A 135,709-nucleotide genomic window follows, 5' to 3' on the forward strand; every position below is an offset into this window, starting at 1 on the left:
TCTCCGGCCTGTGCTTGAGAAGTGGGCTCAAGCCTCTGATGACTTACACAAGCTTTGTGGTGCTCTTTCTGCTGTTTTTCTCTGCCAGGGCATACTTCTGTGCTCTGTGGGAGCTCATAGACTTTGAAAAGTATTGATGAAAACAGTCTTCTGGAGGTCTGTAGTTCAAACTTCTGCTTAAAGGAACACAAAATTGTCAGCTGTGGCTGGATTCCTGCTGGAAATACTTTTTCCTACTACCTAGCTAATGCTCTGTATGTCTCTACCAAGAAGAATTCAGCTCTGTTATCATTGCAATTACTTGAAGAGATGTTCTAGATGTTTTTTAGATCACCCCTTAGCTGCCTCTTTAGCAGGCCCAAGAAGCCAAGTTATATCACTTGTCTTCATGAGGTAGCAGGAGCCCATCTTGGTTGCAACCTGTTATTTGGCCCTGCGAGGACGTGTACCACCACTGTCAAGGCACTTCAGTATCCCGCCTAACAGAGCTTCTCAGTGTTTTTGACTTGTCACTTTCTTTGGTTAAACCTTAAGCAGTTCCAAGTTGCAATATCCCAGTTTCTTTCCTGATACTGTGCTGCTATGTCAGGCTGTTCTCCTTGCCTATAACTTCAGAAGGCAATGTTTTCTTTGCTGTGAAGGTCCTACCTTTAAACCTGTCTAGAATGTAAAGTCTAATTTCTTGATAAATTTTTAGACTATTTGAATGTGTAGATTCTTGTGAACGCTTCACTCAAGCAGTGTTCTAAACTTAGGGTCAAATGTTTGTGCTATTTGTCTGGAATACCACTGCTTTTGCCAGTTGCTGCCAACTGGTAATTAGTACTCCGAGAAACATGTTTACAGATGGTGCTGCATAAGAAAACCAGGCTAAAACCCATCTAATTTTCTACAGGATTTCTAGTTCTTAATCTCTTCTTGATATATCTCATGTTAGACAATTATTTGTGTGGCATGCAAGCCATGAAGTGTCTTTTGTTTCCCCCCTTGTCATCAAATCGGTGATATTCCTGTTCGGGATTTCCTCCCATGTAGCAGGTCCCTGGATCTTAACACTTAGAGGTTTAATTCTTATTGCTACATCTTCTCATCCTGTCTCAGCATTGTGTAGGGACCTTGTTTATTAAAGCCTTTCTGAACACTGGCATCTTTTGGCCTTAGTGTAAACAGGTTCTTTTATCTCCACAGGTTTCAGCTTCCAATAGAAGATATGAGGAACTGCAGTTCCTTATTAAGAGATCTGTCTTTTATTAAAGAAGTTTTCCTGTCTCTCCTTGTCTACAAGCTGTTGCATGCAAGCAGTTCTATCACCAGGAGCGTATTTTCAGTGTTTCCCCAAGAATAAGTCTAAGTGCCATTAGTCAGAAGTTTGAAGTGACTTCATCTATTACATGGGTTTAAATTAATTTGTGAAAGAGGTAATATTTCTTGTAGCAAATGTACTTAACACAACCTTTGAAAAGATGTTTGCAGCAGGTATTTTACGAGGGCAAACTAAGCAACGCTGGTTAGAAAAGTAATCTGGTGACATGTGACACTGTAAATGCAGATTGCCTCTGTAAAGAAGGTGACTATCAACCTCCTATATTTCTACCCAGACTGAAACATCTCACAAAAATAATAAAAATCCCAAACTGGTTAATACAGTACCTTACAAGTTAAGACTTCGTGTCCTGTGGGCGGGTTGTCTCACTTCAACGATTCTGTTCAGTTTTTGGAGAGCTTTCAGAGGAAAATGGTTGTTCCCATGCAAAATTGGATTAGAAGCGTCAGTATGCTGTTATGCATAACTTATTGGCAGGGAAATCTGCCTTGCTGAATGATTTTACTAAGTGAAGTAGTACAGGCTCTGTTATTTAGTATACTTAGACCAGACAAAACTGTGAGGATTAATCAATAAGTTTTGAGGCAGCTGGTTTGTATGTTTAATTATCTTGTAATATAAATCTGTCTTATATCAAGAGATACTATGCAGACAATCTCCAGACATGGATGGATAACCTGAAAGCATAAGCACTTAGAGTTGCAAGAATTTATTGATGTGCTTAATTATCTTGTAGAATGTAGTTGTCTTAGGTCAAGAGAGACCCTGAAGGGAGTCTCCAGACATGGTTGGATAACCTAAGAAAATAAACATTCTTTGAGGACTTGAATGGTTCTTTGTCTAAAACTAGTATATATACCTACTGCTTTTGCAAGATGGGATGCCTTATTTAGAAGGGCATCCAATTCAGCACTGAATTGTAAAATAAAAATATTACTGTCTTTGCTTCAAAGACTTTGTCCTTTTCAGTATTTTAGCAGTGAATAAGTGTTTCTCACAACCCCATACATTTTCAGTAAGGAACAGTGTGAATAGTGGCAGAGAAAATGCAGATTTTTTTTGTTATTTTTTAAAAATTTATTATTTTATTTATTTTTAAAAATTTATTTTATTTATGTTTTATTCTTTATTTTTCACTCAGCATTAGGAACTCCCATTTTTATTTCACAAATGTACCCCTTGAAACCTGTTCTCAAAGGAGGCACTACGAAGGTGATACTAGAGTGGAAATTCTACGGAGTAAGTTTATTTTTAAATCAGAATTTCTTGAGAGACTGTAGCTTCATTTAACAAGGTTTTTTTCTCTCCTGTTCTATCTTTAGGTATGCCTAAAGAGCAGCAGATTTCATTAAGAATTATAACTTTTTTGCATGATTGTGTGCGGAGTTGTCATAAATGTATCAGCCAACCAGCTCTTCCTAAAATTGGAGTTCCCTGGGCTAGGGCCAAAGGTCACCTTTGGGTGAGATAGTTCCTAACCTGGAGATCTTGTGTGAAGTAAAAAATACCCAGCCAAATCAGAGAAAGGAAAACTGAAGCAAAATATACTGGGACCTGAATCTTTTACCTACCTGGGCAGCCCTCTGATCCAACAGCGTGCAGTCAGGATCCTGCTATGTAAGGGAATTGTTTTTTTCTTCCTTCCAATGAGGCAGTTTTGAATCTGGAGTTCAGGGTCTCCTCTTAAACAAAGAATTTGATCTTTAATTTCCTGAAACCTAATTTCCTGTGAATGCCAAGGGCACTATAATAGTTCCAGTTTCTTAGAACTGCTTTCTCATCACACACAAATCCTAGTCAAGCATGAGTTGTCTGTAAACTATGTTAACAAAACTATGTTAACAACATCTGTAAGAGTAACTTCATAATGAGGAAGTCTTGCAGTAGCAACACAGAGTTCAGATGTGCCCAAAACGAAACTGGGAGGGAATGACCGATCCCAAAGCCAACAGGCTTGCTTGTGCACTTCGCATGCATCTGATTGCATTGTTGTGCCACCCTTACTTAGAGTGGGGTGTGCTGACAAGGGAATAGGTCTGGGGAGGAAATGGATGGTCAGAATAAGTCAAATGTCTACATAAATATGTGAATGGAGTCTAGAAGCTTAGACTGTGGTCCTTGATTTACAAACGTGACATGAGCTTTCTCTTTGAAAGCGCTCGCTGAGACTGCTTAAGGCAACCATGAGCACTGCAACAGCAACTTCTGTGTAGTTGTTCTCTAATTGCACAGCTGTCAGTGTGTGCTGGAGCAAACTAGACTGGTGTAAATTGTGGCTTGGGAAGAAGTCCTTGCTAGGCAGATAAACATCTCTGTTTACACAAGCTGAAAAGATGAATGCAAGTGTCCTTTGTGTGACTGCACTAAGGCTGATAGTCAGGCTTTGCCGAACTGAAGTACTACAGACAGTTGGAGCTCTAAGTGTCCATAGTGCTGCTGCCGTGTAGCTCAGCACACTGACCTGTGGAAAGCAGGGTGAGTGTTGCACCAGCATGGTCTGGGCTCTTCCTTTGTCTAGACAACAAAAGGTGCCATTCAGCAGAGCTTCCATCATCTTTGTGCAAGGGTCACAGGATCACAGAATCACAAGGTTGGAAAAGACCCACTGGATCATCAAGTCCAACCATTCCTATCAATCACTAAACCATGCCCCTCAGCACCTCATCCATCTGTCCCTTAAACCCCTCCAGGGAAGGTGACTCAACCACCAATTTTTTTCCTGTTGTCAAGCCTGAACCTCCCCTGGCAGAGCTTGAGGCCATTCCCTCTTGTCCTGTCCCCTGTCACCTGGGAGAAGAGGCCAGCACCCTCCTCTCCACAACCTCCTTTCAGGTAGTTATAGAGAGTAATGAGGGCTCCCCTCAGACTCCTCTTCTCCAGGCTACACAACCCCAGTTCTCTCAGCCGTTCCTCATAAGGTCTGTTCTCCAGCTCCTTCACCTCCAGGGGAGGTTCAGGCTGGACATTAGGAAAAAAATTTGCACAGAAAGCATCATTGGGCACTGGCAGAGGCTGCCCAGGGAGGTGGTTGAGTCACCTTCCCTGGAGGTGTTTAAGGGACGGGTGGACGAGGCACTGAAGGGCATGGTTTAGTGTTTGATAGGAATGGTTGGACTCGATGATCTTATGTGTCTTTTCCAACCTGGTGATTCTATGATTCTAGCAGTGACTGGGAGCGTCTCAGGGACATTGCCCCAAGTGTGTGCTCACGCAAAGGTACTGGGAGGGGAAGAGGGTGTGTTTCTTTCTTGGGTAAGAAAATGTCTCTGCTGTTCCAAGTACTGTGAGTTATTTGGTTGTGCTGCAGCTGCAGAAGGCAGCCAGGTGCCCTGTCATCTCAATTAGACACTAGAGGAAGATCTGTTCAGTTTTCTGGAATACTAAATGTTCCTTTCTGGAAACAGTAAAGAATTCATGTATTAATTAGGATTGTTTCACTGTTCTGTGAATACATAGCATCTGAATTAATAAGTGTGTTGAACCCTCCTCTAAAGAGTGGATACAGAGTGAATATTTAAAACCTGAACCTTGATGGTCCAAAGACCCATCTATGGAAAACTGTCCTGAATCAATAGGATTATATAGGATCATATTCTGTTCCAAGGAAAATTATCAAATGTATGTCTTGGACCCAATGTGTGAGGGCAACGTCCATAAGGATATTGATTTTTGTTTCCATATAACCATGAATGTGCACAAAATGTTTTTGAAGCAGTCAAGTGGGGAATCTCAGAGTTGTCAGTTGTTGGCCCAGTGCTTCTTAAAATCAATGTGGAAGCAACTTTACCATGGCAACTAAGAAGTTACCATTTTGTAAATTCTCCTGTTTTCGCTTAATTAAAGCTTATGTGAACAGGATGAGGTTTGCAGTAGCCAGACACTCCTCATTTTTGAGGAAAAAACCCTGGTCATCTTAGCTGGAGGTAGGAAACCAGTCAAAAGTACTGTTTGCTTGTGTCATTACTTAGCTGGATGCTACCCAGGTTGGACTGCAGAGAAGCAGGGGATGTTTATGTGAGGGAACAATTTCTGGCTGTGGAAGAGGGGAAATGTTACAGACCCACAGCGTGTTACCAGTCTCTAATGCAGTAAGTGTGCCATGGCTTACACTTTGGTCTTCAGTTAAAAGCAGAGGTTTAATAGCCTGTGCTTCTCTCTGCTCATCTCCGTGTGTTCTGGTTTAAGCTAAATTAAAACCAGTTTTCTAACTTCAGCTAAGTCATCTAAGTAACTTTGTTTTCTGAAAGTTAACTGTTTTTTTCAGTGTTTCTCTCTACAAGTGATAACACGGGGCATGGGTGTGCAGAAATGCCAATGCTTATACCTATAATAAATAACCAAGGCCATCCTCAAGCTATTGGAGTGTCCTAATTCAAAGCCAAAGAAAGGTCACACACGCAGGGGGAAGTGGACAGGACAGGTAACCCCAAACTGACCAACATCCCATACATGTCATACTCAGTATAAACTTGAGAGACCACAAGGTTCTCACTCTCTTCTGCAATGGCTGATGTGCAGCGAGGATCATGTCTGTTTGCCTCTCATCCTGGATCCGTGTATTCCTGAATCAAGTTCCTGGGTCCAGCCTTCCTCCTGCCACTCACCTTGCCTGCCCTGCAGTGTGTGTGGTGACATGTAGTCATCAAGGGGTGGAGGTACAGTTTCGTCTATTTGTGCATTAATAATAATAATAATTTCATTAAAGCTGTTTTAGTTTCTGACCCATAAGTCTTTTCCTCTCAGTCCCCTTTCCCCAGGGGCAAGAGGGAAGGGAATTGGGACCCCAACTGCTCAGTTTTAGCTTACGAAATTGGCCAAGCCAGGGCTAAACTGGGACACTGTGTATCTGCAGGACTTCAAGCAACAGACAAAGCCACAGGCAGTACAGATGAAAAGCTATCGCTTTACAGTCCCAAAAGCTAATTCCAAGCTTATAATGTGCGGTCTGGTGACTGAGGAACCCTGTCAGTGTATGGCATATGAACAGTTACAGAACTTTTGGAAGGGGTGCAGTGTCAGGCTTATTAATTATGAGACCTGGACTTGGACCAGATTTGTTCCAGCCTCTGCCTCTCCACAGTTAAGTGTCACACAGCAGTATGTGTCCTCAAGAGGACCAGTTCCTGGATCAGCACCTTTGGAGTCGGGTGAGAGGAAGGAGAAAGATGGGGCAGCCTGCTGGGAGACTGAGGCATTGGTTAAGTCAATGCTGAGAGCAGCAGCTTTTCCCCATAGACACTGTGCACAGCTGTGTCCTGCATGCAAAAGCAGGTAAAAAGCGCTGTTAGCTCCTCCGTGCTTTGAGTTATCAGCTTTGGTGGGGAAATTCTTGTCCTGGCTCATGAAGTGCCACACTAAAGCACAGCCTGTTCTACTATTAGTGATAAAGATGAGGGGCGTCCTGCGACTTATGACAAAAACAAGCTCTTTTAGAAGAAAACTTTAACAAGGACAAATAGATTTGACTCTCAGCTACTGGATTTCTACAAATGAGAGTATTCCGAATTATACTACCTTCAGCAGTTTGCAGTTGCTCAGAAACGCTACATGTTAAATGGAAGCATGTGCTGGTCTGATGTGGAGTCCTTGTACCTAGAGACCATCGTGTCACATCCTTCCACTAAATAACTTAATTCAACAAACCTACAAAAATGTGAAGAGGAGCTGTGCTTGTAGAGGGCTGAACAATCAGTCTCTGAGCTGAATAACAGTGTGTGCAGCTTTGCGATGATGTTTTTATGACCTTTTGCTTTCAATAGTATTGGTCTGAGCATCGCTACTACTAAAATTTCTAGTTAGCTAATTTTGTCTTCAAGCTTTCTGAGGGTACTTAACTAGTCATCTCTGTATTTCTGATGGATGAGTCACATGAAATAAAATTTTCAGCTCTTGCGGGCAGGAATCTGCAGTGCGTGCATTTGGAACAAAGAAGGGTTTTTCAGGTTTGTACAACGTGACTTGCTGTTGTGCTGATTCTCATCTTAATAGTAACTGCCCCAGGAAGGCTTCAAAAGCAATTTTAAAGTATCTTTCTAGTAAAATCCAAAGCAGATATACACTGATCTCTATGCTGCTTTACTCATGTACTGCAAATGGCTGAACTCCTACTTTAGGTCTGTGCTATAATTATAGCCAAAGTGTTGCATGTTCATATTGGGTTTACAGAGAATCCTCCTATATTCAAATGACACAAAATAAAAGAAGTGGATGATAGCATTCCCTAACTCTTCAATTCTAAATGAGAACATGCTTTCATACACAACCTTTGGAAATATTAAGCCAAAAAGCGTATTTTGTTTCCCTGTTTGGAGATGGAGAAAGCAAAAACTATCAGGAATTCCGTGGTAACTGTCATGTATGCATTTGGTTTTCCCAGGCTGCCTTCACTGGAGTTAAGTCTGGCAAAAAAAAAAAAAAAAGAAGCAAAAAGGGAAGCTGAGTTTCATTAAGTAACCCATTAAAATTATGAACATATTATTTGATTATTATGAGGCCTTCAAAATACTTTTCAAATAATTACATCATTTTACACTTTTTATAATTATATCGCTCAGGCTTTTGAACTGCCTGAGGCTTTTCCCTCGACCAACACGCACACAGAGATCCCCTTCAGCTCAGTGAAGGCAGCAGATGGGACTGAGGCGGGCCCGGAGCCCTCCTGCCCGTCTGCTCAGCCCTGGGTGCCGAGGCGCTGGTCTCGCACCCCTCAGGAAGCCTGCGTACAATGTCCTCTCACAGACAGATCTTCCCTGTGAGATGGGACACAGCTTGAGAGATCATCAGTAAAAGAAACTCCAGTGAGTTCCCACTACTATAACAGTGGTGGTATCTTGAACACAGAAATTAAATAAAATGGAGAGAATAAATAAGAAATAAAATGACTGAAAATTAAAAGCTACTCCATTCCATGTTCATGAAGCTTTTAATACTCATCTTGCTAAGATGCAGAACAAGGACTATCGACTTTCCATTCATTAGCAGCCAACAAGGTATGAATGAGTATTAACTTCAAACAAAAACTGATTTATAACATCAAATTGTGCACTTAAAAAATAATTACAAATCATTTTGCAAAGGAAGAGTAACAGTGGAAGCAATAATGAATATAAAACATGATTGATCAGGCTTAAAACATAACTTCAAGTATAGGATGGCATTTCCTCAGACAGTTACCTTAAATTTGTTTGTGCAATATCCATCTTTGCATAGTAAAGAAAAAGTGGTTGAACTCCAGCCTTAAGAATCTTAATCTGTTTCTTTTAACATGCACCTATGCAGCTGTTGATTTGCCTGGCAGGCTTCTCTTTTTGGAGGATCAGATCAAACCAGTGCAACCATGCAGCAAACTGGAATGAACTTTATCCTTACCACAGTTTCTTGTACAGATGAACAGATAAATAACAGAGCAAACGCAGAGTGGGTGAAACAGAGGCAGTGCTGACCAGGGCTGCTTTGGATGAAGCTTTGTGATGAACAAACACTTCCAAAGCACAGCAGAGACAGGATATAGAGTCAGCACCTCCCTGAACCAGTTAAACTGTCTGCCAGCACAGAAAGCACTTCAGCCTGTACCTGCCCTGAGCTGTGCTGTCACTTGTGTTCTGTACACACAAAGCAGAAAGCAGACAGGTTCTTCCACAGACACAGTGGCTGATGAGTGAAGCATAAATTCAGTCAAGAAATTGTAATTCCTATGAAACTGCTGGTGTAAATAAAAAAGTTACTCCAGCACTAAACCTATGTACACATTTGGGGACCACTGTGGTCTGATTTAAAACATCACATCACGTACTAACAATGTGGTTTGTGAAATGCTCCTCAGAGGTTTATTACACAGCTAGTTTACGTCTATCCAGTTGATTTTACTCATTTGCATTTTTGGTAACCACTGTTGCAGGTTACACCCGCTTTGGAAGCGGAACCCTAACAAAGTCAGGGGTTATGTTCGCAAGCAAAGTGCTTCTAGAGGACAATAATAGAGTAGCACGTGTTTTTGGTCTGCCATAAAAATAGTGTCACTAACTTCATTCTGCTTGAATCCAGGCAGGAATTTTTCAGAACATGACCTATGATAGAGATGAATGTTGGCAACCTGTGTGCAGCACCTTTAACTCATAATGTAGTGTTAGTGTAATTACGTTAAAGCTGTTCAAAAACATCTAATACTAACTGTAGTTCTCTTGTGAGCCTTCCATTATAAGGAATAAAATCAAAGTGAGATTTTGTAAGTCACAGGAAATCTGCAACATTTCCTTAATGTTCTGGCTCTTAAAGCTAACTCCGGGAATGGATTCCACTGAAGAGAGATGGAGTTAAATAGTGTAACTGGACTCCCATTGTTACTGATATCCAGCCTTAAAATTAAATCCAAAATTTACATAAGTTTCTGATTCTGATTATCAATCAGATGCAGCAATGATATCTACAGGTCACTCGACTTACATGAACTGAATTACCCAAAGTTTTAATTCAGGATGAAGACGCCTTCATTCCTCAGGTCAGATGCCGCCAGGCTAGCCTGGTTACTGGCAACAGTACTGGTGGCCCATCACTTTTTGGCAAAAATCTGTTTGTTCGCTAGGTGTGTCCAATAGTGATAACAGCACTAAATCCCCTCAAACTACAAGGGATTTCACACACTCTGTGATGGTAACCAGCCACCTGTAGCCAAAGGTGACAGTAAATTAATTTTGCATTGCACTTAGTGAGAGGCATCTCAAAGTGACACAGGGAGTGGGTTAGAAATGACAGTCACCTTTGCAAGCCAGTTTGGGTGGGTGGGCAGAAGGCAAGAGGATAACAACTCATTCCAAGCTTTTAACATTTTTTGAGTATTTTAAGGCTTATTTAAGTTTTTATTTCACAGGATCTAGACACAAAAAAAATTAACTGTAGTTTAAAAAAAAACAAACAATATAAGCTTGGCACTTCTGTGATCAGTTTGAGAAGGTGTCACTTATCTTACATAGTATTATGGAAAATCTGTATGACGGCCCCAAAAAAGTAATCCAGACTTATAGTCAATACATGGATATGCATTTATACATTTTAATTGTTTTTGGTTTCAAGCATACAAATTTTTGATCACATCTGTTTGGTGTCAGGACTCCCTGCATCTGCATGCTATTTCCTGCCTTTTTTGAGCAAGCCCAGAACATCCGCTGTACAACATGCTACAGAGAAACGGGGAGCAAAGAAAACCAAAACCAAACCCAACATAAAAAATAGATTTACATAAAGAATAGAACCTTTTTATATGGAAATCCTTTTCTCTCATATATATATATTTATATATAATCTGTGAAAATGATACATCAAAATCTTATTTCCATATTTACACTTTTTCCTTCTTGGAAGAATTACACCCATCGCTTGATGGCTTCCATACCCAACAGACTCCTGGCCTAGGCGACCAAAACAAGGTGGACAGTGAGCTCGCAGAGCACAGAACTCTGAAGTCCAGCAGCTGAAAAAGCTATCAGAGTCTGGTATCAGCTTCCCAGTGGTTTGTGTTTATTGGGCTAAAGATTCTGCTTGGGGTCAGCTTGCTTGGTTGTTTGTATGTGAGCCATGCAGGTTACCCTTTCAAAATTAGCTCCTCATGCCACTGGAGTTTGATAAGAAAAAGGAAGTCATGCGAACTCAAGTGAAGTTAGAGAACCAGCAGGCTGGTAAAAAAAAAATCTTCTGCTATTTTGTTATTTTGGAACAGTTCTCTTATTGCACTTGGTCTGTGTGTCTCCTCCTTTGTTGAGGAAAGAAAAAAACCACTTGATTTTAAAACAGTTTGCTTGTAACACTTGTCAGTAGATTTTAACAAGAGAAAGGTGAATGGAGGAAGTATTTTGAACTATCTCCAAAAAGGAGAGTCTTCTACCACCTCAAATCCCAATGTCCCAACATTGTTTTTATAGTTACTGTTTGTCATATTCTTCCTTACTGATTTAGTTCCTTACAGCAAAGACCAAAATCCAGTAGTGCAAGAAGTTTTTTGAAGCACATTTCTTCAGATAGGGCCTTGCTGACTTGGATCGAACCTTCGTTTTTTGACGTTTCTTCCAGGTTGCATCAAAAGGAGATGAAAAGAGAAACATGCAAGACATTAGTTAGATGTAACAGGAACAAATTTATTGCCAAGGTCATAGTAAAGTAAAATGCTCACACTGAGACAACTTAACAAGTACCTTTCCAAGGGGTAACAATTTAAGGAATGTGGCTGCACGCTTTCTGTAGCATAGTATTAAATACTGGTTTCCTTATGCAGTTCAAAGACCATGCTGGCATACAGAATTCAATTATCTCTGTAGTACTTCAAGTGGTGCTCTAAGCTGGTAGAAATTTTCAGCCCACAATGATGCGTGTGTCCACTAGGCCAAGACAGCATGCGTGTGCCTAAAGGGAATGAGTCAGAAGTGCCAGTACTGGAAATACATAAGCACACAGAGACTTGAGTTCTCAGAGCGAGTGCCCATCTCTGCCTATACCAGATTTAGTTTAGGTATTCCAGCGTGACGAAAACGCGTGTGCCTCTGTGAGCTTTTACCACAACTATTGACCATAACTGCTGTTAATCTTAGTAAGATGCAAAATATAGCAAAGACACAGCATTCGAAGGAGACTGGATGGTTTGGTAAATTCTGTGATTAGAATTTAATGTTAACAGTGGGGAGCAGGCTGGTCAGTGACATCCACTCTCCTGCGATACTAATGTTCTATGTCAAATAGCAAGACATTAGGAAGCGACAACAAAAGTTGGGTGCAACCTCCCCAGTATCTGGCTTTATGTGGGGCATCAAGCAAGGGGTTCATGCATTTAGTTTTAACATTGGGCATATGCACCGCTACCGCCACCAAACCGACATGCAAAAGGTACAGAACAGGAATTCATAAATTCCCTACCGCTACATACCAACCCTGGGATTTTCTATGTTCTGCAGTCCTGCTAACCTCTACCACTGCTACAGTATTTATAAATACATTATATACAAGGTTCGCCTGGTGCTTTAAGAGACTAATGGATCTATGCAAGGGCAACTTTTTTTGAGAAGACCTCCAGAGACTGGCAATTCTTGCGCATCCTTTGTTTTGTTTTGTTTTTTTTCCTTGGGTATCACAGCCTACATTTTTGTAAGGTGAATGCTTAAGAATTGCTGGTTTCTGAAAGATAACTATATTCACCTTTCAATTGTTTCCCCTCTAAAGTATTGTGCTAATGCTCCTCTTAGTCTGACATGGCTTGTATGCCTCAATCCATCCTCATCTCTACTACAGGTTAATTTGCAATGAGTAAATTACTTTTTCAGGCCAACTTGCAGAACTGCATGATAGTAAGTAGAATATCATACAGTCTGGTTCAGTGGGAGGAATTCATACCTGCTTTGCTATTGCTTGTTCAGGTAAAGGACATGTCTGCTTCTCTTCCTTCTACACCCCGCACCCTTAAATACTTGAATTCAAACACTATAGGTAAGCAACTAATTAGTCTGCCCCCTTAAAACAACCATCAATGCATGTAACAAATCCAGATGACATAGTTGGTTGTCCTACTCTAGGGAAGGTATCATATTCCAGTTTGCTTGAAGAGGAAAAGTCATTAACATGTACGCTGAATTACATTCTGTTACCTGAGCTCATTTCAATTAAACAAAGAAATGTACTGTATTAGTCTTTGAACAAGGTACAGAGGACAGATGCTATTCTAGCTTCCCATTACTGCTCTTGTAACAAAACTCTTTCGACTTTATCCTACCACATCTTTTCTAAGCTCATCTCAACCAGCATAGCGTTCCAGTAAGGACCATTTGGCTGTACTTTGGCTCAGCCAGCATCTATGCTATGGGGCAACAGGCAAAGTCTCCTGTGCCCTTGCCATGTATTCTGTGACCTGCCCAAACCATACACTGACTCATTTCCTAGTTTTATCCAGCAGAAATACACACTTCAAGGAAAAAGGCAGTAACCAAACTACTGCCTTTCTTCACTTAGGATAGTCTGCTAACAGTGTTGTATAAGAAAGAAATGCCTTAAGAACTAGAAGAACACCTAACTTAAGAGCCTGAAATAGTCTCTGAAATATGGAATGTCAGGTACAGTGTCAATAAGGGAACACAGTGCATGTGTGTAAAACATTAACAAGAGCCTGCCCTGCAACATCTCTGCTGTGATTGTAGCAGTGCACAGTTAAGGACTCCGGTGTTACCCTGCAGGAATCTCAATCCTATTGTAATTCTCCAACCTTACATCTTCATCAGACTTATCAATCATTTTCATACTAAAATGAAGATAGTAGTCTTACTTATATCTGCAAACAGAACAAGTCTCTCTCTTGCCCAAGAAAATTCCAGTAAAAAGAAAGGAAACGAGGTAAGTATCAGGGCCTGGATATTTGCACTTCTTTATACCTCTCTATGTATTACAGTAGTACAAGGCTCCTTTCGGGATGCTTCAGTAAAACGATAAGGCAGGGGCATGAGAGTCCTCTGTGGAAGGACACATAGGAGAACGATGCCGTTTCCTAGTTCGTTTGCTGTTTTATGTGGATGAGGGTCACCCTTCGGTCTGTAATCCAACCAGAAAAAGTGTCCCTAACAAAAACAGAATTATAGGTGTTTCTGAATAAAAAAAGCACACCATGCTACAGCACATCACTGCCTCTCTAACATGGTCATCTCTACAAATGAAAAATACTTCAGGAAAGAAATACTGGTTTAGAAAAACAGATGGATGAATGTATGAAAAACCTTTCTGCAATCCTCTGCTTTTTTTTTCCCCCTGCAATTAGCAATGTGGTTACACAGTATATTACTTGCAAATCTGTGCCTTTGTCTGTGATCACAGAAATACAAAGCTTTACTGAAGTATTGATTTATCCAAAAGCTTTACTGAAATATTGATTTATTGATTGTAACCGCTTCAAATAGCTGATGTTTTCACAGGCATTCCTAAGGCATGGTTCAAATGCTGAAGAAATGCTTAAATAAATGACCTTTGGTTACAAAACTGATTAAAAATTAACAAAATGAGGGACTAAAATTAGCAGCTTAAAATAAGGCCCTGACCTGCCTAGTAGTTTGTCAAAAAAAAAGTGAGAAAAATCTCTCGTGTTTGAGATTGCTGCTGTTTGCACTGCAATGACTGTCTATAGGTCCATGATACATGCTTTATAGAAATACTGGTAAGGGACTGAAACATCCTTCCTCATCAAGTTGCCTTTAGCACTCCATAGCCTTATCTTGCAGCTATTTTGGGGATCTAAATGCATTTGTACAGACCAGTTAAAAACTTGGCATCTCTTTGGGCTGGGTCTTTTGTCCATCCATTAATCTTCCATTAAAGGGACAGAAAACCCTGCAGCTCTTCAGCTAAGAAACAACTGCTGGAAGTAGAATTGTGCCTACAATAACCTCTTCTCTGTCAGACACTTTTGCCTTCTGAGATGACAAGAATCAGCTTTTCATGTGCATTTTCACATCATTTTTACTAGCACTGCCTCTTTGCAGTGTTACTTTACTACCAGAATTGCTTTAATACCATTAAAGTCAGCAACAAATGCATGTAATCGGCTTATATTTCTGCAGTATCTTTGCAAAAGTAAGTGCATATACGCTAGGCAAAAAACTGAGTGTGGGCCTGAGACTGCGACTGCAGCCAAGGCACAGAACTATTCTAACAGTAAAATGTGTCCTTCCTACATCAGTCCTATATTAAACACCATATATTGAAATACTGCACAGACTTGCTATGTCAAAATCGCCTTCCTATTTTGTAAATGCCGTTACTTCTGAACATCACCCAACAGAATTCAGGTAGAAATATGTCAGACTCCTTTACTGCAGTCTAAACACCAACAGCTTTACTATAGGAGGCTCAAATGAAGTAAAATCTACTTTTTAACAATCTTTACACTCACGGCCTTTAACTCTGAACCACTTGAAATGTGTAATGAGGCTCTATCCCTGCTAAAATTGTCGGTTAACTTTTTTCTTTCCTATTTTGTCCACACATTAACTTGATTAGAAAACTTAACCTACGATTCATTCTCGAAACTGGAAGTTGGTGTTGGGTTTTTAACCTCGTTTCTTCAAACTTGCATCAAGCCTTCTTTTACACTTACCCTCCAACCCCCACCTCCCACCACCTCAGTTCATGAACAAAGTTGGCTTAGTTGCAGCTTACGTTTGATATGGACTTGACATCACAGTACCGTATGTTCATATGAACATCTGATAACCTGTGAAACAGAAATCACATCTCCCAGTTTGTAAAGCATTAGCTACCTTCTCTCATATTTGCAGAGACTAAACATATCACTTGCTTAAAAGGAAATGTTAAAATCCTCTTTATTATCCTCATCTGTCCCTCCAGATATAACTGAAGCAAAGTATCGGAGGGTCCACGTGTGCTAGCCTTCTTTTGCATATAAGCTGAAAAGCCTGTTCAGTTCCCCTCTGACCCCCAGAAGAAGCATGCACTTCAAGCTGTGAGCTAGGCCAGGCCAGTGTATTTGAGGTTCTGCTACAGAATAAACATTTGTATCTTGTTCTTTTAGGAATAAGACATTTCCAACATGGATCCTCTAGAGGGATACCAAGCTTCTACATTTGGGTGAATGAATGACACCAGGATGCAAAGCTGAACACTTGTAAGAGTTGCTAGAGAGATATGGAACACAGAAAGAAATAAATAATCAATTAAATATTGTGTTGTTTCAGACAGGGAGGGGTTCTTCTAAAGATCTATGTTCATGCAAGTTCTCTAGTGTAGACATCCCCCATCGACAGCCAGACTGCTCACACAGTTGCTAGCAGGGGCTGCTACACAGATGCAAAAACCCAAAGGTTTTTATGGCACAAGACAGCTTAAAAAGATTCAGAAAGAGAAGCTACCTGAAGTTTTTATATTTTAAGGACTTGTACTGTGTTTTCAACAACTGACTTTATGCAACACAAATACGTTATTTAGGAATATTTACTCTGGGTCTGGAAAGTAGGTGAATTGCTAAGTGACAGACCTATGTCTGACAGCAGAAAATTGGTCCAAAACTATAATCAGACACTTATTTTTCCCAACAGAAACCTACTTTGGTTAATTCCTGTGGGAACTTGCAATATCAGTGTTTCTAATATTATTGCTTTAAATATGCGTGCATTGTTCTCAATAAGTCAAAAACTTTAATAGAACTGTTAACACAAGCCTTGCAGAAAATATCGCTCTCTTTATTTAAAAAGCAGATTGCAGTGAAGTACAGGGGGAAAAAACCCCTCAGATCTTCAGCTAACTTAATTTTTAATGTATTGTTTATATGTTTTATTTAGGTTAAAAGACAATTCTTCTGCAATTTTGCACCTAGTAGGATTTGGTAGGAAAAAATGTTAACTTATTAATTATTAATACAGAATATGGCCAAGTATTACAGAAAGTCTGTGAGAAAAAAAAGCAGTACTCCCAGAGCAGGCCTTTCCATTCTTTCAATCCATCAAACTAAAAGAATGCCAGTTCTGCTTGTGTTCACATCACACATGAATCCACCTCTATCACTGCATATTCTAAAATACACACCTCATTTGAATTTCTGCCTTTAACCGTAAACAAAAAATGCATAAATACTAAATTATTTTACTGTTTATAAATATGGAAAATACAAATCTCGGCCATACGAGAGACAATGTGGAAGATATAGGTCTGTATTAAAACTATACGTTTAGAGATGCCCTCTAGTAACTCATAATATTGCAGGCTGACCTAGGGATATTTATTATACAGACAAATGGGTTCGATTTATTTAACCTAGAAGAAGCTGTAAGAAACCAGCATCTCACGATAAGTCTAACAGAAGGAATTAAAAAGGCTTATGAAGGTCATATTCCCATGCTTAAAGATGGATGTTTTAATACATTTTGTATTTAAACTTTTCTTACTAAAGGAAATGAGCACTGGCTCCCACAGCTGACACACGCAGGTATGCAGCTCTTGCCAGTATCCAGGGGAAGTACAAGGTGCGATACCTTCCTCAGAACAAGCATTTAGAGAAAAATGAACGGGGCAGGTGCTGGGTCTTTCTGAGAAACACTGATAGCGGTGGGCAGTCCAACAGGAAAACAACTGCCTTGTCCAGAAGAAAGTGCAGTCTGTTTTCAGCAGAGCTGAAAGAGATTCAGATATATTTTGCTGCTATTTGCACATCTAATTAAGGCCACTGGACACTATGAAAACTTAACAGTCCAAACCAAAAATAAACAGACATTTTCAGGTGATCTTATTGCGGTATCATGGCTTAATCTTGATTCACATTATTGAAAAGAAAGTGACTGGAATGCCATGAATGATTAACACTTCCATGATCTGTAAGGTTATAAACACTGACTCTAAATTTAGATCCTTTTACCAAATATGGTCCATTCATACAGGTAGGCTTGGCAGTACAAGAAAAAGGTAACAATTAAGGACCTTTGTACAAGACTCTCTGTCATCTTTAATGGTCACAAGTAGAACGAATGACTAGTGTGTTATTCTCAAGGTTGTAAAACACATTGAACTAGAACAGAGTGAGAAATGTCTTCAACTTTCAGGAGACAGCTGAAAATTTCAAAATGTTCTCTCTAAATCTGGTTTGGGTTTTTTTTGTTTTGGAAAAAAAAAAGTGAATTGCTTAAAACCAAACAGTAACCACAAGCAAAAGTTAGCTCTGGTACTTCTAAGTCAACTGTGTCAACATCTTTGTTACAGAAAATCACTCAGCTACCGTCACCACTTATTATTTACATATGAAGGCTTTTAATATAAAAAAAGTTAATCAGTTTGTAAGTATTACTGCATTCAAAAAAATGCAGCTCTGGCCACGTATCTTCTGGGGTTTTTAACCACTGAGGTCAAGTTGAGAACAACTCTATTAACTAGAGGTGAAAAAACGCCTCACTCCCCAAGTGTTAGGGTGAACTCAAGAAAGTTCAATCCATTCTTTCATTGTTCTTCAGCTTTGCACCCTGATGACATCTGCTAGTTTCAAATCAATTTTCTCTTCTTGTTCAGTACATGAATAATTCTTTCCTTGTAGTTTGTTATAGTTTGGGTGGGAGGGAAATTACCTTAGAACTCTTGTAGCAGGAACTCAAAATTCAGTGTTGTAAGCAAGAAATAGAAATGCCATAGCCACTGAAGAGAAGACATGCGGCATTGCTTACTTAAAGCCCCATCCTGTCCCCCCAAGGACAATAGCTGCTACCAGGATGGCACCAGCGATGGAGCCTATTATAAGATTGGTGGCACTAGGACCTGTGATAAAGGATTATGGTAAGACAGATATAAGAACCAACCACTTTATTCACATTAAGTGAAGCAACTGAAGTTGTAGTCAAACAGTTCAAGGAATATTGACAGCACAGAAGGTGATGTCTCTAGACAATTTCAGCAAGCCTAACTTAGTTTTCCTTAACAGCAAGAATGAATAAAGCCATTGGTCTCTGTGTTGTGCTATGTTTACTTGTACCACAGATAAAAATCTAGTATTAGGCAGTAAATTCTAATGTTACTTACTCCATTGCCTAGTGAATGAACTGTCAGCTGAGGACACTAAGACATTTGTGAATAATTCCTTAACTTAAAAAGTAGGAAAGTTGTGTGTTTTATGCCTACAGCAAATAAGAAGAAAATATATCAAAAGGCCTAACTCTTTTTCATGGAGATCCTGAAAGACGTTCGATATTTTAATCTGAGCTGAGAGCACGTAGCTGCACTCAGACATCAGAGTCCAGAGTCCCTACAGTCACGTCAATGCTATATGTACAGACAATTGTTTGACAAGAGCAAAGGATTACATAATAAAGAACAGAAGTTGAAATAAAAGCTGTATTCCCATTAAGCTTTCCAAACATCAAAGCATCTCTTCATCATCCTCAAGAAGCTATAACAAAGTGGGAAAGGGTGGAGCAGGAAAAGAGCAACACAAAGAAGCAGCACAAAATAAGTGTGCAATTTTCTGAAGAGGGCAAGAGAACACCTAAATAAGATATTCATAATTGACCCATAAGTGCTTTATTTACACAGGGTGGAGGAAAACCAACAGTTGGCCTGAGTAACATTTTAACTGATCTGTATGAAAATTTCCTATTGAGCGATCTTTGAAGTAAAGCTAATTGCATCAGAGCTCAAGACAAAATGAAACCAATCCAACAGTTCTTTTGCAGCATGTTGCACACTTTGTTTAAAGATTCACATGTGTAGGACCAGCCTTCAAAACCAGTTCTTACCTCCTATCCCAGTTTCCCCAAACCAAGCAATGGCAATTTTCCTACTTTAAATGTTCCAAAATCAAGTTTGGAAAACTGTCAGACAGCTAACACAAGGAAGAAGGAGCAGCCAGAGGTCAGCAAAGGAAGGAACAAGGGCAGCTGCAACACCTGAAAGGTTTAGGCTGTTAGATATGTATCACAAAACCTTCCACGCAGTCCCACAACCTACAATGTACATACCCTAAGTTTTAAAATTTACTGCAGTCACCTAACTTCACTCCATCCATTACAGGTGTCCCATATTAGTGCTTCAGATGATCAGATTAACTAAAAGAAACACAGGCTTTCGTAATTCCTACACAAAGAGTAGTCAAGAATATTAATCAAAGACTTGGACTGAAAAGAAATATAGTGAGCTTCAAAGATATGAGCAGTGCACAAATCTGAGAACAATAAGTAAAAGGTAGATTTTCACAATTTGGAAGAACATTGTGATTGTGCCCCTGTACTCAGCACTGGTGATGCTGCACCTTGAATCTTATGTTCAGTTTTGGGCCCCCAAGTACAGGAAAGTCATGGAGATGCTGGGGCGTGTACAGAGAAGGGCAATGAAGTTGGTGAAGGGTCTGGAGCACAAGTGTAATGAGGAGGTGGCTGAGGGAATCAGGATTGTCTGGAGAACAGGACGCTGAGGGGAGACCTTATTGCTCTCTACAACTACCTGAAAAGAGTTTGTAGTGAGGTGGGTGTTGGTCTCTTCTCCCGAGTAACAAGTGACAGGATAAGAGGAAATAGCCTCAAGCTGAACCACGGGAGGTTTAGATGAGACATCAGGAAAAATTACTTCACTGTTGTCAAGCACTGGAACGGGCTGTCCAAGGAAGTGGTTGAGTCACCATCCCTGGAAGTATTTAAAAGATGGGTAGATGTGGTGCTTGGGGACATGGTTTAGTGGTGACTTGGCAGTGTTAGGTTAATGATTGGACTTGATGACCTTAAAGATCTTTTCCATCCTACACGATTCTGTGATTTTAGTATGAAATCTGGAAATAAACAACTCAGTCATTTTGTCCCCCTTGATTAATAAAATAAATTCATGGAACATTAAGAAACTGAAGTTACTTCAGTATTTTAAATAAAAGTTTGCAATGTGCACGTGAAGTGGCAAGGAAGGAGGAAGAAGGGCAGACACTGGCATCAGGCTGTGATGAACACAACCTCCCCTGCAGCCACTGATGGTTACAGCCACCAGGGCCTGAAGAGCATTAGAACAGAGGGAGGATTTTTGTTCCTCCAGGGCCTTCTTTAAACCAACAAAAAGTAGCAACAAAAAGTAGCAGTGGCCTGCCTTGAATGTATATTTGTATCTGAAGAAAATAGAGGACTGATGGGATCCAGGAGAGAAAAAAGAATCAGGTAAGTGGGTGACGAGAGGAAAGACGAAGACAGGCTAGAATTAGAGCAGAAGGATACAGGACCAAGAACAAATGGTCAGGGACTTGGTCAGAGCTGAGTGAATTGAGACAGCAGGTAAGGGAAGATAAAAATAGGAGAGTGCAAGGCAGAACGTAAGAAAAAGGCAAGTAGTCCTCAACCTCTAGGTAAATTCTCTGCTTCAGAACCTGAGTCCCAAACTTCTACAGCCTTCACAGTTGCCAGCTTTTAGCAAACAGCTGTAAAAGTCACCAGAGTAAACCACTACTCTGATCTTTCTCAAGTAGATGATCTATTACCTTCTTCCATCTATTTGTTTGTCCTTCTCTGTGAGTGGGAAGGTCTTTCCTATTCTGAGCATCTGAGATGAGTGTCATGCAGCAGTCCAGTTCAGCAAAGGCTAAAAGGCTCTATCTAGGGCTGCAAACTCAACACACCAAATGCTGCCTACCAGAAGACTGCCCATGCAGCCCTAGAACTGTGAAAACAAATCACAAACTGTCTTGTTACAATTCCCCCTTCAGAGAGATGGCACTATCCCATGACAAGGTCATACACAGCACTAGAAACACAGTGAAGTTCAAAATCTCAGAAGAACAATTCTGTAGTTTGCAAAGCGAATTGGGAATGAGAAGAGTTCTTGAACAGGCATTCAACATGTATAAGTCACACCCACTGTTAAAACTGAGGTATTGGGCTAACACTGAAGATTAGAGTTTCCTAAAACTATGAAAAGAATATAAAAATTACTCATAAACATTCTTTATATATGCATTCTACTTCAGCAGTTTACTGCCCTGAGGTAACAGAATCCTAGCAATGGAACAATCACCAGCTTTCACCTCCCTAGGTAGATCATGTGACCTACTATTAGACTGAAAGCCCCACTGATTGTGATAAATAATTTTATCTGATAAATGCATTTTATTAAATAGTCCACGTTATTCATTCTGTTTTGCAAACTAATCACAAACTTCCATTTTTCCCCCATTCTTTTTGTAATTTGGTGTAATGGAAACATTTAGACATATAATTTTACTGTGACAATGTAAAAATCCACGAACTTATTGTTTTATGCCCCACATTATCCCAGACAGGAGAAGGTTTAACACTGCATGAGCAAACCACATGACACAGACACAGTCAAATCACACAACAAATACGGTCACCACATGACAAAGCTAATGGGGAAATACACAGAGGGCTCGGGTGCATACAGTTACCTCACACACTAGGCACCAAACATAAAACTCAAACTAAGAAAAATGCTTACTCTATTCCCCACCCTGTGCCTCCAAAAATCACCCCCAAGGCCAGAATGGTCCCTGCCACTGCACCTATTAGCCTGTTAGTGGCCATACTCACTGTGTGGAGGGAAAAGGGAAGATTTTTTAAGGAAATGATCACATATAGGTCTGAAATAAAAACATTAAATTATTCCTCAAAGGAATCTTTTATGCTATAACCCATCATTGGATAAACAATTCAAACCTCCTTACAAACCTTTATTTACCAAATACTGCAGCTCTAAAAATTCTGAAATTAGCTATATTTAATTTTCCTTGAATGCTTGCTAATATTTCAATGAGAAGTTTTCCTGTGATTCTATTATTTATTAAAAAGGGAACATCCTCAACCTGTTTATTCAAAACAGACAAAATGTAAATAAATCACCAATAAGAAAGCCTTTTGATCACCAGAAACTTACTGTACCCAATAACATAACTAAGCAAAGGGAAACGGTTTGGAAACAATTCCATCGCAGGAAAAGGAAAAAGCCCAATTTCTTAATTCATTCCTTTTCTAGTTAGTAATATTTTCCTATTTATCAATAGGACTCTATCTGCATGACCTAAAGACAGGTAACAGGTAACACCTTGGAAATACCAATATGTTCAGGTAGTCCCTCAAGACACTGAGGCCTTATTTTTCATTTTTTAAGGGAACTCTTGAGGAAAAAAACTTCTGTAAGTTTCCTATGTTAAAGATTAAAAGCTTGATGGATTCATTGAGTTGCAACAGACCACAAGCAAGCAGCTGAATTCCCTGTCTAATGGGAACTGTTCCAAGGGACAAAAAACTTAGTCTTCATGCTGAATAAAGTCAGTTTTGAAAAGGTTTCATAATTATTTTCCTGTTTCATAAATATACACACACAAACACACACACACAGAGACATAAGTTTTATATTAAAAAAACAAGCAAACAATTCCACTAGCCAAACAAAGGTCTAATTCTGAAAATGAAATTGGAAGGAAAGACTCATGTTTGCATATGGAGCCCTGCTGACCTCAAAACGACTGGCCAACACTCTAAAGGAATTAAGAGTTTCTGCAGCAGCCAAAATCTAACAGTGAGAACTCTGTCTTCCCTGAACTGCTAGTATGCTATCTAGGTCTGCTAGTGCAGGATACCATAGGTTGCTGAGTTTAGAGTAATTTAAGACTTATGTATTAGTATCAACATAATGAAGGACCACTAATTTTTAAAATCCTGAAACACAGTGTGGAGCCAAAAGCAAGTGATGGTTGACAGAAAGGTCTGGAAAGTGCAGCCAGAGTACCAGCCAAGGTTCTATTATAAATAAACGGCAATACTTCCTAGCTAGGCATGCTCTAATTGTAGTAAGGAAAATGCCTGCATTTATGGTGTGAAGAATCTTAAATCTACTGGGTGAATTTTCACATCATGTGTGTTCTGATCCTGAAACGTACCAAAACGTGAATTTAGTGTTAAGGAAAAACAAGGATTTTGGTCTCTATCTAGCGAACTGGCATACAACATTGGAAGTACTGGTAATGAGGGGAACAACTTAATGGAAGCAATACTTGAGTATGTTGGATCTTTAGAATACAGAAAACTATGTCTGTATTCTTCTGGCATCTTCTCACAAAGGAATTCCTCTATTAGCACACCAAAAGAGATTACAGAAGCTGTCAGGCTCCTAAATTCACTTCTAGGTGATTCAACATTAATAAACTACTGTAACAATATAAGCAAAAAATAATCCTTCTTTTGAAATCATCGAGCCACCTTCTACAAAAACATAATTCTGCCTTTTTTGTAGAGGACTCCATTGAAAAATGCAGTCTGAACTTTATGTCTGTAACTACTGGCAGAAATCCATGCACATACTACTCTTTTAAGACTTTTTCCCTAGAATATTTCAGCATTGTCATTAATTTTCATAAAGGTATTTCCATTTTGAATTAGATGAGTTGACCTGAATTACAAAAAATCTAACCAAGATAAATGTACCTCCTGTGTTGCCTTTCCTATAGATCTTTTTACAGACGAGGGAATTATTTCTTACCTACAGGATTTTAAAATAAGCAATATAAAATTCATGCACTCTCAGTGACACAACTATAAATACTGCTCTCCTCACCCACACAAAAGAAGCAACCAGCTTTAAAGTGCTGTTCTCCACTATTTTCTTTAAGACTCTGAAAGCTGCTTTACACCATTAGGAAGGTTTTTATGGGAAATGGAATTGACAAGTAGCTTTGTAAGGCAGAGTACAAACCAGGCAGCTCTACACTGAACAGTGGTGGGTTCAGGCGTCCAGGAAGCACCTGCACAGATTCCCTAATACAGATCTGGACTGTATTAGAGAGCTTCCTTCATAGTGGTGACTTGTTTTATGACAATCTCTTCAACAGTTCTTGACAAAGATTACTGGAACCATTCTGCTAAGGGGCAAAAGAATAAAGCACCCAAGAGAAAAGTAAAGCCATTCTGGAGGGACACATCAAAATCCTGCCCTCCCTTGAAACCCTGGCTGTTTTGAACAATAATCAGAGTCTGAGCTCTAAGGACTACACTTTTAAACCAATTCTTATATTTTTTTCCATCAGCCTTGTACAAGGGACAGAAGAACCTGGAACTGGGACATACTAGAAAAAAAAAACTGTTTGGGTTTCTCAGTTGTTTATCAGGAACTTCATCTGTAAATACATAACACTGGATAAATATAGACTGATGTTAACTAACATCCTGATGACAGAAAAGACATACAAAAATTGGATACCACAATCCAAAGACATTCTTTGGCAGAGAACTCAGAGAGAATCTCAAGTGCTTTTATTCCTCTTTGAAAAACCTTTTTAATTAGTTGTTCCCTCAATAGCTCCTCTTTGTATTTATACTTCATATGAATTCAAAATACTTACTAAATACATTAGAGGAAGCAATAATGATCGCAAGAATAATTTAAGTCCTTAAAATCATATTTATTTTTCCTCCCATTAAAATGTGATTTCAAGGAACCAAAGGTTGTTTTCACCAGGGACAATCCACTTTTCCCTTTTTTATGCCACAGCTCTCTGTACTAGCTGGTAACAACTAAGGAAAGTGGAAATCTCTAGAAAAACATAAGTACTCAATTATCATATAAATAACAAGAGCCCCATTTAGTCAGATTCAAAGAAAAATGACAAGGAAAATTATTATAAAAAATAGAGAGTAAGGGATGAAGGAAAAAGTAGTAAGTACACATCATTACCTATTGAAATATTCCCTAAATTTAAGTTATAAAAGTTTCGTCAATTCTCAAAGCAGAAAGACCTACTCTATCTACATGACGTAGAACTTTACTGTCTGGGTCTAAACAGGCCTGTACAATGGTATTCTCTTTCTAAATGCTAATTCTACTATCATGTATCAATACAAAAAAATGTCATAAATACTTGAAAGAACACCAAAACTGAAATCGCACAAACCCTTAGGTCCTTCATCCTTCTTGCTACCAGTATCCCTGATAGGATCATCAATACTGCAGTCTGTCCCAGCCCAGGAGAAATTACAAATGCAAGTGGCTTCATTACTACAAACCTGGAAAAAAAAATAAATGACAGCAGCTTGGTTCTAGTTACATTTTATTAAGTTTATTTAACGTGTAATTAGGTATGTAATTCACAGTATAAAACTTATCCATTTATATATTGTAGCAATAGCACTGAGTGTTTAGAATGAACATAATACATCAGCAACCTTAAATTTTTAATTTGAGCCTCTAAATATACTCAGATGCTGTGTAAAGCAGGAGCGTTCCCTAGGGTTCCACAATTGCTTGCAGTACACATCTGCATAGGATGTAAAACCCGTAAGAAATTCCCATTAAAAAATACCCCCTATCTTGACTAGTTAGATCTCCACTAACCAACTATCTAGACTTTACGCCTGGATATCCAGAAGGAATATAAGCATGTGCACTTAAAAGGTTCAAGACATGGTTATTTTTTATAACTTGCACACACGCAGAAAAAACCAGTAAGATTTTCATTGGTTTCAGCAGCATTTTTTTCCTAGGCAGCATTGAGGAGTGTTGCTTATCTTCTAGAAACAGGGGAAATGCTTCCTAAGTCTACATTTAGTTGAATGACCTCTAAAAGGACTTAGGACTCCCTAAAATGGGCAGTACATTTATCAGATACAGGAAAATCTATCCAACTGACAACATCGGAAATATCAAATCAATAATGAGAGTCAATAGCTATAAACTTTCCATATGAAAAAGAACAAGGAATGTGTTACTGGAAGAGTTTACTAAGGAAAAAGTAAAATGAGAAATACACACAAAAAGAATGGAGTTTTGATTATTGGACTAGAACTGAAGTCAGTAATTAGACATTAGCTAATAATGTTTTTTGGACACTGGAACATCATGTCAAAAACCCCTAGAAAATAAACTACACACTAATAATTACAAGTAAGTAGTAGATGTGATTTTTTTAAATTTAATTTTATTTCACTCTGCTTCTTAAAGTATTCACCAAAGAAACTTATGTAGGAAGTTGAAGATAAATACAGCTTATGGCAGGTTTGACCAAAGAAGCATTGTAAAATTATTAACTGGAATAATCAAAAGCAAAAGAAAAAGGTAACATAGTTCTCTCACCACTCAAGTACCAAGATGATTTCTAGACCTCCTAGATACTTTACTTTTCAATTTGAAAAATTTTCATCTTGATTTTTGAACCTAACCCTCTTCTTTGAAGGACTCAAATTCATCTTAAATTACATGTAAGGAGGAAAAAAACCCTTTCTTTTATAAAGTCTAGCCCCTTAGGCAAGTATCTGTCCACTGAATCCCACAGTGGAAAGGTTTTTCAGTATTGCAGTTAAGACATGGAACAGTGAATCTGTTCACCAAAACATACCTAATAACCTAGACAAATGAACAAATGGGTCAAATAACAGAATATAACGTGCCTGAATGTAAAACGATACACTTGGCAACTGTTCCAAGAAGAATATACCATCTGCATGGAGGTCAGCAATTTAGAATTTCACTTATTTAAGTTACAAGGGACCAACTTTATAAAGGTGTGAGTATGCAGAGAAAAATTTATCTGAAGATGGCAAGCAGCTTTAAATACAGTTAGTACATTGCAGAAGCCTTTATAGTAACTGATACCAAAGCTCTTTCTTGCTTGTAATGAAAACACCACTTTGGATATAACTGCAGAACTAACTTGACAACTTTCCATTCTAACTCTTTATCCATGCTTCACAGAACGGCAGTTTTCCCCTGAATCTAACATGTGTGTTTTCAGATCAACAGGTCTTAGGAACACTTTCAGTGTACTCCACAGGATACATTCAGATCACATACAGCATAGAGAGAGATGGAGCAGCGTAGCTGCTAACTCACCCCATGACCAGAACAGACTTTTCCATTAGAACCGATGGGACAGCTGCTTATGTTCAAGGACTGAATAGGTAGGCACTTTTTGTCCAGACACATCATTTGAGGTCCACATGGAGCTCCATCCTCCACATAACCCAGATCTGTATCATCATCTAAAAGAACATGAGCACCACTAGGAGAAATAAGTTTTAAGAGACTATCAGTATTATGTTTGAAGTCCATTGAAAATGTTTAATATGTCAGTGTAGATACTAAAAACCTTTCCCTCATTCAAGCACACAGACAGATTGAACAAAATTACGTGATGAGATCTAAATACAAATACTACTGATATAAGAAAAGAGTTAAGCATCACTGCTTATTCAGGACCCAACTATGTAAGAGTATTCTTAGCATGACAGCAATGTTGCCAATGTCTTTAAAATGCAAATCCAGAATTGTGCATAGTAGACTAAAATCCATTTGCCTGCCCTTTAAGTGAATTGTAGCTACACTCTGCCACAACCCTTCACTTTCTACCCTCTCAGCCTTTACTCCCCTGCAGCTATTTCTCTGAGGATATAAAACTTAAAAACATTATGTTTAATATATGGGTCTTCAGCAATTACAGACTTGACTGCCTCCAAAAAATACAGCGCTAAGCACTGAATTCTTGACTGAAGTTCTGCTACCAGAGAGATCAGACAGAGTAATCAGGAGGATAATCCACATTTCACCTCTTCAATGTGGAATATTAGTCTGCCTAATATTTTTAATTGAAAGAAATACCACTCAGAATAATGATTTTGCTGTAAGATATTAATTATCTAAAATCACAGAATTGTACTTTTATGTTCATATTAACTCAGTAAGTTCTGACAGAGCAAAACCATGTTGGAACACTGCATTATCTTTTACCTGCAGTCCACTATTCGTCCTTGATGATAAAAAGAATTTGGTATAATTTCTCCTTGAACTTGACCAACTCGTGGAACTTTAGTGAGATTAGTACAGAGCAAAAAGCCACAGAAAACATCACTGGAAAATGAAAACGTATCAAAAAGTTACTGAAAAAGTATGAAATAAACTTACAAATAAAAGCCTGGCAATGCTGCTGATCACATTAACAACAAGAGGCAGAAAAAGTAATCATTCATTCTAATGAACCAGGGAATGTTCACATGAACAAAAAATTAATCTGTGCTCTAAATCGAGTACAGTACAATTAAGGGGAGTCAAATTGTACAAAGCTTCGCCATATGAGGCTAAATTACATTTTGCTCTCTCTAACAGCTTGGATGCCATATGTTAATGTCAAGTTTGAATTCTGAATTGAATTTTATTTCCCTCGCAGCACAACAGAACCATAATAACAGCAATTAGCAAGCAGTTTACGTGCCTGTATTTTGGTGATGAATTTGCTTTACTTACTTAATTTGATGTTGTTTTATATGTGCAACCTTCAATAGAAGGATATGGCCTTTAAACTTCCATTCCTTACTCCAATTGTCATAGAAGTCATAGAAGCAGTTGCATTAATGCTGGAATTTGTATTTATTAAAATTGCAAAAAAATTAAATGGCCCTTCAGTTAGACTATTTTTCTGCATCATCTAATAACCAAGAAAAACTTCTATACAAATAAGGTTTTTAACATACATATCACAACAACACTTCTCTCATCTAAGTATAAAAACACCCCTTAAACAACTCCCTTCCTTATGATCCCACCTGAAAAGTGAACTACGCAATAAAAAAAAGCCATTTAATAAATACCAAATAGTCAAAGAAGGAAAAGACCATTCTGAGACTGAAATTTTTACATGCATACTTAAAAATTACAAAATTGTAAGAAAATAACAAGAAATTTAAGTCTGTCTACTAATGATCATTAACGTGAAAAGTAATGATCACATGCAAAGAAATCACATGCAAAGAAATCAGTCATTTTCTCTCTATAGCATCCAAATGTCTGATTGTCCTCTCTGGTCAAAATAAAGTTTGGAACAAACATTATCTGGTATCAATCTCAGAGCAAGCGAAAATAGTGTAACTGCAGCCTAATTTATCCCTACCAAGTCTGAGGTGTTTGTAAATCATGACCTTGTAAGTTTTTGCTGCCTTGGCCCCTGCTCCTCTGAAAGAATCAAAGTCACATTACACTCTTCTGAAAATCTAGAATTCTTTGCAAGTGTATTGCTGAGTCACCCATGGATTTTTCAGAATGGAATTTTTTCAAGATGCAAACCTTATGAGGGAAAGAAGATTCAGGATAATGCAAAACAAACTGCTGAAACATTCATGGAAAAGTAGAGAATATTAAACCAATATTAATCTATTTAAAATACAAATAATCTCTACCAAGCCAAACTTACTGTTTGCTACACTGAATCCATCGGTCTCCATCTTTTCCACAGTTTCCTTTTTTTGTGCCTTCTGTATTAAGCTTCTCATAACAAAATTTGTCAGATCCTGAAGACTCTGTTGATGAAGAAAGGAAAAAGACAAGTACTTTCCACTGGCAACATGCGAGCTTTGAAAAGTTGCATGTTTTATCATAGCAGTTTTCTGCATTTTTTTAATACAAGGCATAAATCTAACCACAGGTGTATGAATACAGCTGGTACTTTCCAGTGACCACAGTGGAAACCTTGCAGACTGAACGGCAATACCTACAGATGACTTTTCTAAAATTATGCTAAATGTTCAAAATTTGCTCTGAGCTGTCAAGAAAAGCAATCCCTACAGTGTCTGTATTGTCTTCTGCATTTGACTTTATTTGTGGTCTAATTTTGTTCACTTCATAACACTTGCATATAGATTTAATTTAGTTGCTTTCACTGTAAGTATTCCTGATCTGTATATCAGGAGGTCAAAGACTGTGTATCATAGAATGGTTTGGGTTGGAAGGGACCTTAAACATCACCCAGTTCCAACCCCCTGCCACAGCCAGGGACACCTTCCAATGGATCAGGCTGTCCAAAGCCACATCCAACCTGGCCTTAAACGCCTCCAGCGATGGGGCAGCCACAGCTTCCCTGGGCAACCTGTGCCAGTGCCTCACCACCCCCACAGGAAAAAAAATTCTTCCCACTATCTAAACTAAATCTCCCCTTTTACAGCTTATAACCATTACCCCTCATCCTATTAGTGCACTCCCTGATAAAAAGCCCCTTCCCAGCTTTCCTGTAACCCCTTTAAGCACTGGAAGGCTGCTATTAGGTCTCCCTGGAGCTTTCTCTTCTCCAGGCTGAACAAGCCCAACTCTCTCAGTCTGTCCTTATGTGGGAGGTGCTCCAGCCCTTGGATCATCTTTGTGACCCTTCTCTGCACTCACTCTAACAGATCCATGTCCTTCCTGTGCTGAGTATTCCAGGTGAGGTCTTGTGATAGCAGAGTAGAGGGGGTATCACCTCCCTTGACCCAGTAGTATATATGGTATTTATATGCCATATGTTCTGACATCAACTCAATGTTTATTTGGGGTTTTTTTTTAGGAGTTCACAGAGAAAACAATGTTTAACAGAAGCCCATGAAAAAAAGAAAAAAAGAACAACTGTTTAGAGAATGATAAAATATTAAAGGTAAATAAGACAGAGTAGTTTCAGTTAAATCACTTGTACAAGACAAACCAAATATTTTAAAATATAAGTGTGTAAGATATAAAGAAATTAGTTAACAAAACCACGTATTGCCTTTAATATTATGAATAAATGTGAGGTGGCAACATAAAGCTCTTCTCCTAAGTAAAAAGCAATAGGACAAGAGGAAAGGGCTTCAAGTTGCAACACAGGAGTTTTAGATTAGATATTTGGAAAAATTACTTCACTGGAAGTGTTGTCAAGCACTGGAACAGGATGCTCAGGAAAATGTTTGAGTCACCATCCCTGGAATTATTTGAAAGATGTTTAGATGTGGTGCTTGGGGACCTACATGGTTTAGTAGTGAACTTGGTAGTGTTAGGTTAAGGGTTGGACTTGATGACCTTAAAGGTCTTTTCCAATCTACATGACTCTATGATTCTGTCTCTTTTGAACTATACCAAAAAAAATCCTCAAACCTATTTCCCCATCCCGGTAACAGTAACTCAAAGTTGCCAACATTTTGTCTTCCCACCTAATTTCACCACAATCCAGCATTTGCTGCCCTACCTATGTCTGGAATCACATCACATCAGAATAATCTCATTATCATAACTCCCAAACAGGCATAAAACTCAAAATTTCAATTGCCTATCAAGGCACAGTTTCTCACTGCAGCCTACTCCAGTGAGCAGAAAACTTACAGTGGCAAGAACAATAAATAAAAATACTAAAAATACAAAACAAAGTCAGGAATGAAGCAGAAATAAAATATAGGTAGTTAAAGACAACCTACTAGATCCCCAGATATATTTGCACTGATTATCTCTTGTCTTGCATTCACCGTTATAGCAACGACCCTAAACAAAACACAACATGTTAGCAAGTGCGTACTGAACATTATTTTGTTTCTTCCTCCCCCTCAACAAATGTCTCATTTTGTTTTTTCACACACATATTGGAACACATAATATTTTTCATTTCATGAATTTGGGCAGATGGAGTGCGCATTTTGGCCCACATTCTCAAAGTCATTTGGTATCTAATGCATACTGGCATTTCAGCAGCTGCTTTACATGTCTCATATACATAGCTATAAAGAACTTATTAACACGGAGTGCAATAAAAGATCTACATATAAAAGGTAAAGATACCAAGCAGATTTTACTCAAGCTAGAAATTTAAATGTGCAGGGATTTTAAATTATTGCATACCTGATTAGAATCACAGGCATACCCATCTTGTTTATGAAGGTTTGGTGGACACTGAAAAAAAATTAAGAATTGGTTTTTATCACGTGATCAAGCATGGACTTTTCCTTGTTTTAAAAGACAACTGCACAGCATATAAAGGCGGCAGAAATCTTTATAGCTATAAATACAAATGAAAAAATGAACATCTTGAGCCACGGAACACAAGGTTTCATCCTAACTTTCTGCATATTACAAGCAGAAATTAAGGAGGTGAGGCAAAATAAAAAGCAAAACACATGTTCAGTAACAGGATATTTGGTAGCTAATGCTGGGGCCATGATTACAACACAGCCACTGCATTTGTTTCAGTTCCATTAAGAAAGTAAGCAAGTACCTAGCCATAGCCTACTTCTGCTTACAGAGCTGGGGGGGTGGTTATGTTAATTGCCATGTTTTCTTGGCATTGGAAACTATTTTGGTATGAACAAGTCATTAGGTCGAGAAACTTCAGATTATGAAAGCTAGGAGCAGACCATTCTCAAAGCTTTCCCTTATCAGAAAGGGACCTTTCAAGATTTGGAGACAGTATGCTGCTGCAATATACCATAACAGCCAATACTTGAGGGCATCCTTTCCAGCTTAAGAAAGCCCTTCTCTCTCCCATTAAGAATGCTTCATCCACAGAATAAAAGATTTACAATAAAATCTGTAGCTGCTTATCCATAACTGTGGATGTCTCAGATGATAATATAAGAGGTTACTGTTAACGTACTGGCATCTATATTTACAGCCAATGCCCAGAGAGACATGCAATCCATCCTGAATCTTATTTATTCAAAGCTAATAACTTGATGCAGTAGATGACTACAGCAGAGTTATGAAGTTCTTATATAACCTTGAATATAAATGCTCAGTATTAAAAAGGAGCATACATCACCTTAAGTGTCAAAATTGCTGTGAAAATGGAAAATGTACAGAATGTTGACTATTCAAAAGAACTCAAGTTAAAATCACCTCTTGGTTGCTGTTTATTCCTATGCTTTTGAGTATCAGTGAAATGTTTTCAAGAGAAATACATCATACCTACAACTTTTAAAATTATCCTACCTGCGCACACTCTTTATAACCGTAACAGTTAATAAAAGTATTACAAGGAGCGGCTGAGGGGAGTGGACTTTATGATCTTAAAGGTCTTTTCCAACCTTAAACGATTATATATATCTATACTCAATTAGTTGTAATTTTCTACAGCTGTATTTTAAAATATTTTATTTCATAAAATCCATTATTATCTTTGAATCTACTCACATTTGCAGTATGTTCTCAGTGCTTGTGCTATAAATCAGGCAAAGACTAAATGGGTACGTCTGACACAAATACTATACAGACAGACAAAACCCCACAAAGTTTTAAAAACTATTAGAAGTACAGAGGTCATATTTTGAGTCCACTTAATTCTTTTAGGCTTATGATAATCTATTCTTATATTTATAAAAATTTGTTAGGATTGAAAAGTAACCCCCACAGTTATTTGTGGGTATATGAGTTGAGTTTGTTAATCTGGATTTCCCTCTTAAAATGAGTGCAAACAAACATCAACAGCATTGGCAGAGAACACTTCCAGATACACACCTGGCCAGAATCTCCAGTGCAGAACTCTGCAATATCACATTCATTCACTGCGTATCGACAGTCATAGCCTCGTGGGAAAAACTAGAAAATAAGGAATATAGTTCAGGACTAAGATTATATAGAAGCAAAATTAAAGATTCGTGTTTGGAATTACTCCTCATTTTAATACTCTGTAACCAGTATGCTCACACTTATTTGGGGTTTTTTGTTTGGCTAACAACAAAACACTTTAATCTCAATACTTTTTTCAAAGTGTTGAAAAAAAATTTAGTTTCTTAATATTTTTAAAGCCCAAAATGAAGTACATAATACATAGAAAATTTAGGGCTTTTTTCATCTTTGATAAATAAATGCAAATAAAAGGCATTTTTACATGAACACATATCCAATGTGATATATTCCCTTTAAAATTGGAGCAGTAACTACATTATAGTCCAGAATAACAGTCTTAACCTATGTAAGCTGTTCCTTTTCATTCTATATAAAACACACTGAACTACAATAGGCTGCACCTGACATCCACGGACAACTGAAAAGAACAATAGATATACTGCAGCAACACTCACAAGGCATGATGTATTACAGCAGGGTCCGTCACTGCAATGAGCTCCATTAGAAAGAGAGCACTTCTTACAACAGTCTGGATAGCATTCCTGAAGAAAATATTAAGTGACATTGTTAGCTTTCCACTTTAAAGAACTTTTTTCTTCACAATCTTTCCAAAAAACTATTATGTATGAGCAGACAAAATATTCAGTTCAGCACTGATGACTTGAAATTATCAGCTGGAAGAATCCTTTGCTATGCTTAAATAACTAAAGTAAAGGGAAAGCAGTGATATAAAGAAGATTCACACATTCTGCAGCGTCTTCGCAGGTGTGGTTCCCTGTGCCAACACATGCTGCTTAGTTAAGCTGTATTCAAAGCAGAAAAAATATTTAGACAACTAATTATGGGTGTAATTACATCTAAATACTAGAAATCAGACTCAAAGCTACAGGGTAGATTCTTGCAAAAACATTCTTGGAATACTTCTACAATAAAGAAGACAACAACAGTCTAATTAAGCTGTCCAAACACAGGCACCTGTCTTCAAAGCACAGATAAGGAGTCTACCACTCCAGGCATGCTATCCAGGAAAAGTAAAGGGGTAAGCAACTTCCACAGTGCAATTCATAAATTGCTGGGAAACAGCTATGCCTTGTCCTTAGAATGACAGGAAGACTGCTCTGAGGGCACTCCTGCATTTGCACTCATTCTCACTTGAATAAATGTTTTAACACGGTCATTTAAGTTGTTCCCTAACAACAGACAAAGCAAATGCGTCCCCAAACCTTTACCCCTTCCTTACTAATCACATAATTTATCTTAATATGTTTTGTAAGAAAGACTTGTGGAGTAATATATAACTCTACTTGCCATTCGGAAACCGCAATCACATTCTTCTCCTGCTTCTACATATCCATTTCCACACTCAGTGGTTTCAAAGAGCTGAAAGAAAAAAAAGCCGCCCCCCAAAGTAAGCATAAAACTGCTATGAAATGACTTTTCTGCCACACGCATCCCATCTCTGCAATGCTACAGAAACATGCTCTCGGAGAATACATATGTCATGCTACTGACATGGGAAAGCCAGCACATTTTCCAAGTGTTGCTAGTCTGAATTGGTAAGACATGAAAGATGTATAGCTAAATCACTTGATTGCTAGCCCTCTTTAGAATACTGATCTTGGAAAACTATGACCAACAGAAAATAAAATAATTGTCAAGGGGATAACATCTGAAACTTTATTCCAATTCTATGGACTCCAATTTTTCTGCAAAATTCTTTCAAGAAACCAGTCAGTAACACGGTCTCTGGGATCTACTCAGGTACCTATACTTTTTCATACAATTGGCTACTGTCTATTCCAGCATTAAATGTTTGTGTATGAAAATAATAAACATCAAGGAACACTGCCAAAACAAAGCTTTATGTGCCTTATTAGTTAAGTCAGAATAACACAATCATATACAGATAGGGCTAAACAGTTAGGACCAGTAATATACAATCCAGATAAACTCTGCAGTTCAGGGTTTAATATTAATGCTATACTGGTTTCACGTATCATAATTCTGACTAAAGGTGTTTTAAGATATTTATCAGGCTTGTTACAGAAAAAATTTTGCAAAAATCTTGTCTGTTTCCATTATAATTTTGCTTTAAAATCGTTTGAGAACATCAGGAATTTACAATTTAACTAGCATATTAGCAACAGAGACACATTCATCATTAGAACATAGTTGAAATAAGAACTTAAAAGTTAACAAGTTAAAATGAGAACAGAAAAATCTACACCTAGATGATGGTTAAAGATGGAAGTAAACATGGCTCTTTCTACATAGACTTAGTGGCAGCACAGCTGTTCAGGATCATCACAATATGAAACATAACATACAGTACAATACTCATTATTTATAAACTTGGATGGAAATCTTATTTGGTACTTTGGGCCAGGGTCGGGGGAGGAATAATAATACCTAATCAAAGATAAAGAAAGCATTTCATTTTAGTTGCATAAACTACATAGGTAATTAATTGCACCTACAATTTTGAGTGCCAGAGGCAAAATTACACTGATGCAATACCCATACACACCCCATGTATGCAAAGGTGTCATGATTCAGAAATTTGAAATTAATTTTTTTCCCTATGAGCCACTCTGTTAATAGTATGCTTCAGTGGAAACAGCAAGATCTCTTATTCTGAACCTGAAATTCCACCAGACAGACCTGGTTATCTGACCTGTAGCTCATATGAAAACAAAAAGGGGTCAGAGAAATGCAAGCAAATAACAAAACACACCGAAATTTCCTATGGCATTAAGTGGGAACCATCAACGTTCATATGCATGTCAGAGTGTAACTGAAAGATTATAATTAAAAATGACACCATGGTGACTCCTTAACCCAAGTACATTTTATTCATCTAAAGATAAAACATGCCACTTGATACATTTCCTCCCAGACTCCAAATAATAGGCTTCAAAATACTGTATGATTTTTTGTCCCCTAAGTACTTTAATGTCAGAGCTGTGAAACGCTGACACAGGTAACAGATAAAGGTAACTCAATCATTCTCCTGTGAGCATTTTAACAGAAATAAACCAGATTTTTATTCTGTATACAGTCAATTTGACAATTTTTCACACCACCTGTCTAGACAGCTGTTACTAAAAACTGAAGCTACGTTTTTCTTTCTCCCTACTTACCCCATTGTATCAGAATTCTTACATTCTTATTTTATAAAAAGATTGCTACCCCGGGAAGAGGTTAAAAAACACTCTTAACAAGCAAAATATTTTTGGTTAATTGCGCAAGGTGGTGGTCTGCCAAACGATCCAGCACAGGAAACAGAACAGTCTCATATGGTATTAAGTTCTACAAAGACAGCAAGTTTGATACTGTGATTAGATAAAATATTAATACTTTGGATTGACCTTTCATTGCAAAAAGAGCCACATGGAATACTTTTATATTACTCTGCTTTAGAAGAATGTCATGCTAATGTTGTCTTAGAAAAACTTACGACCTTGACAAGTTTTTAGATTAAAAAAACGCAGTGGATGGTACAAGGAAACAATTCTAAATTAGAGTTTGTAAGATGTGCATTTGAAATAAAATGAAATGAAACTAACTTTAACAACAACCACAAGCTGCCACTGTTGATATGAAATAAGCTATTGATTTCTAACTCCTGGCGTGGCACCTGGCACGCTTTTTAACAACCTCAGGCAAAAAGTCTAAGAAAAGAGTGTGTACGGGGCATGCACTATGACCTCGCTTCTGGATTTTTTTGCAGTACTTCCAGCTTAATAAGTAATGCATTTATACTGAATGGGGATGTATCTAGCTGTGAAAAATCAACTGCAATATTTGTCATTATTTGGCATGAAGAACTGATGGGAGACAAGTTGCATTCCTTGTTAGACTGTTTTTCAACTTTATGGGAATGAACAGTCAGTTAATTACAAGCAACCTCAAGAAAATACCCACAGAGACATTTGAATAAATTTGAGAACAGATGGGTGTTTGTGAAATTATTACATTTTCTATACAATGTTTAGCAGAGGTGCTGACTACCAAAATATTTATTACCTTTGTTGGCCTGTTGAAAAGGCAGGCACCTCCCCCACGGAGTAAAAATTCTCTGTATTCTGCAATGCTGCATTTGGAGAATTTCCTGGAATGGTATACCCTAAAATAGCAAAGAATTAGCTAAGCAAGGGTCTTGAAACATCAACAGTTCCTGGAAGGGGACGGAGGCATGACAAAATTTTTTTAATACTGTAAATCCCAGTTTCTTACAACCACTGTGTGCAATAGCATGTCAGATCAGACTTAAAAAACTATAAGATCAGAACAAAAGAAATAGTTTGCAAACATCTTGCATTTTTACACTTCTATCTTATGGATCTATGCTATAGGAAACTGTAGTCTTCTAATCTTCCTAATAATGGGAAACCACATAATAGCTGCTATGCACCCCCTCAATTGCATGCATAACCCGGTGTTCTCTTGAATTTGTTTTCCCTGCAGCTTCAGTTTATAAGACAGATTATATCCCCAAACTCTTATTTCATACCAGCATTTAAAACTGTTCAGTTCAACCTTAATAACAGGATCAGATAATTTTTAATGTAAAAGTCATCGTAGCCAAAAGAACAACTGCATAAGGTTTAGACCAAAAACCTATTCTACATCTCTGATTTTGGCCCTAAGAATATGATCAGGACGAGTACAGAACAGAACACTGTACTACTACTTACAGAATATATTTTGGCTTCCAAAAATTTTCAGCTCAAGGACCTTCTCAGGAAGCCTTACTTTGCCTTACTTAATAATCTTCATTGTATTTTCTCACATAAATTTGTCCATAATGTTTTAGCATCTACAACATACTATACCAAGAAGTTTCACAACTTAATTACAGACTGGTAGGAGAACAATTTAATTCTGGTTTTTTTGATCACTGATTTGCTAGTCTCATTTCATGTCTCCCTTGTTCTTACAATAGAAGAAACAGTAATCATTTGCTGTGTTGCTCGTGATGCTATAGGCTTTTCTGGTATTTCCTCACCTCCATCTTTTTCCCAGCCTGATGAAAACATACTTCATTAGTTATTTCTTACACAGAATCTGTCTGATATATTTATTAGCCATGCTTTGACATCTGAGAATGAGAACTATTCACACTATTCAAGCTGGGGATAACCATGCCTTAAAGGAGATTCTTCATTCCTTTCTTAGCAGCTCACTGCTACTGAGATGACATTTTCTTGTTGAATTATTCTATACATAAAAAACTATATATAAAAAATGTCTTCTGACACTGACGGAGTTAAGTTACATTGCAGCCAATTATTCACTTATTTCATTAGGCTTCTGTGTGACTATCATCTGCTCTTGGAGGGGTTTTTTTACTGTTATCTACTGAAGTGATTTGTTCCATTACCTTTTCTATTGCTATTTCCACCTGAGACTGATACTTTGAGGAGCTCACCATCGGAAGGAAGGTAGTATCTATTCTGATCAATGCCTTACCTCAGATTCCAGAAGCAAAATTAGTGAATAATTTTCTACTGCATTCATACAGAGGCTGGCAATTGCAAGTCTACAGGAAAGCTATACAGTAATTCTATTGAAGAATGGATTTCCAAATATCATATAAAGAAATTTTCTGTCCTATTTACAAATAATTTTCTCCAGGATTTTGGCAATCAAACTTCCACAGTCAGCAAGAATTTTGACAGGAAGCAATTTATAAGATTCAAAACCCTATGTTTCAGAAGCTACCCCTTTCTAATCAATTCCTTACAGTGTGATGAAAAGAATCTATGACAGCGTGTGCAGGTACAGGGCAAATGGTATCCATTTTCCTCCCATATAGATGTGCTTTCCCCAAGACTTCTCTGACCATTTAGCTAAGGATTGAGAGCACTTCCTGAAAGCTTCAGGTTTCTACTTTGATTCACTGGAACAGAAGCAGAGAGATCTGTTCACTCAAAATTAGAATTCTGAAGGAATCGGGGGGAAATAAGGATTAAAATTTAGGAGAAGAATAGAAATAACACTTATCAAAACTGCACTCTAACACTTTTTCAGCTGCATGTAAAAAGTATAAGTGGATTTATTTAATGAAAAATATACATTCTTTACTTTACAGTCATTGTAAGCAAAGCACTAGTAAATATACTGCACTGCATTTCAAAATATAAGATTTATTAATAACTTCCTAAAATGTGAATAGCAAAGAGAATGAATTGCTGGAAATTGAAATCATTGATCTATATGTTTGGGTTGTTCCAATTGCTTCTGTTTTTTTTTTCATTCATTAGTACTAAAACACATGGACAAAACCCCATACATAAATATTTATGTCATAATGTAAACTATGAACTCATTCCGGAGCCCTCAATTACTGATAGTTATGACATACCCTGTTTCCTCCATGATGCAACCACCCCAGGATTCAGTGCAGTCACACTCTTCTCAGACAAGACCAAAATACAACAGAAAAGGAGAGCAGTTACAAATACACTTACAATAAATATGAAGTACTCGCTATAAAAACGGACCTTGACTAATTATACAAAGACTAAATAGTTGCTTAGCTGTACAGATTCTAGTCCTAAAAAAGAAACCAGCCCGCTTGAAGAGATACTGATATGCTTAATATAAACGTGGTACTTTCAAATTACCATATGCAAACATTCTTAGACTCAACACAAATTTCAGGCAGTACAGAAATCTAAGCAGAGGTGGCAGTGTTCTTCCCTACATACCCTCAGAACAGGCAGCACAAGGGTATGTGCAGTACACAAGACATTGATGATTAAAGGTATTCACTTTTCCTACTCTCTAAAATGTGTATAGAATATCCTGAAGGAGAACTGTTACCGGACAGGCCACATTGTTTTTTCCTTTTGGCATACAATTATTAGTAGTAATATGTGGATCAGCCAATTAAACATTAATTAGAAAAAGTAGTTGAGTGAAAATGGATTTACAGCTTTCTTATAGCTATAGCATGTAAGTCAACAGTGACCAATTCATAAAAACAGAATATCAACATCTTATGGTTGGTAAAACAGAAGTTATAAGCTACTGATGAAAATTATCTACCAAAATAGTAATATTTTCAAGAAGAAAGATTATTCTAGTTACTACAGCAAATCCATGCTGTTTCACCACAGAAAATATTCACAGATTATTTATATTTTTATTTCTGATCCAGGTCATTCATTAATCTTTCTCTATCAAGGGTATCCAAATAAGTAAACTAAGTTACCATTTTCAAAACCCCTATTTTGCAGTTTAAAAATATTCTGATTTCCAAATATAAACTCTGTTTTACCTATAACCAAAAAACAACAATACAGAAAATACATAACTATTTCCAAGTTTACACAGTTCAAAAGTGCTGCTCTACAAAGCAACACTCCCTCAACTTTTCCACATTGTCTCCTAATTCACAGATTTCTGAAGTGATTCCAAAATAAATTCAGCATTATCATTAACATTTTTGAAGAAGAATCAAAGAGAGGAAGTAGCACAATTGGTCACAAGATGTGAGCAGGAAAACCCAACAATTTTCTTTAGCCCCAGAAAGGGCGTTTGCAGCAGCTTTTACAGCTACACTCTACATGTGTAAAGGCCAGGTCAGTCTAATCTTAGAGCTGTGAAGCAACAAGATAAGTTGAGCAAATGTCACCCTGGGCTAGCTTACAGCTCCTTACCATTTCTTCAAGAATAAATTAGGTATTTTTTTATTTTAAGAAGTCAGTGATAGTTCTATAGGAATTATGGATTTCAACATGATATATAAGAAGTTCTTAAATTACTAGTGTTTTTACCATTTACTTTTCAAAGCTGGTTATGAATCTAACCTTCTGATATAGGACATCACTGAGGTCAATGCAAAACGAGTGCTGAACTGGTGGCTCTTATTTTGTTTAAACTCAATTTTTGGTGCACGTATTTCCAAAAGCAGTAACTCTTGTTCTATGATTACAGCAAGTTTGGTATTTGTTTCAAATATTACAAAGGGAGAGTTTACATATCTAGATAAGGAGGACAAAAGAGTCCATGTTCATGTACATACTCGGTTTCCTGGCAGCTGGCTCCCATTGTATTCCAAGGTTCTGAGCAAGACTTTGTGCTAGCTCCTGTGCCATGGCCAAAGGGAGGCCATACTGCATTTCAAGAGGTACACAATAAAAAAAAAAAAAGAAAATGTAAGTTATTGCAGTGAACACTACACTGGCTCATTCTGGCTTACCACATATCTACTACTTCAGTAATTGTGTACAGTCAATTACAATTCTGTGTGCATATAAGGAAAATAAACAAAATGAAGTCCTTAACGGAAAAAAACATTCTTCTTTCAACTTGATGAAATCCCTGTCCACTGGTTAACCCACAGTAAAAAGTCTGTTTGATATCTACGTAATAGTGGTTTGTATAGTATGATTAAACCATGTTAAGATCAGAGATTTTCCTTATCAATTTAACACTGCACGAAGGAAAAAAATAATAATTAAAAAGTGGAATCAATACATAGGGACCATTTTTTTCCTAGTTTCAATGTTAAAAAAAAAAATCAGTAAGAATTACACGTCATCATCACCTAAGAAGATCAAGCCTCATACAGAGGGAAGACCCAAAACAATGTTCAGTGCTATATTTCAAATACTCCTGTCCAAGATTTTGGGGTCTAAACTCCTGTGAAATATACCAAAAAACCAACTTAAGATCTTACTAACAGAATCATGCAGACAGAAGGAATGCTTTTCAAAAAGAAAAGCACAGTAAGCAGTAGTTAATTGATGATAAAAGAAGACTGTAAGAATCCTAACTTCTAATATGTAGGCTATCTTTGAAGACTTGAATACCGAAAAATACTAACTGTGAGCTTAGAATGTACAGTTTCTATTTTATTTCACTTTAGCTGTCAGAAAAAAAAATTACCTCATTCACTCCTACTCCTCTGGTCACAGAGCAAACCCCTCCGAAGTAACTTAAGCTGCTTCGTTTGTAATGAAATGTCACATTCCTTACAAATAAAGAAAATATAATACATTGACATTGGGCACCAAGAACTTATTGAAAGATCACACTTCCAGACATACTATGACACACGCATTAGTCCTTACCTAACATCAAAAACAACGGCAAGTTTACAAGCAGAAGACTAACATCAAAAAGGACGATTAGATATAAGCTTCAACAACAACACTATTTTTATCTTGTAGAGTCAGAATAAGTCCCAACTCACAAACAAATAGAGCAGAAAAACCTGGGAGTACCAGATTCCCATGAAAATACAATGATAATGTTTCCTTTAAAAAGATAACAACATATCCCAATTCATAATGTGTCAAGAATTAACTCTGTCCTGAAACGTATCAGTATTGAGAAACTTTTTAATTATTGTCTTAATCCAAACCAATTCAAGTTCCAGTTTCAACTCCAAATGACTGAGAAGTATGCCTAAAGGCTAAGTCATTTAATATCGCTCTTTAACCCTGCCTCCTTTCTTTTACGGTTAGTCACTTTGTGGGGTGAATTCAGAACAGATATAGTATATGACAATTTTATTTAAATATTTTTTTAACTGCAGCTAAGCCACAAATAATTTACTTAAGTTAATGTAATTGGGAAGATATACCTTCTACCCCCTTGCTCCAAGGAGGCTCAGCTGGAGCAGGCTGCTCAGAGCAATGTTTACTGGCTTTGAAGTATCTCCGAGCATGGACATTTCACAGACTCCCTTGGCAACCTGTTCCAGCATCTGACTACTTTCACAGTGAAAGGATTTTTTTTCCCCATCTATGTTTAAATAGAATTTCTGGTATTTCTGTTTGTGTTTGGTACCTTTCACTGTAAAGCACTGAGAAGAGTGAGTCTGCCTGCTGACAATCTCCTCACTAAGTGACACAATATACGCACAGAAGTAAGCAACAGTGTACATCATCAGTACTCTTCATATCTTATGAAAAATGCAGTTAGCATTGTGTTGCATTGCCTGTATCAAGGCACTACAGCTATGACAAGAGGCTGGAGGAAATTCTTCATCCCCTATTTTTACCTTCCTCTGCAGAAGATGAATGATAGGAGAATCACATGGATGATATTTGGCACTATCCTCGTAGTATGTCATACTGCTAGGAAAAGGCTCAAGACTTTTATACTGCACAGGGGAACACACTCTTCCTCCTCTTTGCTTACAATGCTTCTTTATCCCTTGATATCCCAGTATCCCAGCCACTGCTGTTCAAGGTTGATGTTATGCCTGATGTTGCAAGTGGCATATCCCCTCAAAATCCATTGCGTCTCAGAAAACAATTCATTACAGCTCTAAAGGAGATGACCTCCATTAATAAATCTTCACTGCAGCTACATGTGTGAATAAATATAGTAACTGGATTGCTCTCGTGGCCACACGTAATACTGTCAGCTCAGCTCCCTGCTCCTCATTACTGGGAAAGCAATACGTTACACACCTGATTAGCAAAACTAGGTGTCCTTAAGGGCTCATGAAATGACTGTTCAAAGATGTGATGCTGTCTCCAGGTTGCAAAGACATTAAAATGTCATTACAGATATATATCAACACAACCATGGCATATACTACATCCATTTTAAAAAGACGAACATGTTAAAAAATAGATTAAGCCTCCTAAGGAAGGCAGATGTTGATTGATGTAGTGACTACCAAGCAAAACAGTAAGCAAGAAGAAACAGGTAGACAAGCACAGTAGACAGAGAAGTATATAAAACACAAAAGCCGAAACCATTGTATAACGGTACATACGAGAGCAGGTGCACAGCATCGGCATGCTGTTTGATGTAGTGCTGTCGATATTTGGAGAAATCGTGAAGCATCTGCAGAGGGTCAGGGTGAATATTAATTCGATCTCTGTCAGTCCAAGTCTCCACAGCAACAAGAACAACCCTGGTGTTCAGCTGTTCCTTGTATATCTGAGGGCAGAGACAGGACAGGCACAGGAGTAGAACACTGGGTCAAACATGCATAGTTAGCCAGTAAGAGTAAAGCGGAAGGACAAGAGGGATAAAGCAGGAAGGAAACATGGGGAAACAATTAGCTGGTAATGCCTTGGATTTCCTAAAAGTAAATATTCTGATCAATTTCAAATTTATGTTTAGAGGAAAAAAAAAATACTGCTCCTTTTTTTTGAGCTACACCCTTTTCTTTAAAATTCTCATGTCAAATAATTTCACCACTGAGTTTTGCAGAAAGCCCGTATAAAACTCAGCAGTGTGAAGGGACATTGGGTGACCTCAAATAAAAGGAACAGAAAGATCTCAAAGACAAAAAATAGCCAAAGCCAACTCTTAAGTCAAGATCAAGTAACTTCTCAGTTCTCCAATATATCCAGAATCTAATTCACGAAATACTTGATTATCATTTGTAGTATGATCACTTAATTCTATTCAAGTAATGTGAAAATTAAGAATATTAAATTTTCTATTAATTGTAATGTCACTGTAGAAATAGACAAGGCAATGACAATCAGGCCCTGATAAATACAAAAGAGCTTTAAAATATCCATTTTAATTTTGTAGTATTCATCGTTGCTAGAGAATCAAACCTCTTTTCACTACAAACACATCTCTGATACGTGCGCTGTCTCTATATAAGTATCAAAAAGAGGAAAATCAAAAATGAAATTTTACCACAAACCTTACTTTTTGTTTATATGCTTTACGTGAAATTGTTCTAAATTTGGTCACAGAAACAAGTATGGTATCTGTGTCTGCCACCCATTTGTAATGTACTTCAATAGGATTCTGTTTGTTTTTAAGCTGTAAATACAGATTTATAGATGAGAATTTTTATTCTTACAAGGAGCGGCTGAGGGAACTAGGGTTGTTCAGCCTGGAGAAGAGGAGGCTGAGGGGAGTCCTTATTGCTCTCTACAACTACCTAAAAGGAGGTAGCCGAGAGGTGGATGTTGGTCCCTTCTCCCAAGTGATAGTTTATAGGACAACAGGGAAAGGCCTCAAGCTGCATCAGGGGAAGTTTAGATTGGACATCAGGAAAGCTTTCTTTGCAGAAAGGGTTATCAGGCACTGGCAGAGGCTGCCCAGGGAGGTAGTTGAGTTACCATCCCAGGAGGTGTCTAAAAGGCAGGCAGATGAGGTGCTTGGGGACATGATTTAGTAGGAGACAGGTACGGTTGGAGTTGATGATCTCTAACGTCTTTTCCAACCTAATGATTCTATGATTCAAAGTCCCTTTCTTGCAACAGATATGTGTATCCATTGTGAACTGTACTCACAGCTTCAACCACTTGAGTTCAGATTTGCTCAGGAATCTAAACTTGATTAATTCTCAGTGATAGACACTGCAAGCTTCTTCAAGCTTGAAAATCTCCCTGCCGAGGGCAAACTCTGGCAGTTGCAAGCTTTGGGAAAAATGCCAAGGACAGCTTAGTGGTTTCTTACACATTCATCCCAGCTTACTGTTCTGCAGAGGAACTGGAAATGAGTTTCAAAACGTAATTTTTATAGTTGCTCTTTTTTTAACCTGGTATCTGCTAACATTAACTTTTAAAACACAGCATTAAATTAACAAAGTCCGTGATACAGTCTTCAGAAGAAACACCAATACTTACAGCATCGACCAGGTTTACAACAGACTTTGCAAAATTGTTTGTATATGCATTTGAAGAACGGTGCTTTTTGAACTAAAAAGAGAAGAAAAAATAGAACACAGTGAAAACTTAAATATTTATTACTAATTTTTTTTTTTTTATGGCAAGAAAGGAAGATTAATATTTTAAGAAAGAGTACAGGAGACAACTCAAAAACCTTTCCAGATCACAGCCTGTATCTCATATTTAAGACTCCTTGGAATATAAAGGAAACCAAGTCTGCTAGATAGCCTTTCACATCTATAAAAGGAGCATTTAGCCACAAGAGATATCCTATTTAGAATCCAAGTTCAAATGTTTGAGACAAAATTACAGGTAAACATAGATATAAACATAAAACCCAAAACTGACAGGATGCTGTACCCATCAACATTGTGCTTAACCTGATCAGTTAAATCAATATGCCACATTCCATGACTATAATTACGAGACATGACGATAAAGCATTTACTACTTGTCCTGAGCAGAGCTCTTTGCAAAGGCATTCTTTCTTTACTATAGCACCAGACTTCTATGACAAGTAGCATTAGTTACGCCAAAAGTCAAAAATTAAGAGGGAGTGCATGGTAAAAGTATGTGATTGAATGTGGGAAGAGTTAGGTTGAACGTCTTAAGCTTTAACTTCATTTTTTTTTCCAATTCCACAGACTTAAATGAGCTGTATTACAAGTTCTGCTTCCTAATCATAATTACAACTGTTTCATGTCTTTCCTCATCCTGGCCAAAAGTCCTCTCTGTATCAAGCCAGCTTTTCCAAACATGCTGCTATGGTATCTGATAGTGAATCCATGACACAAAAAAAACTGTAAAATTACAAACCAAAACTGCATTACACAATATGATTTGCAGGCAGAAAAAAAAAAAAAAATCTTCAAAATTTCTCAGGAAAGGAACACAAAATTGCATAGAACAGAAAGGGTGAAAAGTCTTAATAGTATCAACTACTGGTTATAAAAGCAACAAATCTCATCACTTCACAAGCAAAAATTATCAAGTTCCATGGAAGTGTCAGCTATTCCCACTCTGGAACACAGTACCCAAACCCAGGCCTTGAAACAAAAGGGTCTGGCTCTTCTCTGAGCAACTGAGTAGTAACTCTCATCAAGTAAGTTAGCTGCCTTCACAAATCAGATTTACAAAACAGACAAATTCCTGTTTTCCAGAATTATGCTTCGTGCGAAGGCAAAACTAAAACTGGAAGACATACATGCTTTTACAATTAAATAAACTGTTTCTCAAACTGAAAGTCAGAAGAGTGACACACACACTGTATTATCAGATAGAAATCTTCCACCTCTTTGAATTCCAGTTATTTTTGCACAAGCACTCTAATTTTATGTAGACAAAGTGCCATAGGCATAACAAGAAAGTTCACCAAATAATGATGACACTCATTTGACTGCAAAAAGAAACCTTCTACATGTGCAGTTATTTACTGTTAAGTTCCACACAGCACATCCACAGCAGGTTTTGACACCCAAGGATCCTAAAACACAGATTTGCAGAAACCCACTCCCATGTAACTATTCTCAAAAACAGCACTTTCAGGTACAGTGCTAGCAGGCACTCAAGATGTACACCGAGTATCCATATTACAGAACTCTGCTCCTTAGCACTCCATGATACAAGAACTTGGGGGCAGGGACAGCTTTGTTTTTTCGTTTTGAGGCAATCTCAAACTTTCCCAGAAGTCAAAAACATCCTTGGTTTCGATGAAGGCATTTAAATAGTAATATATGACATAATACGTTTAAATACAGCTTGTAAAACAGAAATTAAGCCAAGTAAGGCAGTAAAAAGTGCAACAATCTATTTAAATATGTTTAGCTGTGTCTTTACTGTTACAGGAAAGGAGAATTGTGTAAAAATACCTAATATTAACCACTTAACAACATAACAGCCTAAGGGGCTTAAGATAGTTCTTGTAACACAGAATCTAGCAGCAGGAGAAATCTGCCCTCTGCTGGTACGCAGAAAATTTAAAAGTATATTTAGTGAGCTCCTGGATTGGCACGCAGCGTGAACACTTCCTTAAGTACATCCATTACATTCCTCGAAAAGAATTATTAGCCACTTCTGAGTCACTGACAACTCTGAAGCACAAAATCTTGGATGTTTGTGGGCTTAAGTTCTAACAAATGAGGCCTCAGAGGAGACAACAGTTAGTGTCTGTCACAAGCACGGTGAACAGGATGGTTGTCCTTTAAGCATGTTTGTAGTATGACAGGCCAGAGGAAATGGACAGGAATAGAAATACTATCTCTTTATAAGGAACACCAACCACAGACTTCAGATAAGACAACAAAATGTCCGTAACTTCAGTTACTATACCCTATCCCTGCATAACTAACATGTGATTGCTCCTAGAATAGTTTCCCATAAGGTGGCTTTACAAGTGAAAACAGTCGAAGAAATCTGTCATGCTCTTCCCACCCATTTGAACTCCCTCCATGCTGCTGAATTGACACAGATTAAATATAGGTTATTTTTGCACAGACTATTTCTATGATTTAGTAAACAGATGAGGGAAGGTTGTATTAACTGTCTATTCAGCACTAGGAACAAGTACAAAGTACTGTATCCTGTTCTAATATCTGCTATTTCTGGCTCTTTAAAACCATCCTTTAGTGCTGATAGAAGAGCCCACAACAACATAAATCATTGGGAAAACATGCAGTAGAGTGAGAGATTCAAGTAACTCTTACAGAAACTTAGAAGTTTATTTTACTTGCACATAAAATAAGCAGGAATTGTTTCATCAACAGAATTTAATTTTTTTTAAAAAAAAGAGGCCTTGCTCATACAGAAGCAAAGTCATACTAAGAGTTGATGATCCTTATTTGCCTCTTAGTCAATGAGAAGTTGAGAAAGCTAAATGAGACAAGGCACAATTAAGCTAAGTGAAACAATGAGGCACAATAAGGTGTTTTTAGAGCACCTTGCTGTCGCAACTTATTCTTTGTTAATAGAAAACTTTTAAACCTACACTAAGTACTTTTTCCACCACACGTATCCTGTTGAAATGAAGCTGTTGGACTCAAATTTGTGATGCATGTCAAAAAGTGTCTTAAAAGAGTTATTCAGGTTTACAAAACTTATTACTCCCCATACTCTTCTCCTGATTTCCCATAGGGGTAAAGACACGGACACTTTGATAGCTTCACTTTGCATAGTAAGTGAAAGGAGTAACATTTAAATAACTAGTTGGTTTTATTTTTTCCAGCCATCCATCAAAACAAAAAGGAAAAAAACACTACACTTCCCCTAAGCCTTTCAAAAAAAAAAATAAATCAAACGACAAACACTTTCTGAATTGAACACATAATTTATCTTGCACATCATTATGAATCCTTGTTTTAAGTGTGGAATAGCCAGGAAGATCAGATAATTTTGTCTATATGCTTTACTACATTAATATTTAAATTAGCAAAACTAAACTCAAAAAACCAAGTTCTGACCTCTTTATTTATTACTTTAAGGATAGAATATAATTTTAAAGTGTGTCAGTGGTTTGTTATGGGCATATTAAATTAGCCATGTGACACCAAAGCATTTCAGATCATCAACTCACAAATTACAGTCAAAAAGATTACGACTGAATTGATATACCTACCATTTTATGGTCATTGACTATCATTAGTTCCAGATATTTCATTTCTTCAAAGACACCACGAGATACCTGATGGAGTAAAGAAATTCTTTGAGAAATCATGAAGATGCAGTAATTTTCAAAAATAAATGCAGCTGATTTAATAGGATTACCCAAAAATACTACGTAGGGTAAGCCTGTAAAAACTGGGTCAGAGGTTCAACTAGGGCAAATAATCATAGCTCCAGTAACTTAGTGAGTGAGTTATGACAGACACTGGCTGAGGATCTGAGCCACATCATTAAGAATATTTAGTCTATTCTTTTTGGTTAAGCGCAGAAGCCACCATTACTTCCCTCCACTCTTATTTTCACAAAGGAGAAAAATATCAAACTCTAAAAACTCCTATCTACTGTACTTGTTCTCACAAATGTAATGAGGAAGGAAGTTACTAAAAATGGATCTGCCCTCAAAAAGTACGCTGTGGATTGTGCAACTCAGTGAAGAAATACAGATTAATCTTTAATTCAATTATTCTCCTAACTTTAACACATATGCAAATGCAGATCATGAGGATTGTCCTCTTGTGTTTTCTCAATAATCCAGTTCTGGGTGTCCTCGTTAGGGTTTTTTGTTTAATCATGCCACTAAAGAAGCCAAATGAAAATGAAGTCAGGTATCAACAAAGTAGTAAGACTTCCTTAAAAATTACTCTTTATCCTCAAGCAGACTCAAAACTTTAAATTCCCCACCTTCTAAACTCATTTTCACTACTAAACTTAACTGATGTAAAGATTGCTGTGACTTTAGAAAGTTTGTCTGGTTTTCTCCAACTATTCTATTTTTAAAGAATAATCTTCTTGTTTTATCATTTGCAATTGTGTGGTCTAACAACATCAAGCTATCAAAAATATTTGTTTTCCAAAGCCTGTATTTTCTCAACGTTAAAAAAATCCAGAAATGAGTGGTTTTGGGTTTATGAACGGTCTTAACTCAGGGTCACAGTTCTACTCACTGCTCTCTTTCTTCTCCTTCTCCTCAGCCACTGCAGTTCAGACAGAAATGGCCATTCAGAACTAGATTCAATCTCTGTATAAATTAAAATTTAAGAATTTCATGGCATTATTTTCAACTACTTACGTACACTGTCAAATCAAAAATAGATTAAGATCATCAAAATTAGAAGAACCTTTGGTAACGAAAACTTCATTTTTTTAAATACGCAAAATGTAAAATATCTCATATCAAAACTGAAGTAATTTAGAAATCTAAAGTTAGAATCGAAGCATAGAAAGGGAGGTAAAGAGTTCACAACTTGAGCTTAGAATATGTGTTTTCTTCCATCTCGTGCCTTCAACAGCATTATCACTGACTAAATTATTCTGATATGCAGAAGAAACCTACATACAGGTCTTCATGGTTGGAAATCTTACTCCTGCTTTTTGACAACTCTAAATTCCATTGCAACAATTGTGGAAAGGTCGGGTTAGTATTTACTTTCCAAGAGTTTCTAAATAATCAATAATTTTATAGACTGTTAGCCTAATATTCAATTTTTTCAAGCTATATATACAATTATTTCCAATATTGAAGAACTGATAACATATGCAAAAACATACCAAGGTCCTGCAACTGCTTGGAGGCTTGTGTTCCGTAAGTTCTTTGGATGATATGTGGCCTACTTTTACTTTCCTGATAAGAAAAATATGTGACATTTTCTTCTAATTAGTAATGTCAAGTGAAAAGTGAGGCACTTCTTTCAGTATTTACCACTTCATTACTTTTCTATAAAATGCAAGCAACCGTAGTACCAATTTGGCATAGTACTAATTTGAAGCAATCTATTTGCAACCCTGAGCAAATCATGGAGCCTCTCTGCTTCAACACATTTGCCTACAAAACTGAAATACTGAAATACCACAGATGTGATTACTTTAAAAAGTCCTTTAAAAGCCTTAGTGTTAGAGAACACAGGCCCTTTTTTCCAATAAATCAAATTAGAAAGTACATATCTAGCTGAAGTCTTCCTCCCACAGATGACTACTTATCACAAAAATACGTCTTTCTAATTGCAACAAAATGCAGGAAAATAATCAATACACTATTTTTAGGAAGATCATTTCACCCTGTTTTATTGGTGTATTCAATACTTATATAGGAGAAGATTTTTAATGCATATTTTCTTTGGAAGTCTGACATGCCCCAAATTATCACATTTTGGTATCTCCCCTAGAAGGCAACTATCTTCCCTTCCGTAACACCTCCTCTGCAAAGCCTGACAAAACAAGTCATGCTGCTGTTCTACAACTTCCACAAGAAATACATAACACATTGAAAGAAAATACTTCATAGTTTTTCGGGGGGAGGGGGGAAGAAGGGTTATATAGCATCTATTAAAGTGAAGATTAATCAAGCTGAATGAACTACATGCTGTAGGCTGTGTCCAAGACATTTATTTCATGTAATACAATCAAAAAATGAGACTATGAAAGCTCTACATAGCTGTATTATTTTGATCTTCAGTAGTTCTGAGAAAAATATTCATCTTATCTTTCTTTGTATCATTTAGAATTCCACTTGAATCCTCAGAGTTAGCAGGTGGTATCTCACTTTTATAACTGGAACTTTCGCACTACTTCCAGGTTTTACTGAAATATCATAGAGAGAGATATCCCAGTTTCTTTTGTCCACTCAAGCAATGAAATAGTTTAGTCAAATTCTCCTCTGCCTACTATACATATACCACTGTATAAATCTCCATGAATTTACTGTATCCATGTTATCAGTTTTCAGCCTTGCAACCTTTATGAACACATGCTACATCAAAATGCATTACACAGTTTAACACATGCCTAATGTTGTTCCTGAGGAGACTGAGAAATCTTCTCAGATGTAACATTTTCCCATTTCCCATTTCTCTACAGCTTCATTTACAGCCCAATTATTAACCGTATGAATGATGCTGATTGCTCTTAACATTGATCCAGTTTCTTTCAAAGCGTCAGGTGTCAAATATTCCACAGATCTTTCTTCGGACTGGAAGTTCAGCTTCACAGTCACTAAAAAATATCTGATCTGCAGCATTACATTATTTGTCATATGCTGCTAACTACTAGTGAGAAAAGCTTCAAAGCTGTGATGCAGCATCTGGAATACATCCTACAGATTAAGCGGGATACAAACATTAAGAATTCTCTGTCTCAAAGTTGCAGCATCTTTTCACTGAAAATCACTCAAATCTTTGAACCATTCAAGACGTAGAAGTCCACCTGGTTTTACTACCATCTATGAAATGGAGTCAGTTCTATTAAGAGTTAAATTTTTAGGAATACCTTTATTATAATACATATAACACCAAGTACAAAAATAATCATAGTTAGCAAGGCATTTGTGTAAATGCAGTCCTAAATGCCGACTCAACATAGCGATACATTTGAATATGCCAGATCAGAATCATGTAAGCTATAAAGCAACCACTGACGTAACACACAAAGTGTAAGATACCCAAATATAATAACTGCATCAAGCTCTTTGTGGAAACATGGTGGGTCCAAGAGCAGCCTGATCCAATTATTTAGAGAGGGATGAACAAATCACTTCCAGAGATCCGTTCTGTGAGTTTATAAATCCTTCAGTTCAAGTACTAGAAAAAAACTGATTGACACTTTTCGACAGACTATAACCATTCACCATGGAAAGTCTACTCCCAAAATCTATATGATCAACAATAACTAAGAAAAGAAAGATTAAAAAAAGCAGAGAAAAATCTTACACATATCTTGCCTTAAACAAATTGCAATCAAGTGTTTTAAAATATTTTTGCTTATCATGTGCATGCACGAGAATTTACTCTAATGCTTTTATTTGCTATTTCTTGAGCGCTCTCTTTCCCAAACTAAAATAAAATCAGATAAAAATAAACTTACTGCACTGTGGGTCAGATTCATCGGTTCTATCAAGTACAAATAAGTGCTATCTTCAAACATGCCACTAGAACATGGAGAAACAAAAGTGATATTTAGGATTACACAGCTATTAATTTGATTCCAAGATATGACTTTTGTCAAAACAAAACCAAACCTAGGGCTGAAAAATTGATCAATATTAAAATAAATTCCACATATGCTCATTACTACTGCATATGGTTAAAACTAAGAATTTTTTTAAAGAGATTAGATGTATTCTAATAAACTAACACTGGGTGTAATGGCAATGTAATGATAAAGCACCAAAAAGTGTAAAGATTTGATGTTGGAAAGAGAAAGTTCTAAGACACACATTAGCATGCAGAATATAATCAAAAGCTGAGGTGCACTTAAGAGTAAATGAACCTAGTAAGGACTAATTTCTTACATTTTTCCCCTTGTATAATCTAACAAAAAAATCCATTTTTCTACTGACTGACAGAATCATACACGAATACTGAGCATGCAAACTGCTAATATACAATTCTTGTTTATCCTTACCATAATAAGTCACCTGGTGAAATATTTATTTGCACTTGCCATATTCAGAAGTCTCATAAGACAGCATCAAGACTTTAATCCCAGTGAAACAAAAAAAGAAAAATGCTAGCAGTTTGGTATAGCTGGTACTGGCATTTCAAAATATCAAATATCTGTGGGCCTGGATAATTTAGTCCCTCACACATTCAGAGACAACATTCAAGAGCAGTAATGAGTTAATAGCCTTATTTGAAAAATGAGAATGTGCACTTACTGAAGTCCATTACAAGTAGAAAGAGCAACTTTGGAATCCTTGATACCTCTGATATTTCCATGGTAGTAACAATGCTCTCCACCCTAATAATGTTTAAAAAACAAACAGTCTCATACATACACAAAATTACCCTGAATTAATGTCTGTTGACTAAAGCCAAAGCAAAAAAAAAAAAAATGTAACACCTTGCATTAGTAACGTTTCAGAGAAAGCAGTGATGTTAAAGTAAATACCACTGACAAGCATTAATTGCTTATAAGAGAAAAACCGTGTCCAGCAAGGACTAATTTAGATAAGTCTTCAAGCCGTATCACGGGTTATTCTTTTGTTGGAGTCACAACATTCTTGATCACTTGAAGTGCATTTCTTTGCGGTAAAGTGCATCTTTAAAAATGTTATGTAAGCAGGTTTACATGAACACTGAACTACTCCTTGATGCAATTTTAACAGACCTGGAAGACAAGTGATACAATGTTCATTAATCACCTGGCATCTATCCTACTTAGATCTGGATTTTACCAATTTTATCTATTAAATTGTTACATCATTAAAATGTAGGTACCAATACCATGAATGATGAATGAACTAGAAAGCTAATCCAGCTTACCAACGCTGAAATGTACAGCTGGATTTACTATATGCATCAAAAGGGTATTAAAAGTCAACTCTTGATTTTAACGTCCCAATAGATGCAACCTCAAATTATTCAAAACATGGTAGGATTTTTTGTGGTTCTCTAAACAAGTCAGGATTCATGTTTTAGGCTAGGTCCTGCCTTTTATTTAAAAGATAATATTTAAACTACCTGCAAGTGTATCTAAATGTTAGATGCTTTAAATAGATATCACAGAATCACAGAATAACCAGGTTGGAAGAGACCCACCGGATCACCGAGTCCAACCATTCCTATCAAACACTAAACCATATCCCTCAGCACCTCGTCCACACGTGCCTTAAACACCTCCAGGGAAGGTGACTCAACCACCTCCCTGGGCAGCCTGTTCCAGTGTCCAATGACCCTTTCTGTAAAGAATTTTTTCCTAACGTCTAGCCTAAACCTCCCCTGGCGGAGCTTGAGGCCATTCCCTCTTGTCCTGTCCCCTGTCACTTGGGAGAAGAGGCCAGCACCCTCCTCTCTACAACGTCCTTTCAGGTAGTTGTAGAGAGCAATGAGGTCACCCCTCAGCCTCCTCTTCTCCAGGCTACACAACCCCAGCTCTCTCAGCCGCTCCTCATAAGGCCTGTTCTCCAGCCCTTTCACCAGCTTTGTTGCTCTTCTCTGGACTCTCTCCAGAGCCTCAACATCCTTCTTGTGGTGAGGGGCCCAAAACTGAACACAGTATTCGAGGAGCGGTCTCACCAGTGCCGAGTACAGAGGGAGGATAACCTCCCTGGACCTGCTGGTCACGCCGTTTCTGATACAAGCCAAGATGCCATTGGCCTTCTTGGCCACCTGGGCACACTGCTGGCTCATATGCAGTCGGCTGTCAACCAACACCCCCAGGTCCCTCTCCTCCAGGCAGCTTTCTAGACAGACTTCTCCCAGTCTGTAGCACTGCATAGGCTTGTTGTGCCCCAAGTGAAGGACCCGGCATTTGGCCTTGTTAAACCTCATGCCATTGGACTCTGCCCAGCGGTCCAGCCTGTTCAGATCCCTTTGCAGAGCCTCCCTACCCTCCAGCAGATCCACACTTCCACCCAGCTTAGTGTCATCCGCAAACTTGCTAAGGGTGCACTCGATGCCTTCATCCAGATCATTGATGAAGACATTGAACAGGGCTGGACCCAGCACTGAGCCCTGGGGAACCCCACTTGTCACTGGCCTCCAGCTGGATTTCACACCATTTACCACCACTCTCTGGGCCCGGCCATCCAACCAGTTTTCCACCCAGGAGAGTGTGCGCCTGTCCAGCCCAGAGGCTGACAGTTTCTCAAGCAGAACGCTGTGAGAAACTGTGTCAAAGGCTTTGCTGAAGTCCAGGAAGACCACATCCACAGCCTTTCCCTCATCCAGTAGCCGGGTCACTTTGTCATAGAAGGCGATCAGGTTAGTCTGGCAAGACCTGCCTTTTGTGAACCCATGTTGACTGGGCCTGATCACCCGGTTCTCTTGCATGTGCTTCATGATAGCACTCAAGATCACCTGTTCCATGACTTTCCCTGGCACTGAGGTCAGACTGACAGGCCTGTAGTTTCCTGGGTCCTCCCTGCGGCCCTTTTTGTAGATGGGCACAACATCAGCCAGCCTCCAGTCCAGTGGGACTTCCCCAGTCTTCCAGGACTGTTGGAAGATGATGGAAAGGGGTTTGGCCAGCACATCCGCCAGCTCCTTCAGTACCCTAGGGTGAATCCCGTCCGGCCCCATAGACTTGTGACTGTCCAGTCGGGCTAGCAAGTCTCTGACCACCTCCTCTTGGATCATGGGAGCCTCATTATGCTCCTCTAGCTCCTGGGTTAGTACACAGACGGAACGACCCTCCTTACGACTAAAGACTGAGGCAAAGAAGGCATTAAGTACCTCAGCCTTTTCCTCATCCCCTGTTACTGTTGTCCCTTCTGTGTCCCATAGGGACTGTATGGTCTCCCTAGTCCGCCTTTTATTATTTATATATTTGTAGAAAGATTTTTTGTTATCTTTCACTGACTTGGCCAATCCAATTTCTAGCTGAGCCTTAGCCCTTCTGATTTTTTCCCTACACAATCTCACTTCCCTCCTGTAGTCCACCCAAGAGGCCTGTCCCTTCTTCCAGAGGCCATAAACATTTCTTTTCTTCTTGATATCCCTCAAGATCTCTCTATTCAACCAAGCTGGCTTTCTCCCCTGCCGGCTTTTTTTCCGGACCACAGGGATGGCTTTCTCCTGAGCTGCTAGGACCACCCCTTTGAAGAGCTCCCAGCCCTCCTGGGCTCCCTTGCCCTTGAGTACTGTCTCCCATGAGACTTCACCAACCAGCCTGCTGAAGAGATCAAAGTCTGCCCTCTGGAAATTTAATGTTACCGTCTTGCTAACCACCCTCTTCACTTCACCTAGAACAGAAAATTTTATAATCTCATGGTCGCTTAGTCCTAGGCGTAAATATATATAATGGGCAAACTACATCTGAAACTGCAATCCAAAATCTCAGTTCTCAAAGACCATAATGATATGAGGTAAGGGAGACCCTCCTAAACGCTGCAGTGCAAGATTTGAACAGTCAGCTACTGCAGGGATTACACTGAATAGAATTAATGCCAAAAGTGCCAGCAAATGGGTGTGCAATGGAACTCTTAGTATAGTCTTCCACCTCTACCCAAAAGAGGGTAATTCGCAGTATGTTTATGTATGGTGGTGAACAGGACAAAGCAGGAGACCAAAATATCACAGACAAGAACTGGTACACGCTTGAAATCTTACAGTCCTGATCCAGAAAGGCCTTGCTCAGATGCCAACTAAACTCTTGTGAATGCTATACGCTTCCCTCTGAACTGGAAGAACAGGTTCCAAGGACCTGCCTGGCTTTCCTCATAGAATGAGCTAAGCTGAGCTCTCCTTTCCTGAAGTAACTAGGTCCTGTTCAAGTTCTCCTTACCATGGGCAGAGAACTTCATGTATGCTCAGAACACACCTAAGACAGAGTGACAATATAGACCCTCACAAAACAGAGTTGCAGTGTCTTTCTTTTCAAAACACTGACCATTATGTGACAACGCTCCTCTCTGGCTAACAACTACAGCTCTCAATTTCCCAGGTCACCTTGAGAAGACTCAATCGGCATCACCGCACCTTCTAAAAGTGTGCTCTGTCTCCAAGGCTACTGGCTACTTTGTGTCAGAGCATTCTATGTGAATAAAGCTAAAGAGGGAAGCACAAAGATTTATGAAGTCAGAAAGAAGCAACATGGTTCTGCACACCAGAGTCTAGAAAGCTTCTAGGAAATGGTCTTAACAGCAGACTACTGCAACTAAAAAATTCAGATGATAAATTCAGAACTTTTTTTTTTAAAGCATCACCTACTCAAATGTAAGAATTACTAGTGTTAAAGTAATTTCATGGAGATCTTTTTAATTCTCCTTTTTTTTTTTACTTTCTGTAGTTTCACAATTTATCATTTTTCTCTATATGCTCTAGTATTCTTCTATGTATGAAATTTGTGTGATTTAATTTCTCCATGTAATGGAAGTAGAGTTCTACTGCACTATCAAGAGGTTTGTATTATTTGCCTGTAAGTAGCTAAATATGTATAAAACCCTAAAGTGTTTAGAATATTTTTAGGATTACATATTATACGCAGCCACATGGCAAATTATTAAATCCTTTATTCTGGTACAGTAATTAATTCTGTCCTCATAGCTGGACAGCAGAATTACTAGTCCCTAGAATTCCACAAACTGATGAGGAATAAATTAATTAGACTATTAGAGGCTTATAGAACTACTTGTTGCGACTAAGGGTAAAATAAACTGGCTTAACAGGAATGGTTCAAGTGAGTAAACAAGAAGAGTGTATTTATTTTCTACCAACAAGAACAAAGCATCAAGGGCAACATTAACAAACTGCTCAGGCTATGGATGCTTAGAAAGAAACCAAGAAACATTACTCTATTGAAAGCATTACTTGGATTTTTCCGAAGAAAAAGGACTAATGAATTTAGAAGCTGTTAAATACCATAAACTCTGCTGCTACCTGTCAGCGAAGCTAAAATGAGGAAACCCTTAAGCATGGTTGTCTCTCTGACACATTGTTTGAAAAATGTACCATTTATCATCAAAATATTCATAATGCTGGTGTCATCTGTCATCTGCTTTCCAACAAGCATATTAGACCCATTCCTTCTGCAATTATTATAACTCAAATAAGTACCAAAAATGCAAATGCTCTTTGTTTAAGTACACACAGCATTATTTCCACTTTGCATCTTGTTTAATGATTCTGAATTAAATTCCTAACAGACTATTGTGTACAATTAAATCTAAGTACTACACAGAAAGCAATCACTACATATTTACCTTTCCACCAGTGAGAATGCATAAGCCATGCTTTTTAACAACTAAATTGATGTTGTCCTACTTACAGTGTAACAACAGGAATAACAGAGTCACTAAATATGGTTATAATGCCTGCTCCTCCATGTGTACAGTAATTTTATTTATTTGTTATTGCTTTCTCACACAAGTAGCTTTTAAAGAATTTTTTTTAAAAGACAAGTCATCTGAGTAAAAAAGTTGCTATTTGTTCTTCAGCATTTCCACTTGTGTAACAAAATACCCCTTTCTAGAGACCTCAGCTCTTTACATCTATGTCAGGAAACAAAACAATCTTTTACTTACGTAGGTCTATGAGGGATTAGAAGCTACTGCAGAAGACCAGGATAGTCCTTATTTGATCTCCTAAAAGAATCGTGTGTGTATTTTCTGAACTTATAATGAAAACTTTCACAGATTAATGTGACCTCTGGAGCTCTATTATTTTTCTTAAATAAATCAATGCAGAATATATCCACTAGGAAGTTTGGATCAAGTTACTGCAGCATGCAAAGGTAGTCCATTTGCTGAGTCTAAAGTTCTAACATAATTTTCCAGTCAGATTCATGATTCAGCAACCGCAGTGCTCAATGCTAGTGCTGCAGCTGACTATTGCATGAGCTTGTGTAAGTGCCAGAGGGAACTGTTTTCTTGCATTATTTAGCATTTTTGCCTATCCTGCAGAGTACTGAGTTTTAATGAAACAACAACTTTAGTATGCTACATGAAACTATTTTTCTTCTTCAGTGGAAGAAAACAAAACGGTATATTGCAATAAATCATTCCAGTGCAACTGTTTTAATTTTGCCCTAGTCTGTGATACATTGCTTTATTTGAGATTCTCTATAACAAGGGCAAAATAATAAACCAGACACGGACACTTGGAAAAAACAACAGTCCCAACTTGCTGAAGGCATAAATGCAACTTGAATGTTTGCTCTCCTTCACACTAAATAGAGATATATTTCACACGTAATAAGTTCAAAACAAATTAGATTTTACAAAAGAATTCATACCAAATATGAAAAAGGTAATTGTCAGAAAATGTAGTTTATAACCTTCCCAAGAATCTACCAGTCCTCATTTTATTACTACAACAAACAAAAAGACTGATCTGGTTCCCTTAGTCAGGGCTGAACCGTCTTGCACAACTTTAACCTCTTTGTCTTTGGCTCAATAGCCTGTGGCACTGAATTCAATTTGGGAGCTAGTTTGGCAGTTGTAATTAATCAGACGCCAAGCAATATGTGAATTTTGTAATAACTGTAACCTTAATCCCTGGAGTTGTCTTTCATTTTCTGTTTCACAACTGTACAATTCTTGCAAAGAAAAGTCACTGCAAATTTTTTTTGTTTGTTTATATATCTTATATTACCATTATCCCTTCCCCTTGCACTTTGTTCTAAGGGTATGTAAATAATTAACAAGGACTATACTGTCAGTGACTTCAACCCCTCCACATCCTACATTTTACAAGACGTAATTGTTTTGGCAGCATCTGCATCACCTTCGCTACCACCACCTACCCCTTACCTGACACACAGCTTTCCTTTCTTGTGCAATTCTTCTTGCATTACTGAGGTATCCTTACAAGATGAGATCACAGTTACCTTTTGTATGTGTGGAAAAAGGCTTCTGGGGCTTCTAAGTCTTGCAAAACTTATTTTCTTTTTTAACATTGTTCCCCCAGGAAGACATTCTGATACATTTTAAGAGCACAATACCTTAGAATACTTTGGTTTTCCATCTTCATAGTGAATCTCCACATAATTTGAAGATAACAAGTCACTGTCAAAGAAAGGAAAAATCAAGATAAGAAAAATCAAGATAAGAAAAATCTGAACGTTCTTTCTATGCATGTGGGTTGGTGTTTTGTTTTCTTAGAATTTTCAAAGTGTTTTTGCTTTCCTTGTAAATTAGTTTAAAAAAAATAAATCAAGTAGCTTGTGTGTAGCAAATAGTTTTCTGCTGCACTGAAGTCAAGAGTCTGTTACAGAAGGCAGAATTTTGTTCTACAATCTACACACCTGCACTTTAGCTTTGCAATTAGATTATCAGCCTTTCAAACATGCAAAAAAAAAACCAAAAAAAATCAAAAAAACCATAGCTGTAAAACTTTGTTTGCTGCCAATTACTGGTACGGACAAAATGTATGTTTAGTTCATTACTGTCTCCAAATAGGTTTTATATTTTATCTAAAAATTAAACAGTCTATATGTAAAGCTGAACACACACAAAGAGTTGTTCTGAAGACAAGAGTGTATACTTCACCTTACCTCTCTATCACAACTGTTAAAAAACAGTAATGTTCTTGAAAAAAAAACAAACAACTAAATACACAGCCCATACTAACCCTTTTCTTCCTTTCACTTTTTCTTCTCAGATTCTTTTCTCACTCTTATTTTTTTCCTAACAGATTTCCAAGACAGATTTCTGAAGCATAAATATTTCCCATACTGTAAATTTAAAGTTCAAATTTTTTTTTTACTAAGATTAGGCAGCCTGTGCATACCATTCTGAAATAACTTCAATGTTCCATTCACCTATCACCTTGTTACAATCTCGGCTGCAGCACAATTGCCCAGGGAGAGCAAAGCAGTTAAATATGTTAACTGGTCCATTATATATGCAGGATAAGCATTTTACTTGATGTGATCCAGAATTCCCAGCATTTTTCAAGCTTCTAAGAGCCTGTACTCTTCCAAATAAAAAAATAAATAAATCATTAAAAGGTCTGATAGTCGTACATATATCAAAACAAAAATAAGATATTGTTGATAACAATAAAAATCATCATCACTATGGATGCCCAGCCTGACAAAACAGCTCTGATGGGAATTCATTGCTAACAACAATTTATGATAATGGAGTATCTCAAGCACAGATTAGGCTATTAGCAATCCTGATAACACTAACTCCGGAACTAATGGCTCATAAAATCAATTCTTCATGCTGCATTTATCAGGTACCACACTAATCAGAGAAGATCCTGCAGAGGTCAGTTAACAGCAGTTCTTTTAAAAGTCCTTTTTCATGGAACTGAGAGACCACAGTACGTGCACTCTGTGCCTGCAAAATCAACACTAATAGCCACGAATAATTACTGAAGTCTCATCACGTGTCTTAACCTTTACTTTGATAAAAAAATATTTATTAATAGTGCTAAGTATAGATTTAAAAATAAATTCAGTTGCATAAAATCATTTTAACTTTGTCTATTTGTACCATAGTAAGCTATGAATTTTCTTCAGGAGAATACAAATGCTTTATAAATACTGTGAGTGATTGACTACAATGCAAACATTCACTTCTTTAACATAGCAAGGTTTGAAACTCCTGAAGAGGACTACATATACAAACCAAACTTTAGAGTGTTGATAGTGTATTTTTCTTCTTTGCATTTTTCATACCTACTACGAATCATAAGGACAGCTGTCCTCTGTCTTTAATGGGATGGTACAAACAAGGCTAGAGGCAACCAGCTCAAGTAGGAAAGTGGAAAATTCTGATTAGATAGAAGTTTAAAAAAAAATCACTGAGTTAAACACTAGAACCACGCTCAACCTGAAAGACCCTTAACCAGATTCATATTTTTACAGACTGCTTGTATTCACAGAGACCATTTGGTTTCCTCAAACCAATTGCAGGATCAGCATTTATTTACTTGTTTCCAAATGAAGCTCACACTTCCACACCTCCTTTTTTGCCCTCTTCTAGTAACCTTACACAACTGATCTCAAAACTGCTTTCAGTGCTATCCAGTGCTATTAGCATCTTCTAAGACTTGCAGCAGCTGATACACCACTGTGTGTACTGACTCCCAACTAACCATAGTTTAATCACAGCATTTGTCTCAGATTCATCCCATTTCATGTGAAGTGCTCAAAATTTCTTTAGTCTGCCCTTTGCAGAGTCTTTCCAGAATTCAGTGCTTTTCTTGGATTTTGGTTGAACTTCTGTTGTAACCTACTTGTTTCCTTCATCTGTCAATCTTTTCCATTCTTTAGCTTCTCATCCCATCCAGCTGCAAAGGGATTCCTGATTCAGGTAACAAATCATGTCCCACGTGAAAAGGTATCTAACATGACATGTTTATGATTGAATACTCCTATATTTACATGTTACAAGCATAAAGCAAGGAATGCAGCAGACAGTAGCTTTTATGGATCTTACACTTTTCTCATCACTGACTTTCCAACACTACAATCCTGCGGGACCTACTGGATACAAGGCACATCAAGGAAATTCATAGAATCACAGAACCGTTAAGGTTGGAAAAAACTCTAAGATCAGCTGGTTCTATCACCAACACACTACCACTGTGCCTGCTAAACCATGTCCTGAAGCACCAGTTCTACCAATCTAACACCTCCTGGGATGGCAATTCAACCACCTCCCTTGGCAGCCTGTTCCAACGCATGACCACTCTTTCAATAAAAGGATTTTTCCTAATGTCCAATCTAAACCTCTCCTGGCACAACTTGAGGCCATTTCCTCTCACCAAATTCCCTCCAGAGAAAACAAAGGCCTGCTATTCCTGATACACTTCCTAAATACCATGTCTACCTTATGAACCATCCTTTCACCAAATGTACCACAGTATTTACCACCTAAAAGTTGAAGTAAAAGATCTATTACAAGGTTTTTGTCTTTCACAAACACACTCTTATGCTATGCTGTAACAGGGCATTCAATGCTACTTTCTGATTATTACCATGTTAAGCTTGTCACACATAATCACTGATATAGTGCAAAGAGCATTTTTCTCTTAACATTTCCCACAGGGCGGCAAGATGTTCGAACTTTTCATTGAAAAAAATCAGTCAGCTTCTCCTTAAATTGTATGCCTCTACCTTGGTAAGTACCTGATTTTTGCCAGGTATCTTGTATCACTTATTTCTATTTCAAGTATCTCTCCACATTAGCAAACATCCTAAACAACACCTTATTTCCAATCATCCAGAACCCCCTCAATGTACACCACTAATCTGAGACAATCATGATCTTATTCCGGGGAAGGAAGAGGAATGGGAGGGGCACAGTATGCTTGCAAGCATCTTCCAGCACAGTTCTGCTAGTACTCACAACCAGTTGCTTCTATAGTAAAGCTAACTTCAGTCCTGTCCCCTACATTCATAGCAAAATCAGTATAAATACATCCATAACTGTGCTGCATTGAAAGGAGACATTTCAAAGACTAGTCTAGGATAAAAAAAAACAGCAAAAATGTCCCACTGCTGCCACAAAAACACCCCATGATTCGGGTAGGGAATTTGTTCTACATTTTGCTAAAGCTCCAGGAATAACAACAGCTGTAAAAATAAGCATCAAACAGTTACTGCAAATTTTCCCTACCAAAGCTTGTACCCGTTACTAATGCTGACAAATCTGACAAAAGAAAGGAAAAATTATTTAAGGAAAGGAGGAAAAAAAAAAAGAACACTTAACCAAAATAACTTTCAACCACTTTTTAGAATGTGAAAGACAGATACACAGAAGCGCTCTATAATTTCACCAGCAGGTGCGATGGGCTCCTTTATGCACATGGCATCAAAAAGAAAGGCCTGGAACACAGTGATTAAGAGCTGATCTGGAAGTACAAGTGCCTAAGGAATGAGATACAGAACTCATGTAAAGTGGGAATCTCCTTATTACAGAATAACTCTTCTTACATGATTATCAATTACAGATTGCCTAAATTTACCTCTGAACGTCAGTCCTGAATCTTCAAAAACAGGTTTATGCCTCATCTACACTGGACTGTGTTTTGTTATCTTTTGGCTGATCCATTTACGTTTTGATTGATCAGAAATGCACCCAGTACAGCAAACTTGTTTTTCAATACTACAAGCACCAGAAACAGAGCAAGCTTTAATTGAAACAACTGTTTGAGTCATGACCACATCAGATAAAAGCATACTTAGGCTACTGACACATTAGCACAATACCTTACAACAAAGACATCAAATGGCAACACGCTGAAGAAACTCATGAAAAAAAAAAATTATAGTCTCCTGTGTCCTTTTCCATAATTCCTGCCACCCTGCCTTGTTTGTCTTAGGTAATTGGGCTTTTTTTTGGTGATGCTGTCCCACATCACCAGCTCTTCTGAGTTACACTGAGAGATGCAAAATAAGCAGCACAGGGAAATGCGATTCCCAGTAGTTTCTGCTTTTGAAGACAAAGGCCAGCTGTTCAAGCAAGCAGCAGAGGCTTGCTCAAGCACTCGCATCAACTTCTCTGGCACATATTGCACTGCTGCCGTTTTCGTTAACAGGAGCCCTGCAGCATGAATGGTTTACCTCAGCTGGCAGCTAACTATTCTGATGAAAAGAATTTATTTGGGTAGGTAGAAGCTACAAAATAACTAAAAGATCTCTCATACACAAGTAACCAACTTAGCTTCCAGGGACCTAGAACGCAGCCTGCGGAAAATCAGACTACAGCTGAATTATCTTTCTTGCATACTTCCTAAATTATTATGAGCAACAAACCTCCTCATCCTGCCACACGGAATTTTACAGCAGGCATATGGCCCTAGATGTATATTTGCCTGGCCCTGAGCTTGTTGACACTAACAATCCAGCAAACAATCGGCTGTGGTCACATCTCGGCTGACAGGCTATTCCAACTGTTGGGAAGGGTACAAGATGCACAATCAAATGCAGGATCAGCAATGCAAAGAACAAAGTCCTTTCATTCCACAAGCGTGTGGTCTGACCAAAGCACTAAGATTCACAACACCAATGTCTGCATTTTAAAAGGCAAACTGCATGTCCTCTCAGTTTGGGGGTGGGGGGGGAGTATTTTGTTGATTTTTTTTTTTTATTTTTAATTCTTTAAGATGCTTCTTCCCAGAAAGCTCCCAGACCCCATGCAGGATCATACTTCCCAAGCACCCTTACATCAGCACAAAACAAACAAAAAAACCCCAACAAAACCAAAAATAAAAAACGCAGTGGAATTTCAAACAAATAAGCCTATATGGAGTTACATAAAGTCCCTCTGAAATAAACTCTGCTGTCAACAATTTTATGGATAGCCATTTTATGGAGCACAACTCTACGCACACATTGCATAGCAGGCATAAGGATATTACTTCATTACCACAGGAGAATCCAAAATTTGAGTGCTTGGAAGTCAGGGACAGCAACATTAATTTCTGTGGCTGCAGTTATAAATTCTTTCCTATAAAACCTATAGAAACAGACACACTTGCACACTCTTTACTTTATAAATACTTGCCAAAGAGAAGGGAATGATACAAAGAAAAAATATTAAGAGGACTGATTTGAAAAGTTCTAGGAGGAATGCAAGAAGCCAATGACAAGGAGCTGGAAATACTGCTGAGAAATACCAGAGACATTGAGCTAAGAGTGCAGTCCCTTTGGTAACAGAAGGATTGGCGCTGGCTCCTACTGTACTCCTGGAAAAGTGAATAAGCGAAACACTAGACAGCACACATTAGCGAATACACAAATGTGCATGCATAACATTATAAAATACACATTTTTGTCATAACCTAACTGACAGGATGGAAAAGAATGCCTGAAGTGCATTGCATTAAACAAAGTTACAGAAACAAAATACTAAGAGAAGATGGAATAACTGAAATATCGCTAATAATTAAAGCTTCTAATTTACAGCTGAACGCAGTAAGCGAGAAGGAAGCTTCTTCACAGCATCAGATTTTTATAATTTTTAAAGGGACAAAGAAAAGCTTTGTCCACACATTACTGTGTCTTGAAAAATAAGGAGAGGTTTTACTATCTGTCTCTAAGTTGTGTGCATGAGAAATGCCACCTAGGGCAAATGATAACTTGATAGGTTGCCTAAAGTTCTGGGAGTGGCAAACAAGGCAGTAAAACTGTCATCTACAGCTGAGACACCCTAAACTGCACTTAGGCACATGTACTGTTGTAAAATCCTAATACTGAGTTCTCTGCATCTCCTCTGTAACAAACTGTAAAAAGCAGACTAAATTTAAATTTGCCATAGTAATGCAATCACATTTAATTGAAGCAACTTGTGTATCTTATAGGATGCATTTAGTGCTCTAAATGTTTAGGCTTTTACTTAAGAAAATGTTATAAATTTTCTTCTGGCAAAATGTAACTAGTTTCCCATTTCTATAAAAAAGAATTTGGAGAAAAAACAAGAATTAAACAGAATCTCAAATAAGCCAGTTACTACCCTACTGTTTTTTAAATTATGCTAACAATGCAATCTCCTCCAGGACTATTCTCAAGTTAAATTCAATCCTACAAAAACATATACCACAAAGACTACACAACAATTATAACCCTTAAACTGATACATAAAATTGGCTGTAATATGTTGGCTGTAATGCTGCACTTCCCGTAAGAGACTGACTGCTAATGAGAGTCATTTTAATGTCTCAAATCATTGAATGGTTTGAGTTGGAAGGGACCTTAAAGATCATCTAGATCCAATCCCCCCTCCATGGGCAGGGACACCTCCCACTAGAGCAGGTTGCTCAAATTCCCATCCAACCTGGCCTTGAACACCTCCAGGAACAGGGCATCCATGACTTCTCTGGCCAAGCAACATATTTAAGTTATGTTATGAGATGAGCGTTCAGTACATTCCCAGGATGCCAGACTTGTTTTCTATGACCCTCTTCATAGAGAAGAAAATCCATTTTTCTGGAAATCTACATGGAATTCTACATGGAAAAGAAAGAAAAGCAGAAAAATACAGGATTTTTTTTTTGGTGGGTTTTTTAATCCCTTCCCTCAAAATCCTGAATTTTGGCGGGAATTTTCAGCAGGAAGGCAGAGAAGTTTCTGTCTTTGATTCTTACCTTCTGCTTCTGTTCAGCTCATTTAGCTAATTCCCCATTCTTTCTATGTGCCTCAGCTACCGCTGTTGCAGTGACGGAAGCCTCTAGCACGGCTCCAGCCCCAGTGCTGGAGGAGATGCCTTTATTTAGAAACTGGTGCTAGACCAGTCAGATAATACAGGCAGTTTTCCCAAATCACTTAAAAAAAACAACCAGCAAGTACTTGTTTTTAATTCACTGCTTTTAGTAGTATTGCTTTCTAATGTGTTTTAGTACTACACCGGAGCATAAAGTCTGCTAGCTTTAAACAGGATGTAAGAGGTAAGAGTTGCCTGCAGAAACACTTGTTCTTCAACTGAGTAGCAACTTAAAAGCCTTTTACATATTGGTGGAAGAGAGATCATTAAACAGCAATTTGTTAGCACCCCACAGACATTTGTTTATGTATGTAATACATAAATGCAAAATGAAATCACTCAGATATAGTAGGATCATTGATTACTCAAATATACTGTTACAAAAAAATACATTGACAGTGTTGTTTGTGGACAAGAAAATGAATTTACTGAAATTAGTGAACACTTAAAGGCTTTTTATATCAATTAAGATTTAAGAAAATGCTACATTTCACTTGTTGCATATGAAATTTATTGGATTTGGGCAGGCAATAATAGCTGCATCATAAAAACTCCAGCTTTTCAAATAGGATTAATCATTACCCCACTAGTACCCTATAATCTTCCATTTTTGTCCCAAGAGCATTAACTAAAAACATTACTTAAACCACTGCAGATAAGAAACAATATTCTTTTTTTTCTAACGAACTAATTCCATAATCCACATATTTGCAATTATTATGCATTGTCATAAATTACATCACACTGAAACATTTGACCAATTTCAGGCTGTAAGTGTAACAAGTGTAAACTCCAGAGTAGCCCACCTCCTTAAGGAGTTTAAAACTAATCTTTTATCTTGAGTTCTCTTGTCAGAAAGAGATGCCAACAATGACCTTCAGAATAACAAAGTATATGTAATCTGGTTTAAAGGATAAGATAAAATGAGAAGTTGATTGATTACTCATTCAGACTGCATATAAGTCTCGCATTTGAATTGTCTCTGCACACTAGATTCAAGAGGTTTGATGGGCTTATATTTCCTTCAAGCTATTTGTGCTATTGCACTATAGCAAGATAGAAAACATAAAGTAAAAATTTTTATTAACGTGCTCCAGCAACTTCCAGACTGCCACCTGTTCTTCTTACAAAATCTTGTCAGTTATTAATGTAAGTGAATATCCAATTTTCTTCACCTCCTAGTTATAGTACTTGCTGTGAAAAAAGAGCAGCTGTAACACAGAAGGTACATGACTACACGGATTCCTACAAAGATAAAGAAAACTTAAGACTAGAATCTGCTTGCAGGCAACTATCAGCCTCAGATTTTAGCTTTATATACTTGAAGAATCTTCCTGAAAATACATGTGTTCAACCTATTCAAGGGTATTCCGTATGTTGAATATGTATTCCACGTGCAAATGGATTATTTTGGCCAATAGCACATAACAGCTCAAGTCTGTGGCCCTGTTGCTTGTCTGGATTTCCTCCTGACTATACGTTAGTATTACCAGTATGTCAAATAAAATTAATTGTAATCCAGCATAGCAGCAAAACGCAGCATTAAATGTAACACATAATGTATTACACATAAATGTAACCAAGATACAATAATAGGTCTTTCTCAAATACTTGTCTATAGGCATTTACAATTTATAAAGTTAACAAGCTTTATGAGTTATGGTTTTAGAGTCTAATGTCAGGTCACAAAGTAGGTCAGGTTTTTGAAGTCATTATTTTCTGGAGCAAAACCAGACAGAGGGTCAAAGAACACTTAGGAAGCCAGGTGAAGTCATAATGTAAAAAAGAGGCAATCAGTAAGGATACAAGTAAAGGCCCGAACACCCCACACCTTACACACACAGAGTAAGAAAATTTTTGATACCCCAAGATCAGAACTTCTTCGCGTAAGGTGTGTGATAACAAGTGATATTCCTCTCTCTTTGTCTTCCATTTATTGATTGCTGATAAAGCAACAACAGTTGAAAAAAATATATATATACTTACTTCGTGAACCATTTGTCATTACAAATAAGCAACGACAAACAACGGGGCTGGAAAACGGGTAACTGCAAGGATACGTGGAATGTAAGGCTACTGGGTTTGTGGCGAAATTTGGTTAACAGCTATTCAGCATAAGAGACTAATGCAGGAAAAGTAACCAACACCTACACACACAAATCACCTGTTATTATCTCTGCTAGGTCACTGACTGATAGGTCACAGAAGAAATCACTAAGGCATAGCCTTGAAAAGGTTCAACCAGAACTTTAGAACAAGACAGAAAGTGGTAAACAACGTTATCATGGGTCTCCTGGACCCATTATTACAGGATGCCTGGGACGCCTGCAGAGGTTTGTGGAAATGTGCAAACATTTTATGCGATGGTTATGGGGATATGCCCCAGGTAGAGAAGGTGAATCAGGACAGAAAAAGTGTGGAAAAATGGAAAGGAAATGTCATAAAAAGGAGCTACTAGTGTGAGCTGCAAGGCAGTAGGTTTGTGTGGCCCAGTGCTCCGCCTGATCACTGCAGTATGTCCTGTGTTTTTACTGAGTCATACTTGAAGCATTTTCTATGTGACTGCTCTCTGTTCTGCATGGGTGTGATTTGCAAGCAGACTTCAGGGTCGGTCAACGACTATAAGGAGACCTGTATCTAGAAAGACCTAAAATTTACACCAGTGACCAAGCAAGAGACTTCAGGCCTAGACACAAAACTCTGATGAATCTAAAGCCTGTGTTAACATTTGAATCCAAGAACATGGGCGCTCTTGTAAATCAGGAGAGGGCTGGTGCATGTGTTTCACTAGCAAACTTCCAATTCCCATCAGCTGGAGAACTTTATTAAGTTGCTTGTTTGTTCACCTGAGTGTTGTTTGCATTTTTAGGTGGTGCCAGTAAAGGTTTTCTTTTCCTCTAAGATGCTCTGTGTGACCAGTTGTATCCTATGTATAATGCCATTTTATGAACATGTGCTCAGTCCTGCTATTGGCTGGGTGTGCAAACAGGAACACTGCAAAGCAGACCAAAAGAAGAAACTCCCTGTAGCTTGGAGGCCATCAGATATAGTTTCCCTTCAGAAAGTTGTCATTATTATCCCACAGGAATTACTTTGTGTGGGTCCAGCTCCAACTCTTATAAAACGCCATAGTCTTGCACTACATCATAGTTCTTCCAGACACTAGAAAAGACCCAGTTATCTTCAAGTCTTTTTTCTCTCCTTCCTTTCTGTATGCCATTCCCTTCATACTAACTCACTTTCTGCAAGCCACTCAAGACTTGGTGTCACATCTTAAAAGTTAGAGCTGCAAGAGCAACCTAACTCCAAATTCATGTATGGATGAAGAAAAATCTTTCCAGTTCACCTTTACAGCAAAGCATCTCATCACTAGTAGCTAAGCAGCAAAATGTGTGAATATAACAGTTCAGCAAATACTAAAGCAACACAGCTTGCTGCTTCGAAAAGCCATTAGATTAAATAAGCTTGTATTCTTCTCCCTAAAAAAAACTTCCATTATATGACAGTTCAGACCAAAATAAGACCTCATATGGACCTCAAGACCAGAGGAACACTTTATTTTAAACCAGTATTATTTCTTTAAATTTGTTTCTCTTTTATATGTGTAGAAAGGTACAAGGGCCAGTAGAAAGGGCAAATGCACTTCTAAGCAACATTTCACATAATTTTACCTGTCCAATATTAAGTATGCTTGTATACCTCCACCTTAAACTTTCTCAGTGTAAGATTTCAATGGCAAAACCGGTCATTAAAATTTTTAGAAAAAACAGTTTCACACCTTCAGCTGGGGCTATAAATAGATGTGTTGTAAACACCTAAACCACCATTGACCTGTACTACCAGCAAGATCTTCTAGACCTAACAAATACCTAAAATTGTCTTGCTGAGAAAAGGTGCTAGCTGCACCTTTCAGTATAGCCGAACTCTTAGAATTTCCATGTCATTAGGAACGTCATGATTATAGCACCAATAGTATGCTTTCTAGATCACTAAAGATTGGCCATTCATACAATTATTTACAATACTACTACACACCAACTTAAGCAACTAAAATAAAGAGTATGACAGTTCATCAATGACGAAGTAAATAAATGCACAAGAAAATCCAGACCTTTCGAGCACTACTAGCACTAGAATCTCTCTATTGTCATTTAGAATGGTAAAATTTTAAAAGATATGCATGCTATGGGCCTCAGCAAGGATAACAGCTACCTCACTTAAAAACACTAAAAATTATTTTGTATTAATAAACTTGGATAACAGCATATTATTCTGCAGATCTTGGGATTTCGTGTGCCCTGACCTTATAGTTAACGACAATTAAAGCAGGAGAGAAAGAAACCCCAAATTATGCACTTACTTATTCAATGTCAGGTCAAGGATGAATTTGGAGCCAAAGGCCTCAATCTGGAAGCTTGCCTGGGCCAGATGTACAGCCTGTAAACATGAACACAGAGTTGTATTATACAGTTTTACAGACCATTTAAAGTTGTCAGAGGAATCATGTGCTTATTTTCATTAATATCATAGTCATATGAAAAGCTTTGCCCTTGTACCACATTTGGATAAAAAACAATTTGCCTTTTTTGAAGAGATAAGCAAATGGTACCTAAAAGGCATGTTTTCAAATACACATTCATTCCTCAAAAAAGAAGGAAAAAACCCCCAAACGTAAGATTCATACACATTTCTATATTTTCTATAACCAGATGGCTATGTAACAAAAGCTGAAATAACGCAGTATACTGTTCTTTTAATCATGTTGTCGCATTCATTGACTTTAAAAGGCCTGAAATAATTAGACCATTTGTGATACACACCTTCAAGTAAGAAAATCATGGAAAGGCTTCTATAACATGCTGTGAAAGCATCATTAAAAGTAATCCCTTCACAATTAAAGATTTTTACTTGGCATTGTAACCAAACAATGTACAGAAAACTGATGCTGCTCAACATACAATAAACAAACCCCAACACTAGCTTGTCTTGCCTAGAAAGTTAACTTTAACTCTCAGGATATTCAATTTTGAGACATACATTTTATTCTCTATTCTTTTCAATACTGTTGTAGCCAAAGACATTATAAAATACGTTCATCTGTTTTCAAAAAAAAATTAGAAGACAAGAGATTATCCGAGAATTTATTTTTGTGAAGACACTGTTCCAGAAGAGTGGAAAAGATTAGATCTGAATTTCATAGAACATCTTCCCTGATAACGTTCTAATGAAAACATGCTTACTTACACAGTAATTTGATACAGCATTAATCATTACATAAAACTGGAATACTATGACTAAGCTCTTTAATCAAAAGACAAAAAAGTACTATCTTTCATCAAAAATCACAATAAAGCTCCCATCGTGTCTCAAAAAAAAATCATAAAAGTTTTAGCTAGTTTATGGCAAACTTAAATAGTATGAAGGTTAGTTTTTATGGCCTATAAATACAACAATTTTGTTCTCCTTTGGAAATTTTCCCACAAAGGGTAAACTCATTAGGTTCCTCTTCCATTGTTGCACTACACAGAGAAGCACCAATTTTCATCTGATTTCACAGCAAAGGTATCAATCGTCTTACATATGTAATAAATACAGTTTTTAAAAACAATTCCTAAACGTTGCTATAGTGACTAAAAACAGTTGTGATGTTTCCATTGTTAGTTTACCATTCTTTGCCTGCATAATTCTCATTTTCCTTTCAAGAGTGTCACAACTTCATTGTCAAGGTACTTTAAAAAAAGTATGCAGTTGCAAAACATTTTAAAGACCTTCAATATCATTAAACAATCTCTTACCTATAGCCTTGTTTTGTTTATTAAAAAAAACCAATGACTTCAGCAAGAATTTCAAAAATAGTATTCCTAGGCAATACCGAAAATAATATGGAAGCAAACTAGTATCAAACTCTCTCTCCATTGTATTTTTTTTGGTAAATGAATATTAACAGTTGTCTGGCAAACTGAGTTTACAGCTGCTCTGAATCACCACAGCGAAACAGTTTAAGTATAAAGACAAACAAGTGATTTGAGGGAGAGAAACTGCAAGGACGAAAGCTAGCATATATATACATAAAAAGCAATGAATCTTAATTTAAATGCATGCCTAGTATGAAAGGCTTTTCAGCCCTGCTCCACCTTTTCACAGTGAAACCAAGGAACAGGAGTCACAAAGGGCTTTTCAACATCTCTTAGTGATAAAAATATCATAATGTTTTCAACATGTATACGTATTAATTTAATTTTAAAAAAACCCCAAAAAACAGCACAAAAATTTGTTGCAGGAAAAGGGATGCAATTAGTTTTATCCCATAAAGATTCCACATACGGACAGGAGCTATTGCTCTGAGTCTCCCTCACATGTATGATTTACCTAAAATGATGTGCCTTCATGCATACGCCACAAACAAGACTTCAGTATAAACTATCTGGAAAGTTTAACAGATCATGTACTAGTCCATTAAGATCATTCTGAAACATAAGAAATGAGAACTGCAGAATATCTTAGAGTACTCAGTTTATATATACTGGGTTTTTTCATTTTAACGGTTTTCCTAAATCATAGAATCATAGAATAACCAGGTTGGAAGAGACCCACCGGATCATCGAGTCCAACCATTCCTATCAAACACTAAACCGTGCCCCTTAGCACCTTATCCACCCATCCTCGAAGATAAACATGGTCATTTTGAGTATACTGCATATTTACACATAAACCATGAAGACTGAGTCCTTCCTTTAAGTTAAGATAATCATTTACAGATCTATAACATTCCTACAATATAGTGACACAGAAAAAAATTACTACCCAGTCGGGACTGACTCAGTGTGGTAGATCATGATCCATGTTTACAAGTTATTTTAGATGCAATACAAACTACCAGTAATCCCAAACACTATACTTAGACAAGTCATGCAAAAAATTAACATCAAAAATTATTATATACTTTTTCGCAGTTAGTTTAGACATAAACATTTCCATTTTATACAAGTGCAGCATTTCTTTCACTTCTCCTAACAGACTATCCATCACATAAAACATGTGTTCTTTGTAACACTTTTTAGAACAAGCATCACTGCTAAATAGTCACTTGCAAGAGAGAAATATGAAAGTATTTTGTTTCCCAATTTTTTTTTCAGTTTTGTCACTACTATTGTTCTGACTGCCAATATCAAACGAACTAAATAAGCCAAACTCTTGAATATATTCCATTCTAAGAAAATTCAAGCGATTTAATTGATTAAGAAAATGCTGATGTGTGAAGTATGACATACCTCAAAAAACAAAACACACTTCAAAAGCAATCACAATCTACTGGCTAATGCCTTCAGCTTTTGAAACATGCCAGTCTCCTAAACTTCAGCACAAGGCACCACAGATACCAAAAATGTACATATATTTTGAAAACAAAACAGAACAAAAAAAAAACAAAACCAAAACTGGCTAGTCTCAAGATCAGGAACTTCCAAATGGGCTATTAAATCCAAAAGACAATTTTCCAGAAGACCCTGAGCCACAAACTGCTGGAGTCTGGGAGACCAGTCTAGGAAGTAGCATCCCCATGACTGTTAGGCTTCTATACCCCTCCTCAGGCATCTGCTACCAGTTACTCTCTGGGACAGCCAGACAGATGTCTAGTCTGATCTATTATAGCTTTTCTTTTGTTCAGTCAATCCCATTCAACGATACATGTATATCACCCTTTCAGTTTATAAGCCATGAACCACGTATTCTTTACCTTCCTCCAATTAAAAATTATTTGAAGTAACTTGTATTCTCAGTGTACAATATCATAAGATAAAGTTAATCTTGTATGATTACATATAATAACATTGCTATTTCAAAAACTAATTACATCTGCATATAACAACACTGCTTGCTATCTATTACTGGACTTCCCTCGAAAGATGCAGCATGTACACATGCAATCACTGCACAACCGCTGCCACTACTTTGCTGCCTTGCAGTAGAGGATGTTCTCTACCAAACTCAGCTCAAACTATTGGTTACAAAAAGAACACTGGATTTTAAATCCTGGCAGTTTAGCAAAAAAACACTATTTCATATTCAGGTGAATGTGAAACACCACTGCTGCAGCAAAATGCAGATATTGTTAAGCCAGTTTAATAACAGATAATCACCTATGAAAGCCATAAAACAGAAATCAGATGAAGGTAATGACACTGAAGTGTGTAATCATGGAAATTACATTCTTCCTGTAACAAATTAGCACAGAAAGCTACTAGTGAGTTGTTACCAGGTGTTTTACCCATTACAACTGCCACGTACCACCCTGATGGAAGTGCTTCAAAAATGCATCAGTGGAATTTGGTTATACAGCTTGTCATTTCACAGTATTCTCTTATCAGCTGCTGTGTAATACAATGTCTGAAGTATAATCTAAAATACAGTGTTCGTCTGACAGGCGCAGAAATATAAACTCAAACAAGAATATAATACAGATTAGCATATATTTTGAAGAATGCATCTGGGCTAGATAACTTACCATGTCTTTTCACAAGAAAAATATTAAACATCATCTTCTTGTACCACCTGCACACATGCATCTGTTCACATCTGCATGAGTATTCCATACTTACATAAAAAAGAGACCAGGTTCCCTTGTAAACGTTTGTCATTTTAAAACCTCTGCAAAGTTTTCCTGCTTTGACAGCAATAAGCTACTGCACCAGCAAAGCTGCAAAATTACATAAAGTTTTTCTGCAGCAAAGGCTTACTGATTATACACAGAGAGGTGGGATGAAAGGTGTTCTCCTACCCCCAGGCCCAATTTTTAGAGAGAGAGAAAAAAAAAGTCTTTTTTTTTACTGTTCTGGAAGCTCAGATTACCAGCATAATCGTTGTAGTAAGAGACGCTTCATACTAGAGACATTCTGAGTGCTATAGCTGCTTGTGCAAAGTGGAAGCTCTCAGTCTTTTTTCCAAGCTAAAAATCAACATACATAAAGAATTCCAATTTCTTTCAAATCAGTCATTAGCTTACTGTAAGTTTCAAAATAAAAATGGACTAGAAAGCTGCAACTGGAATCTCAGTTCTACTAATCCATGTCACAACCTGAGTACATCCATTGTTTTCATTATTGCACTTGGGCATAATTTGTTCGTCATTCACTTTTTCCAGACTTTCAGGAATTTTAGAACCATCATCACCAAATGTAAAGTACTACATTGGTTTTACTTCCTTCACAGTAAAACTATGCCAAATGCAATAACGTGTTATCCCTTCAAAACTACAGTTATGTCACAAGTCTTTAAACAAACGTAACAGCATTATTTAACTGACTGATAGGACCTATGGGCCTTTTGCTATATTCACACAAATAAGATCTCCAAGTGACAAGCTCGCTGCTTTTAGAAATCTATTTTTGCACGTAGTTCTGCTGACTAAAATAGTGGCCAAAGCTGCTTCTCTATTTCATCAGCTGAGCAAGGGGTTCCATCACTTCTATTTTGGAACTAGAAACCTAAGTCAGATTTAGATGGATTTTACACCACTAAAACCTGTTTTGATCTAGACCTTCATTCTGATAATAGCATAAGTTTTGCCAGAAATCAACATGAATTACTGTGTATTAGTTCCTTGCTCTTCTCATAGCTTGATTGCCTATCTTCAGACTCCACACAGAAGCCACTCCTCTTCAGTGTTGGAAAACATCTACTATAGGGCACATACACTGAGATAACCAGCAGGTCCAGGGAGGTTATTCTCCCTCTCTACTCTGCACTGGTGAGGCCGCACCTCGAATACTGTGTTCAGTTCTGGGCCCCTCACCACAAAAAAGGATGTTCAGGCTCTGGAGCGAGTCCAGAAGAGAGCAACAAAGCTGGTGAAGGGCCTGGAGAACAAGTCTTACGAGGAGCGACTGAGAGAGCTGGGGTTGTGTAGCCTGGAGAAGAGGAGGCTGAGGGGAGACCTCATTGCTCTCTACAACTACCTGAACGGAGGCTGTGGAGAGGAGGGAGCTGGCCTCTTCTCCCAAGTGACAGGGGACAGGACAAGAGGCAATGGCCTCAAGCTCCGCCAGGGGAGGTTCAGGCTCGACATAAGGAAAAAATTCTTCACTGAATGGGTCATTAGGCAAGGGAACGGTCTGCCCAGGGAGGTGGTTGACTCGCCTTCCCTGGAGGTGTTTAAGGTGCGGGTGGATGAGGTACTGAGTGGCATGGTTTAGAGATTGGTGGGAATGGTTGGACTCGATGGTCTGGTGGGTCTCTTCCAACCTGGTGATTCTATGATTCTATGATAACCTTCCACTATTCACTGGAAATAAAGCATTTCATACTGAGATGTCATACGTAACTGTCACAACAGCACATAAAATCTCATGCTTAAAACTTACAGGATTTCAGAGAAGTTCCTGTTGATGATTTCTTTCTGGTCTTTAACAACAGAGAGGTTAATCTGATGTACTTTGGTCTCAAGCCTTGAAGGCTATTCTTGAAAAGTATTGTTTGCACATGAACAAAGGCTCAGGTCTTCCTCTGAAAGCAACCCTACTGTTGCTCTTTTAACCCCAATGGCCAGAACCCACCATTCACTCCCAAAACGACAATACTTGCATACCTGTCTTAGTGTCACTGGCCTCTAAAATCATATCCCTCTCAGTGTGTTTTGTTGATAAGACTCTATAAAGTAGTGCATGAACATCTTGGACCACTTTTCTGCAGTACTTAGCTTCCCATAAACACTAGAAAACCCATAAACTTCATTTTTTTAATTACAGAACAAGGCCTGACAAGTGCAAGCGACTACCTGATGCTCAGGAACTGAAAACATTTATAGGATTTCGCTTAAAGCCCATGACAGGACCCAGAAATTACTCCGCACTGGTGAGACTGCACCTCAAATACTGTGCTCAGTTCTGGGCCCCTCACCACAAGAAGGATGTTGAGGCTCTGGAGCAAGTCCAAAAGAGAGCAATGAAGCTGGTGAAGGGGCTGGAGAACAGGCCTTATAAAGAGAGCTGGGGTTGTTTAGCCTGGAGAAGAGGAGGCTGAGGGGAGACCTCATTGCTTTTTGTAACTACCTGAAGGGAGGTTGTGGAGAGGAGGGTGCTGGCCTCTTCTCCCAAGTGACAGGGGACAGGACAAGAGGGAACGGCCTCAAGCTCCGCCAGGGGAGCTTTAGGCTGCACATTAGGAAAAAAATTTTCACAGAAAGGGTCGTTGGGCACTGGAACGGGCTGCCCAAGGAGGTGGTTGAGTCACCTTCCCTGGAGGTGTTTAAGGCACGGGTGGACGAGGTGCTAAGGGGCATAGTTTACTCTTTGATAGGAATGGTTGGACTCAATGATCCAGTGGGTCTCTTCCAATCTGGTTATTCTATAATTCTATGAAATATACTAAAAAGAAAAATTTTTAGAAATATCATGATCCACATTTCAGCCGGGAAACCAGGACATACAGCTACTTGAGGAGAAAGTGGCATAAAGAAGAGCACCTCCTACTCCCAGAAACTGAACAAGATGGGTTTGTTTCTTCAAATATATTAATAAATATATTAACAACAAAAGGAGGGCCAAGGATAACTTCCTTCCTTTACTGGATGCAGGGGGAACATTAGCAACAAAGAACAAGGATAAGGCTGAGATACTTAATGCCTTCTTCACCTCAGTCTTTAATAGTAAGGTGACTTGTTCTCTGGGTACTCGGCCTCCTGAACCAGAAGACAGGGAGGGTGAGTAGAACAAAACTCCCATGATCCAAGAAGAAATGGTTAGAGACCTGCTCGACTAATTGAACATTCACAAGTCTATAGGGCCAGACCAGATCCACTCAAGAGAATTAAGAGAGCTGGCAGAGGTGCTCACCAATCCCCTTTCCATCATCTACCAACAGTCCTGGCTGAATGGGAAAGTTACACTTGACTGGAGGTTGGCAATGTCACATCCATTTACAGGAGTCAGAGGAAGGATCTGGGGAACTCTGGGCCTGTCAGTCTGACCTCAGTGCTAGGGAAGAGCATGCAGCTGGTGATCTTGAGTGCTATCATACAGCACATGCAAGACAACCACACAATTAGGCCCAGTCAACATGGGTTTATGAAAGGCAGGTCCTGCCAAACTAACCTGATCTCCTTCTATGACAAAGCTACCCACTTAATGGACAAAGGAAAGGCTGTGGATGTAGCACACCTGGACTTTAGTAAAGCCTGTGACACCTTTTCTCACAGTATTCTGCTCAAGAAGCTGGCTGCCATTGGCCTGGACAGGCGCATCCTCCATTGGGTAAAAGCTGGATGGATGGCCAGACCCAAAGAGTCGTGGTAAATGGAGTTAAATCCAGCTGGAGGCCAGTCACAAGTGGAGTTCCCCAGGGCTCGGTGCTGGGTCCAGTTCTGTTCAATATCTTTATCAATGATCTGGATGAGGGGATTGAGTGTAGCCTTAATAAGTTTGCAGATGTCACTAAGCTGAGTGGAAGTGTGGATCTGCTGAAGGGTAGGGAGGCTCTGCAAAGGGATCTGAACAGGCTGGATCGATGGGCTGAGACCAGTAGGATGAGGTTCAACAAGACCAAGCACTAAGTCCTGCACCTGGGACACAACAACCCTGTGCAGCGCTACAGGCTAGGGCAGGAAGGGCTGGAAAGGTGCCTGGCAGAGAAGGACCTGGAGGTGTTGGTCAACAGCAATTGAATGTGAGCCAGCAGTGGCCCAGGGGGCCAAGGTGGCCAGTAGCACCTCAGAAACAGCACAGCCAGCAGGACCGGGGAAGTGACTGTGCCCCTGTAGTTGACACTGGTGAGGCTGCACCTCAAATCCTGTGTTAAGTTTTGGGCTCCTCACAGCAAGGACATTGAGGGGCTGCAGCTCATCCAGAGAAGGGCAACGAAGCTGGTGAAGGGGCTGGAGCACAAGCCTTATGAGGAGTGGCTGAGGAAGCTGGGGTTGTTTAGCCTGGAGAAAAGGAGGCTGAGGGGAGACCTTATCGCTGCCTACAGCTATGTGTAAGGAGGTTGTAAAGAGGTCTCTCCTCCCAAGTAACAAGTACAGGATGAGAGGGAATGGCCTCAAGTTGCACTAGGGGAGCTTCACATTAGACATCAGGAGAAATTTTTTCATTCAAAGGGTTTTCAGGCACTGGCAGAGGCTGTCCAGGGAGGTGTTTGAGTCACCGTCCCTGGAGGTATTTAAAACATGAGCAGACGAGGTGCTCAGGGATCCCGTTTAGCAGTGGACAGGTATGGACTTGATGATCTCACAGATCCTTTCCAACCAAACAATTCCATGATTCCAAGACAGGAAGACCAATTTCAGCCCTCCTCTTAGTCAGTAGCTACTGAAGACACAGAGTGCCAATAAGCCTTTTGCATTAATAGAAATTCAATATAGAACAGAAAAAAAGATGAAGTACACAAAAATTATCCATTTCCCAAGAGTGTAAATTGAAGGTGCACCACAGAAAATTCTGAAAAAAAATTTAAAGCCAGCAGAAATACTACAAAGATTCTTCAAGAATCAAACTCATACACATAAGCCACATGAATTTCATTCATTAATTTTATCAGTTTATATTACAAGGGGATTAAAAGCGAAAACATGGCCTAAGACAGGGAAGGGAAGACAATAATTAAAGCACAGGATTTTCCTCTTGATTTTAGTAAGAATTCATGTGATGCCACCTCTCTAGAGATTATTAACCACGATCTTTCATATTTCACAAAACAGACCTGCTTTTTCTTCAATACCACCTCCTTTGCAATGATCATGATACAGTTGTTTTCCTTCCATCTTAAGGAGGCTTTCCCTCTCACCTTTCATGTGCTACATACCCAAGTTGCATAGAGGACTGAGACAACACTGCATCTCAGCCTTTAAAGCAGAGCAACATAGGTGAAAACACAACATTCAGCCTGGCAGAAATATTTTTTTTATTTACATGACAAACAGTTGAGCTGAACAGAAGCACATAGAGTTTCACCCCAAGAAAAATAGCACAAAATTAATATTTTTTTTTTTCCTGGGGTGGGGAATCGTCTTCATAATCAAAACTATTATCACACATTTTTTCCAGTTATTAGGGCCTGCAAAAACAATTTTCTGAATACCACCTTCCTCCTCAAAATTACTCTAACAGCTTGGAATTATGCATGAAGACACTGCTTCCTTATAACTTGTGAGAACTTACAATTCAGTGATCTAAAAACACTTAGGAACCATCCAGCAGATACAATCTTTCTTCATATGCACCTAGTTTAAGCTATTTTCCACTCAAAATTGGGTAAGGTTGCCCTGAGCTGGCAATCCTCTTATCCTGAGACTGCAGTTCATACTGCGAGATTTTTCGTTTTGCTGCCCACTATAAGGACTTGATCCTAGCTTTTTGTGACAAGTTGTGTACCATGCAGTCTTCCAGCTTGGTCCTAACAATCTTGTATATGCTGTTTGTGAAAATGAATTAAAGCTGTCATCTGGTTCAATAAAGACAATACCAGTTTGTTCAAAATGTTATTTTCATCTGCAGAAGCTTAGAAAGACAGAGCCACAGAACACAAATGACTCAGATCTCCTCAGTAAGTTTAAGGATTCCTGTGAGGTTCTTTGGTGTTGTTTTGTAAACAGATGCTCATTTTTGAACATTTCACACTAAAAATAACTTGAGAAGAACTCAAAACCTTAGTTTGGCTATGAGGAAACAGGTATACAGATTTCAGAGTCTTCAAGTGCCTTGGAGACAGACAACTTCACTTGGTCAAAACCACGTGAACATTCATTCTTCTCAAACAGTGAGAAAAAGTTTCTTAAAAGAACAAGAAAGAATGAAAAAGGTTCTACCAGCAGCGTAGAACATATATGCCCTCTCATTATGGTGGAATTTCACCAAATTCAAAAGAGGATCAGTGCTAAGAAACCAACTTGTTATTTACATTTTTTGATTCTCTGGTATGCTGTTTTCTCCTCCAGTCCTTCTTTCTACCTGCATTTCATGAAGACCCTTACTTTCAGAAGAGACTTTTAAAAAAATAAAATATTTTAAATCATTTCACAAAAGTATATTCCTCTAGCTTTACCTCTTTCTTCTCATATTCACACAATTTCCTCTACTCTTCCCCTCTCCTTATAGTGACTCAGCATTTCTGAGGTATTTGGGCCTCTATCCCACAAACTATCCATACAGCTTATATTCTTCTGGCCACTATAATGAAGTTCCACAGAAAGGGGTCTACTGAATAGTATCTATAGTTAGGGAGCATATCCACACCATATACGTATAATAAGGCTGACAAGAATATCATCATATTTCTCTTTACTTTCTTCACAAGCTAAAAATCAATCCTAAATACATCTTTCTTTCTTTACCTCACTGTGAAGGTATTTTGGCTATTTCTTTTTATTACCGATGTGGGAGATGACAAAATCTCAAAAGTAGGATTTATTACAATATAGCATTTATTTTAATTCTAGGAAATAATAAAAGCAAGTACTAAAATATCGCCCCTCAAAGAAGAGAAAAATCAAACCCCTCATGCATCTTTCACAATCTGGTTGAAGATGCAAGCTGGTGGGGGGAAAGCCCTCTAAGGTGCTCTGGAAGCAAGACATGCAAAAATAAATCCAGCCAAGGAACATAACCAAGCCTTTCCTTCAATTAAGTGCATCAAAGCAATACAATTTTCATGCCAAAAAGAATGAACCTTTCTGTGGGGAAAAACTGCAGCGTTAGCCCTCCCTACACTTAAAAGGGACATAGTGAGTAGAAAGGAGATCTACTTTACACAATACTCAGCAGCAAGCATACCCAAGGAAATCAATACCAATCCTGTCAGCACCAATTTCTGCAGAGCTTTACCCCAACAGGTAGGCAGAGATAAGGTAGGGCACAGTAAGGATAGGCAACAGCAGCAATGTTCTTACAGGAATGCTGGGTAAGTGCAGAGATTGGTGGACTTTCTCCTCCGTGGATTCCCAAGAAAAAGCACATGCAGAAACATGGAGGAACCGCTATTCCCAAAGGCAGGTCTGCCAAGTACTTGCAAATCCCTTTCTTCCCTTACCCATCTCCAAAGAGGGGAACAGAAAGTCCCCAGTGTTTGAGTTTATTTAAGAGAGTGAACTCACTCAAGAGGGATATTGGTCCTGAACGTAGTATTCTGTGAAGTAGCTTGAGTTTCCAATAATCAAACATTTTTTCTGTGCCATTCAAAGCATACTAGTGTATCGAGGCATATCCAAAGGCATATACTGGTATCCAGGTTCGATAAACTAGGAAGCAACCCTTTGTCCCATTAAAACTATACAACTATCTTTTCTATTTTTCAAAGACCATACAGCACTTCCACAGTAATTCTACAACTGCAAAGGCACATAATCAATACCAACAAAAGTACATATAATGCACAATAAACTCACTTTCTAAAATTTCAAAAGAAATGCAATTCAATAGGTAGGAACTCCATTATAGCTAAATCCTTCACTATTATATACACCGATCTGCTTTGCCATCTCTCTTTTCTACCACAGAAATCTATTTACTATACAAATCATCCTTAACTTCACTTTATCTTTTTAACTTGTGGCAAGAAATTAATTTCTAAAATAAAAACATATAAAACCACAGTGGAATAATTTTAAAGGGTGCATCCTAAGCAATATAGTTTAGAATAGGTTTACTTCTTCACCAGGTTCTTTGACAGAAGCGAAGTTTGTTCAACCCCATGCAATTTCATGGAAAAAAATTACTATTTGCATCCATACAAATTGAAATATTAGATCTTGTCATTAAAAATGAATAACGCAGGTATTGTTTGACAAAAAAATGGTAACGCTTCACTGTGGTCTTCACTGGTCATACATTGACAGGAAAACAATACTGCATTTATTTGGTAGTGCAAGATACACTCAAAGCCAAGGATCCCATGCTCTAAGTTCAAGATTCTAAAGCATGTCCCTTTGCAGACATTGCTGCAGTCTTGATCTATTTTGCTAGTAGCATTTTGTTGATGACGGTCAAAATAAGTCAAGACACTGGAATCTACGCTGATCAGACAAGTCAACTTTGCGTAATTCCCATTTGTTTTATATACAGCTCAGCTTTTGAACCATCCTGAAATTCAAAATAATCATTTTTAAATTAACCAAGGGAAATTACATTCTTGTTTAATTACGTGTTCCACATTAATGTTTTGAACATTCTGCAGATAAGCCTCCTTTTTACCCTACCTTGTTGTGCTTCTGCTGGTGCCTTGCCCTAGTATCCAGGATATGGTAAGGGGTCTCAGAGTCTCTGTTGATGTAATAGATCAGTCTTGAAGGCAGTGTGATTTCTTTCTGGATTGCATTGCTGTAGCTGTTATTTTTACTGTTACTGCTTTTATTCTGTTGTAATGTATTCTCTTCATCTGCCAGTACCCCCTCTATACCGCCTCCCGTTTCATTCCAATGCAGGTCTGAGGAAGAAAGATATGCCGGCCATAAATAAGAGGGTAGAATCTGTTTGTTTCCATTAAAAAAAGCTACACATTTACCTTGCAGTATTTGAATATTTTATTTATCACTCAAGCAAACAAAAAGATAGCTTACTCATAGAACTAGATCAGATTCATTTTTCACATATAAAATAGCATAAGAAATAACATCATTTATTTAAGTGCACATGCATTTTCATACGCAGTCATGGCTTATAAATATTTTAATGCCTCTCAACCTGGAAGAGGAAAAGAAATTAATAGATATGTAGTTACCCTCTACATCCTCTTCAATAGCTAAATCTTCTCCTCTCTCTCAGACACACACACACAAACATACATTTACAAAAGGTTAAGAATACTCCACATGTTCCTAAGAAACTGATTTCAGAGTCCCTGTACACTAAATGCTAATCAATTCCCTTTAACAATAGGAAGTTTTCTACCTCTCTCAACTTCGAAATGAGCCCTTTTCTCCAGTGGCTGCTTTTCATATGAGATCCTGTATCCTTCCTTATTAAAATTTCAAAATGCAGTCAATGAACAGGCAATGTAACAATAACATCCCGATGGACAAACCAACTGCATTCAGCTTTCCACGTCATCTATGTGCAATCAAACCCAAATACACAGAAAACACACAAAAACCCAACCCACACATTCAGATTCAATTGGTTCCAAGCCAGATGCTGGTGCACACACGAAATCCACCTCAGTCTGTTTCTGCCGCATACCCCACCAGCCTGTTTCTACACGCAGCATCCTCTGCCCACCACACCGAAGCAGCAGCTTCAGCAGATCAGAGGGGGGAACCTCACATCGCAAAGATTTTTTGTAAGCACGCAAATCAAGGAAACATCTTCTGAGCCCCGTTTTCCCATACATGCCAAGACAGACATGTACAGAAAGTTGGAAGGTGTGGAGGAAGGAACCTTCAGGGGAGATGGATGATATCAGGGTTCATCCCCTGGGGCAGGGAGAACGGGGTCGAGGGGCCAGCACCTCACGCACACACACAAATGCATGCACGTACACACATGCACAAATATACATATATGCACACATGCACACGTGTGCACACACTACGCGCTCACACATGTGCAGGCACACGCACAGATGCACACGCACACACACATATGCGCAGAAACACGTATGCATGTATACATGTGTGCACATGCACTCATACGTGCAAGCACATGCGCACACACATCCTCATATGCAAGCACACATATATATGCACACACATACACACGCATACACATATGCACACATGCATGCACACACATGCAAACACGTACGTGCACACACGCACACACACGCAGAGGCACGCACACATGCAAACACGCACATGCACACAAGTAAACATACACACGTGCACACACACATGCACACACTGCACACATACACCTGCACATGCACACACACTTACACACACACCTTCACATGCACACATACACCCACACACCTGCACATGCATGCACACAGTTGCGTGCACACACACCTGCACACCTGCACCTCTGCACACAGGTACCTCTGCACACGCACACACCCGCACATGCACACACACTTACACATGCACTTGCACACTCACGCACGCACTTGCACACGCACTCACCTGCACACGCACACACCTTCACATGCATGCACACACTGACACATGCACGCACACCTGCACACGTACGCGCACACCTGCACATGCGCACCTGCACACGCATGCACACAATTGCACACGCACACACCTTCACATGCATGCACACACTGACACATGCACGCACACCTGCACACGTACGCGCACACCTGCACATGCGCACCTGCACACGCATGCACACAATTGCACACGCACACACCTGCGCACCCGCACCTCTGCACACGCACACACCTGCGCACCCGCACCCCCCTCCGCGCCCCGTACCCACCGCGGGCCGCCGCAGCGGCGCAGGCGGGGCCGAGCAGCAGCAGCAGCAGCAGCGGCGGCGGCGGCAGCAGCGGCGGCGCGGGGCGGCGGCGGCGGGGCTGCCGCAGGGAGAGGCTGCCGGGCGGCTTCATGGCTCATAGCGCCCCGAGGGCGGGCGGGGGAGGGCGTGGGGAAGGAAGGGGGCGGCGGGCGGCTCCCCCCGCGAGCGGCTCCCGCCCGTCCGGCCGCTCTCCCCGCCGCGACGGGAGGAGCAGGAGGAGGAGACGGCGGGTCCCTCAGCGCCGGGGCGGCGCGCGCGCACCTTCCCCGTCACGGCCGGCCCCGCCCCGCCGCCGCGCGCTCCCGCGGCCCCGCCTCCGCGAGTCCCCGCCGCCCCCCCCGCCCATCCCTCTGCGGGGGCGTCGCGGTCGGGGCGATGTGCGGAAAGCGGCTGGGGGTGGAAATGGCCAATGTCGTTTTGGTCTTAGACCTGTTAAGGTTGGAAAAGACCGGTGAGATCACACAGTCCAGCCGTCAGCCCAATGCCACCGCTAAACCATGGAATCATGGAATCGTAGAGCTGTAGCATCATTGAATCATAGAACCAAGGGATTATTGAACCACTGAATCATTGAATCAGAACCATAGAATTATTGAACCGTAGAATCATTGAATCAGAACCATACAATCACAGAACAACCCCAGTCATTGAATCACGGAATCATAGGATGGCTTGTGTTGAAAGGACCTCAAAGCCCATCTAGCTCCAACCCCTGCCATGGGCAGGGACACCTCCCACCAGACCAGCTGCCCAGGGTCCCACCCAGCCTGGCCTTGAGCACCTCCAGGGATGGGGCAGCCATAGCCTCCCTGGGCAACCTGGGCCAGCGCCTCACCACTCTCATGGTGAAGAAATTCCTCCTTGTGTCCAGTCTTAATCTGCCCCTCTCCAGATTATACCCATTGGCCCTCATCCTATCACCACAAGCCTTTGTAAACAGTCCCTCCCCAGCTTTCTTGTAGCCCCTCCAGGTACTGGAAGGTTGCCTGAGGTGGCAAGGCCGCATACCCCTTGAAACCCTCGAGGGAAGGTGACTCCACCACTTCCCCAGGCAGCCTGTCTCAATTCCTCAGCACTCTTTCCATAAAGAAATTTTTGCTATTATCCAATCTAAATTTCCAGTGCAACTTGAGGCCATTCCCTCTCACCCTATCACTTTCCAACACCCACCTCTCTACAACCTCCTTACACATGGCTGTAGGCAGTGATAAGGTCTCCCCTCAGCCTCCTTTTCTCCAGGCCAAACAACCCCAGTTCCCTCAGCCATTCCTCATAAGTCTTGTACTCCAGCCCCTTCACCAGCTTCATTGCTCTTCTCTGGACACGCTCCAGGGCTTCAATGTCCTTCTTGTAGTGAGGGACCCAAAACTGAACACGGGATTTGAGGTGCAGCCTTGCCAGTGCAGAGTACAGGGGCACAATCCCTTCCCTGGCCCTGCTGACCGTGCTGTTTCTGATACTATCCGCCGCCTTGCCCCCCTGGGCACATTGCTGGCTCTTGTTCAGCTGGTTCTCAGCCAGCACCTCCAGGTCCTTTTCTTCTGGGCAGCTTTCCAGCCCTTCTTCCCCAAGCCCGTAGCATTGCGCTAGGTTGAAGAACTTCATGCAGCAAAGCTTTGGAGAGTCTTTAGGGGACAGAAAGAGGAAGCCACAGGTGAATTTGCTGCCACAGAAGCTCTGCATGTACACAGACAAGGCAAATCAGCCCTTTCACAGCTTGCAGGCCTCCTGTGCTGCAGAGATCTGTGGAGGCCTTCCCATGAACCCTCCTTTCCTCTTGCTCCAAGTGTTGGGTGGAGCTTCTGAATCCGCTCTGCTCCCTCCCAACGCCACCAACTAACAGATTTGTTCCTTGCATCTCCCCCCTTGTTCTCTTTAGTCCTTGTGACCCGTTCGTCCTTAATGACTGCAGCCAACCTGCAGTGAAATGGCTGTGGAGGTGAGAGCTGATGTAACCAAAGGAGTGTGGGTATATTGACAAAGAAAATGGATGCGTGTGCAATAAACAGAAAGAAGCGCTGCAGCGAGGTGCAGGATCCAGCTGCGACCTGGTGTAAATCCACTTTGGTGCATTGTATGCAGCAGCAGTCAGGCTGGATCACAAACACAAATATTGGTGCATTTCTGTACAGTGAGGAGCATCTCGTACTTCAGTCCGGCATGCCTGGGGTGAACCACCAATGTGAAGGATATTTGCAAAGATAAAAATAGCTTCAAAGAGATATGAGAAGATTAACCTGCTGCTTTGTATTCATTCCATAGCTTCAGGGCTCAGAAAAAAATTGAGATCTGAGTTCAGAGACAAGTTTAGATATATTGAGATCTTAGGGCACATTTTGCCCAACAGACTTCTAATTCCCAGGAACAGAAACATTTTATTTTCGTGTAGGTCTTACTGCTGAGGAAATAATGACTTTTCTCCTTTTTGGCTGGATATTGATTTTTATTTGTCAGGTTATTCCTTCTAATCTGTATCTGCGTACCACATGGATTTCCAGAAAGACGGGAATTCAGGAATTTTCTCTGCTTCACGTAATTTTATTTTTTTAGATTGCTTTCTGAATTAATTTTCATAGTTAATTTAGAAAGTATAAGCAGTTTTACAAATTGTAACCATACAGACTCCCTCATAGCAGTAGTGTTACTACTTTTTAAAACAATTAATTCTGAATTCTCATCCTGGTCAAATCTGTGCTACTTGGAAGCTCAAAATCTAAGCAGACAAACACACAGAAGTCAGACTCATGGGATGACCAGGTGTGAAAAATAACAGAAAAATAACAGAACCCCTTAGGGGGTCCTCTGTTGTCTGGGTCTAGAGAGAAAGTCGTACCAGTTTCCTATAGAAAACAAGTCTTCCTTGATGTTCATGTTCTCAAACACTTTCCATGTAGCCTATCTAGCCCAGCTGTTCCTAGTCAGCAGTGACTGCTGGAACATCTCAACCAACAGTAGTTCCCCATAAGCATGTAAATAGATCAAAGAACCAGTTACGACAGTAGTGCTTAAGTAAATAAACACAATTCAAAAAAATTTTGAGGAGCAAAGAACAGAAGAGTAGAATGACCATAAAATTAAAATCAAAAATCCAGAATCTTTTGACCATATAACAACAACAACAAAAAAATTAGCAACAATGAATGCTAAAACCACTTGCCCTCTGAAACTATCAAGTCTTATTTTTACGGTTGAGATATTGAGGGGAAAAGATAGTGGTTACCTCTTTCTACAAATGTTGTCTTAACGCAAATATTTCTGTGATTTCCTTTAACTCAAATATAGGTTTGCATCAGAAATAATCACCTGAATAACCATCTGAAGCAGACATGCCTAGTGTCCCAGTTCTCTGAAGGACCTGTAAATGAAGCTGTGTTTCATAAACCTGTTACAAATCTTCAGTTGGTCGTGTACAGTTCACAGAGGATAATCAGCACCAGATTTAATATCTGTCCAGGGATGACAGCTGCTGTTCTTTTAAATCTGCTTTCATCTTTGAAAGACACTATGAAATAATCCCAGATAGATTGCACTGCAGATGTCTGAAAACAAAATACCACAAGTATGGATTATCATGGCAGCATCTGTACCGAATGAAAGAAATAGGAACATCTAAGTCAGAGGCACGAAGGATACTGGTGGTAGCAAGTGCTTCAGGACTTGCTAGGGAGCAAAGGCAAACTATGCAAGGTATACATATACTTCCAGTCTGGGTGATAAATAAACTTTACATCACATCTCCAGATGATTACCGAGAGATTTCAGATTCCTTCCTCCTTTATCAGGACAGGTGTCAGTGAGCACATGGGATGAAATTTTGCAATGCCACAGTTCAAATCAAACAGGCTCAGATGCAGAACTGCTAATAGCAGTTTTGGCTCTTCATAGAAATGTTCCAGGCTCTGTTAGCCTAGTGATAAAAGATGACCCACATGACCAAAAAAAAACAAGATTGGGAAAGTGTCTATATAAAATAAATTTTTAAAGAATTTGCTCCTTACCAAGACATAAATAATATTGATCTTGCTGACTGGGCACAGTAAGACTGTGTCCTACTAGGAAAAAAAGAATATTTCTGGATTTCAACAGTAGTCTCTTATGTAACATCTATTTCAGGAATCCAATTAGGACCTGTAATATATGAGCCAGTGGGGTATTCCTGGATATTGATCATAGAGACAAACTGTTTGTTGTTTTAACATAGAGAGGAGTATTTCTGTTGCAGATGAAATATGAAGGAGAGAAGTTCAGGAGATACAGGCATGGATGACTAAATTTATCAAAAAGTCTTTGTGAGGATGCCATGAGAACACTGGCTGTCAGGTCTACAATACTGGTGGTCATTACAGAACAGGAGACTGCAATGTCAGATACTCAGTTCAACAGGAGGTTAAGCATAGGAAGACTAGCATAGTTACTTTGGCAGTAACAGGTGATTCCAGTTGGGCAGCTCAAAACTGGCCTTGGACAATGAAGGATATAATGCCATGTTCTTTACCAAAAGAGTGGTCAGGAGTTAGAACAGGTTGTCCAGGGAAGTGGTAGAGTCTCCTTCCCTGCAGGTGTTAAAAAACATGTAGCTGCAGCACTTCATGACATGGTTTAGTAGGTATGGTGGTGTTGGGCTGATGGTGGGACTGGATGAGCTGAGAGGTGTTTTCTAACCATAATGATTCTATGATTTATTCATATTACTACCAGGCTTAGCCAAGGTCCTGCTGTGCTCTGTGCTGTACCGACGCAGGACAAAATGATAGATCTGTTAGAGAAATTTCCTTTTGATTTGCAGTAGCAAATAAGTCAGCTAGTTCTGTAAATAACAGAAGGACTATAACAGCTCTAGGAGGGTTACCAAGCACACTGTAGGTCTAAAAAGCAGTAATTACACAGGAGACATTGAACAACAATAGAATCTCATTAGCTGGCACATAACTAATCCACACAACCTGTAATATGCATGCAAAAGAAGGTGGTAGCCATTCGCTGTTTCTCAACAGGGACTTAAAAGCTGTGACAAAGCTGAAAAACTGAAAGTTCATGCCACTCGGTTTCTTTACATTATATCCCATGCAGTGTAAGTATGGATAATTTATACCTGGAAGAAACCTGGGAATTGCAATGAACAATATATTGTATCATTAAAACATTTTTTTAACCACACACGTTTGAACACTCATGGATTCTCCATGTTAATCTATTCTCAAAGAGCTTCTCAGTCATTAATGTGAAAGGGAATATTTCTGTGTGAAGGGCTGTTAGTTTGGGTTTTTTATATATAATGTGACCATCTCTTACTACACATCTCACCAAAAATCCCAGCAGCAACCCAGCATTTGGTCAGGAAAATAAGTTTCTTTTAGGTTCTTAAATAGGTTTTAGTGACTAGAGGGGGAAAGCATAAATGTCACAGTAATACAACAAGCACATAAGACTGATTCAGGAAATAGAGTTATGGCTCTAGATTCTTCTGAAGCGAGCATCACTTCCCAAACTGTACTTCTAACAGAACAGGTTTTCCATTACTCTTCACTTTTCCATCTTCTTTATTTCAACATCGTACTCTTCAGAGGAAAAGTTTTCTGCTGCTATTTAGCCCATAGTTCAACAGAACCCTAAACCCAGCTTCCTCCTCCCCGTACAATACTGGAATAACACAAAATATTGGGCACAATAATATTTTAAGCACAGTAATATTATAAAATAGAATACAGTAAAAATGCTCCTTTTCCATTGGAACTGTCACACATTTACCAAGCTCCGCGTGCACATTGTTAGCTATACTTGCCAGTCACCTTGCCTCAACGTTGTGAAATTAATGGTAAAGTCAAGTGAAAAAAAGTGAGATGATAAAAAAGAATGTATTTTACCAATATTCAGCGAAAAGGGGAACAGCTGTACTGCTAATAGCAAATGAGTCAGAGGTTTTATTAATTGCAGTTCAATTTGTACTCAGATGAAACCTAACATCAGTAATCTACTTTTGATTGCAGGCAAAAATTATTTAGAATAAACCACACCAGACTGTAATTTTAGAATTGATTCACTGTGTACTCTTGTGTAATTAACTAAGCATTCATAGCCAGAGGATTTAACAAGTTGTTTAGTAGGATTCATCAGCAACATTTAAACAACTGCATCTAAGTCATTGTATACGCGATAATGCAGTGAGGTATTTTTGCCATCAATGGAAATATTATGATACTAAAGGCTCCAATTATTCACCATATTGTCCAATTTATTAATAAGAGGCAGAGAAGCAGCAGAAACACGTTGGTCAGTGATGCTATCTACAACACATTTGTCAGCTGTTCCGATATGGATATACTCAGCAAGTAAAACATGCCACCAACAGAAACAAAAATTGCTTCTCTTCTAATAAGCAAGCACTTCTAACTGTGGCTGTGACATCAGCCTGTTCCTTGCTAGCTCGTTTCACTCTTTTGAGTTAAAATGCAAAAAGCAGCATCAAGAAAGTAAGACATGGTGGCGGGGGCAATCTTACTTAAATATGTACTTTGATTTATATTTCCTTCAGGCTAAATATGTGTTCACATCCTAAAGACTTGCCACAGCTGATCAAATCCTTCCAAGTGGTAGGTTCTAAAAAAGCCAGATTGCAGCTATTCCAGTGTGGCAGGGGACTCTTTCGCTGACCCACTTGCACATGCACAGGAGAGGAAAGGGCTGCAGGGGAGCTCTTGAGTCATCAAGTCCAGCCTCCAGCTACCACCGGCTGTTCCATTGCACAGTTCCTTTCATACATTGCATTTAAAAGTAATTGGGGGTTTTGCCATTCTACTACCACTGGAAGGCTGTTCTGAAAGCTCATTGTTAGAATCACTAAGTAAATCCTCCTACTTCCCAGCCTAAATTTATTCATGCCTAACAGAAATCCATTTGTTCTTGTGCCGGTGCTAGCATTAATAGCTCGTTCCCCCTACTGGTAGAAATGACCAGACTCTTGATGCTTACAGCATCTAAGCCCAAGTGATGGGTGAAAATTTTATGAGACTGTATTTGAAAATGTTAGAGATGTTATCTTCATCATGGAGATGCCCAGAATAGCAAGGACGACATTAGCTTAAGGTGGCAGAAGGAATATGGCCATGCCAGTATCGCACATGCTTGAGCTACTAAACCTCACTAGGAAAAGAAACTTAGTAGCTACAGCTATTACTACGTTGAGGACGGTTCACTGAACGCGGACATGCAGCATGTAAAGGTGTTATGGTTGCATTTCTTATATTCACCCCAAATAATAATAATAAAAAAATTCTTCCCCCAATAATTCATAGATGATGAGGCTGCTGCTCAGGTGAGAGACTTCTACACCATCTTGCCTTCTACACAGTCTTGCATTCAGCAGCAACACCTGTGCTGATGCTGCTGCCATCACTCCTGTCATCCTAAGCTATAAAAAGTAGGTAAAAATGCTGAGAAGCAGCAATGTTAGTCAGATGAGGAAAATCCTGCCATTTCCATAAAATACAGCTCTACGAGATAGGAGAAAAAAAAAAAAAGAAACTGCTATATCCAATTAAGCATCCTGCCTTTTCTCCAAAGATAAACTTGGACCAGTTTCCCTGCTACTTCCCTAACTAGGCATAGGGATGAATCAGACATGAAAAACAAATTCCTGAAAGGTTTTCATTTGAGGATGTATCTAGGATTTGGCGCTTATTCCTCTAGAGAGCCTGAAATATCTAATCATCATTTCTCTAGAGAGATAGTCTGAATTTTTAAGAAAAATCAGTGCAAAGTATTTTCACAGTGTTGCACTGAAGTCCTAGGATGTCTCCAACACATTTAAATTACATTTTTTTGTCACATAAATAACTTTTAGTGTTGGATGTGGATCACAGATTGGTGTGTTCAAATTACCAACCCCTCAAAACACCTCCTAAACTGATTTCCTTATGAGTTTGATATACAACCAAAGAACATCCTCTTTCAGCTTCTCCCCACCAATCAGTCTGGACCTATGGATTCCCAAATTTTAAAGAGGTCAATCACAGATTTGGTGATTCTCATGACCTATCTGCCAAAGATAGCACCTGGGAATGTCAACATAATTTTTTTTTGTACATTGCATCAAAATTATGCATGGATCCCAGTGTATGCTTTGCATAATTTCTGCTGTTAATTTCTTGAGCAGATTCTGGCTCCCTAAGGAAGCTCCAGTAAATTTTCTCCCAATACACTGAAAGAATCACAGCCCAATAATATTTTACTAGTTTACTAGACTCGAACTGCCAGTGCCATAATGCAGAAGATACTTCAGGGGATTACTTCTTCTACTTTGTCAGCTTGGCACAAAGGCAAATAAGACCGAACAGTCTTTCCCAATGTATTCTGTACCCCTCAGTCTTCTTGCTAGCTTTCAGGACAAAAACCTCTAAAGGAAAAAATCCCCTCAGATCCTCACAACCATGGAAGTGGATACTCCGCCCTCACACCCACAGGAGCCACACACAGCCTGACCATGTGGATTGTCTTGTCGAGAACCCACACTTGAAATTAAGCCCTTTACCCCGCTGCTTCCATTCTTCCTCTCGCCCACATGAACTCACGCTTAGTCACCCTTCAAAGATCTTATTATTCCTCTGTATGCATATGTTCCCCATGATTTTCTGGAGTTGCTTATCTGACTAGTTAACTGTAAGTTAAACACACATTATTATTTGTTGTTACTATGGAAATGTAGCTTTTTTTTAAAGACTTCTTGAAAATTAAAGGAGCATTATTTTATCCTGCATGGATCATCATTGTAGCATATATGATTGAAGAAGGACTAGTTTTCCTATACTAGCCAAAAAAAGAACGTTTACTGTTCAAAACCCATAATTAAAAAATAACTTTTCCTGTTATTACATACGAAACTACTTCTAGTGAGAAATTAATTACTTTGCTTTTCTCTCTTAAATTCTATCCATGTCTCATGGCTAAGAAATGCTCCAACTTCAACCATATTTCAGTTTCTCATCCTCTTCACTCTGCTTTTTACCTGTGGGCACCAGAAGCCCCATAAGTAAAGGAGGAAGTCACTTCCTTTCTTAAGACTGTTGCCTTGAGAAACCAAAGGCTTCGATGCATAATGATGCCAGAACAATTTCTTGCTGCAGACGAGCTAAACTGACATGGCAAAGCTGCCGGCATGCATAAATATGTCAGCTACTGCTGGAAGTGAGACGTCACCAAAAGCAGTTCACACTTCCAACTGAGGTTTAAATACACCAACTACATGATCACTGTTAAAGAATTTCACAGCAATATTAAGAAAACCATAGGAATGCATTAACTTGCAGCAGAATATATCTGCTTATTGTAAGCAACTCCAGAAAATCAGCTGCTCCTTCTTGTAGTTTAAAGGGACTAGTTTGCTGATAAACAAAGCATTGCAAGCATCAGATTCCTGAGCAAGAATCAGAATTAAAAAAAAATCTCACCTCTGATTAAATTGGGTTTCAGACCAAATCCTCTTCCCATAACAAAGGCACACACAAAACTCGGATTACGGGACTGCAAAATAAAAAATTTAGTTGCAGAATCTTGAGTTATTCTTAATTTTTATTACTGGTCTCGTGTGCTGATACTGCATGTGGAGCTTGGAGTGCAAAAGAATGTCTTAAACAGATAAATAGATACGCTTCAACTGGTCGAACTTAATGGATTGAAGCATTAAACAGCAGGAGAATATGCCCAAAGGTACAAAGCAGATGAACTGCACAGTCCGAAGCACACTCTGACCTCTGCCGACCAAAGACAGTTCAAGGCCCTTCCCACCGGACAGTTTTCCTACCTTCATTTTTTAAATATTATTTTAGCCCCATCTCAAAACTTATTTTGCGCTCCAGCACAGTTGTATAATCAACTAAACTTATTTTACAAAAGAAATTCTGCTGAAAATAAAGTGTTTCTTTTTCCCCATTCTGCCTATAGATAAACTGATTCTAAAAAGTCACAACCATCCGTTGATTCAGCAACTGTTTAAGCAATACAACAGCCTTTCACAACATACCACCTACAATCTTCATGGGAAAAATAACAATACCTGAATGGATATGGACAAGGAGCATCACTAATAAAAAAACCAAACGTAGTTAGAATGAAAGCAATGCAATCAGGGTTATGCTGTCTCTTTTGCATTATTTTGCATTCTTATAACCATGGGAAACCCATACAATTCTGTTTCTGCTTCAGGGTGGTTGACCACTCAGTACAGTTCAAAATGTTAGCCTGTTTTATGATAGCTAAAGAATCACTGTGTTGTCTTGATTCCCATTGTTTTAAACTTGACTTTCCCACTCTCCACTCCAATGCAGTACCCATACCACTGTAGAACAGCACTGGTTACCACCAAAAAGCTACCATGCTTGAAACCTCTCCCTGATTTCCAAGTGTGGATACTAAGACTTTCAGACTTTTCACGTTACCTTGGATTCTCTGTGGTCCTATCTTCAGCAGTACAGCAATCCTAAATCTGCCTTCTTTGCTTTTTTAAGGGTTCCTTTTAAAAAGGCAGATTGCTGGGCAGAATTTACGTGGTGCTTCCTCTTTGCTGCTGGGCTACAGGGAAAGATGTCTTGTATTTAGTAATTCCTATTCCCAGAGCAGTCCTTACAGATGTGACCATATAGCAACAACCCTCAGTCTAGTCTTAGAAAGTACATAAATAGGTTTGAAGTGATATTTAAATGCTGGTTTCTGGAACCTTTTTTTTTGTCCTAGAGATATGTGTAAAAGCAATGAATTGCTGAGCCAAAACTAGAATCTGTACTGGAAGCGCTAATGTGCTTACCCGGTCAGGCTATAAAATGTTATTTGGCTTATGTGAGTTGTCATGCAGTTGAACTGCAGAGCTCAAATTTAAAATATTCATGATTGTCCCATCTTCCCCCTCACCCTCTCCAAGGGAGCAGTGGAGAAACAGTCTTACATTTTCAGATATAACTGTTTTACAAAGGGAACATCTTTTGTTGAGCTGCCAAGCCTGAGTCATCCCTACAGACTCATCTGTAGATGAAGCGTGCACATAGGGCTGACAGCTGATCACAAGTTACCTCCTAACTTCCATACAGATCTTATAGGTTTTAAAGCAACCTAGTAAAATTAAGACACAGTAACCTCTTCTTTGTAGTTGCAAACATTAATAAAATTCTGTGTTGCTGTAGTTATGAAAAGGGAAGACTTTTTTATTCATAAAACTAGGTCACTGAGGAAATAACTTGCTCACACAGCAGGGGAACGCTCCTGAGCATGCAGATAGCATATTTCCCAGCTTGCTGCTGCAGCTTGGACTGCCCTGTTTGCCTCTGAGCTGCTCTCACCATAGTTCTGGCGCTAGACCTTGCAGGACCCTCAGCAGCTGTGATGCAGGCCAGGAGTGATGGACCCCGGAGCTTCTCCACTAGTATCACTGTGAGTGGAAATGGGACCTTCTAGTACAAGTGAAAAGAGTCAGTGTAGAAGCTTTAGCAGTCGGTATGTTTGCTAAGATGGCAAACAGTGGAAGGTAACAATTTTAACTTCTAAAAAGCACAGATATTGGGTAGATAATAAACTTCCCTTTGGGTTCTTTTTTTTTGCTGATGCCACCATATCAGCCAGAATGGGTCTATATTGCCCACATAACCTGTGGGCTGGGAGATACTCCCAGCTGGCTTACTGCTGGAGAAGAGATTGGAAGAGCACGCCTGCTGTCTCTCCAGAGGCTGGGTCACCGTGTTGCATCCACCTTCTGGGGACAGGCTTGGGCAGGAATGGAAGAGCTTGTTCCATGACGGTTATCTTGGCAGAGTAAGTCTCTAGGTAAGAGGCTCCAAGAGTGCACAGGGAAAAGCACTAAGCCTCCTGCCCAAGACCTGCAGCATTTGGGTCTGATGGCCTTTGCTAGAAATAAAGATAAAGAGGTCCCCAGCTGACTAGCTCACTCCCAACAGCCCAAGAGGCTCCCCAACACACACTTAGAAGTAGGTATATGGATCAGGCACCGAGCTCCTTCTCCACCCCACTGGCATTTCCAGGCTCATCTGTGGAGAAAATCTCGTGGCCAGGTGAGGACACTTCAGCATCTCTCCAAACTCCCTAGCTCCCTGCTTCCATCCAGATCAAGCATCAGCAGTTCCCTTAGCAGACCTGCTGTTGCAGCCAGGTTACCTTTCACCTTCATGGTGCTGCTGAGTGGCAGGGCAGAGGCAGGGAAGGGCTTGGTGGCAGCAGCAATCAGGTAAGGTCTCTGTGGGTGCCAGGGAAAGCGCCATATAATTTCATCTTTCTCATCCCTTGGCTTCCCACCATGTTGCTGTTGGAATTGAGGCACCTCCGAACAAGGGCTTTGGGTCAGGATAAGAGGTGCCTCCCCTCTTCGAACAGCTGTGGAAGGATGGGAGCTGTCTGTTTTCATGGTGGAGTGTCTCAGGTTTCATTGAGCGATTTTCCCATGTCAGATAAGCAACATTTTTCTCAGTCTCTTTCTGGCTCCTCTGCTGTGATGCTACATTGTCACTTCAATGGAACTGCAAGAATCAGACAAGAAGTGCTGAATGCTCATCTGGTGACCATCATACCACATCTTTCACAGGTCTCAGCTAAGTCAGGGAAAGTCACTGAGATCCTTTGCTGCCTCCCCTGAATATTGGCTGTTTTGATGGAAGCAACTGTCAGCTCTTCCAGCTTACCCTTGCCAAACTCAGCCTCCACCCAGCACAACTCCCTGGTAGGAGCTGATTTAGGGTGACAGCAAGCTCCATTAGTTCTCCAATTAACTTTTGGAAATAGTAGAGATTTCTTACATTTTTTTTCATTTTTACAGTAAAGATATCCTCAAGGAGCTTACTCAGGCATCTTTCCATTACCTTCCCCGGCAGATATTTCTGCTCCAATATGAAAGACAGCTGAATATCTAGAAGGCTCTTTGCTCAAGGCACATAGTAATTAGCATACCTTGTGCCAGGAGGGAGAGGATTAGACTCTCCCCAGCCATCTGCTGAACATGCCTTGCCAATGTCAGAAGAGCATTTTGCTATATAAACTGCACAAAGCATATTTTCACATACAATTTTGAAATATAGTAATTTTCCATTGAAAATAAAATCTGGTTTTGTGTAGTGGAAAAAAAAGCAAAGTGGAATTGCATCATGGCATGACAAGACAAAGAGAGTGGTGTTACTGAATCTTAAATTTTAACTTTGGACACACTAACACTAGTGGGAAAAAATGGCCATGTAATGCAAGTTCTCAGAAATTTCACAGATCACCTTATTACATCCATACTTACTCAGCAAATACTTACACAATTAACCAGCTGAACAGGAAAAATGGAATAAGCATGTGAGATTTAAAACAGAGAATTTGAAATTTATTTTGAGAAAGTAATGCCGTGGGGCCTAGAAGGAAAAGATGCCCATGTTTTCCCATCTCATTTGTTACACCTTTCTTCAACAAAGTATTTTCAGTTACAACAATGGAGAAGTTGTACTCTGCAGAAAGGTAATTTGATTTTCTGGTGTATTTTGATATATACTTGCATTATGTTTCACTGCAGTCTGGAGCAAAACAGACTTGTATCTTCAGTTGCCTACCAATGAGGACGGAACTCCAGCTCTGGATGGAGCCTATGTTTCTCCTCTCCAGAAACTGAGCTGCTCATAAGCTGGCAGACGTCATTACAGACACGTCACACCTGACCCTGTCCCAGAATCTAGGTTTAGGAATTTAACCTTTTCTTGCCTCATTTAAAAATAACACAGACTTCACATTGCAACCATGAATGAACAGCACATTAATCTAGTTTTTACAAAAGCCACTCACCTGCTTGCAGAGGCTGCACCTCTGCCACGTCATCAGGCTGTCACGTTGGGGCAGCCTCAGTGCCTTTCTCCTCCTCCTCCTCTGCCCTGGCCAGCTGGGACACACTGGGGGTGTCTCTGCCATCCCACTGAGGCCTGGCCTTCAGGGCTTCTGCCACCAGGATGGGAGACCCTGTCCCACGAAGAAAGACTGAAAGAGTTAGGTCTTTTCTTCCTGGAGAAGCTCAGGAGGAAACTCATCACAGTATTCCAGTACTTCAAGAGCAGCTACAAAGAGGACAGCGGCGCTCTCATCACAAGGAGCCACAAGGAGAAGGCAAGTGTACAAAGTTGCATTGGAAGAGGTTTCATCTGATCATAAGAAAGAAATGTTCTACAGCGAGAACAATCACTCCTTGGAACAATCTCTGTGGTTGAGTCTCCATCACTGAGCGTTTTCAAGATGTGATTGAGCAGGATGCTAGGCTCCCTTTCCCATGAGAGGTCAGACAAAATTATCTTTTGAGGTCCCTTTCAACATTCTATGGCTCTATGACTGAATTACTTATATTGTTTTGCTTGCACACACAGCTTTTGCTTTGGCTATTGAACTGTCTTTATGTCTACTCAATGAGTTTTCTCCCTTTTAACTTTTTGATTTTCACCCCAGTCCCTTCAGCGGATAAAATGAGTGAGCAGCTGTGTAGAGCCGAGCTGCCTACGGACGCTAACCCACCACACACAAGAAAAGGAAATATATTTTAAAAGAGATGGCTTTTCCTTTAAAAGACGTGGCTGCTTAGAAGAATGTATCAAATCCAAGCCGGATTTCTTTGAAGTGTCCCCAGGACAGATCAGTTCTGAGAAAAGCATTAAGACTTCAGCCAAAGAACCCAAGGGCAAAGGACTTTCTTGCCACTCTTCCTGCCACACTGCACGCCTGAGCAACTGTTGCTGAGTGCAAGTAATGCTTTCCTTCTCTTCCTCAATGCCCTGGGAACAACTAGGGACCAAAGCAAGATCCAGTGGTTTGAGAAAGGTGGGCAGAGGGAAGTAGCTCAAGATTTGCAGGTACATCCATTCATGTGCTGCTCGCCACCACCAGAGAATAGCGAAGTTCTCCACTGGGAAAGCATCGAACATGTGGGACAAGCTGCAGGAATAAAGCCTCCAGAAGAGCCTTGAAATCTCATCACTTCTTGGCCTGTTTTTTCCTTTTCTTTTTTAATTTCCCACCAGAGGTTTGTTTCTGCAGGGGCACACAGTGCTGGCAGCTGCAGCTGTTCGGTTCAGCTTACCTTAAAAAGCATGAAGTTACACAGCTCTAAAAGCCTTTGATTGTTCTCCCCCTTCCATGCTCCTAGTTCTCTGTGTGCAATATCAGGGATTTCATAGAGGGCCATCCCAATCATCTCTGTGTGAGAGCAGACCCAGCCCAGGTGAGGATGGCTATGGGTACCTGGGCTTTGCTGCAGAAGAGGACATGGGTGGGTTCCTGCTACTGCTCCCCTTCTGGCAGGCAGGTCCCAGTGTGGACCTGGCAGAGACCAAGCACAGGCAGAGCTTAGGGGCTGCAGGAAAGGCAGGAAATCACAAGCAAGCCCCATATTCCTCAGGCAGGGCCAGCCATGGGGCAGGGGCTGGTGGGGACACTGACCCCCATGTCCCTAGCTGCAGGCTGGGGCTGAGGGTGCCCAGTGGACAGAGCACTGTTGGGAACTGCCCCATTCCCTCTTTCCCTGGGGATGATGGCATGGGGCTAATCATCTGCAGCCACTAGCCCTTGCCGAGGATTTGGAATTGGTGGGTAGAAGGTACATTGGTAACCTCCAGGCAAATCATGGAGAGCTTGGGAGTAAGGAGTTCCAAATATTTAATCCATAACAACCTACCAGCTATAGCCCTAGAGGTGGACCTTCCTCCTGCTAGGCCTTCAAGCAAAACAGGACCTCAGTTCTTCTCTACTTGCAACCCCTAATGTAAATAATAGAAGCAGAAGAGAGGGAAGATGATGTTCAGCCTACTGCCAACCTATGTCTTATGTCAAGGCGTAAAATGCTTGCCAGTAAATTAAGCCTTAAATACCAGTTTTCACATTGCTTCAATATTCATAGCCTGCTAGCTGGATCCTGAAATATGATGGAAACTTAGCAAGAGCTGCTGAGCAGTCTCAGCATCCAGTGATTTCAGAAGCAGAACATAAAAACCACTGTAAGGACCAAACCTGGATGGCGCTTACACCTAAAAAGAATTTTTTCTATCTCTAATTTTCGTAATTCTTTTAAAATCCATACAACAGTCTGTTATGCTTCATGAACCTTGTCACAAGTACAAACCTTCACATTGGCATATTTTAAAAATAACCAGTGAGTAAGATGCTGTTCTCATTTCTATAAAAACTCCCGTACTGATGATAAAAACTGGTTAATAATTTAACAAAGTAATCTGAGTAATCTGAGTGTTCTAAAAGTGGCACAGAGCCGTTTATATTTAAAAAAAGTGCTTAGCTATATGAGATTAATCTGCAAGAGAGGACTATTATTTAATAAAGAAAACACTTCAAAAACCATTTGTGTGGACTCCTAACATCACCTGCCTATGGTTAACCATAGACTTTTCATTCCTTGTGTTGCCTTCTCTCGTGTGTAGAGAATGGCTCTGCTGAGAAAAGGCTGGCTACTTGCAGACTAAAATATTACTCCACGGGGGTTAGATGCAGTTTGGCCCATACAATCTAGATCTCAACTCCATGACTTCCCCCAGGCTCAATAAAGTCATAAGAAAAGTTGCACCCCTGTGATGCACTTTAGTTTCTGAAAATCGGAAAGAATTGGAGGGTTTGTGTTTCTTTTGTGGATTCCAGAAGGTTGCCTATCCCCACACTATCGAGGATGTATATTTATGTTGAATCCCATTTTTACTGATAGTCAGTTCGGGTCACCTAGGGCCTGATCCTCATAAACATCTAGCAAATACTTGAACCAGCATCTGAGCCATTCTAAAAGCCAGTCAGTGTGCATCTTGATTTGAAACAGAAGAAGGTCAAAACTAATGAACATGTTTAGTATGTTTCTCTTAAGCATCTCATCTCACTTTTCCAGCCTTTGAAACAAGCACAATACCTGTTTACCATTAGGAAATACTTTTAAGGGTACGACTAATTGGAATTTTTGGAAAATAGAAAGAATAAGTGTTACAACCAACCTGCTCAACAGGATGAGGGAGAAGGTTTCTTTTGGTCGTTTGCGTGATGGCCACAGAAGTGACCACAATCACTTGAGGGATCTACTCAAAATTCCAATTTTTAATTTGAGCTCTGAAAAGTCAAAACAATTTACAAGGACCTGGCAAAAGGCTGGTTTCCTGCAAAATAGCAGCAGCTCAAGTGCAGGCAGTGTCACCCAAAGGTGTCAAGGGGAAATGGATGGTGAGAAGTGAGGAGAGATTTAGAGATATTAGGTAAAAGAAAGAAAAACAGGAACACAACAGAAAAATATTCGCATTGGCTATAGCAAAGGTTCCAATGGGAAACATGGTCCACAGGGCAGAGGGCGTGCAAATATACTTTGTGGCACTGGCTTTTTAAAAATAAAGAACTGAACCTTATTATTATGTGAGGCACAAAGAGGCAGGGTCGTCTTGTGCCCGTGCAGTGTCCCTGCTTGCATGGATCTCGAAGTAGCACATCTCCTTCTGGCAGGTTCCTGCCCACGCAGTTCAGTCACCACTGTTTGGCCTCCCTGGGCACACGTGTGCAGCAAGGGTCACTCGTGTCTCCTTGGAGTGTGCTGGCCAGTTGGCCACAGCAGCACAGGGGGTTCAGCCAACACCAGTGACCCAGCCAGGGTTGGGGCAGCTCCTGCTCCGCACACACAAATTGTAAATCGTCTCTTACAATAAATGCGTGCTTTCTTTTGCCTTTCACAGTGGAAGGATGGGGTGTCATCCAGAGGGGGCTGGACAGGCTGGAGAAGTAGGGCTGTGAGAACCTCATGAGGTTCAATAAGGCCAAGTGCAAGGTCCTACACTTGGGTCAGGGCAGTGCCCGATTTCAATAAAGGATGGGGGATGCACTCAGAACAGCCCTGCAAAGGAGGACTTGGGGATGCTGGTTGACAAGAAGCTCAATATGAGCCGACAATGTGTGCTTGCAGCCCACAAGGCCAAACATATCCTGGGCTGCATCAGAAGAAGCGTGGCCAGCAGTGTGAGGGAGGGGATTCTGCCCCTCTATTCCTCTCTTGTGAGACCCGACTTGGAGTACTGTGTCCAGTTCTGGAATCCTCACAATAAGAAGGATATGAAACTGTTCGAACAGTTCCAAGAGAAGGCTACAAGGATGATGCGAGGGCTGGAGCATCTCCCATATCAGGACAGGATGAGAGAGCTGGGCTTGTTCAGTCAGGAGAAGAGAAGGTTCCGAGGAGACCTTATAGCGACCTTCCAGTACCTGAAGGGGCTACAAGAAAGCTGGGGAGGGACTGTTCACAAAGGCTTGTGGTGGTAGGATGAGGGGCAATGGGTAGAAACTGGAGAGGGGCAGATTTAGACTAGACATAAGGAAGAATTTCTTCACTCTGAGGGTGGTGAGGCGCTGGCCCGGGTTGCCCAGGGAAGCTGTGGCTGCCCCATCCTGGGAGGTGTTCAAGGCCAGGTTAGATGGGGCCTTGGGCAGCCTGGTGTGGTGGGAGGTGTCCCTGCCCATGGCAGGGGGGTGGAACTGGATGGGCTTTAAGGTTCCTTCCAACCCAAGCTATTCTATGATTCTATGATTCTATGATTCTATGATTTATTCGAGTAGTGCACACCCACATCCTTCACATTTCATCTTGCAGGTAAGCATATAAAAACGTTTTTAAATGTTTTATGACTGATACCTATATTCCAAAATTTTAATAATTTAACAAGGTTCTTTATGTTTTGTTCATTATATTATTCTTATTCTTCAGGCAAGTTAATTTTTATAACCAAATCTACGAATATGAAATACTGAGCTGCTGGCTAGCTGAAAGTGAAGCCTGAAAGAAAAATTACAGTTCCAAGGCATTTTCTAATTTGATTTATAAATAGATGGCTTTGACATACCACTCACAACAACAAGGCTATAGTTAGCTTGCCTGAGGCAGCTGCGCAGCTGGGAGAGGAATTTACACTGGCAGATGAACTGTGCAGTCGCCTGTGTTGTGATATGTGCTATCAAAACACCCGTTAAGGGCACAGAAGAATTAGCATTTTGGCTCGAGGCAGGGTGATAGGAAGCAGTCTTTGGTTTTATGTTGTCCAACATATAAGCCGTTGAAGAAAAGCAAGTTAAACAGGTTCTTAATTGGAAGCAGTAGCCAAGAAACTCAAATGCCACTGACCTTCTTGGGTGTGTTGGTACAAGACCCAGGTGAAAAAACCCACTTCCTGTAGTCGTAAAGCTTTTTTCATTATTCATAATTCTACAGCAAAACAGTTCATATATTTAAGTCAAATGGACAACAAAAGTATTCGCAGAGTACGAGTGAGGAATGGGGGCCTGATCCAGGCTCACGTCTGCCACAGGAGGTGTTGGTGTTGACACCAGCTGATCTCAGCCCAATCACACAGATGAATATTCTCCTATACCTGCACCATTCTGGCTCTGAAACAGCACAAAACATTAAAGATTGCACCTGAAGCTCAGAAGCAGGTCCCTTGAACTGACAAAAGCTTACTGGTTAGCTCTTGGATTATATGGGCTCTAACTTACTGGATTCATTCTCTCCTGCCCTACCTGGAGCAGAATAGACATTCTAGTAATATAGTAATTCTGAAGTTGACGTTGTATTTATTAAATTGATTTATTCAAACTGCAGAATTAGGATCCATATCCAAACTTTCAAAAATCTTATTTACTTCAACGTAATAATTTGTTTCAGACCCATCTTTCAGTGAAACACTTTCTAGCTGAAAATAAATATGAATGGATAAAACCTTTATGTGACACAGTGAATGACACAAAATGCAACATTTTTTTAAATCAAAAACAGTGTCTCCTGACCATTTACTTATTACATCGTCCAACATTAGTCTTCAGCACAGTATGTTGTAATCAGAAGAGAAAAATTCTGTTTGACATAATACCAAGAGGCTGAAAAAAGTGGCTATCCCTCCCACACTGCTTACAAAATCATCTCTAGACATCTGAGATGCTACATGACCTTCACTTACACCAAGCACGTTAAGTTTAAACATTTACTTTCAATAAAAAATGAAACCACGTTTCCTCACAGAAGCATCTACACTTTGCATAAAAATACCATTGAATTAATCAGAAACAAATTTTTCCTTCCTGGAAAGTACAAACCTGAGACTGCAATATAAGTCATAGTTATCACAGAACCACAGAATCACAGAATAACCAGGTTGGAAGAGACCCACTGGATCATCGAGTCCAACCGTTCCTATCAAACACTAAACCATATCCCTCAGCACCTCGTCCACCCGTGCCTTAAACACCTCCAGGGAAGGTGACTCAAGACCCTCCCTGGGCAGCCTGTTCCAGTGCCCAATGACCCTTTCTGTAAAGAATTTTTTCCTAACGTCTAGCCTAAACCTCCCCTGGCGGAGCTTGAGGCCATTGCCTCTTGTCCTGTCCCCTGTCACTTGGGAGAAGAGGCCAGCTCCCTCCTCTATACAACCTCCGTTCAGGTAGTTGTAGAGAGCAATGAGGTCTCCCCTCAGCCTCCTCTTCTCCAGGCTAAACAACCCCAGCTCTCTTAGCCGCTCCTCATAAGGCCTGTTCTCCAGCCCCTTCACCAGCTTTGTTGCTCTTCTCTGGACTCGCTCCAGAGCCTCAACATCCTTCTTGTGGTGAGGGGCCCAGAACTGAACACAGAATTCGAGGAGCGGTCTCACCAGTGCCGAGTACAGAGGGAGAATAACCTCCCTGGACCTGCTGGTCACACCGTTTCTGATACAAGCCAAGATGCCATTGGCCTTCTTGGCCACCTGGGCACACTGCTGGCTCATATTCAGTCGGTTGTCAACCAACACACCCAGGTCCCTCTCCTCCAGGCAGCTTTCTAGACAGACTTCTCCTAGTCTGTAGCTGCACAGGGTTGTTGTGCCCCAAGTGCAGGACCCGACATTTGGCCTTGTTAAACCTCATGCCATTGGACTCTGCCCAGTGTTCCAGCCTGTTCAGATCCCTTTGCAGAGCCTCCCTACCCTCCAGTAGATCGACACTTCCACCCAGCTTAGTGTCGTCCGCAAACTTGCTAAGGGTGCACTCGATGCCTTCATCCAGGTCATTGATAAAGACATTGAACAGGGCTGGACCCAGCACTGAGCCCTGGGGAACCCCACTTGTCACTGGCCTCCAGCTGGACTTCACACCATTTCCCACCACTCTCTGGGCCCGGCCATCCAACCAGTTTTCCACCCAGGAGAGTGTGCGCCTGTCCAGGCCCTAGGCTGACAGTTTCCGAAGCAGAATGCTGGGAGAAACTGTGTCAAAGGCTTTACTGAAGTCCAGGAAGATACATCCACAGCCTTTCCCTCATCCAGCAGCCGAGTCACTTTGTCATAGAAGGCAATCAGGTTAGTTTGGCAAGATCTGCCTTTTGTGAACCCATGTTGACTGGGCCTGATCACCCGGTTCTCTTGCATGTGCTTCATGATAGCACTCAAGATCACCTGTTCCATGACTTTCCCTGGCACTGAGGTCAGACTGACAGGCCTGTAGTTCCCTGGATCCTCCCTGCGACCCTTCTTGTAGATGGGCACAACATCAGCCAGCCTCCAGTCCAGTGGGACTTCCCCAGTGTTCCAGGACTGTTGGAAGATGATGGAAAGGGGTTTGGCCAGCACATCCGCCAGCTCCTTTAGTACCCTAGGGTGAATCCCATACGGCCCCATAGACTTGTGGGTGTGTAGTTGGGCAAGCAAGGCTCTGACCACCTCCTCTTGGACCATGGGAGCCTCATTATGCTCCTCTAGCTCCTGGGTTTGTACACAGACAGAACGACCCTCCTTACAACTAAAGACTGAGGCAAAGAAGGCATTAAGTAGCTCAGCCTTTTCCTCATCCCCTGTCACTGTTGTTCCTTCTGTGTCCAATAGGGACTGTATGGTCTCCCTAGTCCTCCTTTTATTATTTATATATTTGTAGAAAGATTTTTTGTTATCTTTCACAGACTTGGCCAATCCAATTTCTAGTTGAGCCTTAGCCCTTCTGATTTTTTCCCTACACAATCTCACTTCCCTCCTGTAGTCCACCCAAGAGGCCTGTCACCTCTTCCAGAGCCCATAAACATTTCTCTTCTTCTTGATATCCCTCAAGATCTCTCTATTCAACCAAGCTGGCTTTCTCCCGTGCCGGCTTTTTTCCAGACCACGGGGATGGCTTTCTCCTGAGCTGCTAGGACCACCCTTTTGAAGAGCTCCCAGCCCTCATGGGCTCCCTTGCCCTTGAGTACTGTCTCCCATGAGACTTCGCCAACCAGCCTTCTGAAGAGATCAAAGTCTGCCCTCTGGAAATCTAATGCTACCGTCTTGCTAACCACCCTCTTCACTTCACCTAGAACAGAAAACCCTATCATCTCATGATCACTTTGTCCTAGGCGTCCTCCTACTGCCACATCCCCCACAAGGCCTTCTCTGTTCACAAACAGCAGGTCCAGGAGGGCACCCTCCCTTGTTGGTTCATTCACCAGCTGTGCAAGGAAGTTGTCTCCCACGCACTCCAGGAACCTCCTAGACTGCTTCCTTTCTGCTGTGTTGTACACCCAGCAGATATCAGGCAAATTGAAGTCTCCCACAAGAACGAGAGGCATCGATCTAGAGATTGACCGCAGCTGTTTATAGAAGAGCTCATCAGCTGCTTCTCCTTGGCTGGGTGGTCTGTAACAGACTCCCATCACAAAATCTACCTTCTGGTGGGCTCCTCTGATTTTGACCCACAGGCACTCAACCTCCTGATCGCCACAATCCATCTCAATGGAGTCCAAGTCCTCCCTTACAAAGAGGGCTACGCCGTCTCCTCTCCTACCCTTCCTGTCCCACCTGAAAAGCTTATACCCCACCATAGCCGTACTCCAGTTATCTTCACTTCTAAGTGGTAAAAACATGAAAATGAAAGTTATTTGTTCATACAAACTGATGCCAATGGTTCTCAGATTCACAAGTCACTTTTTCACAAATGTTAATTCTTCCCCTTTATAAACCTGAAAGAAATAAACCGATGATAGGGACATACCACAGTATTCAAACAAAACGAAAATGGAGGAAAAAATAGCACCTTCTTAAATCCAGGTATAAAAGGAGGGACAAACAATACAAGCTTACACACTAGGAATGTTTGTGTAATAACTTCAGCTCTCTGATATAATTCTATCGAGATTTCATTCACAGCAAAGTTGAAAGATTGCAATGGCAAAACACACTAATCTGTTTAATGTTTAGCTGTTCTACAACTTTTTAAATCTACATAATTATGTTTTACAGAGTAGACATCACTAATGCTTAAGAAAGGATGTAAAGTGATAAAGTGTAAAAACCTCACTTAATGCAGTCTGGGGTTTTGCACAATGCCACTCGCCTGCCTGGGAGAAAGCAGTGGCAACACAAGCCAGCAGAGGAGGGCAGCTTGAACTCCTGTTCCCCCAGCCCTTCTCATCAAAGTTTATTTAACCTAATTATCAGCAGTGGGAAACAAAACACAAGCTCCTTACAAACACAGGAAAGACAGAAAATAGAAAAGGAACGAGCAAAACCAATAGAAAACTCACAGCCCAAACAAGCCCAAAAGAAAGAAGGCACAGCAAGTCTCCCTGAATACTGCATTTGTAAAGTTCATTAAATCAAATTAATAGTAAGCCAATTAGAACAAAATGTTGGACACAAAGTAAACCAATAAAAAATGTCTCAAGCAACAGCAAATGGAGCTAAAAGCAAACAGGAAGGAAAGACTCGAAAAGAACATACATAGGAATTGCATAGACTTGAAACAAATTTTGAATTGTAGCAAATAACTTTGAAGTTTTAGATTTACAGTCAGCAAACCCATATTACTCTAAATATTCTAAAGAGAATGAAGTTTCAGTGCCAGCTGTTCCCCACAGCCACCAAGTACCGCGCCAGCACACAAGCAGCAGTCCAGCCGCCAGCGGGCAAAAGAGGTACCGAGCACAAACTGAAATACAGGAAACTCCAATTAAACATAGAGATAAAAACCTTTTTAACTGTGAGGGTGGTCAGGTGCTGGAATAGGTTGCCCAGAGAGGCTGTGGAGTGTCCCGTTCTTGGAGATACACAAAATGCCCAGGGGTACCTGCCAACCTCAGCCCTTGCTCCAGTTCTGTGAGCTTGGAGGAGGCCATGGCAGCACAAGGCTTGCCAAAACAAAACTGTTAGATTTTTCTTGTTTCTTTTTTCTTGTTCTTCACAGTAGAGTGTGAGTCTCTTACAGGAAAAAATTGCTTGGAAATGGACTAATATATCAAGAGTTAAATGAAATAAAGGAAATTAGAGGAGTTTACCCACTGGGAGCTGGTAAAGGATGCGGTAGGCAAGGACTAGAGACTGATGGGGTGGGTGCCTGGCTCCCCTTTAGAGCTTCCATGAAAAGAGAGAGATGTTTAAGAAGGCATAGGCAACAACTACATAATTACTTAAAAACTATATCCATGATACAGCCAAACAACATGCATCACACCCTCATCTGAGAAAATAAAGATGGAGAACTCTGCATTGCAGATGAATTCTTATTTTGAAATGGAAGAGCGTGAGGGAGAGAAAAAGAAATTTGCTAGGCACATAAAAAGTGAACTCTCTCTAAAAGCCAGAAATGAAAATATGCAAAATACATTTCACTAGTGTGTTATCTTTTAAATTCTAAAAACTATTGTGCTTACCAATGCATTTCACAAAAACCATCGAACACCGACGTCTGAAATAAGAATATAAAAGTTAATTCTTGATAATAAGGAACGCTTAAGAGGTCTTTACATCCACAAAAAGTGCTGTATGAACATTAACTAATTGTGGTAGGTGCAAATACTCTGATTTTTACTCCAACAGTATCCTGACCCCAGATCCAATCAGAACTACAGCATGTTGGCAATAGTTCAGGAAATGACAATTTCCTAGAACAGCATGGAAAATTAAAGCATTTCATTTTGAAATTTGATTTTGGAAATCCATAAAATATCTGTTACCAAAATGTCAGCATGTTTCTTTTTAATTGTAGGCAGATTGAGTCTAACGCTATTAAAAAGAAAAGCACAAGTGTTTCTGTCATCATTTGGGCAACTGATTGATTAGTCATCATTGGATCAGAATTTTAACAGAGCTCCTTTCAGTATTTGGAGAAATCTGCTGGTAGCCATATACTGCCTCGTAAATTTTCTCTTTAGCCTTCAGAAAGAAGCAGGTGCACAATCTTTGTTATAAACATTTTTCCCCTCTTAGCAGGAGCTGGAAGGATCAAAACAAACATCACTTAAGATGATTATCCATGTATTAAGTAACATAGTAGGAGAGAGGATGATGGAGTCTGAGACGAGCCACTTCAGGAGGTAGATGTATTTTGACAGCTACAAAAGTTCAAACAGAGATAAATACTAAAAAAAAGAACCTAAACTGAATATACATTGGTCCAGTTCCAATCTATACTACATGTTTAAGTATTACATCTCACTTCTAGCCCCCTCCTAATCTTAAAACTTTAGTATAATAAAAAGCAACTCAGGCACTTGCATTTCATGCACAAAGGATGCACCGAGTATCCTGAGGACTATGCCTACCCCCTTCACTGTTAATTCTTACGGCACAATCTCCAGGCCAGCAGACAGTGTGCAAGCTCTGCATGAGCTAGCAAGAGCACATTTTAATTCTGCAGCTTGTTTGGACAATAGTAATAATTACCAATTAAGCTATAATCAACAATTTCAGTTACACTGGTGCCAGCATGAACGCAACGTGACACAGCAAACAGGAAAAGCTGACCAGCTTTAATACATCACATTTTTATTTGAGGATGTGAGAGATTTAAAAACCTGTTTACGAATGCTAATGCTTGGGAAGAACTGTTACTCAGTTTTCCTTAATGAAGGGACACTGACATAGGAAAAGCCTCAGTTTAGAATCGCTGATGCTATTATATCACAAACTGTAATAATTATCTGTGTTCTTAAGTTTAATAAAAAACTTTTTTACACTTCAAGAAAATCATTATGATTTCCAGGACCACATAATACAATTTTGTGCTTCAAACCGCTAACGACAATGAATCCAAAGCCACCTAAATCCACGTTATTTTAATTACATTATAATTCTCAAATATTCCAACTTGAACTGGACCTCCATTATACTTGACACCCTATAAGCATTAATTGTTTATATTTCCCATGAAAGATATAATTATTAGACTTGAAATTTTATTAAAGAATCGTGTTTGTAACTAAATATTTAGACGGTTGAACCGTCTTTAATGCATTATCACTTGACAGCACAGTCACTGAGCCAACTGTATAAACACAGCTATCTTCAAGTAGGGGTTAAAACCTGCAGAGCATATGCTGAAATGTTATGACATTTCATAAGGGCTGGAGAACAGGCCTTATGAGGAGTGGCTGAGAGAGCTTGGGTTGTTTAGCCTGGAGAAGAGGAGGCTGAGGGGAGACCTCATTGCTCTCTACAACTATCTGAAAGGAGGTTGTAGAGAGGAGGGTGCTGGCCTCTTCTCCCAAGTGACAGGGGACAGGACAAGAGGGAATGGCCTCAAGCTCCATCAGGGGAGGTTTAGGCTGGACATTAGGAAAAAGTTTTTCACAGAAAGGGTCATTGGGCACTGGCAGAGGCTGCCCAGGGAGGTGGTTGAGTCACCTTCCCTGGAGGTGTTTAAGGGACGGGTGGACGAGGTGCTAAGGGACATGGTTTAGTGTTTGATAGGAATGGTTGGACTCGATGATCCAGTGGGTCTCTTCCAACCTGGTTATTCTATGATTCTATGACATTGTGGCCTCAAGAAATATACCTATGCCTTTCAGCCATTTATTGATCCAAACTGACACATCTGTGTGCATCAAGCCTGCAAAAGATCATGCTGTTTTAAACAGTTGCTGTTACAAACAGCAAATCACTACTAAGTTTAAAGAACAGGGTATTTTACACAAAGTTTTCTAATGTTCAAGGCACCTGGTACCCCATTTACCAGAAAATCTCTTAGAAGTATTTTTGCACGCAGCTTTGAAGACAGTTCTGCATGCATTTTAAGATCATAACCAGGATTGACTCAGTCTATGATTATACAGAAGCCAATCCATTTTGCATAAAGTAAAAAGCTATTTAACATGATACTTCCAGCCCCTACCCTCATTTACTAAGTGCACATTCTGAAAAAAAACGTCTGTAAGTTCTGCAGGGATCTGGCTTGCCATGTGGTTGGTGCTTCTTGGTTTCCTGCTGTCAAAATGGAGTTAAGCATCTAAAATACATCCAGCCCGTTTTCAATGCCACCCTAGGATGTCGTTGCTTTAGTTGTCACAGGATGGGATGAATCTTGGGTTCACCGAAGTCAACAAAAAAACTTCACTGGGCTAAGATGCAGTTGTGAAGAGCTGTTTAAATTACAACTGGTCTTCTTCACAGTAGCTTATTTCATTGCATTCTGTGGTATTCTTTCCACAGGAAGTTATAAGATATAGTTTCAAGTTAAATTCCCCTTCAAGAATAAAGAAACTACAAAAAATGCAAATTATTTATTTTATTAAAACAACATTTGTTCTGCTGAAGGAATGAATAAATTTGTAACTGTAAAACATAAGCAAGCAAGAAACAAAACCTTTGCTTCTGCACATGCTCAGATTATGCTACTACAAAGTTTTCTGGAAAAGATTATCAGGGAATGCTGCAATTCATAGCAGATAAATCAATGAAGACAAAAATTCTGGGATTTTAATTGTATTAGCACATGAGACACATTTTACTTTTTTTATCTTTCCACAAATCATCAACAGTTGAAACACTGCTCTGTTTCCAGAATAAGTCTGAGTTCAGATTACTCCATTCTTAGGCAGGTGAAATGAAAAGACAACAGCTAAAGAAATCAAGAACCACCATCCCACTCCTGTTTCATGCTACTCAGTGAAGTAAGTGGAGTCCCAAGCATAGGAGCACATATTGCTGCTTGTCCTCTACACTCCAGATCAGGACACCATCCACTTTGTTACCTGTCACTCATTGAATTCCAGCCAGAATATCCTGTCCTGTAATTTAGCTCTTCATAACAAGAAAAAGCCCACAAATGCATGACTGAGAAAAAACATGGAAACAATAAATCTGAAATTAAATAAGCTGAAGATACAATAATATCCAGTAATAGTGCTGGACAAGTTTGTAAAACCCTTCTATTTTTACAAACTCACATTGTGTCGCATGACCACAGATAGTAGAGACAGGAGCAGGTAAAAAATTACAGAATTGAGCAAGAGCACTGCAAAAAACATTACAAAATACAAGAACATGAAAACCAAAAGAATGGGTATTCTCACTTGGGCATGAATTTAGCATGAAACTTAAATACAACTTCAGAATCAGTCATAGTCTCATTACGAATATAACTAAATACCTTATTTTATCCGAGTCCCAGAGAGGAGCACTTTCGTACTACAATTACAACACCATTGGATGCAAAAAATCCTATTAGAAAAGGAACTGAAGAACTGCTACGTGCAAACAACAGACATCCAAAGTTTTGGGGACTTGCTAGTCTATGTTTGGTTGGCATGTGGCACAGTATGAGTCTAGGTCACACTCAGGGTTCACAAGTAAATAATAAAAAGCAAGCTCTTTAGAATGAGAACATCTTAAAACGCTAAAGGAGTATTTTGTGGAGGGAGAGATTGTTTTTTAAAAATTATGAACTGTATAAAAACCATAATTATGAACATGCAGAAGATCTAAGTTACATATGCATAGCAGTTATAACATTTTTCTCATCTATTATAAACTATCCTGCATCTAACTGCTGACAATTAGATTCAGAAAGGATGACTTCATTCCTCTTTAATCCAGTTATCTTTTTTTGCTTCTCCAGATTAAGACACGTGAACACACTGACAAATGTGCCCACAAACGTTAAAGTAAGAAAAAATAAATTAAAACGCCCCCACTCCCTCAGTCCAACCCAGCCAATACTCCCATCAGTTTCAGTGAGCGTAATTTCAGCTCTGCAGTTTCCCATGGGTGTAGACTTCACAATCATGTTTCAAAGTTTCAGCCATTCTGCTAATTAAACAATATTGCTATTCAATAATGGCAGCAGAATCTGTATCTTTTATCTGATAACGAAGTGTTTGACTAATTCCTCAAGCTCCTAGAAAAATTTTATCCTTCATGCACATGATACCTTGAGTCTGCCATTTTCTGTTTTGAACATATCTTCATCAATTCTCTTTCCAAAGCAGTGTCTACACTTACTTCTCGTATCACTATCTCCCCTCTTTTTCCTAGTAGTCATTGAGCATACACAGAAGAGGTTTCTGAACAGTCAAAAGCGAGGCACAGAATAACACCCAAGCTTACAGTAAATCTTATTTTGACACTGTTAACCACAGAAATGTTTCCAGACTTGTATGCCAAGTCTTGTGTTTTAGAAAAAAATGTTACATTTCATTCCCATTGTTTGGTTTTTTCTTTTAAAAAGAAAATATATAGGTACCTACACTTTTATTTAAATACATTTTTCTTTTTAAAAAACCCACCCTGGCAAGGGGGTCTATTATTTACAAAAAAAAAAAAAAAAAAACAAAAAAAGACAGTACAGGCTAAAAATATTAGTCATTCTATAGTACTCAAGATATTTTTATTACTCAAGGTTTCAAGGAAAAATTACATGCTGGAGAAACACAAGTTTGCAATGGATGAGTATGGAGAACATTATTTTTGGCTGTAAACAAATATGCCCTAGTGATCTTAAAGTACAATGTGCATTAAACTTTATTCACACACAAAACAATTCATGCTCTTCATGTGTACAATATCGTGAAAAACAAGATGGAAGAAATTAGATAAGAAAACATTCTTGTATCACAAAAATACGTTATAGTGGAACTTATCTATAGAGTTAATTTAAAGCTTTGCTTTAAAACAAACATTATTTAAAAAACTGCTTTTCCTTTATCTAAAAATTCACCTTTCTATAAAAAAATTCCTTTAAAACTTTACTTTAAAAAATCATTTTTTTATTAGACAAAATATTAAATTATACAGGCACAATTAGTTAAGAGGGCAACTGATTATAACCCTTCATTTTCCAGTGACTTGCAATACAGTCGTAAGACACTGTGTCGACTGACAACTATAGGAAAATTCATTCATAGAAATCAACTTCTATTTCAAAACTAAAATAAATAATATAAGGAAAAAATTAAAAATCTGTCAGACCATGTTTCACTTGTAAAGGAACTTGGTTTCCAGATGGCTTAGGTACTTGCACATCATTTATTTATCCTGGAAAATACACACATATATTAAAAAAATACCCAAAATACTTTTAACAAGTGGTTTATGACGACTGCTTTTATATTTTCTTCAGATACTGCATATTAAAATAAAACATTTCAAAGTTCACCTTTATCTCAAGCCAGAACAGTGATCCTTGACACTTCAGAAAATGAATCAAGAATGATGTTGTTTTTTCAAGTGAAAATGCACAGATATTCTGTTCAATGGCAGGGTCTGATCTTTTCTGTGTTTTTCTTGTGTTCTGTAAGATGTATTGTACAACTATGGAATTTACAAAGACCTTTAAAGTCAGATAGATTATACAATATACCAAATTCCAGATTTACAAGCCAGAACACTGATTGTGATGATGTTTAACTAAACAATAAAAATGAAAAAATAATCTTGGATTTTAAAGCATAGAAATGTCTGGAAGACTGGGGTTTATGTCTCCTGAACACATTAATAAGCTATCATGATAATAAAAAAAAAAAGAAAAAACTAAGTAACACTACAGTATTTTTTTCCATAAAATCACATTAGAGTATCAGTGGTCAAATAGGAATCATTATGGAATATAATTGTAATTCAACTAAATCTTTTTAAACATATATTTAAAAATCTGTTTAAACAGATATTTTAATTCTAATACATTTAGGTGGACACTGCTATTTAAATACTTTACTGAAAGTTTATAAAGAGAGTTTCAACTACAGTACACAAAAACGTAACCAACAGTACACCAATTAATATTAAAAAAAAACCACAGAAACTCAAGTTTAAGGTTGAAAGTCTAGAGTAACTCACTGCTAGTTGTTCTTATTCCCCACTAAGGAATGTGAAATTCACCTATAAACTTAATCAATAAGCTATTTAAAATGTAAAAGAAAAAAACCCAAACTGTAAGCCTGTATTTCTTTTGGAATTTGAGATGTCACTTTAGCCACCCTTATTTGAATGGTGCCCTAGAGAGACATATTTCCCTACCAGCATGGTCCATTATTGCTTGATTGCCCACAGTGACTTTTTGTCCAAAGTAACTGCTTTGGACATGGTTTCAGGAAAAAAAAAAAAAGTCAATATAAAACCATGTACAATTATATTTAATTTCAAGCACTGAACTTATCTGAATGGTATCATACTGTTTTAATTTTAATGCCACTCCATAGGCAAGTATATATTATGTGTTGAAAGAAGTGTGCATATACGCAAACACAAAATACATACACAGAATTCAGCCCAGATTAACACGTCTTAATTTAATTTCTAGCATGACAAATGACTTTTTTGCATTTTAGAATTAGGTGGAAAAACGAGAATAGGCACAATAACTTCTAATTTACCTTATTATAGTGCACTATTATGCACTGATACCATAAAACGAATATTATACTATTCAAGCTCATTTTTCTGATGTACAGGTGAAGTCTAGTAAAGAGGATTCCAAGTGCTTTTCAACTTCAATGCACAACTTCTGCAGCTTTACACAGTTGAAAAGTGCAATACATTATGTTCCCATATTCCAGGAAAAAATGAGTATACAACTGTACTTGTTTCACATTAGACTGGCTTTGCACTTTCTGCAGCTTTAGCAGCTCATCTGCTTTGTCTATGACCTCCTTTTATTCCCTTTCTTTTTCTTTAATCTTTTCCAGGTGCTGGCTATAAAAAAAGTTATTTTGGTAGCTAGCTCTCACCTGGTAGAACAAGACATTTTCGAAGTAATGGTATAGCAGAAGTCCTTCTAGAGGGTTGGTTCACAGTGCTGGGGTGACCCCGATCTCCACTTACTTCCCAGTTCCTGACTTTGGAAGAAGCTCGCTCTGGCTTCTTGGGAAAAGATTCCGATGTGACTTTCTGCCTCTTTTCAGGAATCCCTGTGACAACTGTTTTGTTCAGAAAGGTCCTTTTTGGTTTCCTCCTCACTTTTAATTTTTTAGCATCAGGCTTTTCTTTCTTAGGGTGCTTTCCCACTGTAGTTTTTCTTGTCTGGCACCTGTGGATGGAAAAAGCAGAAGATTTCTGGGCACGAGGACGAAGTTTCCATCTCATGCCCTCTTTTTGCTGCTTTTTAGTTCTGGAAGTCTGTTTGCCTGCGGTTGCTCCGTTTCCTCTCCTCCCAACAGCACATCTGACAGATAAAGGTCCTGCAGCCTTTCTGGAAAAAACTGGTTCTTTATTAGTGCCTTCTTTTCTCTTCCACATTGCCTTTGGATTCTCCCTATCTAACCGCTCACTCCTGATAGAGGTCAGAGGAGTTTTGGTAACTCTACTGTTAAATGGAGTCAATCTGCCATCAGACTGATAAGAGTTCAATGGTGAAATGATCAGGTGTTTATAAGAGCTCTCAGAGTGACCAGATACCAGACAATCTGTTCTTTCTGAGGAATCAGAAGAACCGTCTGCCTTTTGACTTGAGGCTGCATCATTCCTTTTACCTGGATCTAGCAGGAAAGATGCTGAAGGTGAACTATAGGAGTCTGACCGACTGAGTGGCTTTGATGTCGTGCTCTCCCTCTGTGCATCAGCTTGTTTCCTCATGTTTGCATCAAAGCTGAGACTTCTGAAAAGCTGTCGAACATGGGAGGGCTTTTTGGCCCTTTCTCCAACTGTATTCTTTGGAGGCATTTTCAGAATTCGATTTGTCAGTGGGTCATAATACTTAAGAGAACACTGTTTGTATTTATACCTTACAGAGTCCTTGCTATCTGTGGAGTTACGATTTTTCCTCATTTTAGGAACATCTATAGGTTTACCTTTACATTGTTTTACCTCTGGGCATGAAAGCACATACACCACTGTCTTAGGCTGTACAGGACTCATAATCTTGCTATAGGAGTCAGGAAGTTTAAGGGCACATAGTCTGGTTTTCATGTTTGGAGTTTTTTCGTTCTCTGGCCACATGATGCTGGCTTTCTGATCAGCTGGATCAGATTCCCTTCTAGACATTTTTCTTTTGGCTACAGGGTAGTTCAACAGACTTGTTTGGGTGCCATGGCTGACTTTAACGACCTGGCATCTTGAAGCCAGGCGCCATGTCCTTTTTCTAGGCATTTTAAGAATTTGTGGGTTGCATAGTGTATCTGAGGCTAAACATGGGTCAAAATCAGAGTCACCACTTAAAGCATCATTAAATTCTGGCAGTGCTTTAACTGTTGCACTTTCTTGTCCATTAACCTTGGCAATACTGTTCTTTTTTTCATCCTTCCGTCTTTTTTTCTTTGTTCTCTTCCCTGTACAGTTGGCTGCGGATTCACTGTCAAAGTGGCAGCGAAAACGACCTTCCCTGAAATCACGCACAAGTTCTTCAATTTTTATGTCATCTTCATACATTATTTGAGACCAAGTCTTTCCTACAAAAGAAGGAGGCACATGAGGCAGAGCTGGAAGAACTGGTTCTTCGGTATGAACTACGACATCCTGTTTCATTGGTTTTATTTTCTCTACTGACTCACTTTTTAAAACAGAAGAGAGCTGTGTTCCATAGTCTTTATCTTGCAGACTTATTTGGACCTCTTTTAGGAGTGCTATATCTTTTACAGCTGCCTTGGGCAAGTCTGTTCCTGCCTGAATAGGAGCATCACAGTCAAAACTCATTTCAGAGCCCTCTAAATGAGTATGGTCCAGAAGTGACGAAAAAGTTAAACAGGGACTGTTCTCTGCTTTGAAATAAATGTCTTCGGATATGGTTCCATGGCAGTATTTCAAAATAACATCCTCAATAGTTTCATCCACTGAACTTTCATCACCTCTATTCGCCTTCATGTTTTTGCATCTTGCTAGTTGTGGGGATGTCCCAAGATCTAGGGAGCTGCTGACACCCCCAGTATCCCTGAGACAGAAACCAGACACCGAAGTTTCATCCTGAGTTTGAAAACCATCTCGTTTTGAGAGAGATTGACCTGAGGTAATACATAAAGAATTGCTGTAGCTGCACGTAGGATTTTGATGAGAAACTGATGAGTGTTTTGGGTGAACCAGTGCCGGAGCAGGATTCAAGCGTGAGTTCAATAACACATCGCTATCGCGTACCTCCGTTCCTTTTTTATCACATCCACCATGCAGAATCAGATTTGATGTTGCCAAATTCCTAACACTTTTTTTAGGATTAACAGAGGAACTACGGATTAAAGGACTGTCAGAAAAATGCTGAGATACAGGGCTCACAGCTGTCAGCTGGCCTTCATGGCTATGACTCACAATTTGAGCATCTTTCAGGGTGTCCTGTTTCTCATTGCTACAAATGCCCATAGACTGCTGTGACATTCTTACAACGTGTTCCTGCCCTCTTCTTGGTTTCTGAGTGAATGCTTGTGTTAGAGTTTTCTTTGTGCCCTCAAGAGACAGGCATGGAGCAGAAGAGCATATTTCACCAACAGGTTCCTGGTCTTTGCTGGAAATCTCCTGTACATTTCTGTTCCTCTTTTTCTCAATCTCTTCTGGGGATGGACAAGCAATCCTAGCAGACTCTGGAGTGACAGGGAGTCGCATGTCATCATAGGTTGGCCTCAAGGGAAGAGAAAAAAAAACCCACTTTACATAAATACTCTAAATATGCTTAAGATTTTTCAAACAATAGTGTCTTTTTTTAAAAAAAAATATGCCTAGAGTGCATCTCATCTAATGAACAAACTCAAGTTACCATCTCTGCTACTTCAGCAGAGATACTCCATTTTAAAAAAGGTCAGAGGGAGAGGTGGGAACATTCCACAAAGCTAAAGGTAGTAATTTGGTCATTAGTCTTCATGCAATCAGCCATTAAGAATGGCCAAACATACATTACAATCATTTTATAAAAACAGTAAAGAAAGAAAAAAATATTTCCTTCAAATTGTGAGGCAATAAAGAGGTTATTTCACTGGTAAAACACCAATCAAACCAATACTTGATCTGACTAATCAAGCAAGTTGTATTAACACCCCTCACCCCCAAAAAGACGTCTGTTATTACAGACTCTACCTATGGCTCCACAGGTGAAGCTGAAACCGTTTTTTTCTTGTCCAAAAACCAAAGGCTGAAAAATTCACACTGCAAAATTTTACCTTTGTTTACTTTCCAAAGGTTAGAAGACAAAGGCCACCATGCCCATCTAAGTTGTTATAATTTTACATACTGCTCAAAAGCACGTAAGAGACACAGACGTGTTGCTGGATCTGTAAGAACGGTGTGTTGGGAGAGAGTGTGCGTACGTGTGTGCAGGAGCAAAGCATGTGTGAATGCATATACTCTTACATAATGTAATAAAAAACAATTTAAGTGGAAGTAAGGAATTGATGTGGTAGCTGTCACGGCTCACACATACCAGAAGTGGGAATCTTGCAGAAGACGTGGCAGTCTTGGTCAAAGGAAACAAGAAAACAACAACTGACATAATTGAGATGCCAATTAATATTTTTCCTCCTTACTGTAAAGGATGTTTAATTGATAGCTGCTACAGACCTCTGTTTTATTCCTGGTAATGCACATGCAATAATATCACAAGCTTAAAGGCTGAAAAAAAAAAAGTCACAACAAACCTTTTCTATTATAAATAATTACAGTTACAAAAGACTGGAAAGTGGTAAATACATGTTTAAAAACATAATGAAGTTATAGGTGGCAATACAAAAGTTTCAGGGCAACTAATAGCTTTTACAGCTGTAACTGGCAAGTTAGCTAAAGTAACAGCAATTAAAATAGCATAAAATAGCTGGAAGATTGTAAGATCTAGCCCCTTCCAGGTTTCTCAAAAGGAAAAGTTGCAGCTGAGTGTTCTCTAGACCATGTGGTAGACAGTGATAAAGTAGAAGATGAAGAGAAGATTTAATATTTTTATATGCAAAACAAACCCCAAACATCAGGAACTGGTTGCTAATATCAAATATGAGGGTTGAACAATCACTCATCATTGCAACAGAAGTTTGGAAGCAGACTGCCTTCCAGTTCAGGCTAAGTTTTATGACTTATTTGACTTAAATATTAAAATCTTCAGACAAAAAGGAAACATTAAAAGGATCTTCTGAATAATTCAAATGATGTAACACAATACGAATCTCCAGTCAAATTTTGGTTAAAAAGGATAAAACTTGCAACACGTGTATGACCCTAACAAGTCATGTTGATTCATCACCAGCAGTATAACTCCTCCCTGCTCAACATGTGTTATTCTAAAAGAAAATTAATAACAGAACACCAGTATTCCTTGAAATTCAGTATAAGAGAAAGCTCTGACGACTTCTTTCCTTTTTCCACATCACTACTAGGTGTAACGGCTCTGTAAAATGAATCGAGTCTCACAAACATTTCTCTAATCCTTCTAAACGATACTTAAGTTCCCTTGCGTGAATTCAGTCAAGTAGTAAAAAATAAGTATTTAAGAACTGACTGAAACTGTGTATCAATGCAAGTGCTTTCATGTAGGAAATAAGAGAATCCAATTCTTACCTCAAATGTCAGTTAAGAATAAAACTTTTTTTTTTCCCAGTTATTTTTCAGAGCAGGATCACAACATAAATCTACTCACACTTTGTTCCATTTTTGCTTTTCTTCTTCTAAACTCTGTCTAGATTTATGATTACTCCTCCCCTTTCTCCCTCCAACTTCATATAGATTTTGTATATTTATATTGCTCATTCCATTCCTTCTTCCAACAACTCAGAGGAACATGGGTAGCTTGTTTTTCCTGGTTAGCAGGTTTCATTCACCAAAAGAATAACCTTGTATTGGTGACACCTCAAGAGAGGGGTTTTTTCATTTGGGTGTTGCCATAAAGTGAATCCTGTATTTTCTCCATGGCAGAAAATTGTTGATGTTCTTAAACTAGAAGGATTAAATTTATTTATTTAAGATAAGATTAATTTATTTCTTTGTAGTAATGTGCACGTGTCCTGGGTTAATTGTCTTGTTCTGTCACATCCCTGATAACATCAATATGACTTTGAACAAAACACCCTTCTACTACTTTGTCAGATGTACAGCAGAGCTGCATATCAAGATACACCATACTGGGTTCAGACTGGGATTTTTGTCTGTGTTGCAGAATACAGCACACAAGGAATAAGATTTAATTGATTTCCCATCATCTACAGAGAAAAAGTTATACACTGACCCTTTCATCACTTTTAAACCTGCACATGGTAAAGAAAGAAAACACTTGTCAAAATCTGAGCATTAATGAATTGGTCAGTAAATATAATTCATGTAAGTATCAACCGAATGTGTGAACTGCAAAGATCATGATAAAATAAGCATATAAATATTCACCTGACATTATCCACAAACAAACAAAAATTATGAACTCTTCCAAAACACATAAATTCCATAAAATACTCTGCTAAATACATATAAAGCCCAGAATTATAAAAGTTGGAATTATATATATAAAAAGCCCAAATTATAAGAATTTGTAATCACATGTCTGCCATTATAGCTGCTAACCCATATACTCCTTTTTCCAGGTCTTCACCTTTAATTGCTATCAATAGCGTTGTGTCAAATCCTCAAGTAGTAAAACAAAGTTTTAAAGTGAGAGGCAACACAAAAGTAATGTACTTGGACAATGTTTGTATAAATACATTCCTTTCTAAACTGTCTTCAGTGTGAAAGCTTCACCTCAAAGGGGCAAAATTTACTGCTCAGCATTGGAACAGAAATAAGAACTCATAATACATGCGTTCTACCGACACATATTTGAAACAAAGGCCAGCTATATCGTACCTGCTGTCGTGGTATCTGTGGGGATGATGCTGTAAAACGTCCTGCAGGAAACGCTCCATCAAGCTACTGGTACCCGTACGATTCCTACAGTAAGTGGTAAAATGTCTGTGCTGGGAGCTGAAAACATGCTGGCAAAAGATAAAACAGATGACTAGTTTCATACTACTGTTAACGCACTGGCTTATTCCTAAAAATTACTTCCCAGCTTAAACATTACACTGTTGCTACGAAAATATTTAAATAAAAAGAAAAATCTTCAGGCTTTTTTACTTTAAGGTCGAGATTTTAACCATGCTTAGGGAGTCTCATATAATACTAAGTGTATTGAGACATCTTTCTGAGTTGGAATCTAAATTAGCAGCTCTGACAGCTGCTCACAAATCTCTTGTAATAGTACCAATACTCTAAATATATCTATAAATTACTATTAAAAGTATTCTTGAACTTCATACGTGTAAACATCCTGTAATTTACTCATGTTAAGGAGAATTTTCATAACCACATAAAATTACAGTAGGCTTCTACTTTCTAATTACAAAAGTCTAAAAGACAGGAGACTTACAGAATTAAAGAACAGAAAAGAAAATAGTTGATCAAGCGTCTCCAGCCTTGATATCTAACATACTAGCTCTAATTTTTTTACAATATATACAGATCTCAAGATTAAAGGCTCAGAAATAAACCAGGTATATGCAATGCATGGTAGTGCACCACATCAGAAAAACAGACTGCAGTAGCCCTGCCACTCCACCAGCACCTTCTTAACAGGTAACAAATAAGAAGGATATCTTCTTCCCAGTAGATACACTGTACAATTCACAAATTTATTATTTTTCATTCAGTATTGGTTGTTCAGTGTAGAGACTGGTACTTTATAAGCTGATAAAGCCTTCTGGTACCCCTTGGTATCTTTTGCTGAATTATGCAGAAGCCTTCCCACCTGTTCCAGATTACTGTAGTGTACGTGACAACAGTTGCAGTATCCTTGTCTGTTCTGCACAGTGGATACTCCAGGTCGAGGATGTTCTTGCCCTCTTGTGTGTAAACTGAAAGAGGTAGGTAATATTACCAAGACACGTCAGCAAAAAAATGAGAAATGCTGGGTTGTTTAATTAATCTTCTTAACATGGAAATTCTAAATATCTATCCTACTAGAGGGCTGGAACAAAAGTGTAAGATAAATGTTTCTCTTTCAGAATTGTAATGGCAAATAGGACTACATATTTTAAGGTATTCCCAAGCAAACTTCACTAAAGAAAACTTTCTTTAAATGCTGAACAAAGGGTAACAGGTTGGAGGCACAGCTAAAACAAATGATAATTTCAGTTGGCTGAAATCTAGAAAGAATCATCTTTTCAGAAAAAAAGCAGTCATCTTTTCATTCTTCTGGTTTTGAGTATTTTGAAATCTAACAAATAGACCAAAGACAAAGAAATCTCGATAGCCACACATTAGTTTTGGTCACTACAATGCTCGTTCCCCATAGTTTTAATAGTATGTGAGTACAAGACGGAAGGACTCACATAAATCGTACGCTTGATCTGTATTGCACCACTGTCATCAAGTTTGGTTCAGGCTCTGAAGAGGTAAATGCTTGCTGGCAGCTGGGCCACGAACTCCAGGAAACCCACAAGGAACAACGTGACACAGTGAACACCAATAAGCTGTGGGTACAACGAGCCTCAATTTGACTACGAGTCAACTGCTTTTATCCTATAAATATGAGAGCCTAAGTGAGCCTTGTCTGAGCTCTCCCGACGAGGCAGCGTGGCTGCACAGCAATGATCTTCCCTCACACTGGGACATCTCTCAAGGGAGCCAGTCGAAGAAACAAGATCTCTTACCAATGACAGATCACTTGTGAGCGCCATCTGAATCCTCCCTGGACAGCAGCTAGACTGCACACCAGGCAATTCTCTTCTTTAACAGGGATTAGTTGTTTAGCTTAAATACGTAATATTTTTAATAGAATAAATAATTTAGCGTTACAATAATATTATGTGATTTGGTATGCTGTTCACTTAGCCTTGCTTAGCATGAGTAACTAGACTTGCTGAAGCACTAGGCCACAAGCTGGGAATATCCAGTTAAAAAGGAAAGTCTCCAAGGCATACAACCCGTTCAATTAAAACAAGGCCTCCAGAGTCAACCAAAACAGAAAAATTCAGAGGCTTCAAGGATACAGTTCATAAACACCAGCTGGACCAAGACAAGATAAGGCCCTGTCTGAAAAACAGTAAAGGAATCCAATAAACAACAAGACCAAACCATTGCATGAGGGGCAGGTAAATAGTCTGTAAGGGTATAACTGCCCAGTGATTTCTTGGTTTGTGTCAGCCTTGTCCCTCCAGAGTTGACCATGATGCTGTATCCCTCTTATAAATTATTTATTTTATAAATAATTGAGACAGAGTCTGTTTCACAAAACATCAGATTTGAAATTTGGAGCAAACTCACGCCAGGCACCCAGACAAAGTATAAGTGAACTGGGGATAGGGACGAAGAAACTTTGAAATCTTATCTAAGTGACAGAGGGAATCGGGTATGCACATACGATCCTTTGGGCTATAAGCACATATAATCCTTTAGATATAAGCACACATAACCCAATTTTCCCTCTGTATATTTCCTCAATACAGTAAGTAATAGCATGACCTTATCATTGAGATCTGTTAAATCATGCTTTTAAACAAGAGCTTGATTGAAAAAACTCATTCACAACAATCATTACACAAAATAACAGATAAGGCTGAAAACCAGATCCTTCCTGTTTTACTTTGTGTAAGCAGTAAGCCAGATGCCAGTTAGATCTTCACCTAACTTACCTGCTATTGCTGTCCTGTCGCAGAGAGCCTTCAACACCATGTCTTTCAATTCCTATAGAAAAACAAAACAAAACAGAATATCAAAGAGGTGGAATAGAGCTTTACCTGCAATTAGACGCTTCTCTTACATTGCACTTGTAATAACTACTCTTTCAAAGGAAGATAAAAAGTTCAAGAAAGCATGTAGAGAGATCTCCTTTTGTCCTCAAAGTTCATCTAAAAGCTTCATAAAATAAGCTTTACTCTTTCATGGTTAAGGCAAGTGGGGCATTTTTCTGCTGATTAGTCTGGGATCAATACTAGGCAATCTGCATTTATGCTTCTACATCTGTGATCACCGAGATAAAATGCAGCATGCCTTAAACAGCTTATTACTGGAAAAGAAAATTATGTCTATGTGGAAACTTTGTGGATGATTCAGAAGTCAATTCTTCCATCTATGTTCCATAATGAAATTTAGGAAATTGAAGTATGCAACTGAAACTACTATTAGTTATTACAATAATTGCAACAAAAACATCTACTTTAAACTACTCACCTTGGGCTGAAGAAGCAGAAACTTCATCAGATGGTTTAAATCTGTCAAACATCTGTAAGCAAGAAAATAACTGAGAATAAAAAATAATAAAACATACAGTAAAGACTGTCCTCGAGTTCATTCTCCAATCCAAGCTTCAAGCTGTTAAGCACCATACTATTCCAGCTATAGTACAAGATTTGACTTAAAAGAAGCTGCATTGTGAAAATAAATCTCTGCTTTACTAGGTTACCCTAATACTATATTTAACAATACACATCAGCTTTGATAGAAAGGGCTTATTTCTGATCTAATTAACAAAGTCAAATACTATATTTATGAATACAGTTTAGACTCTTAGGTTATCAAGCAACCTTGTCAAATTAATTTAATTACTTAATTTCCTAAGTTGACTTTACAATAAAGATGACAGACAGATGGATGCTATTAAAAATCACACACGACCTAGACCATACAAAATAATTATCCAGGCTGGAAAACTAATCCTTATTGCTCAAAAGACCTGCAAACCAATATTGAATCCCAGTTTTTAATTAAAATATTACTGCAGCAACATGCAGTTACATGCTTTAGGGTGCCCAAATGCAAAGGGCTTCCAAGTTTCATACAGTCCTTTTACATTATGAAATGCAAACATACAATCCGCTTTCTAGTACAAACTTAAGAGTCACCAACCTTCTTCATCCACCAAAGCTGACTCCAGACTAGCAAACAATAAATGTTGAACAGGAGGCCATTTGCACTTCAGGACACTTATCCTTTCTCATCCCATCTGGCAACAATGAAGTTAAAGAGCCTTTTAAAATACAGTTAATAATGCATGTTTTCCATGCCCTAAAGCATGTAAATTTTTCAGTACCACTTTGCAAACACATCAGTCAATAAATGAATAATTCTCTTTTCGAAGTCTGCAGTACATCCCTCTTTTTATTATGGATATTGTTTTGACAGTCTTTTCTGCACAAATGTTAACAATTCCTCTGGAATAACTTTGTTCCTTATGTATTAAGTGTTGTCATTTTGGATGTTAGCACTCATTAAATTAATTACACTTATACAATAACAGAAAACAAATACTTCAATATTAACCAAATTGAACTTAAACTTTTTTGAGCATCGTTTGTGAACTTGCTCAGAAAAACAACATATTATTCTGCTCATGTTACATACACTAGTTTGATATTGCAATAATACATTAATTGGAAATCTCACAGTGCGTTGGATATTCACTTTATAAATTAATTATTACATAGTCAATGAAGTATTATCATTAGCATTACAGACAGGAAAACAGGAAGGGCACAATAACTTGCACAATCACAGTGAAAGTACTACATACTTTCTCAAAACTGGGGACTTAGCAATTCTTAGAGCTGCTCTCATCTTACCATTTATGTAATTGTGGGATGACAAACTCCATTTCTAATCAACCACGTTTACTTTTTATCTTTTCTAAAAGAAAAGATACAAGAATCATTCCTTCCCTCCTCCTTTCCTGTTCTCATATATGTAGGAAATATGTTCCTGTCTGATACTACATACCACTGGGCTTGACAGATTTGGTTTTTGTTTGTTTTCTTTACATTTCTTTTGCTTCTTCCCCAGATGTGTACTGCTCATTTTGTTATAGCAGGGCTGTCATAGCAGCTATGGTCAGAAGGAGTATCATAATAACTCAACTTAAATCAAACCAACCAAACAAACCAAAACTCCTAAACAGAAAACTCCAACAAACCAAACCACCCAGCTAAAACACCAGATTCATTCTCCTTCTCATAGTGTATCAATTCATGTAATAATAACATTACACACTCACTCCCTCCCACAAACTTCCAGCTGTTCTTATAAACCTTCCTATCAGGCAACCAAGAAAAGCTTCCTGGATTGATTAGCTGATCTTGATCACCCTGTTCTGTATCCTATAAACAGCAGGAACCCAAAAGAAAGTGAAGGAAAAACCCATAGGGCTCTCTTTCATGAATGATGCTTTATGGAAAATAACTTGTTCCACATGCTCGAAATCAACTTACCTATTTTTGTAAGGTCTTACTATATATGTACATTCTTCTTAAGCTAAAGCTACAAATGTGGAGTGTAGTAAGAGTGTAGCAACCAGGGAGGAGACTACCCCACTGACAGGGTGGTAAGAGAGTCACAGCAGCCCGCACCACAATCCCTCACTCCAATCCACTGCCTCAATATACAAATCATAGAATTATAAAATGGTCTGGGTTGGAAGGGACCCTAAAGATTAAACCTTAATGGTTTGTTACCTCCTTATCTCAAGGAATAATTTCAGTGGTGGTGTGCACTACAGAGAGTTCACTCATCTGCGAGTACAATTCTGTTAGTTACACCTGCAGGACAAGACACAGACTCAAACCAAGCTAGGAGCACAGTAACTTTATACAGCACAGGACTATGAGTATAATTACATTGCACTGCTCCTGTCTGCATCTCCTGAATGTTTCAACAGTTCGAGAAGACTCAGTGGACCAGATTTTCTCACTGGAGAAGGGGCACAATAGGTAAATCTTCTAAAAGCCTGGCTATCACTTAGTAACTAACAGAAAAACATCAGAGGAAGACCTTTCCAAGATATTATGCACAACACTGACAAGAGAGGAAAACCTATTCTCTTCATCCCAGTGTTTTATGAGAACAGTAATGTACGGAACAAAGAAAAAATCTGAACTCAAACTATATACATCGTGCTTACTGCCTGAAGGCAAGCTCCAATCACAGGCCACTAATATAAAGAAAATCTGCTATGTACATGCCTTACTGATGTTACCAAAATCTGGAGAGCCTAACAGTAATCCTTACTTTATCAAAATAAAAACTACAGCTATAAATCCACAAAGGATTTTTCACATGTCCACACAAAGCCTACAAAATTCTAGTTTAGTTAAGATACTGCCAACTGCAAATATCTTAAACTGCTGAATAAACAAAAGAGATTATATCTGTACAAGGTTTAGCTTAAACACACTGAACAATCCTGTAAACTGTACGAAAGGTAAAAACAACTGGCTACACAGTGTCTGATGTGGCAAACTTCTAACCAGGCTACTTCAGCTGCCTCTAATGCCAATGATTCTTTTTGGTTTTACCGAATTACTTGGTGTACAGTGGCCAGAGGATGAAAAGCCTCAGATAATCCCATTCAGCAAGGGAAATCCGCAAAGAGGCAACCAAAAGGCATGAAATGTAAATGTGAAGAAAAATCATTTTGAATAGTACGCAGAGGTGCCAAGGCACCACCCAAACTCTCTGGACAGTGTCACTCTTGCACTGCAGTGGGCAAAAACGGCTCCTGCACAAATATCCCATGCAAACTCTCTGTGGAGATTTTCCCTTCACCTGAGAGGGTTGGGCAGAGGGAGAACCAGAGAGGAAACTCCCCATTAAACAAAGCTACCTGTGTCCCAACGGTATCAGCACAATCAGGGAGGCGGCCGCTTACCTCAGGAACCACTTTTGCCCTTTTCTGTTTATACAAACCCGCTCTCTCTGGGGAGCCCTGCCAGGCACAGCCACGGGGATGGCACAGGACAAGATGGGATGGGTTGGGATGAGATGGCACAGGACAGAACAGCAGAGGATGAGACAACATGGGACAAGACGAGATGGGAGGAGATGGGACAGGTTGGGATGAGATGGCATGGGATGAGACAGCATCGGACGGCACAGGTCGGGATGAGATGGCAAGGTCTTACGAGGAGCGGCTGAGACACCTGGGGTTGTTTAGCCTGGAGAAGAGGAGGCTGAGGGGAGACCTCATTGCTCTCTACAACTACCTGAAAGGAGGTTGTAGAGAGGAGGGAGCTGGCCTCTTCTCCCAAGTGACAGGGGACAGGACAAGAGGGAATAGCCTCAAGCTCTGCCAGGGGAGGTTTAGGCTGGACATTAGGAAAAAATTCTTCACAGAAAGGGTCACTGGGCACTGGCACAGGCTGCCCAGGGAGGGGGTTGAGTCACCTTCCCTGGAGGGGTTTAAGGGACGGGTGGACGAGGTGCTAAGGGGCATGGTTTAGTGTTTGATAGGAATGGTTGGACTCGATGATCCAGTGGGTCTCTTCCAACCTGGTTATTCTGTGATTCTATGAAAATGGGACGGGACGGGACAAGAAGGGACGAGACGGGACAAGAAGGGACGGGAAGGGACAACACAAGACGGGACGGGACAACACAAGACGGGACGGGACAACACAAGACGGGACGGGACAACACAAGAAGGGACGGGACGGGACAACACAAGAAGGGACGGGAAGGGAAAAGACAAGAAGGGACGGGACGCCGCCCGTCCCCACCCCCATCGCCCCCCTTCCCGCCCGTCCCTCACCTCCCCCGCTCCCCGCCGCCGCCTCACCTCCATGGCTCCCCCGAGCTCTTCCGTGCCGCGCGGGGTCAAGGGACGGCGCCGCCGCTTCCTGTTCCGGGTCGGGCCGGGAGGGGCGGGATCCGGTGGGTGCGGGTTCGAGTCCCGCGGGGCGCTGGAGCCGCTCCAGCAGAGCGGGGCCCGCCTCCTTCCCTCAGCTCCCGGCGGGGTTTTCTGGTTTAGGACACAGCGTCCCTCATGAGTTTTATTCCAACCGCCGCGATAGTTTGTTGTTTGTTTAGTTGTTTTTTTTCTCCTTCCAAACACGTTATTTTATGTGCTCGAGAGCTTTATCCTTTCCATCCTCTCTAAAAACACCTTGCTCAGGTAGATTTCATCACAGAGTGAAAGGTCTTCGTTTGACTTAAAATGGTGACATGTAAATAGTGAGATGAAATGTCAGCAGCAGTGTGTTAAAAAACAAGATTAACGACTAAGGTAAACGAGAATGACCCTTCTGGGCACCCAGGGTCGTTGAGATTGACCACTTGGATATGGGTGGGATTGATTTCATCCCCCCTGGATCTGCAATGAGGTTCCAGGAATGAGGTGTCCTTGTCGCTTCTTGGCTCTGAAAACACCTCTTTGTATATAAGTTCTCTGAAATCACCGTTGGGCAGAAGCATCCTGAGGACGGTGAATCCCAGGTCTTCCCCAGTGCTGTATAAAGTGTACCTGCCTTAATAGTTGTGTTAAACTGTTAAGAGTAAATTTCTTTGTTTCAGACTCTGATGGCACTAATGCTGGATCTGCTTTTCTTCGGAAATGGGTTTACAGACATGACCTAAACTGGGCTGGGGGTTTGAGCCATGCAGAGAGTGCTTTTGCCAAAAGGTTCCCTTTTGTTTTCAGCTGTAGGGTTTCTAACCTTTATCTAATCTCCCGTGGGAAAGCAGCTATTGCATATTTCTCCAGCTATGCTGAAGTGGCAGGAATTTTTTAGCAATCTGGGCGGGCACAGGGATACTGGACACCCTTCTGTGCGCAGGCAGGTGCAGATGCAGGCTCAGAGTGTGCAGTGGTGGGGGGCGGGGGGAAGAATCTTAAACACACCATAATATAGAAAATTTAAACAGAGGCTGCTGTAAGAAGAGGCTGTTGTGTGATTACGAAACCATAGTTTAGAGATAGCCACCCACACTGAAGGAATAACGCAACACAGATCTGTAGTGGCAGAGCAGCAGGAGAAGGCCTTTCCTTAGGAGAAGACTACCTCAGTTGCTGTTGAATTCCTTTGGTGTGTGCATAGATAGGAATATGTTTGCATTGCTAGAAAATAAGTATTTAATGCAGAACTAAAGTTGCCTGGTGATATTGTGTTGCCTAGGATAATCCAGAACAGAGCAAAGCTAGAGCTCTTTAAAAAGAAAGGAGGGGAGGAGGATACAACTCTTCAGTTGTTTAGTCATGTATAGTGTAATTTTTCTGCCTGTTAAGGCTGGCAGAATCCCCTAATAATTCTACATTCTTTTTTAGCTACATTGAGTTTTAGGGGAGATAACGGAATAAGCTGAGACATCTTGATTTCAATACAAGTATATATGGGGGAACCAGTCACTTTGGTAACATGGAAAGGACTTTTGCATTCAGTGTTGGGCAAGTGAAAACCTAGTTTTAGATGGAATCTTATGGGTAGCAGTGCAGA

General features: G+C 39.3%; 2 protein-coding genes across 10 annotated transcripts; both read right to left on the reverse strand.

Annotated features, from left to right (window-relative positions):
- Positions 1-8,227: 8,227 nt before the first annotated feature.
- ADAM23 (ADAM metallopeptidase domain 23) lies at positions 8,228-88,459 on the reverse strand. 8 transcript variants are annotated; one of them, XM_069860829.1, is made up of 28 exons: positions 88,330-88,459; positions 86,169-86,395; positions 73,350-73,426; positions 61,774-61,837; positions 55,049-55,131; positions 54,256-54,319; positions 51,949-52,021; positions 51,345-51,418; positions 50,354-50,419; positions 46,702-46,773; positions 44,877-45,043; positions 43,031-43,115; positions 42,165-42,255; positions 40,500-40,548; positions 38,159-38,258; positions 35,441-35,512; positions 34,588-34,674; positions 34,022-34,102; positions 32,411-32,461; positions 31,993-32,056; positions 29,991-30,096; positions 28,535-28,654; positions 27,641-27,809; positions 25,707-25,818; positions 18,505-18,595; positions 15,500-15,554; positions 13,726-13,908; positions 8,228-11,379 (listed from the first exon to the last, which is right to left on the reverse strand). In XM_069860829.1, exons 1-28 carry the CDS (start codon positions 88,457-88,459, stop codon positions 11,269-11,271), a joined length of 2,724 nt encoding a protein of 907 aa, XP_069716930.1. In that variant the 3' UTR covers positions 8,228-11,268. The 8 variants fall into 8 exon arrangements, 7 of the variants coding, with proteins under 7 accessions (XP_069716930.1, XP_069716931.1, XP_069716932.1 ...); XM_069860830.1 differs by lacking the exon at positions 13,726-13,908; XM_069860831.1 differs by lacking the exons at positions 13,726-13,908; positions 15,500-15,554.
- Positions 88,460-117,922: 29,463 nt separating this feature from the next.
- On the reverse strand, positions 117,923-131,030 carry ZDBF2 (zinc finger DBF-type containing 2). 2 transcript variants are annotated; one of them, XM_069860913.1, is made up of 7 exons: positions 130,359-131,030; positions 129,684-129,735; positions 129,146-129,197; positions 128,165-128,264; positions 127,261-127,366; positions 126,321-126,448; positions 117,923-123,132 (listed from the first exon to the last, which is right to left on the reverse strand). In XM_069860913.1, exons 2-7 carry the CDS (start codon positions 129,708-129,710, stop codon positions 120,312-120,314), a joined length of 3,234 nt encoding a protein of 1,077 aa, XP_069717014.1. In that variant the 5' UTR covers positions 129,711-129,735; positions 130,359-131,030; the 3' UTR covers positions 117,923-120,311. The 2 variants fall into 2 exon arrangements, with proteins under 2 accessions (XP_069717014.1, XP_069717016.1); XM_069860915.1 differs by lacking the exon at positions 128,165-128,264 and having other exon boundaries at positions 130,359-131,024.
- Positions 131,031-135,709: the final 4,679 nt, after the last annotated feature.

The sequence above is a fragment of the Phaenicophaeus curvirostris genome, chromosome 7, assembly GCF_032191515.1.
Source record: "Phaenicophaeus curvirostris isolate KB17595 chromosome 7, BPBGC_Pcur_1.0, whole genome shotgun sequence".
NCBI classification, from domain to species: domain Eukaryota; kingdom Metazoa; phylum Chordata; class Aves; order Cuculiformes; family Cuculidae; genus Phaenicophaeus; species Phaenicophaeus curvirostris.

Coding starts and splice junctions, on each gene's coding strand:
- ADAM23 (XM_069860829.1), bottom strand. CDS start 88,459: ATGAAGCCGCCCGGCAGCCTCTCCCTGCGGCAGCCCCGCCGCCGCCGC. Junction 32,462..34,021: donor GCACTGGAGATTCTGGCCAG/GTGTGTATCTGG, acceptor ATTTTTTTTCAG/TGTCCACCAAACCTTCATAA. Junction 30,097..31,992: donor CAAATATATCTGGGGATCTA/GTAGGTTGTCTT, acceptor CTTCATCAACAG/AGTCTTCAGGATCTGACAAA.
- ZDBF2 (XM_069860913.1), bottom strand. CDS start 129,710: ATGAAGTTTCTGCTTCTTCAGCCCAAG. Junction 129,198..129,683: donor TTCTGCTTCTTCAGCCCAAG/GTGAGTAGTTTA, acceptor GTTTTTCTATAG/GAATTGAAAGACATGGTGTT. Junction 128,265..129,145: donor CGACAGGACAGCAATAGCAG/GTAAGTTAGGTG, acceptor TACGTATTTAAG/CTAAACAACTAATCCCTGTT.